The 121,896-nt window shown below is 39.8% G+C and overlaps 1 protein-coding gene across 1 annotated transcript; it reads left to right on the forward strand.

Moving 5' to 3' along the window:
* The first annotated feature begins 60,173 nt into the window (after positions 1–60,173).
* On the forward strand, positions 60,174–113,980 carry LOC124264799 (histone-lysine N-methyltransferase EHMT1-like). The gene is given in 6 exon segments (XM_046699588.1): positions 60,174–60,723; positions 88,633–88,761; positions 88,764–88,813; positions 90,602–90,731; positions 98,820–98,960; positions 112,515–113,980. Coding segments are annotated over 5 exon segments (975 nt in total). The 5' UTR covers positions 60,174–60,723; positions 88,633–88,643; the 3' UTR covers positions 113,051–113,980.
* The last annotated feature ends 7,916 nt before the right edge of the window (positions 113,981–121,896 follow it).

Here is a 121,896-nt window from a genome sequence, read left to right on the forward strand (position 1 = left end):
AAATAAGAACAGAGTCGATTTAAATATTTATGCGAATTAATATACCGGTGTTTATGTATTACATTAGCTAACGACAGTTACGGGGTTTGTATTAACGAGTTCTCACTCCATATGTAACGCACAATCAATTATAGTGAATATTCGATTCTGCAATGAAATAAATATACCTTAACTTATATACAGACTAATCAATTCCACATTGTAAAACATAATGTCATTTTCATTGATTGATAATGTATCATGCGACGATCTGTGTAATCAGAAGATCGTTCCAGATTAGGACCATGCATCGGTGACGTGAAGCGGTTTCCATTAGCTGAGGAGATATCTTTTGTAACAACGCTTTCCACGGAAGCCAGATTGCATAGGGTGTCGCTTGCATCGATACCTTGAATCTGTATTCCAACACATTTATTTGTTGACAAAATACTCAGAGTGTAAATTGCTCATTTCAATTGAAGTGAATTGCGCAGGTACACACTCGTATCAAGAATCTGTATCAGGAACACAACGCGTGTGACTTTGTTAACTTTTACCGTTTTGTTGTATGGATATGTGGCTGTCAAGCTAAAGAAAACAGGAACGTCAGATCAGCGGATCATAACATGTCTAAGGGACATAATACTAGACGTTGAATTGTGGTACCTAAAAACATCTGTCCTTTCGTGTCCTCTGTTGACATTAGAATGGCAACATTATTCCTCTAATGGGATGTTCTTTCGACTGATGACAAGAAACGTGGTATGGATAGCAACTTCAGTATTTTCGTAACAGTTTTAGGGCTGCATCCTTCCAATTCGTGTCGTGTTATGTTTTCCACATTCAAAATGCCAATTAAAGATTTGGTACAGTAAATACTTTAAGAATATATAACATTAAATAAATGTTTGGATTGAATTTTCAATGTCAGTAATATTTCTCCAAAAGAAATTGTCAGTTTTCCCATGGTTGAATCTTACAAAACCATTTTGTAGCAGGACATGATTTCATGTCCACCTGTCGCGGCTGTTACGTGTTGAATAACCTCTGTAGCCCCCTAATGTCACTTATATCACAAGTGTTGGCATCTGATACTAAATCAGCTAACCTACAAGCCATTAATGCACAGAGGGACGTGATAACGAAGCCATGTGTCTATTGACAAGGTTGACATTAATTGGGCTTATGTGACTGGCACACCGAAAATAGGCCTCCCGCCTACGTTGGCGCTTCAGAAAAAGCGAAATACATGTGACTAAACATCACTTTACAATTGGGAACATTGACTTACCGGATAGACCTTAGAAATACAAAATGTCATGGTACACATTTTGAAGTCGTAAAAACTAAGATGCGTTATTATCTCGTTTGATCGGGTATAAGGAAGTATGTGACATTGCTTTTTATAAACCCAGTTCCATAGAGATGCTAAGGTTGATTTTTCTAAAGATGTCAAACATCTCGGACAAATACTATCACAGATACTTATTGCAATGTTAACAGTAGCTGGAGATTGATCGGCATGGACTACTATCCCATGGGATGTACTACCATCGCATGGTACTCAGTGTATTTACAACAGCTGGATGGCTATGAGTAAAACTACGAAGCGTGAATCCTCATAGAGTTGAGTTCTAATTCAAGGTGTCAAAACTCATTTCGTGCATTTCAAGAAAATGCATCACAGTGGAAGAAATGTCAAACAGAAGCGTTTTATTTTATTGTTGTCCTTTATGAAATGTTACATAAACCATTTGAGTCGTATTTTATTTTTCCCAACTAACGCATGTTCGTAATGCTGTCAGAGTTGCGTCATGATTTGCTGGATCGGATGTGAACTAAACTTTGTGATTAATTACTTTTCGAGCATTATCGCCATTATGGAACAAGTACAATATTTCCTAGTCGTCAGAGAACGTAAAACTGGAACGTAATCTGATGATAGTGTCCCTTTCAGCAAGGAGATCATGATGTCAGCAGTGAGTATCAATGTCAGTGTGGTCATGGCCATGTCTGCCTTCGGACATGCTTGATACAAGTGACCCCCGACAGAAAGATCACATCACACGCACTGTGACTGCATAACATCGTGTTGGCGGCATCGCGTCAATAGGGCACTATAGAACAATCAGAAGTGCTGACAATTGCTGTATTCGCACCGTCGTTATGTTTAACACATGTTTTCTGATATGGCAACAAAATCGTTGTATTCTTTGTATTGAATTTTGTTACTCTTTGATATTATGAAAAATACATGATATACTGTTTTCTGATGGGCGGTGGGGTAGCCCAATGTTTAAAGTTTGATTCCCCACATGGGTACAATCTGTATTAGGTGAATGTGGAAGCTACCCTGTACTCTTGTCATAATTCAAAGTGTAAATAAATATTCGTTACACATATTCAGGATGCCAGAGCATAGGTTTGTTAGGGAGAGTTATGATATGTTGTTCTTCTTACCGAGACACTTTCTCAGTTCGATACTTAAAAGCAATGTCATTATTTAGCGTTGACACAATTTCTAACTGTGATATAGATATGTCGTTGTCACAGACAAAACTCAATGTCTTGTTTTATTGACACCTGTGTGTCTGCCTGCCTGTCTGCTAATGACAATATTCAATACACAACTGCGATCACTGACCACATGCAATTTGAACTTAACACCAATCAGGCTATACACCATAAACAAAACGCATTGATTTATGGCCCGAGTTCGGTCTCTGTCACATTATGTAATTACACAGACAGGCAGGTGTGATACTTGAACACATGACATGTTATGATGTCTGTTGATTGCAAAATGTTATACACAAAAAAGTGAGCATGTATTTACAAAACCCAACATCTCTATATATACACACACAATGAGCCATGAAGGCGTCATCTGCTAATGAACCAGCCGTTACACTTGAGTGCACACCCACCCGCTCTGACTGGGTTCGGTATCCCGGCTGCTTCGTTTCGAGGGAGGTAAACCCAAGTACAAAATATTGCACTTTTGATTTGCGATTATTCGCTTATAATTTTGTTTATTTGTTTTTTCATAATCAGCAATGCATATTATATGTCATGAATAAGTGATAATTGTGTTTTAATTATGTTTGATTTTTTGGTTGCATGTGACCTTTAACTTTTTAAAAGATAACTTTATCAATCTAATTTGATTTAAAAATTTAGAAGCATTTATGCAAATTGTCGGTGCGGAATACCTCTGCTAGAAGTAAAACATGGTAGGATACAAGGTATGAACTATTCTGTGAGATTATGTAAATTATGCAAGTGTGGAGATGTTGAAGATGAATACCAGTTTTTTTCTATATGTAAATCTTGAGGAGACATTAGACAGAAGCATAAACAACAGCCGTCAAAGCAACAATTTGCACTTCTAATGTCCTATTACAATATTGATACTGTACAAAATGTAGCAGTGTACATGTACCATGACTTCAAATTTAGAAACCGATACCTACTTCGAAACCGATGCATGTACGAGAAGCATAAGCTATTTTCAAATAATGAGCACAGAAAAAAATTAATATATGTGTTTAGCTATGTTGTAATAGGCCGGTGGCCTGTATATCGACTGAAATAAAGTATCATTTGTACGAAAAAAAACCAATAGATCACAGGTCACGTATACAAAGATGAAACAATGTTTTAAGCCAATTGGCATTCCATTTCACATATAGGTAGAATTTATACGTAAATATAGAACTTTTATGCAACCATACATGTATAACATACAACAAAATGATTAATTCGAATAAAGGAGTGAGTGAGTTCGATTTTACGCCTTATTCAGCAATATACCATTTGTAAATGCATATGAACTTCCAAAAAGAAATCCTGCATTTACATAATATGAAGTGTTATGAATTGAAAACTGTACACTGTAAGGAACCTGGAATCAGATGATTTTTATTTCTCTTTTTCTTTTCTCATATGTATATTTATGTCAACATATCCATTTAATACATTATTCAACGCTTATCAAACAGACAGGATTCTAATGAAGAAGTTATTTACGGAAACAAAGGACATCGCAATGTCGCTATATAACCAGAATGCTCTGCTCAATGCATCCATAAGAAACAGTAAAATGAAACATAAAACGTCTGGAGCATGTAACCTACTGTCGAATGCTAATATGTATAATAATATGCATGTTGTAACTAAACATCTGCTTCTTAGATACAAAAAATGAGTTACCATTCAATACAGATCTTGATCATTGCTCAGTGTGGCAGTGTGTGAGTTGTGTTGAAACTCTCATTGCACAGTACCTCAGTTACATTACATCCTGTCAACTCGATGCATAAAGAACGTTTGAAGTTCGTAGACCTTTTTTCATTTAGTGAAATTGAAGAGTATTGCCAGTCCAAGGTGATAAACCTGCTTCTGTCGTTGTAAAGGAATTGGCATTTTTACACTTGGGTTTCGCTTTCTGTCCTCGAGAGGATCATACCCAGGATCATTCCCAGTGGAAACAACTATTGCACGAGGGTAAGAAAGAAGTATCAGTGCCAAAAGACGGAGGAGAGGAGATCATACAGTAGTGTTTCAACATGGAAAGTTCGTTGGCGTTTTATTATGCATCTTAGTGTGGAAGTGATGGCTGCGGTGGTATGTTTTCAGGGACTTAAAATGAGGATCTTGTTGTTGATTACGAAGATATTGGTACATGGTATTTGCCAACATATACACATCAGAGACATCAGTTCAATATCTGCGCATTATTTATCGACGTGTGTTTAGGTTTGTAATCAGTTTATTTTACTCAATTGCACAAGCGCCGTCCGGATACCAGGTTCCTTGGGGACAGTAAGCATGTCTGGGACATATCTATGCATCATACGCTTTTACCCACGAGCGCAGTCCTTCTGTCATTGCTCAAAGCCATTTTAGTTTCGTTTGGTTTAAGGCTACTTTCAATAGTATTTCAGTCGTATCACGTCGCATCAGTTAAATACGGGGAAAAGCCGGATTTGATGCAGGTATTAGGCGTCTACTACTTGGCGCCACCCACCACAAACATTGGAAAATAATGCGGACAGAAATGGGACTCAAAAGCAGGGTTATACATATTTCTGGCTTTCCTAAGGAAAGTAGATCTGAACAGAAAATGACAGCACCATTACGTCTGATACATCCGTGCACCATTTCGATCAGTAACTGTAATACGACTTATATACATTTACGTGTGTGTGAATGGAGTGAGTGAGTTTATATTTAGCGTCACATCGGCAATATTTCAGCCGAACAATTTAATTTATATCAACATTAAAATCAATAAATTTAGAACGTCATCTGTCATCGAAGGAGTATCACATATTACCATTTAAAACTGGTACGCTATCGTTAATTTAAATCACGATAGACAGTACAAAATGAAAACGGGCTATAGATCACCAAGATCTGGGGTGTGCATGGATGCCATTGAACGTACTTATACTGTCCAAACTGAATACCATTGTGGCACGGTGTTCTGTGCAAAGTTGCGTTCTTTAGTCGTGACAGTATGGTAAGATATTTGAGTAGAGGGGAAGCGAAGATCAAATCAAAACAAATCACTCTTTGTCATCACCATATTTGTTTCGTCAAACTATGTCTGCTTTTTGACGCTCTTCCCAAAGGGAGTTTTACATACAAAATCCATCCCTTTTACAATGACGAATTCAATCATGTGTTAAATACTAGTATTTGAAATGAAGTGCAACACTAGCAAACATATTAAATCCAGTGAGACATTCATGAGAATTGTCAGCATTACATGTAAGCTGCAACAGAACTGTGTCCATACGGATCATGTTTTCCTGTCTAACAGTAAATAGGTAAATGGGTATTGCGTCCATTGCTATCTCCATGCAAATCCCTGTCTATTGTTTAGAACGTCGATCAATCAAGTCGGTATACCACTCAGTGGATCAGTAAAGTGGTTGGCAATGACAAGGACTGTCTAGTGCACTAACACAAGCGGTAATCACACAGTTGTAGGTTTAATACTGGATTTCCATTTTGCTTGTATAACATCTCAGATCCCAGTTACTGGGGGATGTGCGTCGGGGGGGTCGTCTGTGGGAAATGACATTTAAAGGAGATCTTGCGTGTGTACCCTAACATTAACGCTCAAACAGGTACAGAGATAACGACCGTCACTGTGTTGTCAGTGTTATTGATTGCAGATTACACATGAGGTATTTTCCATTGTAACTCTTTGAGGAAAACTGTGATGTATACAAGGATATGTGCAACGTTAGTGTATTTACATTCGGAATATAACATAATATGTATGGTATAAAGGGTGTGGACGAAAAAAAGTGCACAAACTTACTATGTTAATGAGTGGTACTTTGTCGGTTTACTCGATTGTTAGTTGCCGGGTGAGTCAGTGAATGAGCACTGGAATGTGTGCGTGCGTGAGAAAGAACAGTGACATGATCGACAGATCAGTGTGAAATCAATTACATTCTCACCTGCGGAGTATACAAAGCAAATTTCTGTATCTTTGGTATTCACATAAGTCTCTTGCCAGGTCGGGGACCCATTCATTGATTAATAAACAACACATTTACTTTTCATGTACTTAATGAATACTCTTTTGCATCGTATGCATTTGAAAGAGTAAATGTAGCTTCCCACGATGTCATTAACAGGGAAAGATTTAATGCCAGTCCCAGATAATTTGATTTCAGCCCTTCAAGTACACTTTTGTCACCTCAAAATGTTGATCCATATAAATCCACACACTATAAGGATCGCATAGACAATGTTCCAAGAATGAATACCAACCAGAATAGATTACTTCTGCATCTGGACGGTCAATCGCTTCATAACCTTGGTCTCCCATGACAATGAATCTCTTAAATTCTCATGTATTGCTTGTTGGATGTGAGGATGCATTGTCTGATACCATTGACACTAAGGGCCAAGAGCGTGACCGCAAACAACTGTTTTCAGAGTTATTTGAACATTCAATGTAATAGTGTAGACATAGTCGTCTATTAAAAGACAGATTGCTGTCAGTCGTATGTATCCATTGCCAACGGTACTCAGGAAGTGGACTCGGCTAATGTTTGTCGATGCTGTTACAATGTGTGAATCCAGGTCTTGACGAGGCGGTTGAGACCTACAACCGTCACCGAGAAGCATTTCTAAGCAGCATGCAACATAACTACCATGCATGGTCAACGGATCAATGTGCATCCAATTTGCATGTCCATCTCCATAGGGAGTATACAACGAAGTCAATTACATGTATTCAAGCAGGATGGTTTTTGTCCCCAACCAAACTCTATCCATTCCCGTCAGTATTTTTATAACATTGTACCTGTTCATTATAACACCACAGTTCTCCAGTCAGTGTTTTTCATCATTGTACCTGTATACAACGAAGTCAATTATTCAAGCAGGTTGTTTTTGTCCCCGACCAAACTCTATCTATTCCTGTATTTTTTAACATTGAACCTGTTCATTATAACACCACAGTTCTCGAGTGTAACGTCGTGGTGTACAACGTCGCAGACATGAAAGCTTGATCCTTTCTCCACAGAAGGATTCTCCCAGTTAGAATTTTATGCAACATGTGATTGTATTCCTCTAGGGAAGGCATTGTGTCCAAATGTAATAAAGCAGCAAGTACAGTGCAGGAGTCCCATCACTTGGAATAATTGTATCCAGTGTTTCTTTGTTCCGGTAGCGGTTCTCGAGTGTAACGTCGTGGTGTACAACATCGCAGACATGAAAGCTTGGTCCTTTCTCCACAGAAGAATTCTCCCCATTACAATGTTATGCAACATGTGAGTGTATTCCTCTTGGAATAATGGTATCCAGTCTTTCTTTGTTCCGGTAGATGGCCGCCTACTCTCTGTCTCCGATTCTTGTTGATACAGACTTTCTTACTCTGGATACGTTTCCTCCTGGGCAGTTAAACCTAAATTATTTATTTGACTGTTTTGGTACCTCGTGAAACACCTTTACTACAAAGCAATTACATGTGGGACAAAAGAGTATTGTGCGTAATTCGGAAAATTATTCTGTTTTTTTTAAATAGACCACTATAAAGTGAGAACTATAGTTAGCAGTAGTATTATTAGCACCATGACATAAAGAAAACACAAGTAAGTTATTATATTGTTGTACTGTTAGCAATATGACATAAAGAACACACAAGTAAGTTATTATATTGTTGTACTGTTAGCATTATGAGATACAGAATACACAAGCAAGTTATTATATTGTTGTACTGTTAGCAATATGAGATACAGAATGCACAAGTAAGTTATTATATTGTTGTACTGTTAGCGATATGACATACAGAATAAGCAAGTAAGTTATTATATTGTTGTACTGTTAGCGACATGACATACAGATTAAACAAGTAAGTTATTATATTGTTGTACTGTTAGCGATATGGCATACAGAATAAACAAATAAGTTATTATATTGTTGTACTGTTAGCAATATGAGATACAGAATAAACAAGTAAGTTATCATATTGTTGTACTGTTAGCAATATGAGATACAGAATAAACAAGTAAGTTATTATATTGTTGTGATGTTAGCGATATGGCATACAGAATAAACAAATAAGTTATTTTATTGTTGTACTGTTAGCAATATGAGATACAGAATAAACAAGTAAGTTATCATATTGTTGTACTGTTAGCAATATGAGATACAGAATAAACAAGTAAGTTATCATATTGTTGTACTGTTAGCAATATGAGATACAGAATAAACAAGTAAGTTATTATATTGTTGTGATGTTAGAAATATGACATACATAATACACAAGTAAGTTATTACATTGTTGAACTGTGAACACCAAGACATATAGAATACACAATTAAGTTATTGTTAGGCAGTAGTGCACATAGCACCATGATATACAGGACGCACAAGTAAGTTTTTATATGGCTGTACTCTTATAACCACGACACATAGAATAAAGACGTAAGTTGATATTATACTGCTGCATTTTAAACGTTTATTCCTTGTTTCTTTGACCCGTGAAGGTCCGGGTTAGAATTGGTATTCAGCAACCCATGCTTGTCGTAAAAGGCGACTAACGAGAACGGGTGGTCAGGCTCGCTGACTCGGTTGACACATGCCATCCCATTTGCTCATGCTGTTGATCACTGGCTTGTCTGTTCAAGACTCGATTATTTACTAACCGCCGTCATATAGCCAACCAACCTTGTTCCTTGCCATATTTAAGCGACAGAACCTAAGACTGCTGTAAATACTAGTGATAGAGTATCGACCAGACAAATATGTTTAGAATAACGGAGTATGACAACTTGCCATGAAGCAAGTCACCAGGCCAGACCACCCGACCCATGTTACGATCAGCATACTTTTAATAAGCACGTTCCTTCACAGATATTATGCTTATGTACACATTAGACTTGAGGTCGTAAGCACGCACAAAATTTGTCAATATTAACTTAAACGAAGCATGCCTGAATGTTTTCGTCACTTATGCTGGGTGTTTCGTTCAAACACATCAGTTCGTGAGACAAGACATACATGTGTTTTGCCATGGATCAGAGTAGTCGAACACTTAGGATTTTCATTACACGTTTTTAGCTGATCCAGCACATTCTCTAAACAGTTTACTTTTCTTTGTAATTACTGCGAAAAAAACAGCATTTAACACTATTTCAGGAACGTTTTCTTCCGATTCCCAGCAACCTCGTCCGCAATTCCTCAACCTCTCCTGAATTGCAAATGGCAACAGAAACACAAATCTTAAGACATAGAGGATCATTTTCACATGATTTAAGACTACATGATGTGATCTGATTTTCAGAAGTAATGTAGAATATACTTTTTCACTACACGCATTGGATACAACAGTCAAGTTAAGAAAGAAAACTTACTGGAAAATGTACATGAATGTTGTGTAACGTTTTATGAAAGACGTTTGTAACTCTAATACATTTTACGAGGCTTGTTTTTATTTTAGAATATTGAGATGCAAAAAAGCAAACAATCTTACCTCGAAAACAGAACAGAGTCGATTTAAATATTCATGCGAATTAATATATTAATGTTTATGTATTAGATTGGCCAACGACAGTTACGGGGTTTGTATTAACGAGTTCTCACTCCATATGTAACACACAATCATTTAAACTGAATATTCGATTCTGCAATGAAATAAATATACCTTAACTTATATACAGACTAATCAATTCCACATTGTAAAACATAATGTCATTTTCATTGACTGATAATGTATCATGCCACGATCTGTGTAATCAGAAGATCGTTCCAGATTAGGACCATGCATCACTGACGTTAAGTGGTTTCCATTAGCTGAGGAAATATCTTTTGTAACAACGCTTTCCACGGAAGCCAGATTGCATAGGGTGAAGCTTGCATTGATGTATTCTAGCACATTTATTTGTTGACAAAATACTCCGAGGGTAAATTGCTCATTTCAATTGAAGTGAATTGCGCAGGAACACACTTGCATCAAGAACATGTATCAGGAACACAACGCGTGTGACTTAGGAACCCGATGGGAATATAAATACAAGTGAGACTAAAAATAAGTAAGTTGGTTAACTTTTACCCTTTTGTTGTATGGATATGTAGCTGTCAAGATAAAGATAACAGGAACGTCAGATCAGCGGATCATAACATGTCTAAGGGACATAATACTAGGCGTTGAATTGTGCTACCTAAAACAATCCGTCCTTTCGTGTCCTCTGTTGACATTAGAATGACAACATTACTCCTCTAAACGAATGTTCTTTCGACTGATGATGAGAAGATACTTGGTATGGATAGCACCTTCAGTATTTTTGTGACAGTTTTAGGCCTGCATATTGCCAATTCGTGTCGTGTTATGTTGTTCTTCTTCAAAATGCCAACCAAAGATTTGGTACAGTAAATACTTTAAGAAAACATCATATTAAATTCATGTTAATATTAAATAATTTTCAATGTCAAAAATATTTCCCCAAAAGAAATTGTCAGTTTCCCCATGGTTGAATCTTACAAAACCATTTTGTAGCAGGACATGATTTCATGTCCACCTGTCGCGGCTGTTATGTGTTGTATGACCTCTATAGCCCTCTAAATGTCACTTATATCACAAGTGTTGGCATCTGATACTAAATCAGCTAAACTACCAGCCATTAATGCACAGTGGGACGTGATAAGGAAGCCATGTGTCTATTGACAAGGTTGACATTACCAGGAAATAAAGAGCTTATGTGACTGGCACACCGAAAATAGGCCTCCCGCCTACGTTGGCGCTTCATGAAAAGCGAAATACGTCTGTGTGTTGTGCTTGTATGACTAAACATCACTTTATAATTGGGAACATTGACTCACCGGATAGACCTTAGATACACAAAATGTCATGGTACACATATTGAAGACGTGAAAACTAAGATGCCTCATTAACCCGTTTGGTTGCCAAGCTGTGTATCAGGAAGTATGTGACCTTGCTTATTTAACCACAAAGTTCCAAGGAGATGTTAAGATTGACTGCATTGTCAACAGTAGCTGGAGATTGATCGGCATGTACTACCATTCCAACGGCACCGTACTCAGTGTATTTGCAACAGCTGGATGGCTATGAGTAAAACTACGAAGCGTGAATCCTCATAGACTTGAGTTTTATTCATCATAGTAGGAAGAAATGTCAAACAGAAGCGTTATATTTTATTGGTGTCCTTCATGAAATGTTACATAAAACATTTAAGACTTTTAAAATATTTTGCACAACCAATGGCATGTTAATGATGTTATCAGAGTTGCTTCATGTTTCGCTGGATAAGATGTGAACTGAACATTGTGATTAATTACTTTTCGAGCACTAGCGTCATTATGGAACAAATGATATATTCCCCGGTAGTTATAGAACGTAAAAATAGAACGTAATCTGATGCTAGTGTCTACCTTTCAGCAAGGAGATCGTGATGTCAGCAGCGAGTATCAATGTCAGTGTGGTCATGGCCGTGCCTGCCTTCAGACATGCTTGATACAACTGACCCCCGACAGAAAGATCACATCACACGCACTGTGACTGCATAACATCGTGTTGGCGGCATCTCGTCAGTAGGGCACTGTGGATTAATCAGAAGTGCTGACAACAGCTGTATTCACACCGTCGTTAGTTTTCGTCATCTTTTCGAACAGAAACATCGTATTAGTTTTATTCAATTTCATTACTATTTGATATCGATTTACGTGATACACTGTTTTCTGGTGTTTGGTGTCGCGTATGGACTTTGAAGGCATAGATTTTTTGAAGGGTCAAACGAGTCGGATAACTATGGTCAAATGATCCTGATAAACGTATCCTTGTAACGAAGCTCTCAGACTATATAATCTGTCGCTCCAATACAATCTCTGCTACCCTACTCGTGTTAAGGATATTTGGCGGAGATAACTTTATATGGCTTCAGTTTTACGGATATTTATTGTCATTTGGGTATTGTATGCCAAGAGGTTTCAAGTGTTAACGTTTTTAATTAATAGAATATTCAGTTACGCCCCAAAATCTGAAGACTTACAAAGTCTCAACTAACGATTTTGTTTTTGATATAACTACTATTAAGGATAACAACACCTTGGTTACGTGCGGTGTTTGCCATGCATGTAATTATGACGGTATGCGATGGTGTTTATGTGTTTACTTCCAAAGCCTCACTGACTGATCTCACACACTGACTGACTGACTGACTGACTCATACACTCACTGACAAACTGACAAACTGACTCACTGACTGACTCATTCACCCAGCCACCCACTCACTCACTCACTCACCCACTCACTCACTCAAACGATCAAACTGATTCACTCACTCAATCCCTCAAACGATTAAACTGATTCATACGTATTGCAGAACCAAAATTTGGTCAGTATTCCAAAGATCGTTAAAGAGACAGAGATGCCACCAGATGTTCACGAAATACCCGAACAAGTTCTCCTTGGTATTTCTGTTGAGTGAAGAAATTTACTCGAGCCAGGGCTTACGTGCTAATCGAAAACGCACCCGCTAACCATGATGGACATGAGCCTCAGGTGATGCGAGCACAGTCGCGAAAAAGGCTAATTGCCTGATCAATCGCGTAGTCATTATGGGAGCAGGGGATTTATTGGGGCAAAACTAACATTCATTCGATACCAGTCGTTGTAGGATGTTACATCAGGACCCTGGTATGGTTTTAGGGCATCTGCTGATGATGTACAGTCTAGAAAGCAGGACATTCTATAGATCGTGGCAGCATTATCACGTTGAGAACCAGGACATTAATTACCGAACGTCAGTTTTCAGAACGAGCGATACTATGAACTACCCAATTATTATACATTCCGACAAATTATCTTCGGCGAGACGTGTTTCATAGGCAGTGGATGCTGATGGATCGTTCCTTTATGGACTTGTGTTATAACGGCCTGTTGTGAGCACCATGTGTGCGTTCTATGAGCATGTATTCATTGTACACTCTTCGTCTTAACACTCCTCTAAGAATAGTCTAAAGCACAGGAACTCGCGTGTAACGGGACTCCAGTAAATGTCCTAGCTGATGTGAGTAACGTAACTCAAATGACAATTTCGTTATTTTCTAGTTCATTATGTGACGTGCACCAAGTCAGTAATTATTGTTGGTTGGTCATAATTACTGTTGTTTTAACGCCGCATTCAGCAATATTCCAGCTATATGGCGGCGGTCTATATATAATCGAGTCTGGACCAGACAATCCAGTGATCAACAGCATGAGCATCGATCTACGCAATTGGGAACCGATGACATGTGTCAACAAAGTCAGCAAGCCTGACCACCCGATCCCGTCAGTCGCCTCTTACGACAAGCATGGTTTACTGATGATCAATTCTAACCCGGATTTTCACGGATGAGTAATTATTGATAACTACGATTACACATTACATATCTGATGTGATATTTTGCTCTACACAGAGTATGAGAACGAGATCATAAAGCACAGTTTTCTCTTTAGATCAGCAGCTCTTGGTAGCGACAGATGAACGTGTTTCTTCACAGCAAATACGGGAGTGAATGACCACTGCGTCATTCGGTTGCAAACACCATGTTAACAGGTTGTCCATCACTTTATACCAAGGACAGAGATGTTCCTCTGATTCCAATCCGACATGGTAGTGTGAGAACAGAGCACAAAGTTTGCCATGAATAAAACCCAGTTACACGACTTTGATGGCATGACAGGGAATATTCTTCAAACAATGATACAATGAGGAGTGAAGGTCATTTCTTTTAAATATCATGTAACAATCATTTTCATTTTTATATGAGTAAAATATTGTTTTTAGGATGTTCCTTTTGCGTTTAATAGGACTTCCATATATTACAGCTGAAATGGACACCTAAACGTTGAAAACAAAAATAGAATGTGTTGTCGATATTGCAAAAACACTTCCTTTTGTGAAAATCAATTTTTGTAGTCACATAGACAAAGTATAGACAACGTAGTGACAACAGTCATGTCGGATAAAGGTGCGTTAACACTGTGCGACTTGTAGTGACAACTTGTAACATACGACTTGTATTAGCAACAAAGATCCTAAAGACTTTGTTATTTGTGTACCTTTTAAGTCGCATTCAACTTATATCTTGCGAGATTCTCACGTATGACGCGGCAACATGGATTCGTCGAGTGAAGAAGAAATGCTAGCCTTAATCTCGCTTCTTCGAGAGCTTGAACAGGAAGATCCAAGGTCACTGGAGAATTTTCTCTGTATGGACAAGTCAAATTTTGACATTTTGTTTCAGTCGTGTCTCCGACACAGATCTGAGCGATTTCACTGGTCGAGAGCTTGCGACTTTTAGCAGGAATTAAGACAAGTCCTATGTCTTACAACTCGGATGCCAGTAGTTGTATGCGATTTCAAATCGTTACGCTTTGGGTGTTCTCACGTTGAAACTGTATTGCATGCTACAAGTTGTTACTACAAGTCGCACCGTGAGAACGCACCTTAAGCAAAATCAAGCAGGGTAGACATATCTAATGCTAGTATATATCTATTAGTCATTAATGAGTCGATATTTCGGTTTGTATACAATTACACAGCAACAATATGTGTATACTGTTTCTCGAAGTGATTCTTTCCTGGCCTCTGAGAATGTTTGCTGGGGTAATAAAGTAATGTGAACATATTAAAGATTATGAATGACTTTCAATAAAGGCGTGGAGAACAATTACAAATATGAAACTCTCCATGACTGTATGGGAAAATGTTGACGTATATTCCTGAGGTCAGTACATTTGAAATATCCTTTTAAGAACTTTCACGTCAAATGTTCTAACGATCGATGTACTGTTACCCCATATGGATACATCATAAACAGCTGATGCTTCACGTCGATGTATTATTTTCCCTCTTGTAATGAATTGGTGAAACTTGATCATGTCAGTCAATATCATTCCAAATGAGTGACAATAGTGTTATACAATTCGGCAATAGTCAACGAGTTAGTGGGTGAATGAGTGAGTGAGCGAGTTTAGTTTTATGCTGCTTTTTAGCAATATTCAAGCAATATCACGGCAGGGGACACCAGAAATGGGCTTCACACATTGTGCCAATGTGGGGAATCGAACCCGGATCTTCAGCGGGTCGAGCGAAGCTTTAACCTCCGCCCCGAGTGATGAGTGAGATTATTGTTATACATTTCGGCAGTATTCCAGCCAGCCATATGCATATATCGTTCATCAAAGCAAGGTCAAATACTGAAACTGCCTGATCCACACATTATACTGCTATCAAGTAACTATTCTGTCTCCCCACTAAGAGACGTATTTACCAATAGGAGTATGTCATGATTTCCACCGCCTCAGGACACAGTTATAGCACCGAATATTACAGAAGTATATGTTGATTGGATATTTGTCAAATATACCCATTTCCAAATTACTTTATTAAAAATATGCAGATTGTTTGAATACCTTCACTACATAAATTCAATTAATTCCAGGATTTATACAAAGAAGATGTCAGCTGTATGATTAACAATATATTCACGGTTACCATAGCAATTTTAAATTGCCTATTTTCCAGGACAACGGAGCTTTCAACAGAATTCCAGAAAACACATTTACAGTATGATTAATACACAGAAGGAAAGGTCTTCCTTTCCTTCAAGGCAACTGTTAATGAAAATTGTCACGTTCCCCGTTACGCTCCTGGAGTTCTTTCCTGGACGGTGTTTCAAATCATTCCACTTATTGCTGGGAACTGTCTCACTCTTTTTGATGATCTTGTGTTCGGAATGTTCATACAATTATCTCTACCTTTGAACCGGTTTTTCGTTCAGTCTTCGATGTCATAAACATTGCAGATCACACCACATGAAAAGAGTACAAAGGTGCAATTTGCTATCGAGGTTCAAGGAAGTATCAATCTCTATAATCACAAATCTACTGGACTTGTAATTGGTCACTCAAGAAAAGGACATTGGCCCCCAGCCAAGTCGTCTGATATCGAATGTGGCTACTAGTATTGTATAGGCATAAATATATATTGCGATGAAAATCTCTATTCATTCACTCATTCATTCAAATATAAACATCCGCATCTTTGCATGACCGAATGTAATCCTGTTATCAGTTTGAATGAGTGCCATTGATTACGTGAATGTGTTCCTCTACTCATTGTTCCATTAACTAACACTGTACAACCTGGTTCCGTGTGAAGGTAAAGCTGGGACACGGTTGGCACACGTCTAAGTAGTCTGCCTCACAGTCCCTGAACCACATTAAATTCCCTACTGCCTGCAATGCTAAAGCCTTAAAAGAAGCAAGTCTACATCTAGATTCCCTCAGGTTATGAATTTCCCATCTGACTGGGGCTCCTTTTCAATCCAAATGGTTTATTTGTCACTATCAGAGTTTTCTATATTCAGAGACTAAGCCTTAGTCTACCGTCTAAGTTACATCTTCATAAGCTCCTGTCCTAGACAAGCTAAACAGATTATCCCGGTCTCATCCACCATGACCTGGGGTGTTATATTTCAATTCTGTTATAATAACCCCCTGGACCTACTCGCGAAAAAAAGCCTCGTTTCACAATTGACATCACCATCTTCGTCCTTCTTCACCTTCAATGGCAGTAGTTTTATTGGATACATTTCTAATTCTAACATAAACTGAACTGCAAAAGAAACTTTGCACATTTAATATAATGTTATTGTAAATTCGTTGCATTATTTAAAACATAAATAGACACAAACACATAGCCCGAACGCAACGTTGGTTTACCGGTAACTGTTACCAACAATGCGCACGTGATTTTGTGAAAATGCGAAAAACTGGAAAAATCACGTGCTGTCATTGCTGGTAGAAATGCACATGCTAAAAAGGTATAAAAACCGCACAGCCGCAATGTCAAACATCCACATTGTTAAATAAACACATTTGAAATGCCAAGACTGACATTAGAACAACGTGAGCGAGCAACTGGGATGGTCCAGATGGGGGCCACGAACAGGCACGTTGCAAGAACCTTTGGATGTTCCCGTGTTGCCGTTGGAAACTTGTTGCAATGTTTCAGACAGACTGGGCGTACATGGGACAGGCCCAGGACAGGGAGACCACGGGTCACTACGCCACAGTAAGACCGGTATCTCCGAACGCTGCACCTCCGAAACCGCTTCCTCACAGTGACGTCATCGGCAGCGCATGCCTCGGGTCGGCGGGTTAGCACCTACACAATAACCAGAAGACTTCGTGCAGCAGGTATCAGGGCCTACCGACCACTTAGAAGACAAATGTTGACCGCGCAACAACGACGCAGACGACTACGATGGGCTAATACAGTGCGACGGTGGCAGTGTAGGGATTGGCAGCGCGTAGTCTTTACGGACAAAAGCAGGTTTTGCTTGTTTAGAAGTGATGGCAGACAGCGTGTTTACCATCGCAGAGGTGAACGGACAGCTGCTTGCTGCGTTTAACACGTTGTTCCATACGGTGGAGGTGGCGTTGTGGTTTTGGGGGGGGGGGGGGGTTGTGGAGCCCAGACAACGCCACTCGTAGCCGTCAATGGAAACCTCAATGCGAACCACTATAGAAATGACAACCTCCGTCCAGTAGTGCTGCCCTTCCTTCAGCAACAACCTCGAGGTCTTCTGTATCAACACGACAACGCCAGGCCCCACACAGCTCGTATCGTAGTGGACTTCCTTGCCACCAGCAACGTCGACGTCTTACCGTGGCCGCCATATTCCCCTGACTTATCAGCCATAGAACACCTCTGGGACGTCATGAACAGGCGAGTTAGAGACCGACCACGCCCTCCCGGCAACAGAATAAGACTTGATCCAAGCTCTACAAGTTGAATGGAAGCGCCTGCCACGTTCCCATCACACGTGTGACGTTTTCCCTCCGACGCAGAGTCTTTGCATGTATGGAGGCACGTGGTTGCCATACTCGGTATTAGAGGGACAAATTTTGTGTCTTTGACCACTTTCCTTGTTTGAATGCATTGAAGTGTAAATCTGGACAACTGAGTTTCCAACCCCCAATGACTTTGTTTGTCTGGTGTACAATATTTAACCATAAGATGTCAAGTTTGAGTTGTTGACTACTTTGTTGGATTGTTGGTTTATTAAATATACTTTATCTGAAACTTTTTGGTATTTTTAGTTTATTAATTACAGTCACTTCAATCTGGTGCAAAGGTTCTTTTGCATTTCAGTTTTAGTAAGGCGTGATTCATACTCAAAACTATGCTGACGAATGACGCTAATATAAAAAAGGTTTCGGTTACACGGAATTGTGAAAGAGGTTATTTTCAAGTAATAGATTATAAATAGTATAATAATGATGGGAAGCCATCACAACTGACAGTATATGTTATGCCAGCTAACGATCTTGAGGGACGCTGTGAGTAAGAGGGGAAATTTCAAGGTTGACGTTGTATGTTTTTGGTTGCATTTTGAGTTTTTTGTCAGTCGTGTGTGACAATAGCACAATTTGTCAAACATCCAGTCACAAGACGCTGCATCCTGTATCGACAATGGTGATTGGAGGCAGTCTGTTCCAGTTCTCTTGCTTTGCCTGAAGTTTAGCCAAAGTGGTAGGCCGCCTATGATGGTGGTGTGCACGTATCCTTATCATATACCAGACATGTTCAGTTTTGGGCCATGACATTCACTGGATGTTGTGCTGCGTACACGAAGAGCATTGTCGTTCTGTGCAAAGATACATCTTTGACCCACTTGAAACCCATTTGCACTGTCCAGGGATTCCTCCTTGCACACACAATTGAGTGTGTGCCCCCATAAAGGATTCACAGCCAGATCTGTCATGAAGTCTCGGAATGTCCTTGGCTTGACTTTCATCGTCAGATTCTAGCATTCCTTTCAAGAAAATGCGAAGTAAATCGGGACTCGTCGGGACAGCGACGACTATGCCAGCTTCAACGTTGTGTACACCATTGGCGTTTGGCAATATGACAGTTTCTTAGCATGGCGATTAGCGGCACGTGGACGATTTCTTAGCGAGATGAAAGTCTGCAGCAATTTCAATTTTTTGTAGCTCGATTTCGTTGATGATCCTGTTTTCGAATGAATCGATACTGTTCTCTTGTCTCTTTAGGTGGGACAACCTGAACCGGGTTATCGTTTGTCGGTGTGTTGTTGCTTGTTACGTGTTTACAGGACACATTTAGTCAGTATCAACTCAAACACAACAAGACTCCATTAAGGCTGATTCAAGGGAGATAACTCCTTTATAGAACCATTGTAACATACAGGCTGAATGGATAACCAAAAGCTCGTAACGCCAATCTCCCCTAATCACAAACTGTTAAAAAACGTTCACAATGCACTGTAACATCTACCAATTTACAGCATACCAGTATCCATTAGACCCGCGTTGAGGTTAATCAACCATCCTTGGAAGTGTCAAAATAATAACTAACACCTACACACATGATTGACGCTGCAACGTGTCCGTGCAGACTAATGGGTGTGTTTTGTTAAGTTTTACAGGTGTAAACTCTTTTGCATCGGATGTTTGCCGTCAACACATTTCTTTGTTATTTCATGATCCCCTGCCTTCTAAACAGAATATCCAGGATAACGATTGAAGGAGTGAGTGAGAAAGGTTTTACGCCGCTTTTAGCAATATTCCAGCAATATCACGGTGAGGGACACCAGCAATGGGTTTCACACATTGTACCCATGTGGGGAATTGAACCCGGGTCTTCGCTGTGACAAGCGAACGCTTTAACCACTTGGCTACCCTACCGCTCACGGAGGAAGGATTCGTCTGCACTTGGGTTTTATCAAGGGTGAAACGTCACTTACGGTTGTCATTCCTCTCATCCTTAAGATGTCACGCCTTAACATTTTCAACCACCACCCAGCCAGTACAACACGTCCACAACCACAATGTGAATATAAAATGTCTTTAGGAAGTTGTCAAATGTAACTTGTTAAATTCCTGATATCACTTTATTAGTATAGTACAATTTTAGTACTTTTCTGGTTCAGGATTCGAACGCATGCATATTCCCATGGAGAGGCACCTTGTCGACAGCACCTAGTTAGCGATTTAACCCACACGAGCTTGCTACGAGGTTTCCAAAAACATGCATATTACACAAATGGTAGTCCAGATCAGGTTCTTTGTGTATATCTGTGATAGGTGTATATTGGCACGGTATATTGGCCGAAAACTTATAATTCACAATTCCAGTTAGAGTGTGGTGTAGGTAAAGATTGTCATATTGTGATAACGCTGTCTCTAGAACATTTCGGGGTTTAGTCTCCAACAAACACACTGAGCACCTTACCGCAAGCACGCAAAGACAGTACAATTGTACTAGATAGAGTTATTCATATACCAGATTAGCAACGTTAAACCCTCATACTGCTTATTCATGTCGCGAATCTGGAAATCCCTACAGTCTGAAGCGTCATCTTTATTGAACGTATTATATCAGTATAGATATAATATATAAATTCTTGGTATCATCTTAATCAGTGATGTACGCAATTTGCATGGAAAACACGTTTCAATGACAGCATTGGCATTACTTCGCAGACAATTGGATCACAAAGCTTTTTCTTACCAGCAATGAATTTTACATATACTCGTGTTTGGTGTATTATCCCCATTGCCCGTCCTGCGGAGGGCGGATGGTCTCAGGTGAGGTGAGGTGAAATTGGGTTTTACGTCGTGCATGAGAATATATCGCTCATATGACGACGTGCATGCATGTGTATGTGTATGTGCGGCTGCTTGTACTAACCCAGACTGAAGCTGGTTTTATAGTGCTAGCCCACTGAGATACCATGACGCAGTGAAGCATGAATACCCCACTCAGACACATTATACTGACTCCGAGCCGACCAGTCCTTGTTCTACCCATTAATGCCGAGTGCCAGGCAGGGACCAACAAGTACCATATTGTAACGTCTTTTTGGTATGACGCGGTCGGGGATCGAACCCGCGACCTTCCGCTCTCCGGTCGGACGCTCTAACCACTACACCACGGAGGCGGTCGGATGGTCTCAGTGAAAGACATATACCAAATAACAATGGTTAAGCGCAGGATACTGTTCGGCAATGTACACTAACCGTGACATAGAATATATATTATCATCCCAACATAGTTACTCGAGAAGATATGCATGTATTGATCATGACTTTTATTTATAGACGTGGAACACTGTCTGTTTGAACCATTTTTAATGTGAATATGATACAATGACAATGAATTATTTATGTCAATCCCTATATTTTGGTAAAACACTCGTAAAAAGGGCCATTTCGGCGAATTCTGGATTAACAGTTCCTAGGTAATATATATACGTTTCCGATTGTAAGTATTTTCAAAGTTTGAAAAAAACACATTCGATTTAAATAATGGGGCACTAATACAATCACCCGGGTTAGAATTGTTTTTAGCAACCAGTGCATGTCGTACCGGGATTCATGTGCGCTGACCTTCTTGATGCATGTCATCATATTCCAATTGCATAGATGCTCATGATCTAAATCATTAGTAGATCTGGTCCCGGCTCGAGTATTTAAAATCCATCATCATATAAAATTGGAATGTCGTAGCACTCGACAACAACAAACACAATCCGTCGGAAGCTAATAAACAAACAAACAAACAAACAAATAACGCCTAAGGCGGAAGATGAGAAATACACACTTCAATAGAGAGCAGCTTCATAAGCTAAAGGTCAGTTGTTTACATAAAGCTCTTATCTCAAACATAACTATGCTTAGCTGCAGGAGTTATATCTAAAACACATTTTAATGAGAAAACATTGTGCATACTGACTAACATATGTTTATGACAAATATATTTTTCTATTTTAAGGGTAACGGAAAACAACGATGACATGTTACATACTTTTCACAGTTTGATTGCGTTGACGTCAATGTTCCCAGTAGATATGTCTGACTGTGTCTCGATGTCGATCTCAGATATTTGATCTTTAGATAAGTTTCTGACAAATATCAATCAATCTTTATTTAAGGTGCTGAAATGGCCGTAGGTCGATAATACATTTTTACATACAGTAGCAGAGGGTGCAGTAGAAATGAATATATCGTAAATAATATCACATCTGTAATCACAATTTATCATTAATCTATAAACATCTCTTATCTGTCAATCTGATGATTTCCCCAGTTAGATTTGTGAAGTGTTAACGTTACAATCAACTAGTCAGTGTCTTCAAGCTTCACCTGTAGATCCATCGTTTTAGCTCTGGAGCCAACGTGGATTAACTTGCACTTGAAGATGTATGGATATCATACAGTGACATTTAACTTCTCAATACTCAACATAGTTAAATTTACAATAGATTGTGTGGGCTATTTACGTCACTGGTGGTTGTCGAATCACACACTCCAGGCTTGCTTACAGTCTACTGTGCAAATTACATTAACTTCACAAACATGTCATCTATTTCTGAAGATCTATTTGTGTGACAGATATGAACAAGTTCGTTAACGTAATTCGGATTTAACGCAACATGTGTCACGCTGTCAGAACATATAGGTAGCAAGACAAAAATGGGGTCGGATGTTGCCACGTCTTTGAAGAGAAAAAAGTGTCCACTTGGTCAAATCGGTTTGTTCGAATCCCGATGAGGCAAATAATTTCCGTTACTTACACCTATCCGATATCTCCTGACACTCTGTTATATAGTTATATGTGTTGAGGTTATTGTAAAGTGTAATCAGTCTGATTTAAAGGAGAATTGAGGTATTAGTCAAAAGCTAATTTGTATCTCATTTTTACGTGATTATTTTACCAGGATTTCAAAACATTCTTGTTACAAAGTTACAACATTTAAAGCGTCAGAAAAGCTTTCAAAATGTTTTATGGAAGGCATATGGAGGGCATTTCAACATTTGATGCATTAGTGACGAAAATGATGTCCGATTCAATTTCCTATTTTGACTTCGAACATATTACGTTCCCGATTTTTTCAGGTGCAAGACATACTAGCCTTTGCATGTGTTTCCTACTGATGCCATCACCCTTTTGCGAACACCTGATATCATAACTACTTGATAATGATTCATGAACTCATGATTTGTCATCGTATCTTATGATGTCAATCACTGGGCAGTCTGTTCCAATTCGATTATTCATAGACCGAAGTCACACATCTGCGATTTTGCTGAGAAAGGTGTTAAACAAACAAACAAACAAACAAACAAACACATGCTCATAATATTGTCGGAATTGTACACGTACACGTGCTTTCAGCAGATATTTATTATGGACGTGGAAATAGTTGTGTAGCTTTTATGTATTAATATGCTACTTAGAGGGTGAGAGACCCCATCTTGTGGTTTGGTTATATCTATGTGTTTGTCACTGACACCACGGTCATCGATCTCCACCCCCGAAAACATTTTCCTTGAGGATACACTTTGAAGATAGATAGGTATGTTGAGAATAGGAATGACAGGACTGTATGAAAGGTACAATGAAGTTTGAAGGTACATACTTGATAGGATCTTTTGAACTGACGCCCAAATGACATTCTCCTTTCTTCAGGGAATTTGACATATGTTTTTTGATGAATTTATAACAAACGTTTCTGCAGACGCAATTCTACAGTAAATGGTCATGGATCCTTTTTGTAGAAGACATCAACCTTTTACTTCGTGATAAATGTTCTCGTGGGAAAATGCTAAGATGCTATAAAGCCTGTGGCAATAAAAGAAGAACCATGGCTTTATCTTCGTCCTCGGATGCAATAACCCATAATACAATTCGTATCCAATCCAATCAATGGGTCATGAAGACCAGATTGTCATTAAATTCCCAGGGGGCAAGAACTGAAAGGTAAATGTGACAACAGGAATATGGATCTGTCGACAAATTCCAATATCACTCATAATCACATTTGAAGATGTTAGCTAAACATTTATGTGTCCCAGGTGAATTGTTAGTTTGAATCGCATATGATTGCTTGAGCAGTCATTAGGGACCAACGGGACAAGCTGACCGAAATCATATTGTCATGATTTACTGAGAAATGTGTGGCTCTTGGCCCATAATTCGTTAAATAACACGTTATAAATTACCCAAAACTATACGACAGCAAATCTCACAGAAATAAGTGCTTTCTCGTTGACAAGTTTTATTAGCAAATATATAGATACATTTTCAAAAACCTGGTAAGAGAAAAAGGCGTGCCTTCAGTTTGAACAAGCCAGCAATATAACGAGGAACTATCGATCGAACCGCTCCGTATGCAGGGATTAATGCTGACATCTACAATACTAAATGACTCGAGAGACACGTAGATCACTGAGAGATGCCATCAAGACGGCATGACCTTTAACAATCCGTTCCGTGACACCTGGTGTCATCACTGTACGTTACAGGACCCGTGAAGATCCGGGTTAGAATTGGTCTTCAGTAACCCATGCTTGTCGTAAGAGGTAACGAACGGGATCGGGTGGTCAGGCTCGCTGACTTGGTTGACACATGTCATGGTATCCCAATTGTGTAGATTGATGCTCATGCTGTTGATTACTGGATTGCCTTTGTCAGACACGATTATTTACAAACTGCCGCCATATAGCAAGAATATTGCAGAGTGCTGGATTAAAAAACAAACAAACCAAAACGTTTAAGCGTCGTGTATCTGTATACACTACTTTTAGTGCGCTGGGTTTACGCCGCTTTGTGTTTTATATAATGCCAGGCGGAGATATAAGGGCAATGTCCTCTAAAGAATGATGTAATTGATATCATGTAAGAAACAAGCAATAGTGATATAATTATATCCTGAAAGGCATTTGCAAAACATACATCTAGCTTTGAGACATCACTGACTTATATTTTCATTCATTCAAAAACAAGTTGAAATTAACTTTGAATAGCTGAATATAATTGTCATATTGGAAATTTCTTGTGGCTGTTTTCATGTTATATTCAGTCTGTGTGTGTATGTGATTCCATAGTCCAGGGTTCCTAAGTGGTTGTTTTGGTGGAAGTGCAAAACAGTGACCATTGAATTATTCATCGATATAGAATCCAATGAGCTCTGTTGTCTTAGCAAGATTCCTACGACGGACATAATTAATTTACAGAAGCCATGTATAAATGCCGACAAGAGGAACACCCACATTTACCATAGAAGATAATGTCTGAAGTTGGCGTACCATATGTGAAGCCCATTTCTGGTATCCCCCGCCGTGATGTTGCTGGAATATTGCTAAAAGCGGCGTAAAACCAAAACTCAGTCAGTCAGTCAGTCTGAAGTTGGCCTTTGCTTAACATCTTTAGAACGCGATGACCTTTCACCACTTGTAATCAAAATATTAAGAGCAACATCACCAACACAGTCAATCAGCTGTAATGATTGTATTGTATTCGCTTTTGACGTGCTGTCCGTTCATCCATCATTGAAGCCAGGCCTGAGCACATTGCCCGGGTCAAGTGCATCGACCTTGAAGTCTGATCTTGGCCACACTCAAAAGCGGTAGTCAAATCTTCTGCTATTCCAGGCGATCTCACAAGTGGTCCTACTAAAACGGTCTTTGAAACAAGGGATATTTCTGAAGACGTACCTTAACGATCAGAACATGAATTAGTTATAATGTGGTTCAGTCGTTTGTTATATTTAGACACGTTGCTCATGTGAGAGACATTATTTTATCAATGAGTCTATCACATACTGATAAACGAATAAGCTGATCAGCCTATTCAAATAGAATCGAATTCGAAGATAATCGATCAAAAATAAGTAGAAAAGCACATCATTAGCTACCGTATTGACATATTTTATGCAACAAAGTAACTGAAATTGCAATTATTAAGTGACTTGGTGCACTTTCCATCATCTGTAGTAAGTGGATTGAGTATAACGCCGTTGTCAGTTTTTCCAGTTATTTCCTAGCCTGAAATATTTCGGTACGAGGAAAACACGAGGTGATACAGGCCTTGGGCATCTACCCCCCTGGTGGTGGTGTGTGGTCATGTGCATAAAGCAAGGGTCACATATCAGTTGAACGTTGAATGGGTACCCGGTGGGATAAGGTATATGACTGTTAACCTTCTGGCGACTGGGTTAACCGGGATAACGATGTTTTTGCATTCACAAGTGCTGGGAAAACGGGGTTTTATAAATAGCCATTATTGTCAAATAAAATAATTGGAGTATACAACATATACCAAGAAACACAATCAGGATTCATTAACAAATGGTTGACGTTTTTCCAAACGCCATAAACAGTTTCAAGATGGTATGACATTTTAATATGAACGACAAGTGACAGTGTCAAAAACGTTTATTCTAACTCTCATGGAACAAACTACCCATCCATCCAAATTACAAATGACCCCAAGGGTAGCATATTTATTTTCTGTGCTTCTCATCGCCTGACCAACACTTCTAATTTTAATGCTGACACCATCCCCCCCCCCAAAAAACAAGAAAACAAAAACAAACTCACAAAACAAAACCAAAACCACAACAAAAAACAAACAAAAAAAACAAAAAAATAACAAAACAAATTTGTTTTCAGTCCAACATCGCCAACTCGAACCTAAAACGTACCGCCTCGTCATGAAAAATGTTTCTCTTTTAATCAGTCACTGCCACAAGTCCAAAGAATGCGAGAAATTGTAATAAGAATTGCGATAAATGAGAATCAAGAACATTATTCAGATAATTTGGTCTTTATTCAGTTTGTTTTGTTGTTGTTGTTGTTTTTGTTTTGTTTTTTTCCCGACCGACCGACCCATGTTCAGAATTCAATTTGGTGGCTACGTGAACACATAAAAAATGATGCCCTTATGAATGTATTCTTAAAGCTAGCAGTCAACCCATCGAGAGCATACATTCACATGTGTTTGATGTTGCCGTTTCATCATCACCTAGAGTTCAACCCGTTTGGGAGTAATTCAATAGCGTAATGATTACAGTCAGCCAATACATCTATGGATTAACAACGTCCAGAGACAGTGTCTACATCATTACCGCAACCTGGCTCAGTGTCTGGCATGTGGTCAGGATAATTACAACATTAGATATTACCATACGCCAAACAACGGCACTGTGGGAAACTTAGTGTGTGAATAATCGTGATTTATGTGCAATTAACTCATTTCCAGTACGCACATCAGAAAATGCGCGTCCTTTATTTCATTATAAATATTTTCTTCTGTATGGATCGAGATATCTCAAGATTATATTATTTTCATTGTATATATTCGTTTTACTTTTGTATACGATGGTAGCTCTTGTGAATGACCATGTATCACTGACATCTGACAGGGCAGTACGTGAATTTCACTGAAGGAAGAATACAAGAAAAGTGTTTGGTTTTGTGCCAATGTTTGTTCAGGTGATAAAAAAGAATGTCTTTGCATGTGTTTGTGACAAGTACAGGATACGCTAAACTTTTCGCAAACCCCTGATAACTGTATTACTTGACAGTGATTTATTAGCATACGCTTGTGGTATGAATAGAACCTATTATTGAAAGGGCTTTGTCGTTAATATTTACATCCACATTTCCAAATAGTTGAGCATCGGTTGCAAAGATTTTGAATATTCCGCTTTTCTTGAGACCATATTGACAACAGGACTGAGAATATGAATCATATAGTTGACTGTGTCGTACACTAGCAGATATTACTTTCATTACGGAATACATGTTTTGGCCTTAATTCATTTAGTTTAACATGTGAATCTCAAGACAAGAAACAGATTTTTCCTTTTGCACTCAAATATATCACATATGTAACAAAGTAAGTCTGTAAACCTAAGGACCAGAACACTTCACTTTATTGCGTTATACAACACTGATTACTAGGAAATATAAGCGGATATTCCAGGAATGCCACGGAATGTCAGCTTGATGAATGAGGAAAATGGGAGAAACATAATATGTTCACAAAGTAATAAAAAAGGATTTCCTTTTAGCGGATCAAAGACGCTTCAAAACCTCACAAATCTACACATGATAGCTGGAGATTTAAAAGAAACCTGGTAAGATTGAATTTTGATGAACATGTATTCAGATGGATGATCCCTGTCCAATCCATACGTTCTTCATTTCCCATGATGAATCGCTCTGTTTAGGTGCAGCGATTTCCTGTCTTCCTTGTCTGAAGAATCACAGACAAGTTCCTGGCCTTGGGAAATATAACGTTTTTCTGTTGTTTTTCGGCAGTTCTGATCAACTAACCATTTTTTATTTCAAAGTGCGAGTCAATCCTTCTTATGTATCCACTGGTATTTTATTACCTAACAGGTGATTGCCCAGACAAGATATTGGAACACATGTCACCTAGTGTCCCTAGAGTACATATTGGAAAATTCCGGTTGATGCTTCGAGTTTTACTTAAAGGTCGCATGCAACGTAAAACACAACTTTGCAGATTCTGATACCTTTCGGTATGGACTTACCGAAACAAAGCGTCAAAAATGCAAATTCAACTTATAAAGTTAAAAAATAACGCGATGAAAAAAAACGCGCGAAATCGGAGTTCAAACGTTTCACTAATTTTCCCCCGACTTTTCTGTGGAAAACGGGTTTCAACAGCTGGGCTGCGCTCATAGCACGTGCGCAGTGAAATAGGTTCGCGCAGTTTGGAAGCGGGTTGTCGGGTGAATACTCGGTGAAGGCTTTGGTGTGAGCTATTTTTCTAATGTTTTGTTGATATCTCACAGGCGCGAGCTTTTTATATGTTATGACAGTAAATTAACTGTTTATATAATTTCATTTGTCTATTTCACCACACGTTCTTCTTACCGAGTCACTTTCTCAGTTCGATACTTAAAAGCAATGTCATTATTTAGCGTTGTACAGAATTTCTAACTGAGATATAGAAATGTCGTTGTCACAGACAAAACTCAATGTCTTGTTTTATTGACACCTGTGTGTCTGCCTGCCTGTCTGACAATATTCAATACACAGCTGCTATCACTGACCACATGCAATTTGAACTTAACACCAATCAGTCATACACCATAAACAAAATGCATTGATTTATGGCCCGAGTTCGGTCTCTGTCACATTATGTAATTACACAGACAGGCAGGTGTGATACTTGAACACATGACATGTTATGATGTCTGTTGATTGCAAAATGTTATACACAAAAAATGAGCATGTATTTACAAAACCCAACATCTCTATATATATACACACACAATGAGCCGTGAGGGCGGCCTCTGCAAATGAACCAGCCGTTACACTTGAGTGCACACCCACCCGCTCTGACTGGGTTCGGTATCCCGGCTGCTTCGTTTCTTGGGAAGTAAACCGAAGTACACAATTTTGCACTTTTGATTTGCGATTGTACGCTTATAATTTTGTTTATATGTTTTTTCATTACCAGCAATGTATATTATATGTCATGAATAAGTGATAATTGTGTTTTAATTATGTTTGATTTTTTGTTTGCATGTGATCTTTAAAGTGATATATACTGAGTCAAAAAGAAACTTCACATTCTTTCTTCAGGGCACTATAAAAGAACAAGAGATGGTAAGATGGTTAAATTGTTATTATGTCATTGCTGAGATCTGTGTGATGTACTCGATACACTGACAGTGCCATAATCAGTTCCATTAGGCTACACCGCCGTTCCAAAACATGGGTATACAGAATGTCAAGTCACAAGAATAAAAATGCGAAATTTCTCAGTTCAATATCGTGTATGGCCGCCCCGCGTATTCACAACTGCCAAACACCGTCTCCTCATCGACTGCCTGATGCTTGTCAACACGTGGTTGGGGATTCTGCGCCATTGCTCTTGCAAGGCAGCGCCAAGTTCCTGCAAATTCTGAGGTTGGTTCCTAAGACCACAAAGCCTTCTCCCAAGTGCATCCCAAACGTGCTCTATTGGATTAAGGTCAGGGGACCTCGATGGCCAGTCCATGACGTTGATTTCAGCGTTTTGAAGGAAATTTCGTGTCAACATCGCGGTATGCGGCCGAGCATTATCATGCTGGAACTGTAGACCTGGGCCATGAGCCGCCATGAAAGGAACGAGTTCAGGGGTGAGCACCTGCTCGCGGTAAGCAGCAGCTGTGAGGTTTCCACGGATGACCAGAAGTCGGGAACGGTTGTTCCCACAGAAAGCACCCCACACCATGCAACTTCCGCCCCCGAATCTGTCGACTTCCTGTACACAACATTGGGCATACCGTTCACGACGTCGTCTCCAGACTCTATGCTTGCCGTCCGCGAATCTGAGGGTAAACCTGGATTCATCACTAAAGACGACTCGATTCCAGTCTCTCTGGGTCCATCGGAGGTGACGTTGGGCCCACAGCAGACGTTGACGTTGATGAAACGGCGTCAATATTGGCCACGATATGGACGTCGAGAATAGAGATTGGCAGCCCGCAACCGATTTCGAATGGTCTGTGAGGACAGTCGACCTCTAAACATCTTAGCCCTGGTTCGTGTAGCCGGCAGAAATCGGTCACGTAGGTGACGTGGGACGACCCGACCTTGGGCGATCAGAAGTGGTGCCAGTTTGTTGTAGACGACCTCGTAAGTCATACACAGTACGACGGCTGCATCCCATTGCTCTTGCGACGTCAATAACTGATCTTCCCGCTTGCAACATGCCAACGGCACGTTCACGTTGCACATTTGACAATCGTGGCATTTCAAGTACCGTTAGAACTGTGGTTGAAAAGTGTTTTTTCAATTCTTGAGGCCAATGCAAACACGTGCATATGAAGAAAACTTCGATACGAAGATCACGTGATCGACCGCACGTGCAAAACCTGATTTGGCACTAACGTCATTTGCACGAGGAATGGATGGGTTTGAGTGGGTTTTGCTAACGTTTTTCTAGAGTCGAAAGATAGGGATCCCATTTCGGATACATAGATGTATCATCAGAGAAAACTTATTCATTATTTTTCAAATTACATTTTGTGAAGTTTCTTTTTTTACTTTACTTTATAGTCTTATATACATATCATCACATTTAGCCCATTAAAGAGTCATAAATAACAATGAAAATGACATAGTACTTGCAGAGAGAGAGAGAGAGAGATAAAGACATACATACATACGAGACATACATAGTGTACGCACGCACGCACGTACGCACGCACCTGGCTAGCTTATTCTTTCCACAAGAAAGAGCTCTGATGATGACATGACATTTGTGATAACGAACCTGTTTATTTCAGTTGTATCGACATTTCGTTACATAAATAACTCCAGCCTGTATATATGATCATGACTAAGTGTGTTTGAACCTACACTCAAACATCGGTACAACTGTACTACTTCTACCTTGCTCCTTCATGGAGATGAGTCGATATGTCAGCCACTACAGTCAAAACAACAGCATTGTCAACAAGACAACATACGTATGAAGGAGCAAGATGAAGCTCTGAAACGTCGCGACAGAGAACATAAGAAGTTGTTAAATACACAATGCCATTTTAGAAAGTGGTCAAATGTAACATATGTAATATTTGGGATTACACTTTCTCAGTAAAGTACAGATTCTAGTACTTTTGGGGGTTGAGTTCGATTCGGGATTCGAACCCTCACTCTCAGAGTCAGGCACCTAATGTTTTTAGCTAATTGGCATGCCATTTCACATATAGGTAGATTTTATACGCAGTTATAGAACTTTTATGCAACCATTCATGTATAACATAACAAAATGATAAACACGAATAGAGGAGTGAGTGAGTTTAGTTTTACACCGCTTTTAGCAAAAGTCCAGCAATATCACGGTGGGGGACACCAGCAATGGGCTTCACACACTGTACCCGTGTTAGGGTCTTCGACGTGACTCGCGAACACTTTAACCATTAGGCTAACCCACCGCCCCTCATGTTCTTCCAACTTCGACATGCGTATGAAAGACGTCAATAGTGGGTTCAGAATCCTTACCCTTCGACACCTGTCGAGATTCCAGATTGGAATTTCTCCCATTGCATGTCGTGTAAGATGCAGCTACATCGATCGCGGACTGAGTGTGTGCTGTCATACCTCGGTGACTTAGAACGTTGCTCATAATGACTGGTTTATCTGGCCAAGGCTCGGTAATTGACTGGACGTCGTCATATAGCTGGAATATTGCAACAAATATCAAACAAATAAACCAATTTCTTAGCATACAAGGTTCATGAGAGTGCTTCCCATCATTCAGGAGGTGAGGTGAAATTGGGTTTAACGTCGTGTTTGAGAATATTTCGCTCTTATGACGACGTGCATGCATGTGTATGTGCGGCTGATGTACTAGCCCAGACTTAGCTGGTTTTACAGTGCTAGCCCACTGAGATACCATGCCGCAGTTAAGCATGAATACCCCACTCAGACACATTATACTGAATCTAAGCCCACCAGTCCTTGTAATACCCATAATGCCGAACGCCAGGCAGGGACCAACAAGTACCATATTTTAACGTCTTTTGGTATGACGACGCCGGGGATCGAACCCGCGCACTTCCGCTCTCCGGGCGGACACTCTAACCACTACACCACGGAGGCGATCCCCATCGTTCATTAACAATACATATGTCATAACTTAGGTTTTCCAGCCTATGGACTTCCACACAAACGTTCTTACGTAAGGTCATATCGAGTTCATGAGAAATATTCCACTAATGTACATACACAGAAAACTCTTGCTAGATATCACTACGAGCCATGACAATCTGACAGTCATTGTACAAATGATACAGGAAGGATGTATTGTCTTGCCGCTTGTGAGATGTGTACCAGGATATATTTGCTTGTTATGAGACCATAAAACAGTCGATACTACTCATTGTTGCTAGGGATACAGTTTGTATATGGAGATGTAAAATAATGTAAGAAAAACAACCCAACGTCGAAAGACGACATCAGAGTGAAAGTGGCGAAATTGCGTGCGTTTCCATTCCAGCCAAAATAGCTATAAGATTCAATGCAACTGCCTCAAGTTGTAGTTTATGAATACAAATGTTCATATCAATATCCATATGAAAGGTTGTACAGTATAGAACCAGCTCTGTCTCAAGCTCGGCATGTTTGTCTGTTTGAGTGCCTCGATCCTCTGACAGAATTCGATCAGGAAAAAGATGTGATTGACAACGGCCCAGTAATACTGTGAAGATGTCAGAAACAAAAACGTGATATTGATTTCTGTCAGAAGGCATTAGGAAAAATAGAATAGTTTCCACAAATCGTAGCATCGCTTTCTCATCAACGAAAGCTGTTAAAGTGCAAGATTCTGTCAAACCCACAGATGCACACACAGTGCAAAATGTTTCACTGAAATGTGTCCTTGCATTTTAATGTTTAACCATCATATATCTGCTTTTCACAGACAGCTTAATTTCCTGTCTATAATTTTAGCTGTATTTAATTGTGGAGGTCGAGCGTATACTATAGAATAAGATGGCATTTCCCACACTGTATGCTATGGTATCTTCACCAAAGCAACATATACAGTCCAAGCCTGCCCCTCTTGTACACAATAAATATTTAGTATATATTCACTTATTCGCCCGCATACGACAAGACTCATATAGCACTATATGTGATAAATTCGAAATTGAATTACCAGACTGGTTAAAAAATACATATTCCATTGTGTGATTGAAAACAAAGTTCCTATTTTCTAGTATCCCATTTATTATTCAAGCTATGTGGCAATAGTGACGTCAACCAGTCCAGCTGGGACTAGAACACAAAATGGTATTTTGAGAAATTTGAATAATTATATAACGGTATATGAACATGCTATCATCATTAACATTTCCTATGTCATATACAACTCAAAAATGTTAAACGATACCCGTTTACGGTATTATTACTACGGTAACATGAAAGAATCACGTTTTCGCTAATTTCCTCGTGTTAGTGTGTATACGTGAGTGAGTAGGATTTTACGCCTCTTTATAGCAATATTCCAGCAATATCATGGAGGACGACACCAGATATGGGCTTCACACAATGTACCCATGTGGGGAATCGAACCCGGTCCTTCAGGACGCGTTAACAACTGGGCTACCTCACCTCCCCTGTGTAAGTAAGGTCATGTTACTTGATTGTACATGTGATCGGTTGGAGCAGTCGACCACCTCGTTGCAATTCATTGTGTGGTGTTGAATTCTTGATTAAATCCGAACGTGTCTCGAGATTCGTTGAAGTGGTAAACATTCTAAAACATCCAGTTCAAATACGGTTTTCAAAGTGTTACACATCGACTATAACAGATATGTCCCTTAGTTGTAAAGATCTGCTTGCCTTCAGTGGATTGATTCAAGTGTGTTCTCAATCATTATAGCAGCAGAAAAATAGCTGAAGATTTAGTATCATGCATGATCATTCAACTAAATTTAGATTAAAACAGGCAGGAAATCGTTGAAATGTCATGTCCATTTAGAAACAACAGGTTGCGTGCAAAAACTTTTAAACCGGAATTGTGCAGAACGTTCTGGTGTTCCTCATAACGTCATAACGTCACTCACGGGTCAGGACCAGGGGCAACACCACAGACGGAACACATTCTGGCGTCCACGGGTGATGTAACGTCAGCAAGATAATCGTATACGTCTCGATTACTTTGACACCCCTACCACCGATGGTTGAGTGCAAGGTCTTGTGGAATCGGTTACAAGAGCATGACATACGACAACGACATCCAGCTGTACTTTCGATTTTCTTGCCATGTCATCAAGCACGACATTAGATTGTCAAAACAACATTTAAGCTGCCGGTTACAGAGCGGATGATTTGTCCTCTATACAAGTAAGTCTAGATTTCATATTTACAGCAGGGGATGCTCTCTGCTTACTCGTGTTTATTCAGCGTTCTGCGTTCAATTATAGAAGCGTCATGCTGTTGGAGTGCATCACTGCACATCACGGCACCCTTTCAGGCTTGAAGCCAAGGGTTGAACGGTGATTATTCAGATCCATGGAAGTCATATCTCAGCAGGACAATACACACCCTCACGTTAAACGTGTAGCCACATACTTCACTGCACAGCAGAACAAACTCCCTTGACCTGCTGTTCCTCCAGATCTTTTGCCGGCTTCTAAAACAACCGGCCACATTGATTCAGATGCGACAGGCCTTGGTCAAGATCTGGAATGACATCTCACAAGTCCTCCTCAAACATCTTCAACTCGCTGTTGTGGAGCTTGTCACTACTAATGGTGGTCGTCGTATCTGATACAGACTTGTGAACTGACAATTGACACCACGCCAATTTCAGCCTGACCCGTGATATCGTTTACAGAGAACATGCATCGGCGCTGTCCACGTGTATTTAGGTTTTTATGGAAACAATATTGCAAACTTATTCCTTTGCTTAAATCTAATTTCTTTTTCAATCTCCCGTCGGTAAGCCTCTGGTCCATTCCGTGTAATAGATTTTATCAGACATATTGTCCAAAGTACGCGAAAGAAGACCATTGGGAGAATATACAAACGATAACTCTCCAATGAACTATGACAATAAGATCCCAAGACAATCGTGTTTGCGTGTAGTGATCGACAAAATAAGGCTTTCTAAGTGAAAGGGGCAGCATGCCGTCTGCAATGTACAATATGATTCTTGAAGAAGGTAAGTCTTCAACTAACGGCTCATCTGTGTTTCTGAATCCTTATTCTTTACGTTGATTAACGGGTCTACATTATGGGGATAAAGAGTGTAGATGTAATATTTTGACTGACCATTCCTATCAGGAGAGATCATCACCAAGCCATATAACTATAACATGTCTCCGAACAGTGACATTAACCAGATTCATAATGGAACCTAATCACTGGACGTGTCAACAAGCATGAATATTGCCTGAAAGGATGGACCCCCGGCGACATACCGAGGCCAGGGACTTAAATCAGATCAAGGCAGTTTGAAAAGGTGTTACTGAGGGTTCAAGCAGTGACAGATGATCCTCTTATTTTTGCGTTTGTCTGGCAGTCTTGCTGTGAAGCAGCATCCTTCACAATCTGACTCTTGCCATCATGACAAACGCGAGTAATCACTGCGGAGACTTCGACTGGAGGAGATATATTGTTGTGACGTACGCCGAGGCAGATGTGTCGACAGTGGGGACTATCTTGTTCCGCTTCAAGCTGAACTTGATTGATAAAGACACCTTTTTCAAAAGCCTCAACCTATGCTGGCTTATCTCGCACAAATAGCGAATAACAGAAATGTATTAGTTCAAAGTCTTTAAAAAAGAAATCGGTTATGAATAAGTTTTTATGATATGATATGATATGATGTACGTATTATTTTACATCAGTTGTTACGTGCCTCTCGTTACTTGTGACTTTGAGTAAGGTAAAAGCCGCCTTGAATATTTCAGAATGTAACACTACTTGTCAGCTGCAGCTTGATGGTGATTGTGCTGGTCTTACACGTCTGCAACTTTAATTTAACAGGTAGGAGTGAGTGAGTGAGTGAGTTATTATTTAGCGTCACATCGGCAATATTCCAGCCATATCGTGACGAGAACTGACAGGTATGAGGCGGAACTATATAGAACCACTAAATTGTTAGATCTGGGATTTGACCCCACGATCTCAGGTTTTCTCCTCTCCTCAGGGATGTAATTCCGCCCAGCGACCTGCGACGTCCTAAACAAACCGAGCCACAAGTAACCCGACACGACACATAGACGTGAGTAATGACATAACATTTAATAAATTCCTACACAATGTGTGAAGAACACTAATGGTTTGCATGTGAGGTATTGGCTAAGTTTAGTAACACCGATTTGGAATTAGGGCAGTATCTATTTTTATTCTATGTGTTTCACCCAGCTACCGTGATCTACAATTGGGTTGGTCGGTCAGTCGGTTTACAATAAAAAAATATTTAATAAATCTAGATTTGTTCATATCTACATCAGAAAAGAAGACAAAAATATCTATAACGTTGATTCTGCTTTCTTTTTCTTTGCCTGTTTCGCAGTACCTATGGACAATCTTCTTATGGAAAAGAGCAAAAGACCTGTCTTAAAAAAAAATTTTGGTATTCAGAAACTAAACATTATAATAACACTAATTGCACTCGCAAGCAATAGCAGCAGACCAGTACAGTGAAAAGCAGCAGAGAACAGCAAAATAGAATGAATCAGATGTTACTGTCTCAAAATGAAACACTTCGGTCATTAAAAAGTTTTTGTTATTCTTTAATACATGATAGTGTATTACTAAATGAAATAGAAGAAGAAGAATGTTTACACCAAGCGCTTAGCTTTCTTTTTTACACTTGGCCTCTACCTGCAGCCTTCATCCCAGCACTATACGGGAAGGAAGCAATTGAATGAGCAGTTGGTAGGTTTGAGTCGGCGGAAATAGAAAAAATATTTTTTGTTATCGGGTCGGCGGCCAATTTAGAGTCGGTGGGGCGAAGGGACACAGAAATAAAAATTGTTGCTCATTCAAAAAGGACTCAGTATAACAAGAATGGGACATTCCAGATGTGTTCTAAATCTTGCCATTGACCTTGAATTTTTCATGTTTACAAGAGACAACTACATTCTTCTCAATAGCGATGATTTCAGAGAAATTTCACACCTATTTGCCGTTAGAATTTATCTCATAGGAAGCGGTTACACTTCTATAACAAAACAATCAAACCCTGCTCCTAGTTGGGAAACTAGGGGAAAACGAAAACCATTGGTGTCATCCAGTGCTATGATAGTAATGGAGACTCTTTGAAAGTAGTGTTGACTTAACATTCATTTTCAAGTTTAATTAGGGGCGATTGGGTAGCCTAGTGGTTAAGGCGTTCGCTCTTCACGCCGAAGACCTGGTTTCGAATCCCCACATGGACACAATGTGTGAAGCCCATTTCTGGTGTCTCCCGCCGTGATCTTGCTGGAATATTGCTAAAAGCGGCGTACAACTTAACTCACTCTCTCACGTGTAATTACAAGCGAGCAGGGCAAAATACTAACTTTGAACCTAACAAATCTCAAACATTTTCTTAAGCGTCACTTGGTTGGAATATGTCACTGAAACAATGTGAACTTTACTCCAAAACAGAGCTGAGATAACCGTCCCAAAGACCCGTGAAGATCCGGATTAGAATTAGTCTTCAGTAACCCATGCTTGTCGCAAGGGGAGACTAACAGATCGATGCTCATGGTGTTGATCACCGGATTGTCTGGTCCAGACTCGAGTATTTACAGACCGCAACCATATAGCTGGAATATTGCTGAGTGCGGCATTAAACAACAATCAATCAATCAATCAATCAATAACCGTCCCAAATGACCGTGACCGTGTTTTGGAGCTTCGTACTTCTGTCCTGCCCGCAACGAAGGACACGTGACACATGTGGTCTTACCTTAGACAAGTGAGTTTGTTCCAAATTGATCTGTTCACCAACCAGAAAATGGGTACCCGGTGGGATAAGTCATATGACGATTATCCTTCTAGCACCTCACAGGCAGCTTGGGTTATCAATGGTAATAATATCCATTGAGCTGTATACGCTTAGAGCATGCCCGTGTGGCGTGGAGTAATAACAGTTTATTATTAAATCTATGACAATCCAATGACGATGACTTGTTTCTTTCTTATTTAGCCACCGTCACACCTGATTTTACGCGTTCTATTTCTCGACAGTTTATTTTATTCTTGAGGAAAGGATAAATTAGTTGGCTGGACAAGATGAGTATGATGCATTTGTCATATTTATTATCAAATAGTCTTGATGGCCACGTACGTAGTGTGAACACTGAACTCTACCTCGGACGCTGAAGATGCTCAATGTATGTCGACAACTAAATTACAAAACTGCTGACTTATTTCCAAGGATGACGTTAGATTGAATTCGTTAAAAGGCCCAATAACAAATTCAAATTCCCTTTGTGGGAATTCTAATGGTAACCCAACAAAGTACATTAGGTAGCCTACAGTTGGTTGGTTGGTTTGTTGTTTAACGCCACACTCAGCAGTATTCCAGCTAAATGGAGGCGGCCTTATCATGGACGCAATTGGGATACGATGGCATGTGTCAACTATGTCGGCGAGGCTGACGACCCGATCCCGTTAGTCGCCTCTTACGACAAGGATGGGTTACAGAAGACCAATTCTAAGCCGGATCTTCACGCGTCAGGTATCATACATCCCTTCACTGGACACCAAGAAGTGTTTGCAGTGTCAGCGGTGTAATTTAATAGGTTAATATTGGGCGGTATCCCAGCATTCAATCTTTCATTCCTTTATGGCAACTTTATTTCAGTATCGATAGCAGCTTTAGACTGATTACTTGTGTCGCTATAGCATGAGGTCGACGATGAACTCACTGACCTTTCTTTATTAGCCAATATCACGAGAACTTTGTGTCTCGGAGACAATGGCCTGAAATGATTCTGAAGAAATATTTGTGAACCATACAATTAGACAGCTTCAAATGCAATACTCACATCGTGAAAGTTATTTTATTACATCGCAACGCGTATGGTAATCCGCCATAACATGATCTCAGCTCCTTGGGGAGAGTACGGCTCATTCAAACTGACCTTTCTGGCTCTGTAGTCTTACCGAGTCAATTTAACAATGACATATATTAGATGGCTTGATTACAATATGTTACCCCAGGGTACAATATATCGGTGCACTGATATTTGCACAGTGGTTGCACTTCGCTTGTCAGTTAATCTATGCATTTGATTGCCTGATTGTGAACCATGACCTTTACGGGACCACTTTCGCTACATTCACTCAGACATATTTTGATCTGAGAAACACAGTGTCTTAAATACCTGGAAATGCGACCAAACAAACAATAACAACCGGAATTAACTTTGATTTACAATTTCATTAGCAAATGCTGAAGCTGAAAAACCTCATTCTTAATATGCGCGCATCTGACTATTTCGCTGAATGAACGTGCGTAGGTTCACATGGTTCAGAATGAGATTCAGAGTTTGATTGTATGACAAGTTTCCCGTCAACTGACATGCTACAAATTAAAAATCACAAAACTGCAACATGGTAGCCAGTTTCTTCCTAAGCTCTTCTGAAGAATACCAAAGAGCAATACTTGCTTTTAACATCAATTTGTTTTATTCTTTTTACTTCTGCTGCATTATCGGCCGACGCCAAAGTCACTATAAACGATTGTCGTTGATCTGTATGATTTTCAGTGAACAATAAACACAGTAACGTGATGCCCACGAGTTACCTCAACGATAAACTATGTCGCATGGATTTTGATACATGACTGTTTTCAGCCTAACCGCCTTGCACGTAGCTAAACAGCCAGCTTTGGTACTGTCAGATATTTTGCGAGTGGGCTAAGTAAGATGAATATAGCAGCCATATATATCTACTGGAAGATCACACACTGCCTACGAAATATTTCTGATGACAGACATGTGTACTGGCAAGGTTCACACTTAAACACCGTGTTCCATCATTGCCACGGAGCTGAGCTCCCGTGATCAGTGTGTCTATAACCAAGTATAAGGTGTGAATGATACTGGCTAGGTTAACAAGCTGGAAATAAACACTGAGAGCCTGTCCGGTAAAACGGTACAATCCCAGTTTTCAGACGGCTTTAACAAACAAAAGACAATGTTGAAAACACGGTGTCGGGAGTTGCAAATGCGATGATCTTCAGGACCTGTTCACCATCCAAGGTCGCTGTCCAGATGAGAAAGGGGTATGAACCCTAAGTTATACCCCTTGTGTCATAATACGGACGCACTACTCCTGACCAGCATACTAGTCGTAAAGACTAAAAAATCTGATAACTGACAACACTTATAGATTGAGTGAATAAAGTCTAAACCTTCCCAACATACCAAGTACCAAGTCTACGGAGTATGAGTTGGAAAACAAAGTAAATTGTGAATAATTTGATTCAAACATGTTTGGACTGCTTACTAATCCGGGTCTGGTACTCCTTTAATTGCAAATCAATCATCCAGCCAATGATTTGTTCTTTTGCCGGAGACTTTACAATATAGATCTAGCATTCCTTCTAATTACAACCCACTTGGAGTTCTGCCATCTATTCCACGCTATCGATCAGAAGCTTGGGTTAAACTGAAGAAAAAAGAAACAAGAAAACTAAAAATCGCTTAAAATGAGGTTTTCCGATGCCAACATTTACCTCGACAGTTCATGACTTCAGTCGATTTCCTTGAGGCCCCGTTAGAATCCCAATAAATCAACTTTGACCAATGTCCGGCACAATTAAAATGGTCATAAAGTTTGCTACTATAGGCGTCATAGAAAGCAATGGTTGCGGGTTCAAATCCCACATAATGTTTCTGTGTTTCACAAACCTTGTAAATGTTAAAGATCTTTATCGCTTCGGATTTTCTTTCCACAAACAGTTGACATGTCGTGCTAGAACTAAAACGACTTTTTGTTTGTTGTATAACGCCGCACTCAGAAATAGCCCAGCTATAAGGCTCCGGTCTGTAAATAATCGAGTCTGGAGCAGACAACATAGTGATCAACAGGATGAGCATTGATCTACACATTTTGGGATACAATGACACGTGTCAACCAAGTAAGCGACCCTGATAATCCGATCAAGCATGAGTTTCTGAAGACCAATTCTAACCCGGATCTTCCCCGTTAAAACACTGATCAAAGAAGGGTTAAACAGACCCCAACCACAGTCACCATTAGATTACAACTAACGCGAGCTTTATCGGAGCGAATAGGTATCCATGTGTTTAAGACGTTCACTAATGTTGTAAATGTGTTATGGAATTCATTGCAATATCGTCATTATCATCACACCAGATACTACGTGATATTTTGACATTACATGTACTTTTGGTATATTCATTCATCTGTATTTAATATTTAAATGCCAATAAATGTGAAGGAATTATTTGTAAAATTCTAACCTGTAATAAACTAAGAGAAACATATACGTCGTTTATGAAAATAAGAGTGCAATGAAGTTTGAAACAGGCAGCATGCCTGCTTTGTTTTAATAAATGTTCAGTGAAAGAAACAAATCTAGAAGACAAGAATGCAAACACATTTAAGACATAGATATAAATGTCAGTATCTTACGTTTCCATTGTCCCAATCATTGACACATAGATCGGTTTACTAAACTATGTTCTTTCTGTAAAATATGACACGTATATTGATGGCTGCAGACATTCATTGAAATGTGCTTTGGTAAAGAATACACGTAACTCGGTAACAAGAAACGATTTAAGATTTGCTGACGATAAATATCAATTCTAAAATTCGAGGTAATTCTTGTGTATGAAATGTCATGTTTGAGATTGAAAATATATTATAAATGAAAAGTACTGAACGATTGAATGATTGACTGATTGTGTGTTGTTGTTGTGTGCAATATTCCAGCTATATATTGCGGTCTGAACCGGACAATCCAGTAATCAACAGCATAAGCATAAGCATCGATCTATGCAATTGGGATTCCATGACTTGTGTCAACTAAGTCAGCGAGCCTGACCACCCGAACCCGATAGTCGCTTCTTACGACAAGCATGGGTTGCCTTTTACAAATTCTAACGCGGATCTTCACAGGTGAATACAGAACGAAATCATATAGGATATGAGGTGTTCATAAGTTTCTTTGACTATACTAGGCAAATTAAAATGGCAAAATAAGGTCCAATATGTTTTCATTTTTTGATTATATAATATGTTACACTGGGTTAGGGAAACAAAAATATCATATGGGTCTTGTGATCTGTATATGGTTTTGTCTGTATCTAAAAGATACCATTCATAAATATCAGACCATTATTATCAAAACGGGGTGATGGTGTTACCTCGTAGACATGGCTGTCTGTACTCACGTAAGCTACGTTCTAATCACAACAACGGTAGATGATCTATTCTGCTTGTATATTTTCCCCTATTGATCCAGGCCCAGAGTATGAGTGAGTTAGTGTGTTTGAGCAATACATGTTTAAGCAATACTCCAGCAATATCACGACGGGGGACACCAGAAATTGCCTTCACACGCTGTACCCATGTAGAGAATCGAGTTTGGGTCTTCGGCGTGACAAATGAGCGGTTTAACCACTATGCTACCTCACCACCCCATTTACACTATGAATAAGTGCCATGTTATTAAAATATATACAGCAAAACATGAACATTATACATCACCAAAATATAGACTCCAGTTAAAAACTATACATCTATATACATATTCGTAAAACCTTCATCCTATGATGAATCATAACTTTCCCATGTCTTTGCAAGCAATGTGCAATGTTTGAGAATTGTTTTTCGACAGGCATAAAGTGAGTTGCCATGGCAACTAATTTCCCTTTACGACTGAGACACGCAAAAGCAATCCGAAATCGCCCAACAGCCCAACATATGTTACACAGCCTTGTCATCTTAAAACAACAAAAAACAATACAATGGCATCTTTGAAACGAAACTCATTGTTTCGTTATCCCTGGCGCACAGACTTTTGGGATCAGGTTATTATGCTTTTCAAGGATTGAGCTGGAGAGGATGAACCTGCCGTCGTTGATAAATTCTACACGCTCTTGAATCATAATTACAAGGAAGAGTCATTGACAAGGCATTTTGCCTTGATACAAAACAGGGAGAAGTGTACGCTCAACACACACAAAGCGTCTTACTGACACGAACCTCCTGCAAATTTGTTAAACCTGTTCCTGGGTTTCTCAATTTCAGATATCCTCAGAGGAAGATGTTTTTACCTCAATAACAGCAGGAGTAAGTACAGGCAATATAGCTTAAACGTAACACAATTGATACAAATTATACTGAAAGTATTCAGGTAGCTTGCAAAATTGTCAATTTAGATTTTAATGTTAAATACTACAAACTGTGACTGCACCATCAGTGACGGGAAAATGAAGCTATGGATAATTATGGATAATTGATATGAGACGTCATTGCATTCACAAAGGTTTTGGCTGTCCACACATCTTGTAGGCGTTTATAATGTCAAAGCATATTACCTGAATTATTATTGAACTCAAGCTGCGATGTGTTTTAACAAGTTTGTGGAACTGACGTTGATGGTGGCATTTGAGAATTCTGTGAACATTGTAAAAGATTATTTTATCCTAACTATTATGGCATTTGTCACAGAAAGGTAAAAAAAGACGAAAGGGCATTAATTCTCTCTGGAATGTACTTAGCATTCCAAAGTTGTGAAAATAAACCGATTGAGGGATGGTTTTGGGTTGTTGTATCTGGCGAATCATGATAACATAACGGAAACTGTGGGAGTCGAACCCACTTTTAGAGGATCCTACCACCCCGAGGGGACGCAACTCTGAACAGTGTTTGTAACGCCATCGACAACAGGCCACCTCATATCATCAAGTCAGCACAGGTGCAAAGTGTAAAGAATTGTACATTTGGGATGTTAACGGGAAATGTAGGCAGCAAACAAACCACACTTCTCAATCCGAAGTAATCTTGGTCATGACACTCTAACTGTCGTAGCTGCCACATTGTCTTTACATGACATGGACCGCCAGGTCATCGTAGTCCCACTGTTATAACTTCCATACTTTATGATATATTTACAACATCTGAAGACAGCTCGCCCACGGCAGTCCTACTGTCGTAACTGACACACTATACCACACATTTACAACATCCTTGGTGAGCATGATGATCACAGCCTCACTGTTATAACTTTATCGTATACTACATCATATCTGTACAATATCTAACGACCATTTGGACATCGCAGTCTCGCTGTGTTAGCCGTCATACTTCATCGTATATACGCATGGGGAAAAGTATTGCAACGCCTGAATTTTAACCCCCATATAGCCATTTATGTTCAAATCCTAATTATGTTTGCATGATTATGTTCACCCTTCGGAGGAACCATACATTGAATAATACTATATATATGCACGTGCTACGATATCAGAGATGAGCGTCACTTTCAATAAGTGTACCTGTCATCTAGCAAATATCAAGTGTCAGTTAACTGTTCTTCCAGCTCGATAACTTGGAAAATCAAGTGATGTTGTTGTCGATAAAAACATAGGGTGCCGTGCCTCTTTAACAGAGTGACCTCATTGATGGCACCTTATTGGTATGCTGCCGGGTTTCTGAGGACTATTGCAAGAGATGAGCGCCATCCATCCACCGTTAGAAGACATCAGCAAACTAATGATGTTAAGGACCTATGTATTTGTATATATATAATCTCTCGTTTTATATGTATATTTTTTTCTTTCATCTCTCGTTCATAATGTATCCCCTTTTGATCCACTGTCAAACGCTCTGCATCTACTGAACTAGTGTAAAATTATACAACCCAGAAATGATAAACATGCTAGGATGGTGCGGGTTATGATCGGATCTGCTTCAAACACCTCGTCACAAATCTTTGAAATATGAGTATCGATTCGTCGTATAGAAATTCAAAGAATATTCTGACGCCATTTGATTCGGTATTAACCACTTGCCTTTACAGAATCAATAACAAAGTAGTGGCGCTTTGTTGCTCGCCTGTCTTTTAATGCTCCAGAAAAGACTGTAACAAATTCAAAATTCATACACAGAGTATGAATCAGGTTTAAGGTTTAATCGTGTCTGTGTCTGTTTGAATACCGTCGACAAAGTAATGTGAGTACATAATGTTCTAGTGACACACTTACCGGACCATCGATTTGTGCGGCGCTTTATATTTTTTTGGGGTGGGTAGTTGGTTGTTGTTTAACGCCCCACTCAGCAATGTCCAAGCTATATGGATACGGTCTGTAAATAACCCAGTGATCATCAGCATGAGCATCAATTTACGCAGTTGGGATACGATGACGTGTGTCAATCAAGTCAGCGAGTCTGACCACCCGATCCCGTTAGTCGCCTTTTACGACAAGCATGGGTTGCCTTTTATTCATTCTAACCCGGACCCTCACGAGTCACACGGCGCGTTGAACAGTACTACAGTACTATGGCGTGTGAGATTGATGATGGAGGAAAGTCCTAAGTGAAGTACGTCTCAGTCATTTACAGCTGTGGAGAAATACAAAGGCACTGGCATTTTACTGACAAACCTTGATAAATAATCGGGGTGAATCAAGATTCAAACTCACTGTGATAAGCTTCTGTCTTGTCAAAGGGACGCAACTCCTCAGAGCAAATTGTGGTGTCTCAGACACGTTCTCCCTCACGTGTCAACAGACACACATCTAACAACGCCGAACGGAAATGTAGTTGGTCTGTCTGATTCCTGGAAATGAGTGAAAACTGTATCCATTTCCATGATAGACGCTGATCCGAAGTTCTATACACCTACTTGACTGACATAGATAAAAAAATGCTTGTAATATTTCAAGCACAAGCTTCTGTGTGTCGAATCACTGAATAATGCTTCAATGCTACTTTGACAAAATGCGACCCACAAAATTATGTCCTACTAATAAATTGAGGACAGTATGGTTCATGTTCTCAGTGAATTCAGGTGTATTATGTTTGTTTGTTTGTTTGTTTGTTTGTTTGTTTGTTTGTTTGTTTCCTTGTGCTTAACGCCACACTCAGCAATATTCCAGCTGCATGACAGCGTTCTGTACATAATTGAGTCCAGTGTATGGCATGATGACCATCGATCTACACTACTGGAATACGTTGACATGCATCAAACAAGTCTTATGACAAGCATGGATATCTGAACACCAGTTCTTAGCCGGATCATCACGGGTCAGGTTTCTCATGGCAGAAGAGCGTCATGTGACGTATAAGGCGATCACATGGTATCATTGAATATGAATTTTCAGCTATCCAATGATATAATCTTCAAGAAGTTTGCCTTAGCACCCAATGGATTAGGTTTTAATGGTTAATCGAGACTGGTTATCCAGGTGTTTCAAAAGGCTGGGCGTGTCCTCCGCTACAGGTAGCATGCAGATTTTAGATGTTACCACTTTGGTGAACACCATCAAAACAGTAATGGTGCTGACAAACCTATAAACACAGTTGGGGTCGACCGGGATTCGAACCCGCAGATTTCTGGTTCCCTGGGCGTTGTAACTCTTCACCCTTGCCCATGAACACAAGACTCTTTGCTGCAGTATTAGTAACATATAATAAGTAGTATCTATGGCTTTAAAGTATGTATTCAAAACTCAAATTCTAAAAAGCAGATGTGTTAACAAAAACATAAATATAGTAGTCATATTTTCATTGCAATTGTGTACTATTCTGTGCTAATGTCAAACTATTTATAACCTCTTCAGCATTAATTATTCATTTCAAGTGTTTTGCTTCTCGTATATATTTTAAGCGCCTTGGAAATAGAACATCTTGGATCTTTAATGCCAATTTTATTTGAATGGGACAAATTATGAATTTTTAAACGGGACTGTTAACGGGCACTTAAAGTCTGGCTCCGTAAATGGAAGATGTTGTCATGGGAATATGATCATATCTTAATGGATACAGGCTTAACGATGTTCGTGCCACAGGGCTGTTCGAGACATGTTCTCATCCATAGGTCTCTCCTGTCTAGCAAGAAACAAAAGAGATGGCTTGTCCAAATCAAAAGCAATAACACAATGGGTTGTCCAAATTATTGCGATGTTGAAAGATACTGCCATCGACTAACTTCCTGAGCTGACACCGATTAAACGATTACCTACCATAACCATTACGATACTAAACGATTGGCTGCCCGACTATTGTTCTAATGGACAATGAGCAGCATCAAAATCTGAAAGTTAGACTAGCGAACTATTTAGGTACTAAACTATAACGATACTGAACGATTGGCTGCTAGAATTGCTTAGGTAGTACACGATGAGTTGTACTAAACATTGAGACAATAAATGGTCGCCACCAGAACTATGTAACTACTAAACTGTGAGCTGCCTAACCAATAACGATACTTTACGAAGAGCTGCCCGACATATTACGAAACTAAACGATGATCAGCCCAACCCATTACGATACTGTACTGGGAACTGCCCAACCCATTACGATACTAAACGATGAGGTGACCAACTCCTTACGACACAATACTCTGAGATACCCAACCCATTATGATACTAAACGACGAACTGCTCAACCTATTTCGGTACTATACCACGAGATCCCCAACCCATTACAGTACTATACGATGAGATACCCAACCTATTACGGTACTATACCATGAGATACCCAACCCATTACGGTACTATACGATGAGATACCAAACCCAGTATGATACTAAATGACGAACTGCTCAACCTATTTCGGTACTATACCATGAGATACCCAACTCATTATGATACAAAACGACGAACTGCTCAACCCATCACGGTACTATACGATGAGGTACCCAACCCATTATGATACTAAACAACGAACTGCTCAACCTATTTCAGTACTATACAATGAGATACCCAACCCATTATGATACTAAACGACGAACTGCTCGACCTATTTCGGTACAATACCATGAGATACCCAACCCATTATGACACTAAACGACGAATTTCCCAACCTATCATGGTACTATACGATGAGATACCCAACCCATTATGATACTAAACGACGAACTGCTCAACCCATTACGGTACTATACGATGAGGTACCCAACCCATTACGGTACTATACGATGAGATGCCCAACCCATTACGGTACTATACGATGAGATGCACAACTCATTATGATACTAAACGACAAACTGCCCAACCTATTACGGTACTATACGATGAGATACCCAACCCATTATGATACTAAACGACGAACTGCTCAACCCATTACGGTACTATACGATGAGGTACCCAACCCATTATGATACTATACGATGAGGTGCCCAACCCATTACGGTACTATACGATGAGATACCAAATCCATTATGATACTAAACGACGAACTGCTCAACCTATTTCGGTACTATACCATGAGATACCCAACCCATTACGGTACTATACGATGAGATGCCCAACCCATTATGATACTTAACGACAAACTGCCCAACCTATTACGGTACTATACGATGAGGTACCCAACCCATTATGATACTAAACGACGAACTGCTCAACCCATTACGGTACAATACGATGAGATACCCAACCCATTATGATACTAAACGACAAAATGCCCGACCTATCACTGTACTATACCATGAGATACTCAACCCATTATGATACTAAACGACGAACTGCCCAACCTATTACGATACTATACGATGAGATACCCAACCCATTATGATACTAAACGACGAATTGCTCAACCTATTTCGGTACTATACCATGAGACACCCAACCCATTATGATACTAAACGACAAACTGCCCAACCTATTACGGTACTATACCATGAGATACCCAACCCATTATGATACTAAACGACAAACTGCCCAACCCATTACGGTACTATACGATGAGGTACCCAACCCATTATGATACTAAACGACGAACTGCTCAACCCATTACGGTACTATACGATGAGATACTCAACCCATTACGGTACTATACGATGAGATACCCAACCCATTATGATACTATACCATGAGATACCCAACCCATTATGATACTAAACGACGAACTGCCCAACACATTACGGTACTATCCGATGAGATACCCAACCCATTATGATAGTAAACGACGAACTGCCCAACCTATTTCGGTACTATACTACGAGATACCCAACCCATTATGATACTAAACGACGAACTGACCAACCTTTTACGGTACTATACCATGAGATACCCAACCCATTACGATACTAACCGACGAACTGCTCAACCTATTTCGGTACTATACCATGAGATACCCCAACCCATTACAGTACTATACGATGAGCTGCCCAACCTATTACGGTACTATACCATAAGATACCCAACCCATTACGATACTATACGATGAGATACCCTACCCAGTATGATACTAAACGACGAACTGCTCAACCTATTTCGGTACTATACCATGAGATACCCAACCCATTATGATACTAAACGACGACCTGCTTAACCCATTACGGTACTATACGATGAGATACCCAACCCATTATGATACTAAACGACGAACTGCCCAACCTATTACGGTACTATACGATGAGGTACCCAACCCATTATGATAGTAAACGACGAACTGCTCAACCCATTACGGTACTATACGATGAGGTACCCAACCCATTATGATACTAAACGACGAACTGTTCAACCTATTTCAGTACTATACCATGAGATACCCAACTCATTATGATACTAAACGACGAACTGCTCAACCTTTTTCGGTACAATACCATGAGATACCCAACCCATTATGATACTAAACGACGAACTGCTCAACCTATTACGGTACTATACGATGAGGTACCTAACCCATTACGGTACTATACGATGAGGTACCCAACCCATTACGGTGCTATACGATGAGATACCCAACCCATTATGATACTAAACGACGAACTGCTCGACCTATTTCGGTACTATACGATGGGGTACCCAACCCATTATGATACTAAACGACGAACTGCTCAACCTATTACTGTACTATACCATGAGATACCCAACCCATTATGATACTAAACGACGAACTGCTCAACCTATTACTGTACTATACCATGAGATACCCAACCCATTATGATACTAAACGACGAACCGCCCAACCTATTACGGTACTATACAATGAGATACCCAACCCATTATGATACTAAACGACGAACTGCTCAACCTATTTCGGTACTATACCATGAGATACCCAACCCATTATGATACTAAACGACGAAATGCCCGACCTATCACTGTACTATACCATGAGATACTCAACCCATTATGATACTAAACGACGAACTGCCCAACCTATTACGGTACTATACGATGAGATACCCAACCCATTATGATACTAAACAACGAATTGCTCAACCTATTTCGGTACTATACCATGAGACACCCAACCCATTATGATACTAAACGACAAACTGCCCAACCTATTACGGTACTATACCATGAGATACCCAACCCATTATGATACTAAACGACAAACTGCCCAACCCATTACGGTACTATACGATGAGGTACCCAACCCATTATGATACTAAACGACGAACTGCTCAACCCATTACGGTACTATACGATGAGATACTCAACCCATTACGGTACTATACGATGAGATACCCAACCCATTATGATACTATACCATGAGATACCCAACCCATTATGATACTAAACGACGAACTGCTCAACCTATTTCGGTACTATACTACGAGATACCCAACCCATTATGATACTAAACGACGAACTGACCAACCTTTTACGGTACTATACCATGAGATACCCAACCCATTACGATACTAACCGACGAACTGCTCAACCTATTTCGGTACTATACCATGAGATACCCCAACCCATTACAGTACTATACGATGAGGTACCCAACCCATTACGGTGCTATACGATGAGATACCCTACCCAGTATGATACTAAACGACGAACTGCTCAACCTATTTCGGTACTATACCATGAGATACCCAACCCATTATGATACTAAACGACGACCTGCTTAACCCATTACGGTACTATACGATGAGATACCCAACCCATTATGATACTAAACGACGAACTGCCCAACCTATTACTGTACTATACGATGAGGTACCCAACCCATTATGATAGTAAAAGACGAACTTCCCAACCTACTACGGTACTATACGATGAGATACCCAACCCATTATGATAGTAAACGACGAACTGCTCAACCCATTACGGTACTATACGATGAGGTACCCAACCCATTATGATACTAAACGATGAACTGTTCAACCTATTTCAGTACTATACCATGAGATACCCAACTCATTATGATACTAAACGACGAACTGCTCAACCTTTTTCGGTACAATACCATGAGATACCCAACCCATTATGATACTAAACGACGAACTGCTCAACCTATTACGGTACTATACGATGAGGTACCTAACCCATTACGGTACTATACGATGAGGTACCCAACCCATTACGGTGCTATACGATGAGATACCCAACCCATTATGATACTAAACGACGAACTGCTCGACCTATTTCGGTACTATACGATGAGGTACCCAACCCATTATGATACTAAACGACGAACTGCTCAACCTATTACTGTACTATACCATGAGATACCCAACCCATTATGATACTAAACGACGAACTGCTCAACCTATTACTGTACTATACCATGAGATACCCAACCCATTATGATACTAAACGACGAACCGCCCAACCTATTACGGTACTATACGATGAGATACCCAACCCATTATGATACTAAACGACGAACTGCTCAACCTATTTCGGTACTATACCATGAGATACCCAACCCATTATGATACTAAACGACGAACTGCTCAACCCATTACGGTACTATACGATGAGGTACCCAACCCATTACGGTACTATGCGATGAGATGCCCAACCCATTACGGTACTATACGATGAGATACCCAACCCATTATGATACTATACCATGAGATACCCAACCCATTATGATACTTAACGACGAACTGCCCAACCTATTACGGTACTATACGATGAGGTACCCAACCCATTATGATACTAAAACACGAACTGCCCAACCTATTACGGTACTATACGATGAGATACCCAACCCATTATGATACTAAGCGACGAACTGCTCAACCTATTACGGTACTATACGATGAGGTACCCAACCCATTATGATACTAAAACACGAACTGCCCAACCTATTACGGTACTAAACGATGAGATACCCAACCCATTATGATAGTAAACGACGAACTGCCCAACACATTACGGTACTATCCGATGAGATACCCAACCCATTATGATACTAAACGACGAACTGCCCAACCTATTACGGTACTATACGATGAGATACCCAACCCATTATGATACTTAACGACGAACTGCTCAACCTCTTACGGTACTAAACGATGAGATACCCAACCCATTATGATAGTAAACGACGAACTGCCCAACACATTACGGTACTATCCGATGAGATACCCAACCCATTATGATACTAAACGACGAGCTGCCCAACCTATTACGGTGCTATACGATGAGATACCCAACCCATTATGATACTAAACGACGAACTGCCCAACCTATTACGGTACTATACGATGAGATACCCAACCCATTATGATACTTAACGACGAACTGCTCAACCTATTACGGTAATATACGATGAGGTACCCAACCCATTATGATACTAAACGACGAACTGCTCAACCCATTACGGTACTATACGATGAGGTACCCAATCCATTATGATACTAAACGACGAACTGCTCAACACATTACGGTACTATACGATGAGGTACCCAACCCATTACTTTACTATACGATGAGGTACCCAACCCATTACGGTACTATACCATGAGATACCCAACCCATTATGATACTAAACGACGAGCTGCCCAACCTATTACGGTACAATACGATGAGGTACCTAACCCATTATGATACTAAACGACGAACTGCTCAACCCATTACGGTACTATACGATGAGATACCCAACCCATTATGATTCTAAACGACAAACTGCCCAACCTATTACGGTACTATACGATGAGGTACCTAACCCATTATGATACTAAACGACGAACTGCTCAACCCATTACGGTACTATACGATGAGGTACCCAACCCATTACGGTACGATACGATGAGCTGCCCAATGCAACCCATTACGATACTGAACGATGAGCTGGACAACCAATTACGATACTAAACTATGAGCGGTCCGAAACCACCCAGAAGGTTCAGAAGGATGATCAACAATGTCTGTATTGATGAATGGGTGGTGCCAGATATGACAAGGTGTAGACTGTCTCATATCTTTGACAACACTAGCGAAGGGCTGGCTTGCTGCCTAGCTATTGGTAATGTTGGTCTAATGTATTTTCTCTATGAAATATATAGGATGGTCATAGGCGTAAGTCTCGGCTAATTATTTGTCATGATATTGCTCATAAATCGTGACAACGCAAGACATTTAACAGGAAGTCTCCGTTTCAAAAGAAAGTAAATCGAATTCACTTAACTGTATTTTAATTGGTTTTCCTTTAAGGACAAGCGAAAACGTGCACAGGTGCGTACGGAAAAAGAAATCGGATATCAACAAAAATAGTAGCAACAGAAATCTGTTATCCACACACACACACACACACACACACAAATGTGTGTCAATCTATGATAGCGCCGAGCTATTGTATTTTGTGAGTACAGGAACATCTAAAACTACATTCGTAGAACAAACCCGAATAGACCACATCGATACTGCCACTGCGTGTATTTCTTGTCATCTTGCTACTGGCTTTTGTTAAAAATAACAACAACAGGGACGACAATAAGAACAGTAGAAGCGACCAAGATAAAAAAACTGAGGCCAAACACGAGTCTATTGACACCATGTTTGTGTGGACAGTGTGTAATCAGGCGCCCATGTCCCACGCCCTGTCATGTCACATGGTATCGCAATATATCACTTGAAATGAGATTACAAGAGGTAACGGTTCATCCGTATTTTACCGTTACTTTTACCGTTGATATTCAACATGTTAAAGGCAAGGACAGAAGCATCTTATTGATCGAAGTAGTACCTGTGTCATGAAAATTATGAATGAAACGTTTAAGAAACGAGCGACTTTGTCATTAGAATTTTTTGTGCATATCTTTGTTCATAAGGAACACGTTTCGAAAGTTATGCTATAGTGATGTTGGTTTTACAATGCTATTTCATGTTGTGTGTATCACACACACACACACACACACACACACACACACACACACACACACACACACACACACACACGCATTATTTATATGGAACAACTTAATGACTGTATGTGTATGACTGTGTGCATTTGTACGTGAGTTTTATCATTTTGGACTTGTAATACAGATGTAAGCTTCAAGTTGGTTACACTGAGGACAAATGTAATGATCCACCAAAGCAAGCGAACACATCTCTACATGGTCTAGGAGGGACGACGGTACATCACGCACTGACCACGTAGTGAGCATAGATTTTCTTATTAACGTCAGCTGCAAGCTGTTAATGCCAACCAGTGACTCTCCTGGTAATAACTGTATGTTGACTTTGCAAGGGATAGTTGTACGCTGTGATAGCACTGGTGATCTTAGAAGATCCTGTGAGAATGAACATAAACGTTGAAGCAATGAATTGAAAATATCTGAGATCTGAAACTGATAAGAGCATTATTTTTTTTAAATGAATCTTGGGCGTCGGTTCCCTGTTACTTAAGTTAAGTTTGTTAGGTGTCCAAAATCGCTTCCGACAAGACAAACAAGAAAACAAGAAAGTGTGACACAGGTGTTTTGGCAAATTGAGTTTTCTCCAAGAAGGGTAAAATACATTGGAAAGCAATATGTTGGCACCTTACGTAAACAACAATGTGGGATTAATGAGTTGAACGTGGGATAAACAACGCTAATGCCCGTTGAAGCATAAAAGACATATTCTCACGTTGTTGCCCCAAGAAAAACTAACAAAAACCTCATTAATCAAAGCACGACAAGTCGATATTGTGACATTTTGATTGTGCTCTTTGATTTTCTTATGTTTTACCTAAGGGCGACAGTTTTCAAAATATGGACCGTTGTCGCGTAGTCTGTCCACTTAAATGAGGAGGCGATGAAACGCGCGACAATATGACATATAGATGATGTCGAAGTGTAGTGCTTCGGGTAATTTTCACATTTTGCTTGCCTTTTATATGAACGTCAATGAGCAATTTCTCTTGTGGGATTCGACAGATGCGACTGACTAAGAGGAAATGGGATTCGAAATCACTATCGTATCGGGCCCTTGAGACATATACAGAAACATACTGAATCAGTAATCGAAGCTTTTCCGCCTTCAGTTCACTTTCAAAATGAAAGATTAGTTATGTACCTATATCTGCGTGAATATAACTGTATATAGATCGAAATATACAGTTTGGGTTGAGTGTAATTATATCAGATGAAAATAATGAAAAATTGAAATTTAGATTCCAAGATATGCGTCATTCAGTTTAAATCTTGAAGTGTATATGTCGTTTTATTTCATGAAATGCCGGCCTGTCCACCCACCGTCAAATGGAGCTGACATTATCTCTCGTGTTATCGAAATAGGTCGTAATGTATATCGACTTTCTACCTGCGTGTTCTAGATAAGCCATCCATCTGCCCACAATGTACTGCAGCTCCTGCTTATCGCTGATCAGAAGGCGTTTGTAACCGGGTCAGTTCAACAACACACAAAGGTCAAGATCGTTTAATGGATTTGATTCGTATGGCTTGGACTGATGGACAGGTCATTGTAGTTGACATTCTAGATCTTTGGAAGCTGGATTAGACTCTAGTACACACGTGGTGTTAATGGAGAAAGGCACATAACCAATGGTGTTAACGTCAATACTATGGACACGGAATTGGATTCGTTTGTATAACATAGTTATATTAGAAGCTGATTACACGGATAAAATGTAGTTAGTTTCGATCTGGTTACTATGGGACCAACCAATAGCAGACGTCATCATCTGACGTCATTTGCACCTGTTCCGGTGAACAATTTAAAGATTTTGTAGATGTGTACGTTGTTTGTGTCCTCCTGGGCCGCGTTCAAAAAGTCACCTTAGTAATATGACCGTCCTAAGCCAGTGTTTATGAATGGGAGTAACAGTCACCTGAGCGCTAAGATTGCTTTGTGGAACGGGGCCCTGGACTCTCGGCCCTGAAGAGCTCATGGAACATGAAATGGTGCCCTGTGCTAATTCATTAGCACGTGAAGCTTGAGTCATGACGCATTTACATGTCTATCGTGAATCAACAATTGTTCTTTGTTGTGAAACGCCGCACCCAGCAGTATTGCAGGTATAATATGACGATGCCTGTAAATTCCACGCAAGACCAGACAATCAAGTGACTGACATAATGAACACCGGTCTATGCAATTGCGATGACATGTATCAACCAAGCTACAGTCATTGGACATAAGTATTCGTCACTGTGCATACTTTCCACAGACTTACATGTTAATTTGGTGCAGCTCGAAAAATAGTCTTGAATTTATTTCTCTTTTGATCTTGTTCCTATTTTGCACATGTGTCATGAATCATCTCAGCTGCAAGGACATAATTTCCGTTTTATTTTCCATTCAGTATTTCAAGAATGACCACTCTTTGATTGATGCTTCTTATGGTTATGACAATTTTAACATGGCGGTCTATGGGGAAAGAATACGCAATGTTGTATATATGTTGCTCATGTAACTACAATGCGGAAAATAATTGAAGGAACATTACATGGAAATTATGTATCTGTGACCCAGATGATTTCCAAACAACCTGCAAAATTTGACAACTACATAACAAAAACTGAATTAATGAAAATTATTACAGCTACACTAGAATAACATGCAAGTCTATGAGAATTTTGCCGACTGACGAATACTTATGTCCCATGACTGTATATCACACCTTGATATGGGTCACACGAGGATGACTATCAGGAAGCGTTCAAACTATTGTCTTCATTATTCCAAGTTTACCACGGCTGCCTGTGAGTGAACGAGCTGCCCGTGGTTAATAGCATGAAGAATAATGAAGTGTGGTGTCGATGATATATATCATCAGCTAGGTCAATCAGCTAGGTCAACGATAACAACCATCCAATCCTCATTAATCGGCTCTTCCGACAGACAGGGGATAGTGAAAAGAAAATTTACCCTGGATGTGAGTGTTAAATCTTTACCGTCGCGTTCAAAAACTATTGCACTTATATAGCACGTGTGTGTGCTATGTGGACAAGTGATATCGTATACCCGTTTTACTGTGCTTAGACATCATGGTGCAGTTAGACAAGGACACCCTACTCAGACACAGTACGCTGAATACCAGCTAAACAGACCTTGTTTTATCCCTCAAAGCCGTGGGCTAGCATATGCACAAGTACAATATTTGACGTCTGTTGTCATGGCATGGGATCAAACAAACCGATCTCCCGCCTCCGGGCAGACGCGCCACCCACTAGACCAAGGCGGAGGTCACTTTGCCCTGGAATACTCAAAGGGCCACTCTGAAGAATCTGTTTTTCACACTGTCTAGATCTTCCAACAAATAAACTTTCATATATTTCATTCAGTGCTTCTTATACATGTACCCTTTGTGTAATGATATCCATCAAGGGTGAATTGATAGTTTACACATATATGTAAAATGAGCTCTTAGAGTATACCAAAACCTATTCACAGACCACATTTCGTTTGCTCGTTTGTTATTGAACACCGTCATCATCCATGACGACTGTGAATCATCCCGTCAGCTATTTCAGGGCGGTATGTTTAAAAAATCAGAAAATGTAGTGATTGACATAACGAACATCAAAATACACAACTGGGTTAGGATGACATTCACCAATTACAGTGGGCCAGCCGGGCCACCCGATCTTTTAGTCCCCTATTTCGTCCAGCACCGGTTACTAAAGACCAGGAGCGGTGAGGAAGCCTAGTGGTTAAAGCGTTCGCTCGTTCACGCCAAAGATGGGTACAATGCGTGAAGCCCATTTCTGGTGTCCCCGGCCGTGATATTGCCGGAATATTGCTGAAAAGTCACTCACGAACGAACGAACGAACGAACGACCAATTCTGACAAGGAACATCCCGGAATACGTGACGTGCTAGATTGGCACTACGTGCAACATATACAAATCAGATGTGATCAGACAGACTTGACACTTCATGATCAAATAATGAAGATATCAGTTCAACAATATGATAGAAAACATCTAAGTAATTGTAACTTTTCATAACTGATTATGAATTATCTCTGAGTTCATATTTCTATTATGATTTGAATGGGCATGCCAACCTCATATTTGCACGCTTTACATCTCAAATTTCTTCATCAGAGGTCACTTTGACTTCATACCTACCTGACCTTTCATGTTTGCATCTTTATTCATATATGACCCCTACAGACACCATTTATATCTTTTGATTCCATCATTCTGAGACACCTACCCATATCATAAGGAAATATACACATCCACTGAACGAAAACATGTCAGGAAGATACACCATAATGTGATGATAGCTACATTGAAAACAAAGTCAGATGAATGTTTGTTGAAGAATGGTCAGGCGCTTTCAAAATGAAAATGTGCGATATTTTGATTTTGGAACTTAAGCCCTCAACTAAACTTCACACTCCAATAGTTTTCAATTATAAATCAACCTCCAATAATTTTCATCCCCAAGCAGTTTGATATAAATAAATTGTTTATATCATAATAGATTAGGATGATTCGTAAGACAGCATCATTTCTGAAAAAAGTACTGTGATGTACATAATCTATTTAAGGAACGAATTTGGAATACACATGATTTTTAAAGAAAGTCTCGTAACAGTTTTTGACTCGTAAACCCAAACTAAAACGCCCCTCCAGTATATGTGCACGTACATATTGGGTGGATATTAGTTTGGCACGTAGTTTGAATCGAACTTTGTTTTCCGAAAGAGAAAGTCCCAAATCTGTCGATTAGAGGCTTGTTCGAGGCCCTACCGAGCGTTGCAGTTATATACCTCAGATGTGCACGATATTTGTAATTAACACTGGCGTTAATTAACACCATGTGTCAACACATTTCCAGTCAACACATTGATAAGAAAATTATCATTTACCCCTATGAATCTGCCTGGAAAAGCAACTCATCCTTCCAGGGCCCCTTATTTAGCCTTGACCGTAGACAGGCTAGAAGCAGCATCGATCTGCAGACGAAGAAGCCGTTTGCTCCACAGCTCTGTGAAGTCGTCTGCTTCTAGAGCATTCAGTTCGTAGTGTGTAGTGTGTGGGTAGCACGTTTACCACTCCGTGCACGCGCTAGGCCTGGAACATTTACGTTTTGACCGTGCAAGTGTGTGATACACTGGATAGCTTCTTCCTGGCTCATGGTGCAAACCAAATGGTTTACATTAGCCAGAGGACGCTTTTCATATTACGAAACACAGGTTAGAAGATAGCTGGTTCGTCAACATCAACAAGTTAGAAGAATAAATTTCCCAAATAGAAGATTAGGCATTGATAAAAGTGGCTTTTACATGTGTTTTCGCTTCTGGGATTTCATCAGGACTAACATCAGTTACACGACCCCGTGTGCTTGGCTCGAGGCGGGGGTTAAGCTGTGCGGTGTTTAAAACTTGCAAGTCAATTCAGATATACCATCAATGAACAACGCCAGACCTGATCGCTGACGTTCTCGTGAATGGATCTGTTGTGGTGTCACTCTAGCGGGTCTTTAATTGATTGTTTCGCTGTTAGGCACTGAGTCTAACTGATGGAAATACACAATCTGTGAAGCCAGCGGCAACAGGTAAGTTGACATGTGACCGTTTCCTATTATCACTTCAGGTTTTGCAGCATTAATGGCAGGCTCACAGTGTATTTTGTGAATCATTCCATTGAAACCGGAAAGCTGAATAAGAATAGTGTCTGTAGCGTTGCCGTATATTGACTCAAAGCATTTTCACTTTCCTCAGCGTGATATTACGGTTCTTGGGAAATCAATCTGGATTTCTTCAGAAACAACCGTGTAATATTTCGGGAATTATGTCTTAGGTACATGAACGAAACTTCTTCATATGTTTCTTGTTCCTGTGGAGGTGTTTCCTCTTACTATTTTGTGTAACTTGATCAGTACTCATGAATTTGTAATTCAAGTCCCTATTTAGAATATCCTTTTCAAACCATTTTGGGGGGTTACAACCTCTAAACAACTGGCACATACAGACCTGGAAATATGTCAGTCCTAAACTATATATTTTCAAATTGACAAACCGTTGAATAAGAGCGACAAAACCCATACTACATTCACAAGAAATCTCTGTTAAAAGCAACATCGTTTGTACAATTCCGACTATGACGTGGGCATGGGTTTATGATCTCTATCAAAATAAAAACATCATTTAGTATTCAAGAGTGACAAAGTGACATCTTCGTTTGAAATGCAAAAAACAAAATCAATCATAAGATGAAATTCTTCAAAGGCATTTAGAAGTTGATCTAGTAATACAAAACAAATCTCATGGATAACAACTTCTGTATTTGTTTTTACGACGTTTCTGGGCTAGTTCTTGGCCTTCTTCAGGTGGATGAGCACCTATATAAGATGGCATGATTCGTGCATGTTCCATGGCAATAGTTTGACTACCAGTGCTTCATCTGTTCCCTGCCATCACATGGCACCACCTACCCAGTTCCACTGAGATCATGAAGATGACCGTACAGTGTACGTTTCACAATATCCGTGGTGTCATTCATATTCAAGAAAATCAAGTTATCATGAAAAATATATCTAAAAGATATACAGGTGTTTGGAATAACAGTAAACTATGGTTGTAACGAACTCAAAAAGGCGATACATTTTAGTTCGTTATAACTGTAGTTCGTTACACCTATTTCGACGAAAATATACAGCAAGTGGCTAAAACAACCATTACGTCACACCTGTCATTTAGGTATAAGAGTATTCGTTATAAGCGGAGTTTAGCGTATATGGAAATACAAATCTGGAGGGCGTTAGATTTCTTCCAGGTAAATATCACTGCAATGCATTGATCTTCCCCATGTTGGTTTGTTATTACGAACTCATTTAAATATGGTGTAAGATATGATTTCATGAATAATAAACATAACACTTCACAATTATCTGCGTGGAAGGTTATATTTGTCGTAAACATCGAACTGTTGTTTAACTTAATTGTCTTGTGACAAGTCATTGTAAATCAGCGATGACACTCTGCGTTCCCGAATCTTCTGAAAGAAAATACCCCATTGGTATCAATGACGATAAAAATACTTCATGAAGTTTAACATTCAAACTACAGAATAATAGACTGTAATGATTAAAACACGGTATAGTGCCGATAACAGTTGAGCTATTTTTCCTGCATTACGATCAAGGTTTCCAGGTTGATGGTGCTAGGAAAAGTAGCCCCAGGTGTCTATTCAAGCTACAGTTGATGACAGTCCGCACGAACATTTCTGTCGACGCAAGAACATTTAATCATGTTCTAGACACGTCCCCGCAGTCAAACTGGTATATTTGCACAACGAGATGAGAAAGTTTTATGCTGAACTAGCTCTTAATATCAACATTCACGATTTTTTCCCGAATCGTATCACCAGAACATAATAAGGACGTGTATTGTTTCATACCATTATATTTATTTTTTAAATTTGTTTAAAAGGAACTGTATGAACTGTGTGATACTATGGCAGCTTCGTTCAAACCTATATATGCTGGCTGTAAAATATCATTTGATAGGGTATTGCTTTTAGAGTCATTTCATGCTTCAGAGATTTAATGTCCTGAAGCTGTATGCTGTGTATGCGTATTTACGTTATTAACAGGTACGTATCCATCCTGTTATTGTTCCATGTACCTGATGGTTCTTGATTGTATCGTGGTGCTATTGGCGTAAAGATGGTCGATAACGATTCGAAAAGACAGACACCATTTCGTGTTTAACGAATTTACCAACAGGAACGATTTGTATATGGATAGACAACTTCTTAATTGCAATGGATGTGACGTTTCGGTGTAGATGCTAACACCGTTATCAAGCAAGTTGTCTATCCATAAAAAATCGTTCCTGTTCATCATACCAGCTTCTAAATGTCACTCAAAGAAGGAATTTACCAACTGAGTTGCTTTTTATCAAGTCACTCTTTCATATGGTAGAAACGGTGTATCTGTCTTGAGGTGTTATACACGATGATCAACATCATTTCGTCATAACCATTGGGGATTTAGAAAGAGTCTGATCACCGAGTCTGGATGCTTATTCCTCGTGTCACTATATATGCATAAAATATTTCATTATTCCACCCCTGTGGAGACTCCGCGTTATAACACCAGCAACCTAGGACTGTTACACCAAACGTAATGGATTCGACGTTTGTTTGTTTGTTTGTTTGTTTGTTTGTTTGTGTAACGCCGCACACAACGATGTTCCAGCGACAAAAGCACCACTATCAATCACTGGTTTGTCTGGTCCAAAGTTACAGTTTTAAAAACAGCTATCATACAAAATTAATGGCACCTAGCTGGGTACTGCTTGAAACAACAATTGGTAAAACTAGTCCACTGACAGAAATTTAACTGGTTTCAGACATGAAAACAAATTTGAGGAAATGTATTTTCATTATTATTATTATTTGGCTGGCTGTTCGATATGTTTGTGTTGTACCAAAAGCAAAATTGATCTTGATATCAACCGCGGGAACGTCTGGCCATGTTCCGCTACGGATAAAACCGATTCCGTGTAGCAGAACTCACTCAGAACTGTATGCAATTACGATGCTTAAAATCCTTCCTAAAATCTTTCACGTTTCAATTTTTATTCAAGTGGAGTAGTTTTACCAATTGTTGCTTCAAGCAGTACTGAGCTATCCGCCATTAAGTTTGTATGATGGTTGTTTTTTAAACATTAACTTTGGACCAGACATTCTTCTAAAAATCAAACACCTAAACGATAGAATGTAACGACAGTCTCTATTCAAACCTACCATACATATTTACTGATTAAAACACGGTGTAGTGTCGATGACACTTGAGCTATTTTTCCTGCATTACGATCAAACTTTCCAGGTTGATGGTGCTAGGAAAAGTAGCCCCAGGTGTCTATTCAAGCTACAGTTGATGACAGTCCGCACGAACATTTCTGTCGACGCAAGAAACATTTAATCATGTTCTAGACACGTTCCCGCAGTCACATTGGTACATTTGCACGAGACGACAAGGTTTTCATGCTGAACTAGGCTTTAGTATTAACTTTGGTAATTGTATACCATGTCTAATCACCAGAACAAATTATATGACGTTTATTGTTTCATACCAACAAAGATTCTTTTCACAAATTTGCTGGAGAAGGAACTGCATGAACTGTGTTGATTCTATGGCGGCCTCGTTCAAACATCAAAGAAAAGAGCATTGCCTTTAACCCAATTCCATGCTCCAGAGAATTAATGTCTTGACGCTCTATGGATTATGATCCCCTGGTAGCACCATTTCTACCGTTATGGGTTTCTCCAGGGTGATAAACGTGACGTCTTATATCACGTCGGGAGTTCCAAACGCATTAAGCTGACACGACGTGCTGTTGTCCAAAGCGGGGTGAAAAAAACAACTCTCTTGTTCTCACATCATGGTGTCATTGAAAAATGTTCAAAGCGACGCCTAATATGAAATGTCAACGCCAGAGAAATACCAATCTCCATTATCTCCTAGAACAGACTCAGTTGGGCTAAAAAAGAAGCGAAAATGGATCACTAAAAGTTAGGAAAAGGTAATCAAGTCAAATTCTACTGGTACACCCGCCCTATTACAAAAAGTAAATTCTTGTTTGTTGTGTCAGCAGTATGGTGTTTGGTCTTGTGCATAGAGCTCAGGTCACAGATCAGTTGAAGTTAAGCAACGTTGGGTGCGGAGACTTCCTGGATGGGTGACCGTGTTTGGCAGCTTGACTCCTGAGAGTCTTCAATCCTGCCCCACAACGAGATGTATGTGATACATGTGGTCTCACCTTAGGCAAGTGAGTTTGTTCAAAATTGCATCTGTTCACCCAACAGAAAATGGGTACCCGGTGGTAAAACTACTATGTGCATCCACCTAGTGAATGGAATTTAGCGCATTATAAATGCACTTATTATTATTATTATTATTTAATAATGTATAAAAAAGTAACTGCTTGTTTGTTGTTTAACGCAGGTCAGCAGTACACCTGCGATTGGTTAGAATCGTGACCCTCTGTCTCATAACACCAGTGCTGTAAAGTTAAACGTATAAGACACTCATTACTCGTAGGTTTCTTCCCACATTAAGCTAAAACGAGGCATAATTAACTCCTTGGAATTCTCCGATGAGATGGTCTGCAGACAAGACACTGATTCTTAGGGTGACCAATGTCTAGAGCATGCAATATACCGTGAGGAGAAGGGCATTAGTATGTGTGGTCACACCAGGCGACGAGCGGTACCTCGTATTTATCGCATCAAAAAAGACCAATGTCTAGAGCATGCAATATGTCGTAAGGAGGATGGTATCAGTATGTGTCGTCACACAGGGCAAGCAGCCGCACCTTGAAGTTATTGTATCAAAAATACAATTAAACTTAACGAGAGTTCGGAAATTAAACAGGAAAACAATTATATTAAGGCTTGCACGCTCTTAACAGCGGGTCACTGTGTAGGCGGGACCGAGGGACGTGGGTTTATTGTCTCTGCTGATAATGTTTGTGACTTTAATGTAAAGTAAATTTCCTCAGCTGATCTACGTTGATCCCATCGAGGGGATCTTTACTACAACTCGGACCCACCCTACTTATTCCGTTACCGTTAGAATACCTTAAGCTTTACAGGAGCTGCGATATGGCTCTATGTCACTGTAAAGATCCCTTCGAATTTCCTTCCTATAATTTGATGGTCAATTTTGTGGAAAGCTTTTAGTATGCTTTAGTTATTCCGTTTGAGGTCGAGTTAGTGAGTGAGCCTGTTTGGTTGGAAGAGTATTACAGTTACATCACAGCATGCCAGCCTATTGCATGTATAAGATCTATCGTAGTGCAGATGATAGGCATGTACCACTTGAAAGTACACACGGGAATGAGTATTTTGCTGACAAAACTGGAAACATATTATTACGATTTAAAATAAAACATGGTTTTATTAAAAGAAAATTATAAACATTTATCAATTTATGAAACACTCTCCGACTGTACAGTGATACTGTTGTCTATGTTGTATATGTTGCCCAAAGTAAACTGTTTTCGAAAACCCTTTGCCATCATTGATTTTCAGTGATCTTCTCATATAGGTTTCATTGCTACTTTGCCAAAGCCCAGTGGAATTTAGTTTTCGAAGGATTAAAAAAAAGCAAAGATGAATAAATCTATTCATAAGTACATGCAAACCTTCACATCACACATTTTAAATTGTTATCGTTTCCTACGACTGATTCTTACAAAGTCCCACTGTCACCTAATCGCAATCCTCAAACTACAAAAATGACCACGTTGTCTTGATTGGGAAGGGAGGCATGGGGATTCTGTGTCACATATGAATACAACGTTGACAGACACACAGGTAGACTGAGAGGAAATAATGTGTCATAAATCTTGACATAAACACATTCATGTGACTCTTATCCCCTACGCAGAATGACGATCATAATTTGGATATGCATGTTTGATATTTGTTTATTTAGTATAGTTATCTACAGCAGAGCCGTGTGGGCTGTAACGCTTAAGGCTTTTTAATTATGTAAATTTAATTCAAGTTGAGATTCAGATTACAAAGTGACATTTTTGAATTTATAGAAATCCATTTTACAATTAGTATGATACCGAGCAGTGTGCACGTATATCGTATACGTGCATGTCCTTCATGCATATCCTTGCATGACCTTTTAGTCATCTTATTTTTCTATCAACATAAAACAGCATACAAAGTATCTGAATTTAAACAAATCCATTCTAAAATGAACATCGTATTGCGAAGGTTGTACGTATGTCATATACGAGCATATCCTTTATGCACTCTCACTTCATTAAACAGTACTTTGTATTTATCTTATATTTCTGTAACCGTAAAGCAGTATAATCACAGAACAGAAATATGTTCTCACCATATTTTAAGTTTGTTTTAATTATTCCTTTATAGTGAATAAGTTCTTTATTAAAATGCCTGTCATGACAATCATCTTTTTTATCATCCAAAACTTGGTTCCACAGGAGATAATGCTTGTGTGAGATCATACGATATCTCCTAGGAGATATCGTTTTGACAGTAGATTGTGTACAATGTCCTGACAATGCTATGACGTCATCGTTGCACTGCAAGTCTAATAGTAGTACAGTGTTCAGAGAGGTACATTTTTCATTGAAAACTAATGAAGAGTGAATTTTGAGGACAAATAGAATCTCACCCTCATGTATACTGATATCAGTTATATCAACACTCGGCAAGCCTCATATATTTGTAACTGTATCAACTTGTGTTGATATATTTGATATCAGTAGACACTTGGGTGAGATTCTCTATGTACACCCAGAACCTCGATATCTGTGTATGCCTGGTAGTGCTGCGACCTGTGTGCACAGCGTATATGTGAACATCTCGGATGTGCGCTGACATGGTATCTAAGTCTGTCAGTAACCTTAACTACGCTAGCAATATGGCCTGAGAATAAATGTCCTATCACGACACTGCTGAGGGCAGATCCGGCAAAGGACACTATCTGAACTATTAGCCTCACGACTGTCGCTGATTAAAGTGGTTTTAGTCGCAGTCAATCAGCCTCTGACGTGCGTACTGAAGATTATCTGCCATGTTAGCATTATACACTGCGATTCTTGACGTTCAGCATACGTCATTGAAAGCTGTGGCCAGTATCCCACTGGATGACATATACAGAAAATTATAATGACCTTCCACAATGGCTTTAGTCAACACCAGCTCGCAGAGCTGGTTTACATTAAGGGAAAATTGAGTCCATATCACCATGCCACATGTATTACCAAAACAAAGTTTCCGTCGCAATACAACGTTTAACCACATATACAGAGCATTTCTATTTTTTATCACATATTTTGTGTTTTAGCATTCAGAAAACAATTGACAAGCGGGTATATTGTAATATATTTAGGTCAGACTAAACAAATCTATATGTAACATTGTCTTTCCCACGTGTATCAGTTTGGTGAAACTACCTTGGGTGTCAATTTGATATATTTTGAGTTATCAATTGACCAAAAACTATTATATGGAAAGCAAATAATTAATTATATTTACATTGATACGATTAAGCAGGTGTTCGCGAATAGGTGAGCCTGTCCTACCGCGCCGGTGGCAAACAAACAAATGCAAAGGTCAGACACTTGTTCATCTGAAAAATCACGTGTGGTGCAAGTCAAAATAGGGTAATACTTCGAACTTATTTTTTGTCACTGACGAGATTTCAAAATGTCCTCCATGTGTCTACCAAACAACATTTTGAAAGCTCTAATGTTTTCTAACCTTGATCGAACAACTCGGCATGAGAGATATGGCGCTCTTTGATATCGTGAATACAAGGGCATGCTCGGTTGTACTTCAAACGTTGTGAAATGTTAAGGGAAATTGCAATGCAGCCTTGAGGAAACTTTTGTCACTCTGCATCTTTATACGTAGATCCTAATATTAAATATGTCTAGGTGGGTAAATCAGTGAAGGTTAATTACATATACTCATGCCAATAATGGTTGTCAACCCTCCCCACCCCAACCCCACACCCAAACCCACACCCCTCTCCAATAAAACAAATTGAAGGGGGTGACAACCATTATTGGCATGGGTATATATGATTGTTGTTAAACGATAAGAGATCATAGAAATACGTGAAGCTTATTTAAACTTTTTGACCAAATTATCTTGTTTTTAGTTTGCTAACCCGAGCAGAAATTCTGACTCATGTGCATAATGAAACAGATCCGCAAGGGGGGAGCACAATTGGTGCCCATGGGGATGACTGAATGTTTTACTCCCAAATGGTACGCAGATGTTATCAATCAATTCCGGCATTTCACATATTGTTGTCTCAGTAAACTTCTAATTACATTTGCTTTCATTTTGACAAACTGTCCTGCTCCTCTGACGATAGATATATAACTGTATAGAACACAATAACTTACGATGCCATCTGTCAGAACGCAGTTTGGCCTGGACCAGCATGGCCATATGTCTTAAATGCTGCACTACAGAATGTCTTCAAATGCTTCGGGCCCAGAGCTGCCATCTTACTCTAAGCGTTTAGTGGTGTTCTTACCGGCCTTGAAGCGTTGCCTAAATAGTTCCGGCTTTCTTGTATCAAGGAGAAGGGCATCAACACCTTTATTCTGACAGGGAATAGACTTAAGTTGTCACAAGAAGTGAACACAGGCTGATAGCAATTAAACGTAGTTTATCAGTATTGATGTATGCGAGATTACTCTGCTAGGATGGAGACTACGATCGAAGACCTGTCCCTGGCCTTAAGGAGTAACAGCATCTTGGAACATTAACGTGACTCGTTGGTAACGGAATATCTCAACTAGGGTCTTAGCTTGCTCCTAGAGCATTTCTGTTGATGAGTTAAATATGATTTATGTACTGAACAAAAGCCTTTAGGGATCATGAACATTCGGGGAAATTTTATTGTACTGAAGACTGAGCAAATATGTCCATAATATATACCCAGAATATTTGTGATCCCAACTCCTTCGTTCAGCATGCAGTTACCCATCTGAGTATTACAGGACCGCCTCCGTGGTGTAATGGTTCCGGAGAGCGGAAGGTCGTGGGTTCGATCCCCGGCCGCGTCTTACCAAAAGACGTTAAAATATGGTACTTGTTGGTCCCTGCCTGGCGCTCGGCATTAATGGGTACAACAAGTACTGGTCGGCTCGGAGACAGTATAATGTGTCTGAGTGGGGTATTCATGCTTCACAGCGGCATGGTATCTCAGTGGGCTAGCACTATAAAACCAGCTTAAGTCTGGGCTAGTACAAGCAGCCGCAACATGCACATACACACGCATGCACGTCGTCATGTGAGCGAAATATTCTCAAGCACGACGTTAAACCCAATTTCACCTCACCTCACCTGGGTATTAAACGTTTACTTTGCATCGGCAATGTGTCATCATCCTGATGAAGGAAACCATTTCAATCCTGGTCTTATGCATTGTGATGAATGGGCGCTTTTACTGCTAGGCTGACCTATTTATCTTGACTCAAACTGGAGTAGTTATATATATATAACCCTAAACCCTAAACCCTATTAGTGGGTGAGGAGTCATATATCTTATTTGCGCATGACCATATCTATGTGTGATATATATATATATATATATATATATATAGAGAGAGAGAGAGAGAGAGAGAGAGAGAGAGAGAGAGAGATAGAGAGAGAGAGGGAGAGAGATAGAGAGAGAGAGAGAATATTCGTTTGGGTGCTTTGGGTGTTTATAACCTTCCACCTTCGACATTGTTAGCCACTGTTGCCAAGCAGATTGCAACTGACTGGTAACCGGTTCTAGTAACCGGTAGACCACTTGTGGTCAAGATGCTGTAATCATGTGTCGAGCCCGGCCAATGGGCTATATTGTGGATGACCCGGTCGTCGCTGCCAAACACCATCTATGTATTAACACCGTGATAATGAGGCCTGTTGATGAATTCATTCTCATTAACTGATGGGGCCTGAATTTGAATATCGGTGCCATCAGCTACTCCTACTACACCGGGGATGTTTGCAGTCGACGTTGATGTCGTTTATTTTCTTGGGCTCCCACGGGAAAGGTGACACATCTGCGGGCAATACGGAGACTTGTAAGTGATTCGAGTGTTTGTAAGATAAATCTCGGGTTGGATCAGACGATGGTCATCCCTGTTTCACATCTGAAATTTACCAGTAGCATGATATCTCAAAGTGACAAGTAGCATGATATCTCAAAGTGACAAGCACCTTGGTAACCCAGGAAATGGCACATAGGTCTACAATGAGTTACGGGACTATAATGAATGTAGAACTTATCTTCTTCCATTAAATAATCCATGCATTACGTTAGGCAGCCATTTTGTCTTAATAGTTAAGGTAAAATAAAATGACATAACTTAAGTCTAAGTCTGTTGATAAGTATGACTTAGGTTTTACCACAAAAAGGGAAGAATACGGAAAAGGTAAGTTGTTTAAATGACTTAAAGTTTTTAAGGGCTTACTGTTTTATGAATACGGCCCCAGATTAATACCATTCCTGGTCATGGAATCAGAGGTACGTTGTAATACCTTATCACTTATACCAGATGTTCCCAGCGGTAATTATACGGAAAGCTGAGGTCCGGGAGTGGTTCATCGAGTTTCTTTGACATTATTTTTTTTTGTTCAGAATTTCAAGTAGGCATCCTGCTCACTAATGAATGTTACAAATACATTACATTTCAGGATATGGAATTAAGGATGCATTGTTTGTCTTTTGATTTCTGTAGTCTCGTAGGAGTTGAATAATTTCCTCATTTCCTAATTCCAGCGCTGAGGATGTATCTTGTTAAACCATACAACCGTGTGCCCACTGCCCAACATCATCTATTAAATGGTCTAAAGACAGCACGCTTTGATAAAACATGGATGACAGTTTACTGATCGAGTACCTCAAGAGGATCGCTGGGGCTTTAATTTGCTGAGAGATTCTCTGAAAAGGGGATTCTTCTCTTTTATGTTTTTTTTCACGTTGAAACATATTCAAGCCATCACTCATTTCTCTACTCGGTGAATAAACACGTAATTCTAAATCTCTAATAGGAACGGCTGTAGCCAAAAGTGTTCTAGAAAGCTAGGGCACTCTGTTGTTCTCCTCACACTCATTTCACGTGGTCTATAATACACAGATGCCTTTGGGACGTCTGAATGTGTCTGCGTTCCACTTTCATGAGATTGTTTGTCACCAAGCGTAACTGTTTACTTGTTTCCTAAGAAATACACAAATTGCAGGATATCTCCCTTGACCCTCGAAGTAAGACACTGCTGGATGAGGCATAGAACCCTACTCCGTCACTCGTACGGAGTACACAGAAGGAGGTTTACAGAAATGAAGATGGTTGAAACAACTACACAGATTAAACAATGAATGACAAATACATACTCTGAACATTGATGACGAACCATGATGATAAATAGCATCTTCTGGAATGTTTGTCAGCCCCGTGATGAGTGCACGTGAACGCATATTAATGCAAGGCTGTGTCCCTAGTGTTCAATCTTTAATTCATCATTGCTGATTACTCGTGTCGTTATAATATTAGCTCGAAGATCAACTCAGTGACCTTTCTGTATCAGCAAATATCACGAGAACGTTGTGTCTTCGATACAATGGCCCACAATGATTTGAAGGAGTGTTTGTATGGTCAGCAGTTACACAGTTTCAAAGACGTTACTCGTCGAAGTGATTTTATTACTTCCACCTGAGGATAGTTGTACAGTACGTCGTGGTCACAATTCCTTTGGGAGAGTATGTCTGAGTATTCTCACAGTTGACTCACAGAGTCAATCTTCAAGCAGTATCACCTCTTGTGTGATGCATAAAGCCCTGAAGCCAGGTCATTGAAGCAATGATTTGTGTAGTACATAACAAACTCAAGTGCCATCAGAACAAAACCTTTCTATGGTGAAATACAATAGATGGGACAGGATGATTGAAATGCTATCAAATGAATCACCTTAACGATGGTAGAGGCAATACTGTAAAAGGATAGTGCATGTGATGATCGAAGGTAGCATTATGCACTAAGAGCTTACTGCACAGAATGAAAACCAAGGTTATATATTTCCCTGATAAATGTTGAAGTGATAAACCATCTATGACCTGAGAGTACTCATTCTGTCTCTTGTAAATTTGCTTGTGCAACTGGTTTCTTGTAAATAGGCTTTTACTACTGACTTATTGTAAATGTGCTTGTGCAACTGGTTTCTTGTAAATACGCTTTTACTACTGGATTATTGTAAATGTGCTTATACTACTGGCGTCTTGTAAATTTGCTTTTACTACTGGATTATTGTAAATGTGCTTATACTACTGGCGTCTTGTAAATGTGCTTGTACTGCTGTCTTATTGTAAATGTACTTTTACTACTGGCTTATTGTAAATGTACTTGTGCTACTGTCTTATTGTAAATATCCTTTTATTACTGGCTTATTGTAAATGTACTTGTGCTACTGGCGTCTTGTAAATGTGCTTGTACTGCTGTCTTATTGTAAATGTACTTTTACTACTGTCTTATTGTAAATGTACTTTTCCTACTGATTTATTGTACATTTGCTTGTGCTACTGGCGTCTTGTAAATTTGTCTGTACTGCTGTCTTATTGTAAATGTACTTGTGCTACTGTCTTATTGTAAATGTACTTTTATTACTGGCTTATTGTAAATGTACTTGTGCTACTGTCTTATTGTAAATGTACTTTTATTACTGGCTTATTGTAAATGTACTTGTGCTACTGGCGTCTTGTAAATGTGCTTGTACTGCTGTCTTATTGTAAATGTACTTTTACTACTGTCTTATTGTAAATGTACTTTTACTACTGGCCCATTGTAAATGTGCTTTCACTACTGCTTTTTGTAAATATTCCCATGGCCTCTCATAACATGAATTAATTAAACTGATTTTGCATCGCCACATACTATCGGAAAATTGATCGAGGTCTATCTCACCTATCAATAAAGCTGTTCGTAATGTGGATAGCTTCATCTTTTCGCGACAGGGAGGAATCTGGACTATTTCAGAATGTTGGAAATATCTGTTTACATATGTCAAAGGAGTCTTTGAATTACTCACACGCTTGTGTGCACAGACTTCAAAGAATATCAAATACAGAACATCCGAGGCTGATCTAGGATATAACAGTAATCGGCGACTATGGCCAGTGGTTAATATAGTAACTCACAAATATCATTTCTCAATGCCGAAGGTAAGACTGTTTTATCTGTGACTTCAAAGAAGAGGATACTGTGGCGTAAAAGCATCCGTCTCATCGGCGTAAAACACATGGTTGGGTTGGAGTCGGCAGATCAGGGTAATTCCCTATCGATCTTTCCTGGCATTTAATCAAGCAATTTGACCTCGTACTCGCCCTGTCCCCACTGTCAACAACACATTAGACCTTCAACGGATATTGCTCTATCTGTATATCATTTGTTGCTCTCGGTCAAATGTCAGCATTATGAAGACTTGTAATACTGTTTTTGTCAGGGTATTTGCCTTTGAACCAGTACTCGCGAAGAGTGCTTGTATAGTTATACACATATTGTAAGGAGCCTGTAGGTTATATAGTGTGCATTGCTCTCTTGGCCGGGTTGGGGTGTAACGTCACCCCGATGTCATCGGAGCCAATTTAGGAGGTTTACCATTTGGGAGAAACCTCCAGAAGTAGAACTGTCAATGCCAGTTTTAATCTGGGAGTTGATCCAATCAACAACAGTACATAATTCCTATAAAGAACTGAAGAACCCAAATTCCTTCAAAGAACTGAAGAACCCAAATTCCTTCAAAGAACTGAAGAACCCAAATTCCTTCAAAGATCTGAAGAACCCAATTCCTTTCGAGATGATGTTTCGTTGACCTCAAGTTTACTGAATGTTTAGAGTGTAAGGGTATTCTGTAAGACAAGCAATTCCCATGAAACAAACAACGTAACATTCCCATGTGCACGCCATCAGCTTATACCATTATTAATGGCATTAGTATGACAATAGCAGTGCAATAATCACATTTGCGTAGGGAATGTTATTACCAGTGTACATGGTCTTGTAATTAAAACGACGGCAACCCATAAATTTAGATTAGGTTGTCAAGGAATATGTGTTGTGCGTTCCACATCAATGGTTGACTCGTCCTTTCACTGCCAGCAACCGGTGCCTTAAAGCAGTGACCACTAGTGGTGTTCCGATTAATTGAAATAATCGAAGATTGGTCGCAGTGACCAAACGACCAAGCAATCGATCACATTTTCTCATAATCGAACATAAACGATTTTGGAACTACTGTTTTAGTCTTTGAAATACTTGACAATGGAACATATCTTAGAAGTTGTCAGGGCCTGGAAACATGTTTATTTCTTAGAAAACTCACTTCACTAACTGAAAAGTCATTACTGAATATTTCTCTAAGACTCCAGGAAGTTTATGTTTATGATATATTAGTCATCACTTTAAAGTAACAAGTTGCATCATGTTATACATATCTGCAGTAACAACCTGGATAGGAAAATCTGAAAAATGATGCTAACCAATTTTTTTCGATGATTGTTCGTTGGTAATGAAGCAACCATCGATTGTGAGATTTCAACCAATTCCAAACACTACTGACCACTAATGTTTATTCTGTCTCACACATGTTACATCGGGCCACAGATTTTACCATACACACTCCAACAAGATGTGCCACACATTTCTCTAACAGTCAAATAAACACACCAAAAAAGATGTGCCACATAGAGATTTGTCCGATGTGGTGTAAGTCAAACAGGCATACTGCGGGCGTGTCACCACTAACAGGTAAGTCATCCGCACTATAAGTCAAACAGGCATACTGCGGGCGTGTCACCACTAACAGGTAAGTCCTCCGCACTATAAGTCAAACAGGCATACTGCGGGCGTGTCACCACTAACAGGTAAGTCCTCCGCGCTATAAGTCAAACAGGCATACTGCGGGCGTGTCACCACTAACAGGTAAGTCATCCGCACTATAAGTCAAACAGGCATACTGCGGGCGTGTCACCACTAACAGGTAAGTCCTCCGCACTATAAGTCAAACAGGCATACTGCGGGCGTGTCACCACTAACAGGTAAGTCCTCCGCACTATAAGTCAAACAGGCATACTGCGGGCGTGTCACCACTAACAGGTAAGTCCTCCGCACTATAAGTCAAACATACACACTGCAGGCGTGTCTCATCTAACAGATGTTACTGTCTCTTTATAAGTAAAGCATACAAACAGTGAACGTGGCACACTGATACGACTATTTCACTGTACGTCCAACATATACACAGTGAACACGTCACACACTGATACAACTACCTCACTACAAGTCAAACATGAACACAGAGAACATGTCACACACTGATACAATAATGTCACTTCAAGTCAAACATTCACACAGTGAACGTGTTACACATTGATACAATTACTGCATTTCACTACAAGTCAAACATACACACAGTGAACGTGTCACACAGTGAGACCTCACTATACGTCAATCATACACACAGTGAACGTGTCACACCCTGAGACAATAATCTCACTATACGTCAAACATACACACAGTGAACACGTCACACACTGATACAACTATCTCACTACAAGTGAAACATACACACACAGTGAACGTGTCACACACTGACACAATTATTTCACATACAGTGATACGACTATCACACTATACGTCAAACATACACGTATTGATCGTGTCACACACTGATACGACTATCTCACTACAAGTGAAACACACAAACAGTGAACGTGTCACACATTGATAGTAACGAATGTCTCACTATAGGTCAAACATACACACAGTGAACGTGTCACACACAGATAAGACTATTTCACTATACATCAAACATACACACAGTTAACGTGCCACACAGATACGACTATCTCACTATAGGTCAAACATACACACAGTGAACGTGTCAACACACAGATACGACTATTTCACTATACATCAAACATACACACAGTGAACGTGCCACACAGATACGACTATCTCACTATACATCAAACATACACACAGTGAACGTGTCACACACAGATAGGACTATCTCACTATACATCAAACATACACACAGTGAACGTGTAACACAGATACGACTATCTCACTATACATGTACGTCAAACATACACACAGTGAACGTGTCACACACATATACAAGTCACAGTCACTATGATAGGATAAGCCAATGATTAAATTGACTTTTACAACAGACTTTCTGCGAACAGTATACTTTGGGAATATAACCAATGGATACTTTTATACACATCCCACCAGATATCAAAGATATTTTCCCTTATCTAGGTTTGGACAAAATGCCTTGCCAACGTATTTTGACCTTCTGAAGTGGATGGGCACACTCCCTGTACAGTTTCTGTTTCAATTACCACGATGGGTCTAAAAATCGATGCTGCTCTTTTTCTTTGTAGTTCTTCGGTGAAGTTACCACTCTTTTTTAATCGAGTAAAACAGCTCAATCTCTTTATGTTCTCGCCAGGCGTGATAATTCCTTGGTTTGGGTTAGTCTTTGTTGATGACTTGGAACTGTGGCTCTTAACCAGGCCTAAAATTGCTTACTGGCGCCTTTGCTGGTTAATGCTTCAGAAAATGGTTACATTCGCCCACCAACAGGTACAGGAAACGTCTGCTAGGTTGAGGGGCTTCAGAACCTGGGTTTATGATTCTGTTGAGTGAAAATCTATTCTGCCTCTTGATAACCTTTGTTAGGACTGCTGCAAATGTTTTCAATGAAAGTTAAGTTCGGGTGTGAGACTGCAGGTAAACAACCTTGTATCTAAAATTCACAAACATAATCAGACTGATTTTGTTTTAAAGCTGCCAAGAGATTAGATATCTCTCTGAAGGAATATGCTTTCCAGGTTGTTGCATTTCCTCCGTGCATTTTCAGCTCACCATCAATGAATCTGGGACAGGAATAATGTTCAGCCCCATTGGCTTCAAGTAATTGACAAAATGAAACCTCGTTTGTTTGACTGTTCGCGATTGAGCATCCACATCCATTGATTGTCCACTTTTGATTGTTTGCTTGTGTTTGTTTGTGTCCATATTTGACTTTGTGTCTGCTACTGAGCGCTTGATTGTTCTTATCACGTTTGCATGTTTGTTCACCTTTGATTGCTTATGTTCGTTTGACCGTTCACTTTCGTGGGAGTATCAGAGGCAATGAAACGACAGAGTTTCTATAAATCTTGCGGTGCTGATACCGGGCATGTTGTTTGCGCGGAACAATGAAGAAATCAGTATATGTTGAATTACGATTTAGTGTAAACTATATATCTGAGGTCGAGTGAGGGAGGTTTATTTGCCTGTTTTAGCAATATTCCAGGAAAAGGCTTCAAGGGCCTTACATGTTGAGCCTTTTCATGACCCAAACTCTCATTCGGCCTGACGAGACTCTTAAAGACGCGTTGCCCATGTTTAATTCATACCAGACGTCATTTTCGATTATGTAATATCATAATGACTGAGGTAAACGCAATTACAAAATACAATGTTCCATTCTTCATGAATATTGAAGGTGATGCTCTATACATACAGCATTGAGTTCCATTACACGCGCAACATGCTAATTTTGTGTTTCTTATCTGTCATATTGACTAATCCTAGTAACGTAATCAGACTTCAAGAGGGATTCTGACCTGATCAGGTTGTAAAACCATCTTGAACTCATCTCGTGTTATGACATTTCAGTTTCGTGAAACTATACTCATTGCTACCGGAGCCATTGAACATTTATATTCAGCCAGTGCTCTGGACACGATTCCTTTCCATCTGAACTATGTATAATGATACCCTGTCGTCCTGGCGGTTACTTGAAACGTCCAGGGATATACATAAGCACATACCTGTGACTAAGTTATCCGGGGAATCGTTGATCAGACTGATTGACACAGAAAAGGTGATTCATGAAGTATCACTGCAATTATGTATTGACACATCTATGTGCAGCTAGTGAAATGTTTTGCTGTCCCAGAATGCTGTTTCATCAAATCCAGTGACTGATGTCATGAGCATCGATGATGCAGTTCGGATAGGATGACATGCAATCAAACACCTGACCACCTAATCTATTTACATCATAGCTTGCATGGGCTGTTGATGTATCCTCAAATATTGGCTCAAGTGTTGGCTCCCCAGCATCATAAATGTTCGATCCCCACTTTGGATGAGGAGTTAAGCTTAACGCCGCATAAAACAAACCATTCTTGTTAATTGGTTGAAGACACATTCAGTACGTAAGGGGGCGGTATTTTAGCTTAGTGGTTAAAGCATTCGCTCGGCGCGCTGAAGATCCTGGTTCGATTCCCCAATGTGTGAAGCCCGTTTCTGGTGTCCCCGCCATGATATTGCTGGAATATGGCAAACTCACTCTCTCACTAGGCACTTAAGATTGCTCAATCCCTTGCAAAAGTTCTCGTAACTGACAGGATCATTAATTCACGTTCTTAAGATGAAATAACAAATCCGACATCTTTACGATAACAGTTGGAGTTCCATAACAAAATGAGCTCTATCTACAGGCGGGTTTCATTACAGTTGTGTCACAGTTATGTGATACTGGGGACATACTCATCCCACAACTCTCGCGAGACTTTCATTTGATTGAAGTGTCGTCTGCTTCTATCGGGGGACTGTGGCGCACCGACCACACGGGCTGCTGTACGTGTCAAAATGCTTTTTGAACAAATTACTGCCCTACATTGATGTGGACCTTTCAATATGTTTGTTACACCAGATGACCCATCACTGAGATTTGATATTTTTTTTCAAACAGAATGTCTTTGGAGATCAGCTGGTTTTACAGTAAATGAAATTGCAGTCTCCCATGCAAATCAAAGTCGTAAATCAAGCTTAAGAGTGCCGATATTTCTGTGTGAGTGAATACACCGTGTCCACAGCACTCGCAAAGAAATACAGAGGTAATTTTCTCGCGCAACAAGCATTATCGAAGATTACCATTTGGGTGGTATTGATCGGGAAATTTCCATATACATCACTCAAGGAAATACAATCGTGTTAAAAAGATACTCTCCTGGTTTGTTCTGAAGTGACCGAGTACAATCATTACAGTCATTCTAAAACCATTCGACCTATCACCTTTACGTATGAACGGCCCAAGGGTATATTTACTTCAACCGATAATAATCAACGTCGAAACTTTGACACGAACGGGTTCTGAAGTAGAGGTCATCTCATGTTGACAACTGCCAAGGGACCCACCATTTTCTTCCAAGATTGTCGAGTACTGGTTAAGATCAGCTGCAGTGATTCCAATAGGGTTCGAAAAATATTTGCTTTTCCCACTAAACTGTCTATTTTGATTGATTTTTGGTGGGTTAGTGAATACTCTTGGCAAGAGGGAGTGTTTACCATCGATTCCCATATGGTGACGTTAAGGCCTGATGTAGTCGCAAGTCTGTTTAATCCCCATGTTAACGGAGTGGCGTTCTGGTATTGGGAAATAATCACATGAATACGTAGTTATCTGTTTTATAGACGACTTACAGTCTGTTCATAAGGTATCATTTACACTTTCCAACCGTCATGAAACGAACCAGCTTAGTGATCCGCGTGTTTGTTGGGATGCCTTGAGGGGGTTCTCCAATATCTTCTTTGGGATTAATTACTAGGGTGACTGGAGACGGGGATTCCAAACACGGGACAATGATTGTTCACGGGACTAAAATCCTTTCCATTTTATTAGTATAGATGTAATTAATTATTATGTTTTTTGTTGTAAACAGTTAATCTCATCTGCTGTTACAAGATTAGGTTCATAATATTTTTACCATTTATATGCTTACCCTGTTTCGTTTCGTGTCATGTCTGATTTTCAGTGATTCATTCATGACCTGTCACAGCTGTTTTGTTTTCTACGTCCAGTTGAATAATTGAGACTGGTTGTTCTCAGGCTTTGACGTTTTATGTGCACAAAAATACCAAATATACTTCTGGTTTTTGGAACACACCAATGACGAGAAGTGAAAACACATACAATTTTATTTCTTATTGCTTATTGTATATATACTGGCGACAGGGGCGTTTTCTGTTCCACAGTATATCCAATATACGTTTTGAGCATATACCACAAAAATACCAAATATACACCCGGGTTCTTGTAATTGGAACACACCAGTGACGAGAAGTGAAAACACATAAAATTTTACTTCTTATTGCTTATTGTATATATACTGGCGAAAGGGGCGTCTTCTGTTCCACAGTATATCCAATATACGTTTTGAGCATATACCACGCCTACATTAAAGTGAGAAGGGATACAGCTGAGAGGGAAGTCACGAACTTCCTGACTGATGACAAGGGATATTTCACGAATCTCTTTTGTGAAGCGTGTGTTGATGTGCCATTAATTATCATTGCTGGAAGACCTTTTCAAACTAAAGATCTCCTAGCCTTTCCGGGAAGTGCCGACGTTGAAACACCGAGGGACATATATTCTATTTCCAATTTCGAAAAGGTGATTTTGAAATAAAAAATGTTCACGTGGTATTTTGAAATCGACAAGTCTAACATTGCTCGCAATTTCAGACAGGGTTTGATATCATTCGGTGTGTTATTCCTATAAAATTGATTTTAAAGAGATGTCTGTATCTCATGGACACTTATATAATTACATTGATCGGTACGGAGTATTGGCACTGTTCTCCCGTTACTGATTTCCCGGGTTACAGCAGTAATCCAGGACATCACCGCATTCAACCCATGTTGACAATCGAACCGGTACTTTGTGTGTTGTGTGTCCAAGCCAGCCCAAATAGTGGCGAAATATCCCTACTTCAGCTTCGCGGTTATGTGACTGGCTCTAATGTATTTGACGTTAGTGAACGTTATTTTAGTATTTGTCTTAGTCTATCATATAGATCCTGAAACAAATGTACCCAATACACCCCACGTTCGTATACAATATGTGTCTGTAAAGCAACGTTTCTTAAACAAGAGTCTGTTCCTCTATATTGTATGTATTTGCAGTGTATGTCAATACACGTAACTCCAGGGGCGGTGGGGTAGCCTAGTGGTTAACGCGTTCGTTCGTCACGCTGAAGACCCAGGTTCGATTCTCCACATGGGTACAATGTGTGAAGCCCATTTCTGGCATCCCCCGCCGTGATATTGCTGGAATATTGCTAAAAGCGGCGTAAAACCTCACTCACTCACATAACTCCTCGTGACACTACGTACTTGTGTTCGTATCCAGGGTAGTCTTCAACAGCAAAAAGGATGTAATGGTGTTATTTGACTGAGCCGACAGACAATGTAGGTTTTATACATACTACAAGCATACCCTCCGTAGGACTACAATTTGACCCGAGTCTTGTCTACTTTGACGCACTTTGGTCTTCTGATTCTATTTCCACCCTGCCATGATGGATTCCCGGGTAGAATTAGATTGGTGCTAGTCGTAAGAGTCTACTTGGGTCATATGGTCAGACTTGAGGATTTGGTCGACTGAATGTCACGGAACCCCGATAAAGTGGCGTGTCGCTCGACATATCAACCTCTTGATTGTAAAGTCAAGTATGTGGATACCTGCAGGATTATCATATTGTTGGAATATTGCTAGATACGGCATTGAACAAGCCAAAAAAACAGTAATAGAAACTGTCAACGACTTGGCATCTGTTGTGGGCTACTCAGTACTCAAAGTAAGAATAGTCAATATGAAATGACAGTATTTCGCCAAATTTAACGCCTTTGTCTGAAGTTTCACTTTTGCGAAAATACTAAAACAAGTGTTGCCATGAGATAAATTCTGACCATTCAAAGCTTATATATAATATCCGCACGCATTCCTCTGAATGTTATATTTTATGTTTAAGACTAGTTATGGTTATGACAGAATCATTGCCCGCACTCGGGTTTTATGGTCTTCCTGTGTATTGACATTTCCTATCGGTTTTCTCCACAACTAGGGAATGTCTATTTGTAAACATTGGCTCCCAGATGTAGACTGTAGATTGGAGAACCACGCCATTAAATTAGCTTTCACGACGCAAAAACGTTTTAATATGTATACAGTCATTTCCTGAAAGGGATAATGTAGTATGAAGGATGTTTGGGTCTGTTTGGATTGAAGCTTCCCATATTTTATTCAGCCAAAATGGGGATACCCGAATGCAGAGGGGGTCCCCAGTAGTGTACTTAGGAACCGACTAAATGGCAAAACATCATGTTTGGATTGTGTGATTGAAACCCATATAGAGGTTATTGCAATACGCTACAAACAAAGGTCTTTCATTATTGCAGTGGTGCAGTTTCTCTACACACACACACATCAGTATTGAAAAATGTAATAATATATTTGCGAGGGAATAAGATAAAAGCTGTTTTGTTAAACTCTGTCACAGTCCATTACTATTGCTGTTGTTATGTTAGCAGTACATTTACACACGCATGTAAATTTAAAGACATATTTATATCCACAAATACATTTGGCGAGGGAATATATAAAGAATTGTTTTGTTGAACTATATCACAGTCCATTACTATTGCTGTTGTGTTGCCATGGCAGCACATTTACGCTCGTATCTGAACTTAAAATTATATTGACACATCTAAATAATTCTAAACCTGTTATGCTGTAGTGTTGCTATGCTATTGTGGACTAAGTACGTGTACATTAACACTCAAAAGTATTTTCATATACGTATGTTTTGCGAGAAAATAAGGATAAAAACAGGGTTTTTTTAGCTATGTGATAATACAACATCACATCAAGATCTTAGAGTACTCATCACTTTAATAGACGTCATATGAAGATATTGAAGCAACTATTTCCTAAAAAAGTAATGCTCACACACTGCGGTCTTCTTGCAACTGCGACACTCGTATTCACAATGACATAGTTTCATTTTTTGTGTGTTATGATATTACAGCTGTATATCTAAAATCTTGGTCATCGGATACCATGAAATACATCAACCACGTCAGCGATCGAGCCTGTCCACACGATCCCGTTAGTCGCCTCTTACGACAAGCATGGGTTGCCGAATAAAGACTTCTAACCTGAATCTTCACTGAACATGATACATGTGTTCATTTTGAGATATTATCGTGGTGACATGTGTATTCGAGACACCGGGTGTCCGTGGTGATTCATCACGCTCACGAGGAGGTATGTGTTCTCACTGACAAATACACCTGATGACATCTGAGCCCATGTAAATACGGTTAGCTCGTGATGAATCAGATGATAATACCAATTGTTCGTGATGACGCTATACAGCTGACCTAATATAGGTACGAAAGAGTTAGTGAGTGAGTATGGTTTTACGCCGCTTTGAGCAATATTCCAGCAATATCACTGCGGGTGACACCAGAAAGGCACGAAAGGACCGAATCGAATATTTAGTTTTCTCTCAGTAAAGACTTGCATTATTTGCGGTTGCGGCACTAGGTTGAATAATTCGTAACGGGTCATTTCACCCCAAACACGTTCACCCCAAGTCGTTTCACCCGGGTTGTTTCACCCCAAGCACGTTCACCCATAGTCGTTTCACCTCAACACGTTCACCCCGTTTGGGGGTAGTTTCACCCCAGCAAAAAAAATATTTTTGATATCAACTATAAAATGGTTTCAATAATTTATTCATCTATGTATAGTGTCGAAACAGCATATTCAGGTTGTTTGAATAATTATATCAGTTCATATTGGCTGTGTTGGATCGGATGTCGTCCTTCAGTGACGATTGCAAGTAGCTGCCTACTGAATAATCACACACGCCTGTCAACGTAAACTACAATGCAACATCTACCCCGACTAATACCTTTACCTTATGTTTTTATTTTGTTTTTTGTTGTTTTTTTTGGGGGTTGTTTTGTTGTTGTTGTTTGGGGGTAAATAATTATTCAATAATTTTTCACCATAATTTAGTTATTTGTGGGGAATTGGGGGAGGTTCTGAATATAGGTTTGTGCTTCAGACCAAAGAAAAACGATCTAAAACAGTTACAGCCGTCGTTGAGATGAATGTCGGTTATGCTCAGTTTTAACTCCATTACGACTGACTGACTGAGTATGGTTTTACGCCGTTTTTCCAGCAATATCACGGCGGGGGACACCAGAAATGGGCTTCACAAATTGTACCCATGTGGGGAATCGAACCCGGGCCTTCGACGTGAGGAGCGAACGCTTTGACCACTAGGCTACCCCACCGCCCCAACTCCATTATGAAATGTGTTTGTTAACTGATCGGTCGAATGCTAACATTCTATGATCTAACGTACACATTCTTCAAAGCAACTGTCTTTCAGACTCCGTGATATGATTTTATAAAAGTGTTACAACGGGAAATAGGGTTTCGTTTTAAGTTACTGTAACAAACGCTTAACCAACAGCGGGACGTGGCTCATATAGCCCTCACTTCTCCTGTGGTCAACTGAAGGCCGGACTCGATGCATACATTTTTCATTTTTCACCGTGGTCGAAATATCCGCAAATATATTGTGAAATATAGTGTTCATTGGCGGATCCAAGGGTGAGATCCTGGATCCGCCTATGGTGTTTCGTAGGCATGTGAGCTCGGCGAAAGCTGCGTTTATGTAACTTACTTACTTACTTACTTACTTTCAAATACATGTGCCACACACTCCATACATTAAAGCCTGTTTTGACGCCTGTGTTCGACTTTATTAGAATCATTGATGTAGTGGTGGCCATATGAAGTGTTCCTGTTCGTGGTCTTACTGGGCTGCTGTGCTGTGTACTGGTCACAATGATTCAGCTGGACACCGGATGATGATGGTCACCAAGAATACTGGCTATATACTGGTCACAATGATTCAGCTGCACACCGGATGATGGTCACCAAGAATACTGGCTTGGGTACGTGTCAGGAAAAGAAGAGCTTATGTAAAAAACAATTGAAGAAAGCTGTTAATAAAATAAGGGGTTTCCTGCGAAATACTACACCAGTTACCATGGTGACGTGATGTTGCAAAGGGAGAGTTATATAAATCGTAAGGGTTCCTTAGCACTCAGACACACGTCTTTTTTCCATCACATTCATTAATCATAAGGGACCGTCGCCGATCACCTTCAAATATGTCGTTCCGGGCACAAGATCCCATTCTGTCTAATTCAGAGGGCGATCAAGCAATGGGTAGGTTGAATGTTTTCTTGTTATTTGTTGTGGTATGTGTCACGGATCTTAATTGGGTGTGTGCGTGTCTGTGTGACTGTGTGTCTGTGTGACCTGCTACTCACCGCCATAGATGTTCTCCTTTAGGTTTCACTAAAGAGTTAGACCTATGCTACTTTTGTTGAGATTATCCATGTCTTAAAATAACTGAATTGAATAATATGAGCTGGGTTTTACGCCGTTTTAAGCAACATTCCAGAAATATCACCGCGAGGGACACCTGAAATGGGCTTCACACATTGTACTCACGTCGGGAATGCAACAGGGACCTTTGGAGTGACGAACGAACTCTTTGACTAATAGGCTATCGCACCGCCCCTCATATAATTGAAATACTTTTTAGTAAAAACATGCTGATTACGAAAGGCAAAAGTGTGTGAAAAGATTATTTGCAAAATGTAACTTTGGGCTAGAATTTAGTCAGGTGCAATGAGTGAGTGAGTGAGTGAGTTGGGTTTTAGGCCGCTTTTAGCAATAGTCCAGCAATATCACGGCGGGGGACACCAGAAATGTACTCACGCGAGGAATTCAACATGGGCCTTTGTCGTTAACCACTAGGCTACCCCACCAGCTTTAATATAACTTAAATACTTTTGAGTAAATATACTGATTACGAAAGGCAAAAGTGTGTGAAAAGATGACTATCGAAATGTGACTTTGTGCCGGAATTTAGTCAGTACAGTAATGACGCATCATGACCATGATGTAAATGAATATCAAGGCATCACTCTTATGGACATTTGTGGCAAGGTTTTTACGCTGGCTCTATATAACATGGAAATAGTTTGAGGAATTTTATGACAAACTTCCAGAATGCCAGGCAGGTTTCCAGAAGGACAAGTCTACAGTTGCCAATATGTTTATACAACACTCTCTAGTTCAGAAATATATGTCGAAATGAAACGGAAGGTTTTGCAGCCTGTTTATTGATTTCCAGAAGGCCTTCGATTCGGTTAATAGGGGGCTTCTTTGTTCTTTACTCGAACGGTATTCATGAGAAAAGGATACTTATAAAAAAAATCCAAAATAGTATGTCGGTTCTATAGAGCTCTTAAAGTGGTGATAAACAAGGCTGCACTTCAAGTCCCCTTTTGTTTTCACTATTTGCTAACAACTTAGAGAATGATAAGTTTGGAAGTAGAGAAGTCTTTGTCCACCATGACATGCTACTATCTATGTGAATGGGTTTTTTTCAGTTACAGTCCTCAAACTGCAAAGAGCATTAGATGTCTTACAAACATTTTGTAGCATATGGGGTCTGAAGTTAACCTCGGCTAAACTGAAGTTTTAGTACTTAGAAATGGAGGCAAATTATGAAGAGTGACAGCTATGGGCCACATCTGACAGGGATTCTACATGTACTTTTGTAGAGGTATTGCTCAGAATGTGTGATGGCGATTAGGTGCCTGACTCCAATCTGACTCGACCTACCAAAAGTACTAAGATCTGTACTTTACTGAGAAAGTCTAGTCCCAAATATAACATAGGTTATGGTTGTGTCTATTTACGTGTGACTGAAAATGAAATCAATTTTGTATTGATATGCGACGCATATGTTAACATTCGTTCAAAATATTTCCCATTTCTATACTATATTTGGGATAGTTTGATAGCGCTTCTGCAGTTTTCCGATACATGGCATCTTAAACATTTTAAAATTACATTAAAAATGCTACAAATCTCTGAGTCCGATCTTCACAATTGGGACTATTTGCTGTTGCACGGTTAACTTTACGGGGGCCTAAGTTCTGAATGCTGAAATAAAATGATTGTTTGGTTGTTTGTTTATTTGTTTATTGTTTTTGCACCTCACTTTTTACCTCCATAAGACGTTGCTGTGAAGTTAGGTAAGAGAGGTGGAGATATACACGTAATTGGCAAGTTTGGTTGTGTAGACTTTCTTGTACTTGTGACCTAAACTGAACTGGCTGTACACATAGGCAAGAAACCGTACGGTCCTCAATGGACGTTCTCCGACATTTGTCTCTCCTTCGTGGTCTGTACGACATACTGTTGATATTCATCATATTGTAATAATGTGCACATATATAATGCATTGAGCACGCACCCTAAAATATAATCAAGCCTTAAATATTTATCCCGGTCAATTTATCAGAATGAGCTCGGTTGTCATTCTCAGCTCCCTGGGGAATATACAACCCACGCTGTGCTTTAGGCACTAGAAGGTTAACAATCATCTTACTGGGTGTACATTATTTATTCAATACACTCATTGTTTCATCAGAATGTATGGACAATACCTCTGTGACGCGACGTACATTGTCACAAGTTGGACAAAGTCACTTTCCAGGAAACACTACTGTAAACTATCATCATTGATTCCCCATGTTATTAACACCATGTGTCTTTCTAGACAAGCTTCATAGTCATTTATCATTGGCAGTATCACTACATGTGGCATTATGAAACATGATAAAGGTGTTACTGTATGGAAAGCCTCAAGGGAGACGACCCTGACCCAATGACATAAATAGTTTATGAAGAGAGAGAAAAGTCCTTTCAACTAGATCCGACATCAAGCAAGATGTTTTTGTTCCCTTTACACTTTGTTTGTGGAGGGAGGATTATTGGATTCTCGTATTAGTGACTGTCCCTGACCCACCTAACTTCAATAGCTTTTCAAGAACGATAAATCCCTTCATTAGTCTTTCTTCTTTGAAGGCAAATCAAACGTTACTGTAGCGTTATCTGTCCGGACTAGTATCTTAACAGGTGAATGATGAGATTATTTCTCCTGTGTTTCTTGCAGATGTACATGAGATGAACATGGATGCCGACGACGACGAAGGATCCTACTACGGTTCTTCCTACGGCTACGAGGACCTTACGTTCCTCGAAGCATGCATCGAACAAGACATTGAGGCGGTGCAAGCGATCCTGACGAAAACCCGACAGAGGAGGAAATCAATGAAAGAGACAGATCTGGAAGGGTGAGCTTTTCTAAAGACGGAGCTAATGTCATGGAATATCGACCTGTGAAGATCCGGGTTAGAATTGGTCTTCAGTAACCCATGCTTGTCGTAAGAGGCGACAAACGGGATCAGATGGTCAGACTCGTTGACATGGTTGACACATGCCATTGTATCCCAGTTGCGTAGGTCGATGCTCATGCTGTTGATCACTGGATTGTCTGGTCCAGACTTAATTATTTACAGGCCGCAGCCATATAGCTGGAATATTACTGAGTGCGGCGTAAAACAACAAACCAAATGATCAAGGATTACCGTTTATGTTTAGTGTGTGTCCAATATGGATCAAACAAAAGCAACCTTGTTTCATGTAATCATCTCCACATTTTCGCTCGTCCTGTTTGAATCTTGACAAAGTGATTTTAATGAAATTTATTCTACTTTCGCGTAAGCAAAAGCGCAGGTAAGGTAATTTCCTGAAGCCGTTCCTCTTGGTTGCTTTGGCTCAGATAAAATTCAGGTGGTTCGCGTGTTAAGTCGGCGAGGATAAAAACAATATTTTTGTTTTATTTTGGGAATAGTTGTGAATTAGGGTCAGCCGGAGATGGATACGTAAATTGCACCGAAAGGTTTACGCAAGGTCGGACTGCTATGGCCTCAGAATCAACGCGTTAGTTGACGAGGAAGGTATCACGTGATATGGAAATTAGCTTGTTATTGTGGCGCGAAGCTAAGTCATCGCTTAGCGTTGCGCGGAAACATAAACTTCTTATGTTCCCAATGTCTATGCATAATTAAGGGGCCATAACTAGATATCTTTTTATTCGTAAATTCAAACTTAGAAGGGTCCCGGGATAAAGGGGATTTCATCTCACATTCGTTTGTGTTTTATCTCTTTTGTTCCAGATGTTGCTATGTTACTGTAAACATCTCTTGTCTGATGCAAGATGATAATTACATAGCTAAGTGTACAATAATGACAGCGCCATTCATCTTACTGGTGTGGATAGTGGTCTTCTGTTAAAATCGTTGTGTAAAGTTATTCACAGACAATTCTGATAACGGTCTAGCACGAAAGGCTTCGACTGTCTTCTCGAAGGGTCACCATGACTCCTCTTCAGTGTCCTTGACCTCTGATCATGTCGTAACTAGTATGTCAAGAACATAGCATGATTTCCTGAAACATGTATGTGTTGCTTAAGAAAATAAAAACACAAAGCCTAATTCTCTTTTTGGTTTCAAAAAAACATGTCTGCTGAGCTGCATGTATTTCTATGTGATCAATATTTTTGTTTCGCGCAACTTTGTCGTTTAACGTAGGAAGAACGTTATAGATATTTTATATTTTGAAATGGAACGTTTAATAAATGTACACAGAGCTGAACGGCATCAAGGTAACATAGGTAAATTTTGGTGTACACGCCAACTATTCAAGTATTGTAGCGACTGATTTTAAAGGAATTTCCATCTTCTGTCAAAGTAATTGACTTACAGCTTTAAAGCGTGTTCACAAATGGTATATTCTCTTAATGTAGTTCGGTACACGTGCAATTTTGAGGGGCTTATAAGTCTTTTTTCGACGGGCCTGGTCTGTTTATATGTCTGAGGGTGTCTTTCCGTGTCTGTGTATGTGAATGTGTTTGCCTATTAATTGAACGTCTCTGTCTCATGCAAAGAAAAGGATATGGTCGGTATCTATTTTTTCATCTCAGGAGGACACAATGTAAATGTTCAAACATTCTATGGACCGAACCAGTTCAAGTCTGACATCATTTCACCATCCAATAAGATTTGATCTTGTGATTTCAGACAGGGCTAAGTCACACGAGCGCTCATGGCATCGTGCCAGTACTTGACATGCTCGTAGACATACCGGAAGTGGATCCCAATATTCCGGATAAGGAAGGAAATACCCCTCTCATATTCAGCTCTCAAGCAGGTATGTTGCTCTTTTAGACTTATTGTTATAGTATTCTTTTATCAGGTATTTTAATTTAATCATCACACGCAGACTGTTTTCTGTGTTGATTGAGCTGTAATCGTGTGTTGATATGAGCTTTTGATTTCCTGTTATATGAATATTTTAAATAAGATAATTTACATAATACACGTATCTCTTCCATTTTGATGTCAGTAGTTATCTTATCACATTGACTGGTGAGGTTAGCAGTCAACTAACAACTCCTTCAACGGTATGCTAAAGAGAAAAATGCTTAAAAATTGCCCAAAAAGTATTGAGATCTAGTAGCGGATTGCGGTTTAATGATGACTATCATCTGCATTACTGAAGGAATAACCGATTTATCATAGCATATATTGGAATTTGGCGTTTCAGCCAGAACTTATGGCAGTACCGACAGGGCGTCCTTTAGAGGGGTACTTATGTTTATCCAAGTGCAAAGTTGAACCAAGAAAGAAATGATTTTAGCGCACTGGAAATCAAATAAGGATTGGGAGATGAGGTAGCCTAGCGGTTAAACCTTCGCTTGTGATGCTGCAGATTCTAGTTCGATTCCTTACAAGGGTACACTGTGTGAATCCCGTTTCTCGTTTCCCCTACCGTGATGTTGTGGGAACACTGCTAAAAGCGGAAACAATTGTGTTCAAATTAGTTTGAGAGTGGCGAAAAATGTTTTTAAAACAAAATAAAATGTAGACATAAAACGTTCAGGAAACCCTTGGTGTAATAACCAGTTGCATATAGAAATGTTCTTTGGAAAATTATCTTCCAGGTAAATCCTGTTTGCCACAAGAGACAACTAAATTTTTATTAGAACTGTCGTTTCAGTCCGTGATCATGACTGATCATATGTTATCACACATAGAAGGCGTGGATAATTTCTCATACTATTAAACATCGTTTGGCCTGGCTGTGCTACAGCTAGTATATGCCGAAACACGGCGTCAGAGATCGTTTAGTTATTCCCTCAACAGCACGGGGTTGTGCAAAGGCTCCACAAGATACGAAGACTCCACTAATTGCAGTTTGTCGTCTCCATAATTCTCTTTATACCCCGTGATCTGCCGAATCAGCAATAATGATACATTTATTACAGCCCCGTTGCAAAATCACCCCTTTTTAATACCAGACTCTGTACAACGTGTCGGCACATCACTAGAGTGAAACCCCTGGACACGACGTAAATCAGTAGTTACTGAGTCCTTATCATCGCCAGGAGAGAAGAAACCCAGTTATCTTCCAAATATTCCTTAATATATTGAAACATTAAATTCCCGGGACCCCTATCTTTCTCTTCAGCAATTCGTTTTTATTGGAATGGAAATTTGAAATATTCATGAATTCGTGATAATAGTTTGAAAAGCGGACAAAAAGTTATTTCAGCATATGTTTTCAAATAAACAATTTTAGATTTCTTATAACATCTTGGTTGTTTGGTATGAAAAACCATAAACGTAACGGATATATTATTCCTGGTAAGTTTTGTTTTAAGATTTAATCTTTAATAGCACAATGCATTAGTGGAGATGACTGAGTCGTCAGTCATCCGGTAGCTGAAACGTCGTGGTGACATTTCAAAGATTCCATTGGTTGAAACTGATTTAATCAAATCTCCGAAATTGTCACGATTCGTAATGATACATCACAATCATTACATATGTTGTTGTTATTTTAAATTAAATTAGGAATATATGCATCATTGATTCATTTCCTCCCAAGATAGGATTAACGATACATCAGAGTATCACTCCATCCCAAAGTCTGTTGTTCATATACTATCCCCAAAAAGAAACGCATAGGCGTTTTGTATTTTTTAAGAATCTATTAATTATCGATTGTGTTCAAACAATCGTCTAAATATGTAACAAAAGTGTTGATAACATGATTTTACACTGTTGCACAAGTGAAACATCGACTTTATCTGAAAAAGTTGATTTTGATGAGATTTCTTACAAGAATTGAAAAGGCATCTCCACAAAGCAACAGATATCACCTTCCAGTTGAAATTGTGAAGCAAAGAGCATGCACTGTCTGGCTATAAAAATCCAGGTTACTTTCGGAAATCAGCATTCGCTTTGAAGGAGTTTCAAGGTCAAATCACTACGCCAAGTCTTGACGCTGCGACACGGAACACCGCCATTGAACGAATGCACGCTAGAAATTACCAATTTTCTGTTGCCAGGCGTCTGAATGTTAGTCTGAGCACGATATCACTGCTTGCAGCTCGTAACAACCAAACAGGTATAACAAATCACCGTCCCCGTACAGGCAGACCTCGAGTCACCACTGCAGCCCAAGATCGGTACATCCCGGTACTACATTTTCGTGATCGTACTGCCGCGGGTGAGAGCACAGCAGCCAGGGTGCCTGGACTTCGGAGGATATCCGGTCAAACGGTACGGAACAGGTTGAGAGAGATTGGACTGGGAGCCAGGAGACCTGACATCGGGACCACGCTGCGTGATCACCATCGCGCTCAACGTCTCCGTTATCTAAAATTATCCACTTGGTTGTATAGACATTACCTTCTTCTAAACTGATGTAAAAATTCATGTACTTAAGTCTATTTGTGGACGAGTTATACATGTTTGAAAATACAACATTTTCGCAACAGATTTCAGGGCTATGCGTCTCTTTTTTGGAATAGTATATATCCTCTAGAAGACTAATTTTGCAAAAATCGTATAAGCTGTCTTATAATGCTATGAAATACAACGGGCATGCAACTCTGATATAGCATCTATGTACTTTACGCCTGTGACCTGCACCGTCATTATACAGGTTAGAATGGTCTTCTGCAACCATGCTTGCCGTAAGAGATGACTAAGGGGATTGTGTAGTCAGGTCCGCTGACTTCGTTGCAGCATGTATCCCAGTGGCGCAGATCGATGCTCGTGATGTCAGCCACGTGACTGTCCGTTCCAGAGTCGATTATTTACACAGACATAGTCATATAGTTGAAATATTCCTGAAAAACGAAATAACATCTCCAATCTGTGACCTTTTGTGCAGTTGTGATCTACATCATGTGTTTTGACGTGTGTGTGGCGAGCTCTCTAAGGCGTCAGGCTAGTGATCCAGCGAGCTTGAGGTGCCGGGATCGAGCCCACCTGTGACCGGGTGTAAAAACGTTGGAGTCAACTTTGTGTGCAGACTCTTTCAGTGTGTCACAACCCCAAGTGTACAGTGCACAACCCTGTGCACTTAACAGAACCCACGAATCCGTTGGTAAATGACCAGATGGTGGTCACATGAATACGTGCAAACACTTAGTTGGTGGTACAGCTACGTGCAGTAAACTTGGACAAAGTATCGTGGCCCAGTCCACCCAACTGTGAATGGGTACTTCATTGGGATGGGAGGTCCAAATTAACTCTGTGCGCCTTGTGGCTCATGGCGTTGAGATTGATAATACGATGTGACCTTTGAGATTGACATCCTGTGACCAAAGGAAAACAAACTTGTGAAGCGCCTTACAGTGATCTAGGAGTAGTTCAGTTAGGGCGCTATATAAATTTGGCATAGAATATTAATAATAATAATTTACTACCAACGTTGTGTTTGAGTAACTTAAATCAAAACTAGTCTGTCAGTTGGCTTTGGTCTGTCCCTCTAAAAGACTCCCACTGATACAACGTAACTATAATAATCGCTTTGCAATGTCATAATGTTTTCTGGAGAAACGTCATATTCAAAGTATAGAGTCCGTCCCCTGTACGCACCATAATTTTATTGAAATACTTTTCAAAAGAGGCATTAAACTAAACGCAATCACTTTCAATAGCTATAGACAAGAAATATAACTTTGTGCATTGAATCAATGCCTCAACCATATTTTGCCAGATACATGTTCTAACTTTAACCGACCCTTCCGTGTGGTACCATCTCATGTTGAAATAAGTTGGTGTTAAAGTCTTCCAACTAGATTCAATCCATAAGTTCGCCAGTTCCTTTATCACATTGAATTAATGCTTTGCAAGGATGTCCATTACTTCAAAATCAGGAAACAAAAAGGTTTTACATTTAAAGGCAATTCCAGGAGATTAGGTAGTCGGGTTTAGTACTTTGTCATCAGCGTCGATAGTCATAGAACAATACGGTAGATTTGATTAAGCCAGTATTTTCAGCAAAGGATTTTCAAAGCCTGCAAAACATTCTAGGAATGTAAACATAAAAGAATGTAATTAAGTCGGATCACTGACTGTTTTCATTTCATTGTGAAGAGAATGAAATGGCTTGGCTGTGTGCATGCTGCGAATCACACCGTCACATGGCACAGAACGTGTGAAGTAATGGAGTTAGCTCGTCTGGCTTCGGAGCATTTGCCCCTAGTTCCATTTTACAAATCACTGATTACATCGACGATCTTTTAGCCGAGTTTTCTGTTACTTCCTACTTCCTGATTCAATAACATCTGTAACTGTAAAGTGTACGGCCAACAGTGACCACCGTAGCCACCGGGTCCATCTCCACGAACATGTACCTTAGTGTAAACCATTTAATAATAAGAAGTAAACACAGAAACAATACGTACTGTATATGATGGTGAAAACATAAAATATAAAGGAAAGGTGTAGAATTAGTGTTCCATTGCTGCTCTTGTGGGCGTTGCCCATATACATATCCCAACACTTGCCTGTCCAACATCTGAAAATAATGAGTTCTAAAAAAAATGTTGTCTTATTCCAAATGTGGTATGTCTCAATAATTGTCCCAGTAGGTGTCCCAATAGTTGTACTTATAATTGTTGTCCCAATAGTTACTGCCCAATACGTGTTGACTCAATAGTGCTTGTGGTAGCAGTTGCTACCCCCGTCGTTACTGTCGCTAAAATTTCCACCATAATGGTTACTGTCCCAATAGTTTTTTCACCAACAGTTACAGTCCCAATAGTTTTTTCACCAACAGTTACAGTCCCAATAGTGTCTTCACCAACAGTTACAGTCCCAATAGTTTCTTCACCAATAGATACTGTCCCAATAGTTTCTTCACCAACAGTTACAGTCCCAATAGTTTCTTCACCAATAGTTACTATCCCAATAGTTTCTTCACCAACAGTTACAGTCCCAATAGTTTTTTCACCAACAGTTACAGTCCCAATAGTTTCTTCACCAACAGTTACTGTCCCAATAGTTTCTTCACCAATAGTTACTGTCCCAATAGTTTCTCCACCAACAGTTACAGTCCCAATAGTTTCTTCACCAACAGTTACTGTCCCAATAATTTCTTCACCAATAGTTACAGTCCCAATAGTTTCTTCACCAACGGTTACAGTCCCAATAGTTTCTTCACCAACAGTTCCTTTGACAATAATTGTTGTCCTACTAGCTTCTATTCCCACTGTTTTTATCGTGAGGTGTTTAACACAATAGTCGTTTCAAAATAGTTTCTACATCGTAGTCTATATGCAGCCATTATAGCTGATGTCTTCATAGTGGCTAACCTCATAGTTATCGTCCAAGGACATGGTCTCTTTATATTCGTCCTCCCAAATTTGGTTTCAAATTAATGACATCAAATTCGGAAGAACATAATTGGTGGAAATAACCCTACTTATGTTTCTACTATAATGATAAATTGCGTCATGTCTAGACGTGTACGTGTCCAAAAGGATATGCAGGATGGTCGAAAAAGCTTTGAATCCAGACATGATTATCCGGTTGGTTCAGACTTGTAGATTAACGATATCCAGCCCACGGGACACTCGCCAGACCATTCTGACTGCAGACACAATTTCCATGTTTCAGAGAGGTATGTTGATCACAAACATGTGTAACATGTCCAAACACTACGCTGAAAACACTATGCGTGTTTATGTAATTGAATCATAAATCTCTCTGGGAGCATCATAGCATTATGGGTTTTGATAGTTCAAGAACTTGTCAGCACTGTGGTGCTCATGTGATCTAAGGCTTGCGTCTCTGAACAGCAGATCCTCTGGTCGTGGGTTCGAATCTCACAGTTGTTGTTATTATAAACCTTGATATGTAGGAAACACACCCATGCTCTTAAGTCTGTTAAATTAATCTCGTACAAACTAGTAGTTACTGCGGTTACACTGAAAGATTTATATGCCTTCGTATGTGCCTTAGTGTCTGCAAAATACGAAACATCATCTAAAACTTAATTTGATTTACAAAGTGAAGAGTATTTTTTGTTCACTTCTATGCCACCTAGAATGACTTCAGGTAAAACTGACAGTCTACCAAACCACGAGGACCTAGCGATACCCAAAGACCTGGCGAAAGTGAAATGGAATTCCGTTTTGCACATAACATCAGTGTTACAACTTTGAGTTTGACTTTTGTATATAGCCGTATGATATGGATGGATTGGTGGTTACCCAAAGAAACAGGGAGGACCATCAGTCCAAGAGACGTATATCCCTGTGAGGAACTGCGTCCCTTGGGAGAGTTTCCACTCTGTTTTTGCTCCTTGTTAGTGGGTGTTAACATAAGTTGGAGACATTAATTAGCCCAAAACGGCATGAATATTGACCAAGAAACACTGCATGCTTTGGATCATTCATTCCAAGTTGATTTTATTTTTAACATATCAGACAGATAGTATTTCCTGACTTACATCATGACCAAGCATGCATGTTGTTATATTGACTTCAATGTATATACCGACACGCGTCTGGGAACCTTTCTAGGTTTGATATCAGTAAACACTCGGGTGAGATTCTTTTTATCATCAAAGATCACTCTTACAACTTTTGTAATTTGTAAACAGCAATTCCTTCAGTGGCAGAGAGATAAGTGATGACATTTGATTGTTGCGTCATTGTAACCGTTGGCCTACAATGCAATTTCACTTCTCCTGCAAGTTGATCTCATTCAAACGATACCATCCTGAAACGTGACTATTCTAGTTGCTGAAAACAATTTCAGTGGGTTCTTCACTTTCTGAAATGTTTCAGTTCTAGCTGGTGAAATTATTCCCTCACTGTATATCTCATCCTTTCTCCTATCCCGTCCTTTCTGAAGAGCAATTCATTGGCAAAGCCAAAGATAAACCTTAATTATTTTCTGTTCGTGAAGGAAATAGTCACATCCAGCTGTTCTGGGTTGCAGTTCGTGTTAAGGTTTGCGGGTCAATACATCGCATCAGACACTCTTGTACTTGATCCTTCTCTAATCCAATCAATAAATCTATGCCTATGTCCAATTATTCCAGTAATTAGTGTCTTGGTACAAGTGATTCTTATCCCTTTTCTTTGTTCGCGCTATTAATTTTCATGGCCCAGTAGTCTGAGGTGAGGTCCGTCCAATGGACACAAAGACTGCGAAAGTGGGTTCGAATCCTGGTTTGCCCCAATCATGTTTCTAGTGAGTGAGTATGGTTTTATGGACGAGCGAAAGCTTTAACCACTGTTTCTAGGTATGTCAGCGACCTTCCTGAGAGTTGTCCTGAGAGTTGTAAATGTCTGAGATCTACATGAGTTCCGGCTTTCAAAATAGGTGGAATACTGTTCGAAGCGGCGGTAAAAACCACGCACTCAATGTTTATTTCCCATGTGCACTTAGATCTACGGTGTAGGGTTACCTCGAAAAGTGTGCCACAGATTCACGAAGGGTTTCTTTTATATCCTCCAACAATGGCATGCCGATTTGTCTGACGATACAATGACGGAAAGTGTATACAACAAATCCGTTGATGCAACCTTCAATGGTAGCTGAACTTTGACATGACATATGGAGGTTCTAGGACAGAGGGGGCGGTGAGGTAGCCTACTGGTTAAAGCGTTTGCTCGTCTCGCCGAAGACCAGGGTTCGATTTCCCATATTGGTACAATTTGTGAAGCCCATTTCTGGTGTCTCCCGCCGTTCTAAAACGGCGTAAAACCATACTCACTCACTTTAGGACAGAATGTATTTCCAATGTTGTAAAACCCGGCAAATAAAAATGTTCTTACATGCCATAATGTGTCGATTATTGCTCATACTATAAGCCATATATTTGCCAGTTCTAGATACCATTATTTGAAATCCTGTAGATATACCTGGATTTAAGATGTGTGCGACTTAAAATAACTTTTACCTATGTTTTCTGTTTCTATTCCAGGACATACGGACGTTGTTCGGATTCTGCTACAAGACTTTAAGATTATACGCATTGACCAACAGAACAAGCTGGGATTCACAGCCTTGATGAAATCAGCTATTCAGGGACGGACTGACTGTGCCAGATTGTTATTGTATGCAGGTAAAGAAACCATTTTCTTCATAAACTTTACATAAAAAGTATATTTCCCCCTTTAGTTTTGAGTCAAAGGAAACCGACATAGTGGCTAATGAAGATATTTGTATGTGTGTATAAAAGTTTAGGGAAGTTTGCGTCGACCACTGTGACGACCTTTGTATCTGTCCACGTTTCTGCCCTGTGCCTCTATAGGCCTCTATGTTGCTACTCCTCCACCTACCCTGCACCTGCGTCCCTTGTATCAGGGGTGGTGGGGTAGCTTAGTGGTTTAAATTATGAGGATTCGTAATCTTAATTTCACTTTGTTTGATTTACTTTTTGGTTTAAAGTGAAATTCATCGGTACGTTTTCACTGCAAACAGAACATACACTGCAGTAACACCAGCTGGTACCTATGTTCAATAGTCTTTTGAATCATTTATATTTGATAAACGAAAATATAGCGCTTTTTATATTTCTATGCTTTTCAGTTTCTGTGTTGGAAACTAATCACATATTCTGGTTAATCTATTACTCGTTTTCCAGGTAACCAGCGTTTTATGCATAAAATATTGAAACTAATGGATGTGATTGTGAGCTTTATACACACTAAGAACTCTATTTTTAGAAAGCATGTACGTGCACTTTATGAAGAAATCCCTTAATGGACAATAGACTGTTTCTGAATTTGAAACTTATATCATAAGAATTGCAATCTGTTATACGGAATAAAAACACACACTAGAGTTGAAAAGATGTAGATTTCATAGTTTCAGAATAGGTCATCTTATGTAAGTGTTATGGACATTCTTCGTGGGAAATAGGGGCTGTGGTGTAGCCTTATTGTTAAAGCATCCGCTCGTCAGGCTGAAGACCCGGTTTCGATTCCCCACATGGCTACAATGTGTAAGGCCAATTTTCCCCGCCGTGATATTGCTGTAAGTCAGCGTAAAACCATACTCACTCACTGGTGGAAATTATCCCTATTGAGTAACCTTGTGGTAAGAGCATTCGTTCGACGAAATGTTCGATTCCCCACATGGCTGTCTCGCCTTTTTCCGGCATTACTGAACAGTTGCTAAAACCGTTTTCAAGTTAGATCCACTCACTCGTAGTGGCATTTGTGTTACTACCCGCCATGACTTTGCAGGAATACTGCTTAAAGCGGCTCTGAGACACATTCACTAAAAGATGGGGGTCTGTGGGGTAGCCTAGTGGTTAAAGCGTTCGCTCGTCACGGTTCGCAGGTTCGATTCCATGGGCACAATGTGTGAAGCCCATTTCTGGTGTCCCCCGTCGTGATATCGCTGGAATATTGCTAAAAGCTGCGTAGAACTATAACTCACTCACTAAAAGAGGAATTTTGTTTTCTGGGCAGTTATGTACCTTGAAATATTGCCTGAAGTGGTATGGTGATATTGCTCCTCACTCACTCACTCACTCAAACCCACTCACACACTCACTCACTCACTCAAACCCACTCACTCACTCACTCACTCAAACCCACTCACACACTCACTCACTCACTCAAACCCACTCACTCACTCACCAGCCCAGTATTTCACCAACTGACTCACTCATATACAATTCATTAAGAATTCATTTGTCATCCACGGAAGATAATGATATTTAGGTTCATCTGTCATTAGCTATTAGCTGTAATGACGGTGCTCATTTGGCGTTGCATGGTGAATATTGCATGAGACAGAACTGACCTCCGACCAATTACCATCATTTGCCTTGCTGACAAGACTGTAATATATTGTATATTACAGAGGACGCGACCTGTGTACAATTAGGTTTGTTTGTATTGAAGTTGTATTCTCGTTTGTGTGATATGTTTATGGCGCGAGAGTATTAGTTCTGTTTGCCGACAACCAGTGTTGTCATTAAACGCACAATGAGTTCGTTTGTGATATCTGGAACCAATCTTTATTTCATTGATACACAACACGATGTAGAAAATTACCAATCACGAACGTACATACCCAGTTTTTGTCATGATTCTACTTGATGAATTGACCTACTTTTACATCAAACCATGCTTTCAATGTGTGTTTTTAGTTGTTTTGTTGTCAGCGGCGAAGAATCTGTTTTTTCCAAACTATATTAGAAAGGAATTATATTGGATGTTGAATTCGTATATTTTGTCGACAAGTTCATCTTCTTGAATTTGTGCAAGGTGGGGAAAGTATCAAATTCACCTCTGATGATGGAGATGACTTGTTAACTGTACACAACTATCCCACAAAAACCAAATTCGTTCATTAACCGAGAGCAACGAGTGAGTGAGTTCAGTTTTACGCCGCACTCAGCAATATTCCAGCTATATGGAGGCACTCTGTAAATAATTGAGTCTGGGCCAGACAGTCCAGTGATCAACAGCATGAGCATCGATCTTGGTATACGATGACATGTGTCAACCAAGTCAGCGAGCCTGACCACCAGATCCCGTTCGTGGCATCTTACGACAAGCATGGGTTACTGAAGATCAATTCTAACCCGGATCTTCACGGGTGTTAAGGGTTTGGCCTGAACGCGGGTTCGAACCGGGTGTGACTCTTTGAGTAAACGTGAGTGCCCATTCTTGATGTTTCCGTCTTGGTGTAGATGGTGAGGTGAGGTGATATGGGGTTTTACGTCGTGCTTGAGAATATTTCGCTCATATGACGACGTGCATGCGTGTGTATGTGTATGTGCGGCTGCTTGTACTAGCCCAGACTGAAGCTGGTTTTTTATAGTGCTAGCCAACTGAAATACCATGCCTCAGTGAAGCATGAATACCCAACTCAGACAGATTATACTGACTCCGAGCCGACCAGTCCTTGTTGTACCCATTAATGAAGAGCGCCAGGCAGGGAGCAACAAGAACCATATTTTAATGTCTTTTGGTAAGACGCGGTCGGGGATCGAACCCGCAACCTTCCGCTCTCCGGGCGGACGCACTAACCACTACACCACGGAGGCGGTCTGGTGTAGATGGAATACAGTAAGGAACACATGGATAATGATAAGAGATGCATATATATGTTTGGAGGTTCAGGGCAATTTCTCATGAAAGAAATGTCAGTTCATGTTTAGAATATATAAAAATACACGATGGACGTCCTCATCCATGACATCAATGTAAAACTTAAGGGTAAGAAAGAATGCAAAACGTCACCTCCCTCGACAACAACAGTGCTCCACCGCTCGGTGATCAACTTCTTCATAGCAGTGATTAGAATGACCACTCAGATTGGCAATGTCAACACAGGGTAGTTTGCCCAAGAAATGTAACTTAAGATTCAGATATATCGATGATCGGATATCGTTCAATAACGGCCAAATATCCAATTACCTTTCACGGATTACCCACCTGATATAGAAATACAGGACCGGTAATTCCGTATTATCTGTGACCCGTGAAGGTCCGGGTTAGAATATTGATCTTCAGTAACCCATGCTTGTCGTAAGAGGCGACTAACGGGATTTGGTGGTCAGGCTCGCTGACTTGGTTGACACATGTCATCGGTTCCCAATTGCGCAGATCGATGTTCATGTTGTTGATCACTGGATTGTCTGGTCCAGACTCGATTATTTACAGATCGCCGCCATAAAGCTGGAATATTGCTGAGTGCGACGTAAAACTAAACTCACTCACTAACTCACTCCGTATTATCTGTTTCCTAATTAGACTTATATTAGACTCATTATATCAGAGCCAAAATCACACAAGGCTGTAGGGACAGAGATATGATTTCCACTTTCCATTGGACATCGTTCTCTTCATGCCACATCTTTAGAGGTACAAGCGAGTATCCTCATTTTACGAACGTTCGAGATTGCGTCAAACGATCATCGACCCTAAAAACTTGTTTAATCAAGGTTCCATCATTAATGGCATCAGTAAAGCTTTTAAAGGGGTTAACGGTAGAGACATATACGACATTTACAAACTTGTTTAATCAAGGTTCCATCATTAATGGCATCAGTAAAGCTTTTAAAGGGGTTAACGGTAGAGACATATACGACATATTTACAAACTTGTTTAATCAAGGTTCCATCATTAATGGCATCAGTAAAGCTTTTAAAGGGGTTAACGGTAGAGACATATACGACATTTACAAACTTGTTTAATCAAGGTTCCATCATTAATGGCATCAGTAAAGCTTTTAAAGGGGTTAACGGTAGAGACATATACGACATTTACAAACTTGTTTAATCAAGGTTCCATCATTAATGGCATCAGTAAAGCTTTTAAAGGGGTTAACGGTAGAGACATATACGACATTTACAAACTTGTTTAATCAAGGTTCCATCATTAATGGCATCAGTAAAGCTTTTAAAGGGGTTAACGGTAGAGACATATACGACATTTACAAACTTGTTTAATCAAGGTTCCATCATTAATGGCATCAGTAAAGCTTTTAAAGGGGTTAACGGTAGAGACATATACGACATTTACAAACTTGTTTAATCAAGGTTCCATCATTAATGGCATCAGTAAAGCTTTTAAAGGGGTTAACGGTAGAGACATATACGACATTTACAAACTTGTTTAATCAAGGTTCCATCATTAATGGCATCAGTAAACTTTTAAAGGGGTTAACGGTAGAGACATATACGACATTTACAAACTTGTTTAATCAAGGTTCCATCATTAATGGCATCAGTAAAGCTTTTAAAGGGGTTAACGGTAGAGACATATACGACATTTACAAATTTGATACTAGTTTATCTGTGTCAAAATGTCCGGTGCAATTCACTGACTTGTAACTTAATATCCCAATCGTTCAGTTGAGCAGCTGACTTAGTCACACAAGTTTTGTATGGAGCGGGTTAACGGGTTTTCACATCTGGTATGATCACTAATCGATTGCGATTCAGAAGCGCGTGCTCATGTCATGGTCAGAATCGATAGTCGATTCTTCATTTAGAAGAGTTTTCGTTTGAATATGGAAAGGGTTTTGTCGCTATTATTGAGTGAGTGAGTGAGTTTAAAGTCGCTTTTAGCAATATTCCAGCAATATCACCGCGGGGAACACCAGAAATGGGCTTCACACATCGTACCCATGTGGGGAATCGAACCCAGGTCTTAGGCGTGACGAGCGAACGCCTTAACCACTAGGCTACTCCACCGCCCGTCGCTTTAAGCACATGTCACGTGTAATAATATGTCTTCCAGTTGCTGTATACCGCTCGATGGCGACATTTCGGTATCATCGTAAACTAACCAAGACGTTTTAGTCGATAATGACTATACCGTTACATGTACACACATTCATCCTCTTACTGAACTTCCATTGTCTGTTTCGTACCACGACGCGCTGGTCCCTCATTACAAGCATAATGACATTGTGTAGTAAGGACGAGGTTTACGCTATCAATGTACTCGCCTCTTATACTAATCCCCAAATTATGATACGAACCAGGGTATTCCCTTTTGGAGATAACTCGATCATTAAAGCCGAATGACTACTCCATATCTGAGATAGTTGAGTACCAGAGCTCCAACATCGTATTCCCGTGGAGTCCCGAGTGGCCCCGTCCTCTAAAGCGCTGGGATTCTTTATATTAAACTCGCGTGCCATAGGCGTGCGGGGAACCTATGAAAGTTGGTTCGAGTCCATATTCACGACCGTTATGTATTCGAGGAACCTATGAACGTTGAGTCGCCTTCATATTGTTTCTGTGCGCCAGCACCACCCCTTTGCTTGTGAGTACACGAAAGCACCAACGTCTAATTTTAACTTTTCCTATCAGACTTAGGAGGCGATGGGGTAGTCTAATGGTTGAAGTGTTCTCTAGTCACGCCGAAGACCACAGTGTGAAGCCAATTTCTGGTGTCCCTGCCGTGATATCGCTCGGTTATTGCTAAAAGCGGCGTAAAACCATACTCATTCATTCACCCTACCAGACTTAGCTTGGGTGACCGTGATTTCAGGAAACAACTGTTGGAATTCCATCTCAGTGGCTGTGTACATTGTCAGCATGCATAACACCCAGAACTAAAACCACAGACTCGATTCGTCCATAATCATGAATGCTGGTTTGTGTGATAATGAAATGGGAGTAAGAAGTCACAAAATGGTGGGATGGGAAAGTCAAGTTGTTAAACGTTTGCGCGTAAGGGTTTGACCCGAACGCGGGTTTGAACCGGGTGTGACTCTTTGGGTAAACGTGACTTGCCATTCTTGATGTTTCCGTCTTGGTGTAGATGGAATACAGTTAAGAACACATTCCCCAAATGTCATTATGTTGTGAAATCGTAATCAAGAAAGATACATATCCTGAGAGAGTGACACGGGATGGTTTCTCAACACATATTGAGATGCAAAGACATCGGTGATCTCAAGAATTTAATTGCAGTGAAAAACACTTTACTGGGAACCAACTAATTTCACAGGGGGGTCATTCGAATTTGTTACGCAGCGCGGACTAAAATTTCTAAAATTCAATAAAATGCTCAAACCTTACTAATTACAATCATAAACCGTGCTACAATTTGCACAGTGGGCGATGCAATGAAATTGTGTCTCTTTCCTGGCCAAAAGATTCCACAACACTATAATGCTCTAGTTGTTTTCTGAAATCCACGTGGGCGGATGGGTGGCCGATCGTGGCTTCTCTAATTCAGTTCCAAGTGGCACAGAAAAGGAGTGCATCGAGGTGAAATGTCATTATGCTCGTGGCACACGCTCCTTTTTTGAACAAGTAGTCTATCAATGAGAAAAAGAGAACACGATTGGGAAAGCTAAATTTAATGAGAAGAAGAAAACATCCTACGCTACTGTCCTTTGTTGTAGACACACGTCCCGACATCACTCTGTGTATCGCCCCCACACTTAAAGATAAAGGATAGTTCGTGCAAGACCATCAAGGCTATCAGTCTCCATTACCACATTGCCAGACGGAGACCTGTGTATCTTAATACACGTATAGTTGATTACTATCTGTTTTCCCTATCTGATATACCAGCCGTGGACTCTTGCCGATATGTGAATGGTGGCATTTTCGCAAATTAATCTTCTGAATAGTAATATAAATCTTCCTAAAGCAAGTATGCTGATTTGACCTTCAAATATGACCAGAATAACCGTCCAAGCTCATGCATTTCGCAAAACATAATCACTGTATGAAACATCAACGAAACCGATAGAACGATGATAATGCAACAGGTATAGATTTATGACGATGTGTCCTAAAAGATATTAGAATAACCTACAAACTGCAGGGAATTAATGATTATCTGTTATGTAATTCTGAGAACGGACGAACAGAAACAAACTGCATTACGAGTTTGGAGCTGGCCATTCTGTATATTCATCAGTAATGTAAATGTTTTGATTTGCAATTATCATTGGGTTATTTCAGTGGAACAGCATTACGAGTTGAACAGGGCATTCTGTATATTCATCAGTAATGTAAATATTTTGATTTGCAATTATCTTAGGATTGTTTCAGTGGAACAGCATTACGAGTTGAACAGGGCATTCTGTATATTCATCAGTAATGTAAATATTTTGATTTGCAATTATCTTAGGATTGTTTCAGAGGAACAGCATTACGAGTTGAACAGGGCATTCTGTATATTCATCAGTAATGTAAATATTTTGATTTGCAATTATCTTAGGATTATTATAATGGTCAGGGTATTTTACCACAAGGAACTTCAGCACAGGAGTGGAAGACATTTCAGCTATATTACCCAGTAAACCCTGGGTAAATAATAATTACCCACTCTTCTTGTAAGTGCTGTTTGTTTCTCATGTTATATTCCTAACCTTTATCTGCTATGACCCAAGGTGCTCGGGTATTGGACATACCCTTGACAGACTGTATAAACCTGTCTTATCTCTAAGTGGTGCGACCCTTATAATACAGTAGCCTGATGTGTCGTGAATTGATTTTATATGGAAGTATTTTTATGTAAAGATAATGCAATTTCGGCTTACGCTTTTATCGCAAGAAGAAATTGCTATCTAGGGGCATTCAGTGTAAATTTCAGTTTCACACAGCAGAAATCGGTATGGCTGACAGACTGCAAATATCAGAAATCACTCATTCTTGGAGATAGTTCCAGTAGAATTGGCAACACAGTTTTGGGAGTAACAATATATTCATATCAGAGATGTTTGAATATCGATAATCAAGTTAGGAATGGAGACAAAACAACACTCTTACAATAGCCTACAATAAAAGAAATACGCTTGGCTATGTATTTCTTTCCGAAAATGTTACCGCATAGAAAAGCTGGCATACGATTTTGTTGTTCAAGTCATATTCTAATGACAGAAGTAGGAGGAATGCACAACATATTAGATCTTAATCTCAATTACCAAGACTTACAAAACCCGCTTAAATCTGAGTAAAATGGGTAAGTATATCAACGGTCAACATGCATCTCCGTGACTACCATTGCACCAAGCGAGCTAAAGCCCAATTCTCTAGCACCGTTGTAATAACCTTTGTCATTTATGGCATTCGTTTTATTCAAGAGAGTGCTTTTAGCAATATTTCAGCAATATAACGGCACGGGATGCCAGAGATGAGCTTCACACACTGCACCCATGTGGGGAATCGAACCCGGGTCTTCAGCGTGACGAGCGAACGCTTTAACCAAAATCTACCCCACCGACCGTTTATTCAAGTGACGAAGATAGCCGTACGCACTTGGCGCTGCTATTTACAGATAAGAATGCTGATATATACATCTGAGGGACACAGCAATCCAGTTGTAAATTGTGTCTGTAAAATCTCTATAGAGTATAGTAATTCCTTTACATGCGAAGGGGCGGTAAGTAGCCTTGAGGGTTCGATTCCCCATACTGCCATATTGTGTGAAACCCATTATTGTAATCCCCCGAATTACTGGAATATTGAAAAAACCCGGCGTAAAACAATATTCTATCACTTTGTGGATATTTACTTGAAATGCAGTGATTCCTTTATGGAGATGTAAATCTTCACCAAACCTTTACTGATATTCAACTGTCTTGAATGAGTTGCACATAAACACAGTCCAGCAACCAAGTCTTCGATTCCCATCGATCGGAAGTGCTATCTCAGTCCTTCCTTTCTCTGCTATTTATCTTAGGTATATATATCGACATACGAGCAGAGTAAGTAGATCAGCAAATGGAATCCTTGGTCATGTTTATCTATAATCTTTCCCTTTTGAGAACTCCGGGGTAGTAATGGCCCCAGTATCCTATGTTTACCATACAATCCGACAGAATGGTGATACCATAGAAACGGTCCAAGAACCTCGTGTTTGTTACCATGGTGACAGAAAGTATGTCAAGGTACCCCGACGACCTGAATGGTAAATTAAACTACTTTTACACTGAATACGCTTGTAACGAACTGACGGATACAACCAACTGTTTTGGGGTACCGGCCACTTGTTGTCTATTTTAGTCGAACTGCGTATAAAGAACTATGGTTATATCGAAGTAAAGTTACTGATACTTTTGAGTTCGGTATAACCGTAGTTTACTGCAGTTCAGTATTTATCGTTTTATCTTTTCTTTCTATTATTTCAAAAACGCCGGGATAATACTGTAACGTCCGAATTAAGTTAGTGACTGAGTGAGTTGGGTTTTACGCCGCTTTTAGCAATTTTCCAGCAATATCATGACCGGGGACACTAGAAGTGGGCTTTACACATTGTACCCATGTGGGGAATCGAACCCGGGTCTTCTGCTTGACGAACGAACGCTTTAACCACTAGGCCACCCCACCGCCCCTCCGACTTAAGAGTAAAACCTTTAATTATTACCTTGACGAAACATATTCAGACACATTTGTGAAAGTAAAATACGGGGGACCATATGGAAGTATATCGTGTTATCCATGATGATATAGGACACAAATTCTCAAACCGCGGTCTTGTTAGCTGCCATCTATGGGTTATGCAAGAGCTTGTCCGCTGTTCGCCAAGGGTTTATGTCAGGTCTTGTTCACTGATTTCTATTGGTTATGTAAGAGCTTGTTAGCTGACTCCTATTACTTATTAGCTGATCGCGAAAAGTTGTTAGAGTTATTTATCTAATCGTTATGGATTAATTGATGGACATGTTAGCTTTTCACCTTGGGTTATGTAAGGGCTTGCTATCTGACCGCTATGGGTTATGTAAGGGTTTCTAGCTCACTGATATGGTTTATGTAAGGGTTTCTAGCTCACTGATATGGTTTATGTAAGGGTTTCTAGCTCACTGATATGGTTTATGTAAGGGTTTCTAGCTCACCGATGATGGTTATGTAAAGGTTTCTAGCTGACCGCTATGGGTTATGTAAGGGTCTCTAGCTGACCGCTATGGGTTATGTAAGGGTTTCCAGCTCACCGCTATCGGTTATGTAAGGGTTTCCAGCTCACCGATATGGGTTATGTAAGGGTTTCTAGCTCACTGATATGGTTTATGTAAGGGTTTCTAGCTGACCAACATGGGTTATGTAAGGGTTTCTAGCTCACCGATGATGGTTATGTAAAGGTTTCTAGCTGACCGATATGGGTTATGTAAGGGTTTCTAGCTCACCGATGATGGTTATGTAAAGGTTTCTAGCTGACCGATATGGATTATGTAAGGGTTTCTAGCTGACCAACATGGGTTATGTAAGGGTTTCTAGCTCACCGATGATGGTTATGTAAAGGTTTCTAGCTGACCGATATGGGTTATGTAAGGGTTTCTAGCTGACCAACATGTGTTAGGCAAGGGTTTGTAGCTGACCGATGTTGGTTATGTAAAGGTTTCTAGCTGACCGATATGGGTTATGTAAGGGTTTCTAGCTGACCAACATGTGTTAGGCAAGGGTTTCTAGCTGACCGATGTTGGTTATGTAAGGGTTTCTAGCTGACCAACATGTGTTATGTAAGGGTTTCTAGCTTACCGATATGGTTTATGTAAGGGTTTCCAGCTCACCGATATGGTTGATGTAAGGGTATCTAGCTCACCTATATGTGTTATGTAAGGGTTTCTAGCTGACCTATATGGTTTATGTAAGGGTTTCTAGCTTACCGATATGGTTGATGTAGGGTTTCCAGCTCACCGATATGGTTGATGTAAGGGTATCTAGCTCACCTATATGGGTTATGTAAGGGTTTCTAGCTCACCGATATGGTTGATGTAAGGGTTTCCAGCTCACCGATATGGTTGATGTAAGGGTTTCCAGCTCCTCAATATCGGTTATGTAAGGGTTTCTAGCTCACCGATATGGTTTGTGTAATGGTTTCCAGCTGACCTATATGGTTTATGTAGAGTTTCTAACTCACCGATATGGGTTATGTAAGGGTTTCTAGCTACCGATATGGGTTATGTAAGGAGTTATTTATCTAATCGTTATGGATTAATTGATGGACATGTTAGCTTTTCACCATTGGTTATGTAAGGGCTTGTTATCTGACCGCTATGGGTTATGTAAGGGTCTCTAGCTGACCAACATGTGTTATGTAAGGGTTTCCAGCTCCTCAATATCGGTTATGTAAGGGTTTCTAGCTCACCGATATGGTTTGTGTAATGGTTTCCAGCTCACCGATATGGTTTATGTCAAGTTTCAAACTCACCGATATGGGTTATGTAAGTTTTCTAGCTACCGATATGGGTTATGTAAGGGTTTCCAGCTGACCGATATGGGTTATGTTAGGGTTTATGACTGATATAATCACGGTGCGTCTAGAACCTTGGGTGCATCTCTTTACATTGACTCAGATGGTCAGTGTGGATTTCCTTTGGTTTAACGGTACGTACCTGTTTATTAGGACACAGATGTAATGTAAGATGAATAACCCTGGTTCCAACCAATCCTTGTGGAGTATGATGAACTCATCGAGGTCTGTAAAGAGTATCTGAAGGTGCGTGTTCGTCCATTGCGCACATTATTTAGGATCAAGATTGAGAAAATATAAAAGCGAAGGTACTTGATTAGTGCATGGTACACAGTGGTAGAGAGATTAATGGCACACCATCAACAAAGGCCTCAGATACTTCTTCCAAACCAGTCAGACAACGACCTCTCGTGCCATCTGGGTTCAACCGTGTTGATTACCAAGACACATTCCGTCCCTGTGACACGTGCTTGAGTTAATTTCTGCTATAAATAGCTACTTATAAAGATTGTGCGGAGCAATTACAGCACTCTCTTGCTCGGAACAGAACGAGCGTGTCCATTCAGAAGACCAATTATTTGGCTCAAATCAATATGAGTTTCTGATTTAGCAATTATGCATGTTTTCCATAAATCAATACGTTGTTAATCGAATGTTATTATCGAGCTGAAATACAAAATGATCACATTAATTCAATAATGGATCCGATGATCGGCGATGTTGTCTTCAACGATCCTCTATACACAGGCCCAACACAGAACAAGCGGGCTTGAGGAGTATGTTTGCATTGTCAAACAGCTTTGTGTGTTCGGATGACCGGAACATTAATACTTCTTGTTATATATGCCATAGGCAGAAGCAATCCGATATGCGCTGGCAAATATACAATTGAGCACCACTAAAGTCTCATCGATAATAACAACAAAGATTTCGGCGAGAAGTATATCAAATGCGAGACAGGCTATAGATTTTTTTATCATTTTTCTTTTGTATGGTACATCAATATGTATTGATTGATCTTTAATACTAGGTATAGTGCATTGTTATCGGTATTTATAGCGAAACCGCATAAACCCGTACACTTTGACTTGAATACCTTTCGGGTGGAAGACATTATCAGGTCTCCCTGCATTATCATGCCAAATAGTTACATGTAGGCATTTATTTGATAGTCAGCGATCCGTATATAAAACAAAGTTTTTTTATAAAATATTTCAGAAATTCTGACCAAAGAGAATGCTTAGAAGCAAGTTAAGGAACAACCAATTTCCGCTGCGGTAATACATGGAACTAATGACATATGCACCAGAGGAAAATTTAAATTTAGCGTCATTCCCGAAAATAAATACCTTGTTTCTTCGCAACTATAGTATGCTAAATTTAGTGTAATAATATAAAATATTCCATTTAATATTTAAAAACAGGGTTTATCATTTTTTTCACTATTACGCAACTTCTCAATAAACCAGACACAGAAACTGTGACCTATTTCGGACACTTAAGTGTCAAGTCCAGTGTGTCTATTAGTATATTACGGTAAGTAGGTTGAAAACGGGTGGCTAAATTATGCCGCCCAAACTATGTACTGACACATATTTAGTTCATAAACTTAATATTTCAGTCAGATGATGATTAGCGTTGCACGGAATTATCCTTCAAGACTAATATCCTATCGAGCAAATGAATGTGTGACCTTGCTCAGAATGTTAAACTAAAAAATCACAAACATTCTAATGATTATGAGACATTTTGTATGACGATCATATGTAGTATAGTTACATGTAGCTTTTGTTCACAAAAATATCCATGGGCCTGAGAAACATTTTCATACTCTGTACGGATTTTACATCAAAACTGAGTTCACCTTGTTTTACGTGCACAAGCACGCTATCCTAATTTGGTGTATTCTTGAATTTGTGAATGAGCTGCAATTTCAAGAAAAACTTCACAATATAACGTCATTTTTAAGCGGATTCCATTTATCAATTCAGGTGCTGATCCCAAGCTGCGCGATCATGGCAGAAAGCTGTGTGCTGAAGAATGGGCTCGCTTTGTAGGAAGGAAAGAGTGTGCAGAATCCATTGCCAAGTTCTCAAACACAAAAAGATTTTGCCTAAAGTCTCGCCTCAACCAAAACGTCGAACGTTGCAGCAGTGTACCCGATCTTGCTTCTGATCAATTGTCCCGCACGGACTCGACGAAACAATCCAAAAAGAGACGCGGTGGTTCATTGAGACGCAAACTGAAAAACATTCTACCCCACAACACAGAGTCATTAGGGATCAATCTTTCCAGTCCCGGAAGTCCATTCGCAGTTATCGCCCGTTGTGTCTCCACTCCCGTTCTTCCGGGAGTGATCTCCCCTGTGGAGTCTAGCTGTCTCAGGCGACCGGTTAGCGCAGACAATATCCCCAGGGTTGAGATCACAGTTCCAATGGATGAAGATGGCACCCACGTTGAAACTAACATGATTGCAAGGCGTAAAGCTGCTAAAAGAAATGCTCAACAAGATTACAGTGTTCGATGATTATATCTGGAATAACAATGTGTGCATTTTTCAGGCTGGTTCTGGAAGGTGATTGAATGAGAATATGTGCTTAATCATGAGTTTCTTCAGAGATGAATATCCCTGGCACAGTTGTGATCGTATGGGAATTTGTATTAGAACATTGCTAGTATATATCATTTGAATGCAGTTTTCATCTTCCTTCGTCGTGACATCAGCTTTTTGAATAATTCCTTTTTCTTAAAAAAAATTCTAAGAGCCAAATCCTTCATCAGGTGAATCATTCTGGTCATGTTATTTTAGCTTGTTATGAATTACTCATTTCACGCATCATCACATTTATCATTTGAGTTTAAACTGCAAAATTATTTGCATATTTTGCTGTTCGTATCTGATATATATGTATATTTATATTATGTATTAAGTGTCTATTATAATGTGTTTGCACTATACTTACATTGTATCGTCAATGTCATAATTTCAATATTCGATTTTTTGGGTTTTCTTGAATTGTTACTTCGTTCTCCATTGCTTTCAGGTTGAATCGAGATTTTCCTAATATTTTGATGTTGTGATGTGATACTTCTTTCAAAGAAACGGTTTATGTATTTGTTTTCATGTAATACATCAGTGTCTGCACATTCAACCTGGTGAATGATTACATTTCAGTGGTGTCATAGCATTAGGAAACGTTCACTGCACCGGGTGTTCCGATTTTATTGTTTCATCGTAGAACCAAGACCGTCACAATAAGGACGAGGCTGAAACAGTTTCATAAGGTCTCGTCCATTTGATGGGTAAGGAAGATGATTCCTGTTTGGAACACTCTAGTTTCTGCCACCTTAATCCAAGAAACAACTGTAATCTTATCTTAGGTGTTTCATGCCATACTCAGCAATATGCCAGCTATTAGGGGTGGATATTGCAAGGAATTTTCATATTGGGATAAATTGCGATGCGAAAGCATATTTTGCGATATGTATTGCAATATATCGCAAGAAGTTTTCTTTAACAAAAAATACGTATAATAGAGTTAATGCTTGATTTATAGAGCAAAAACGCAACACAATCACAATGCTTGATTAGGCCTTAATAAAAACTTTTAATCATGACAAAATAAAAATGTAAATAATGTTTGGCACAAATGAAACAAGGAAAGGAACAATTTAAAAAACGGAAATATCCGAAGATTTCCGAGTGTTACGAAGTTTTCCGAATGCATGTCAAAATACCGGTTTTCGATCAGCGTATCGCAATACGTATCGCGTTCATGTCTGAACCGGTAAATACCGGTAAACCGGTTATATTGCGCAGCCCTACCAGCTATGACGGCGGTCTATGAGATGACATGCATCAACCCAGTCAGCGAGACTGACCAACCGATCCTGTCACAGTCATGGCTGCTGAAGACCGGTTCCAACCTGGATCTTCAAGGAAGATGCCAAGAAACGTTTCATTTACTGAGCGCCATCAAACAATCTATTCAATTTAGTATAAACACACCTAAATTTTACTTTTAGGTATTGTCCACAAAACAAACACCACTTCCTTCGCCACTGCCAACTAACCTGATATTTTGGAGGTACCTCTTAAGAAATATATCCTTTAAGTAGTCCACCATTAGAAATGAAATGAATGTTCCCACTTCGTCTGATTTGTAGGGGAAATGTATTTCTGGTATATATAGACGATATGTCAAAACACATTCCATACAAATTAGCTTCATGTTGATGGCCTTTGGAAGATCAAGGAATAGATGGACCTGTTTCAATTTTTACTTTAAGTTGTTTTGTATACCTGAACTAAATTTAATATAGGGCTACATCAGTCGAACATTACCTCTCCTTTGTGTTATAGTTATATTGTATTACAACTCAGTTAGCCAAGAAATATCAACATGTGTTTGATGATACATTTAAAGTGGGCATATATGAAAAAAGAAAGGGTGTGTTTCTCAGTCATCAACGTTCTCAAACATCTTTCACATTTCCATTTTGAAAAGACTCACTGATATTTTGCTATATATCTATTCCACCTGTAGGTGTTGTATCCAGACATTTCTACAACTTTCATATATTTTCCTATATATCGTGATTTCCGTGTTGTGGTGGTGAAAATGTGACTTTCCACTTGCATTGTACATGAGAATGTGTCGTTCGAGTTACTTGTATCGACTGAAAGGAAACTACTTGCAGATATAGCGCACACAAATAGTAATAATTATCATCCTCTGATGTAATACACCATCTTAATATTTCCTACAGAGTTTTCAGTATAAGGTGCTCTCTACCAGTGAATGAATAGTTTATCGCAACAACTGCTTTGTTAAAGTGACTTTATATTTTTAGTTTGAAAATATCTACCATTTTGATTTTGCTTAAACCTCTTACAGTGCTTATGCAAGATAGCCGTTTGTTAATGTTCATTTTATGAAAATCACTTAAAATTAATCTTCATTCACTTAAAATTGTGTTTGTGTCGATTCTTGATAGTTTTAAATAGATTCGAATGTTCTTCGATAATGTTTTTATACATTCTTTACGATTGTTCATGACACGTACGTATGTGAATGTATCTTTGAATATTTTCTTCCTTGCTATTGTACCTGTACAGGTCATCATTAAGAAATATTTTCTTCAAAATAAATTTATCTGCCAAACGAATTGTGTCTTCTTCCTAGTTCAATCTTCTTCGAAAAGGTCGTGAAAACTTACAGTGTTTGCTTATAACTTCCGTTTTAAATAAGACTTTTACATTCATGTTCCAGTTGGATCTATTGGCATTATAAACATGAAATATTAAATGAACGTACATGTATACTCAAACCCTGCCAGACATGCATACTCACAAACGCGGATGCGGGCATAGAAACACATGAATTCATATGGTCTGGTGCAAAGAGGACAAGGACAGGGACCCGTTTCACAAAGCTCTCGTAGCGCTACGACTATCGTAAGTCAATGTTGCAGTATAGGAGGTAGGAATGCTACGAGGACAGTTACAAGATCTTAGGCCTACGAGAGCTTTGTGAAATGGGGCCCAGGACACTTTATCGGGATGTAGGGATATCAAAATTTACCTGAGAGAACACTGGGAGAATTCCGACCCTAACTGTTAAATATATCACATTCTTTGTTGGTTTCACACCGAGTGCTTTTCCGTAGTTTCACTTATAGTTGGGAAGTTGCACATAACACTGTCTGGTTGAAATAGAAGACGACCTACCATCCAACAGAGAAGTGTGGTCTTCTAAACTATGGAAATTCAGTGAAGGTGAAACGTATCATGGTGTCTTATTCGCAACCAAATTCCAATAAAAAAGGTTTAAACATTTTAGACATTATTTACAAGATAGGTATTTTATTGAAAAGAATATATCCTTCAGTAAAAGTGAACAAGAAAAGTTTAATAAAAAGTGGATGTTATATCATGATTTTGTAAATTTTAAATGATTTTCTGAATTCTTTCTTCTTGTTCCCTAATGAAAAATATAGGCTGAATGGACTTGAACTTAAACTTACTGTAAATATTTGAAGCTTGTAAGTGTGATTGGTGAGTGAATGTGTTGTGGTGTCTGGTGTTGTTGTTTTGTGCTTTGTTAGAAAAAAAATCCTGTTTTTCCTGTGATCAATTAACCTTCTTGCAAAGGACCTTAGAGTTCCCTGGCTCTTCGGCCTTTTCTGTAACAGGGGAAGCAGGAAATAAAAATTATCAATTATAAAAACAAAATTCCAATAAAAAAAGAAGATATGGTCATCAATATCCCCCCACCACAGTGTTCTGTTCCCATTTGGTTCCTCCCCCACGAAATTCATGTCCTGAAAACACATTTGGTTTCCCTATCTATAACAGTAACAGAAAATCTGACCCCATTGGGGATTCGGTGCACTAAGTCAAGAAACGCATGACAAGGGCCATAACTAACAAATTGTACAGTTTTTGAACTACAGCAAGGCATGTGTGTCCTGATAACACATACCAAATTTGGTTTCCCTATCTCTAACGGTTTTTGAGAAAATCTGTCATCATCTCGGATGGAAGGACGGACGGGCGGAGCTCAAACCAATACCCCTCTCCCACTTCATGGCGGGGTATAAGAAACCTGGCCTAACATGAACTATTCGTATACATACGTCTGTCCATACATATGTATTAAGACAGTCTGGTTTGCACCTTGCCAGTAGAAGGTGGGGGCGGACATAACTGGTAATGACTGTATATATCTGCATTTTGCTTCCAGTGAAGGGAAGTCTGCTAAGCATATAGTGTCTCCTAGCACATGGCGAATTTGCCTGAACAATATATAATAGGTCTTGCAGGCTTTTAAGTGACAGGCGGGTCTTATCAACATTCGGCTTTGCATTGAAATGACATTACCGAACAAGACAATCCGATTAGCGCCCCTTACCGAGACTAATTTGCCTTCAGAGGGAGCTGTAAACAAATAATGTGGAACTGTGGCATGATATAAGACATATGCCCGTGTGTATCGATAGAGTGAATGGTGCAAGTCTCCAGAGGCAATAACAAGATGGTAAATGTTAATTTTAAAATAAAATTTCTTTTTCTGGGTCAATAATTGGGCATACTTGTATGTAGGATACGATACACCACCTTATCAACACGAACACCAACATTTTCATCAATATCACTATTCTCATATGAAAAGAGCTGCTGTCTCTGTCTTTCAGACGAACCAACAAGTAATGGTTTTCATTAAATCTGTATGCTGTATTTACCGGTATTTCATTCCGTTAGATATATGAACCCACAATGAAGAAGTGAAAAGTTCCATATTGTATTCGTTTAGTGGCAGCTGCAAACGGATGGCTGGTTCACCATGAAAATAACAAAAGACAGCCATGGTCTATACAATATGTTTACACGAGATGCGGAATGTTAATATCTGGACCCCGTTTCACAAAGCTCTCGTAAGCCTAAGGTCTCGTAACTTTTCTCGTAGCACTCGTACCTCCTATCCTGCAACATAGGGTGTACGGAATGGTTTGGGTCAAGAAGATCCGAAGTCAGACACCTAGTCTGTCTCCCAGTCCCTGAACCACATTATATTCCATAATGCCCAGCACTCCCTGCAATGCTAACGCCCTAAAGGAAGCAAATCTCCCAACTCACTGGGGCTCCTTTTCAGTTAAAATGGGTTTATTTGTTACTATCAAAATTATATATATTCAGGGTCTAAGCGTTAGTCTATCAGACACCCTTCCTTTGAGTCTTCTCACAATTTGTCTCGCTACTGTTCAAATTGAGTGAACTGATCCTCCAGTCGTGTACCCTTGACGATCCCTTTAAGAATTGATGTTCAGCAACCCTTGCTTGTCGCAAGGGACCGGGCGGTCAGGCTGGCTGCATCCCAACTGCGCAAGTCATAAAGCAACACTTCCGAAAGCAGTGTCTCAAAATATGCATCGGAAGGACACTGACAGGACACTGAGCACAAGCGGAGCCATTTAATTTCGACTGAGTTCTTTGCGCCCCGATATTACTTTTTTATTTAAACAAACCGAATGCTACAAAAGTGTTTAAGGTTAAAGCGGGGCACGGTCTACCTCTGTAACATAGTACCATGTATCACAGGAATGCATGTTTGCTTTGTTTCGAAACAGGTCGAAGGTTTGACTGCAATCATAAACAAGCATTACGTTTCCAGCGTCTTCTTAATCTTCACCATAATTGTTATTATCATTGAACCTAAAGCAGTTGTTTTATCGTTAATATAGAGGTGAGGTGAGATGAAATTGGGTTTAACGTCGTGCTTGAGAATATTTCGCTCATATGACGACGTGCATGCGTGTGTATGGGTATGTGAGGCTGCTTGTACTAGCCCAGACTGAAGCTGGTTTTATAGTGCTAGCCCACTGACATACCATGCTGCAGTGAAGCATGAATACCCCACTCAGACACATTATACTGACTCCAAGCCGACCAGTCTTTGGTGTACCCATTAATGCCGAGCGCCAGGCAGGGACCAACAAGTACCATATTTTAACGTCTTTTTTAACGGGATCGAACCCGCGACCTTCCGCTCTCCGGGCGGACGCTCTAACCACTACACCACGGAGGCGGTCGTCAATATAGACGTTATTGAACAGAGGCAAATGTGAGACTGCGATGTGTCGAGTCAATGTGTCTTGTCTCAACTGTCAGTTCTAGTTTAATACAATCAAAGCCCACTTTGTCCACTGTTTCAATCGGTCAGTTAAGGACCATCCCCACAGCATAAAGACAATGTCTATGTTTCACACATTTGCACTGCTGCAACAAACACTGAAACAAGGCACTAAAGTTAACAACTTCAACCATCTTTTTGAAGCGTGGGTTTCCTACTCTGGGATCGAGTTCTGGAATCAACAGCAGCAATTTCACGAGCTCACGTTAAAAGTCGTCGATGAAGTATGAATATGACAACACAATTCGTTGATGTATGCTTTTAAAAATGCCAAAATTGAAGATTTTAAAAGCTTTGAAAAACACACAAGACACTTCCATTAACAGAATCACCGCTTCACTGAATATTCACAACCCTTGGCGTGGGGTCGCCGGTTATTTTGTCACACTATCTGAAACCAATAATAGTATCCGACACTACAGTGTGCTCCATGCCATGTTTCGTTTTGTAACAGTAATTGTTTTTCGCATGTGTCGGCGTAACAGGGTTTTCGTTTAAACACGGGTATTTTAATGACGATGGTTCGTTTTCCTATTTTCATGCACAGAACATTTTTACAGTGTGGCGGTATGAAAAACGGAAGATTTCTAGAACAAATCACATCATTTGTGTCATCCATTCCATTGAAGGTTTGAAATATGAGGAAATATATGTCTTTTGTGTTGCTTCCATTTTGTTTTATTTTCCCCTTCCATTTACGACCTGACAGTGATATGATTTTGATTCTCGCTCGGAAAACAGATTTCAAATTGAATAATCCCCGCCATACTTCAGCGTTGATCATGTATGAATCAGTTGTCAAATTATGAAACACGTTGTACTGTTTAAATGGTCTTTGCTGGCTAGGTTTAAAAGACACAGAGAAAATGGATTGACCTGTTTAGTCCTCACATGTACATGTTTGCGGGACATCATGGACAGGAGTGATTTTATCATTACTGAATCCATTACGCTAAAAGCCTCTTCCTTGACGGTAATGTCACTTATGGCTCATATCATGTCACGTACTCTTTGACTGATTGTTTACGGAGGTTCACGCCGAAAAAGTAAACGCATCTGCTGTGATCACATGCATACCAACAGCACAGCCAGAACAGGAATCACGGGAATACTAGAGTCACCATCATACAGGACAGGAATACCTCAGGCACCATCAGATCAGCACAGGAATACCAGGGGCGCCATCATATCAGCACAGGAATACCTGAGGTACCATCATACAGGACAGGAATACCAGGGGCACGATCATATCAGGACAGGAATACCAGTGGCACCATCATATCAGGACAGGAATAACAGGGACACCATCATATCAGGACAGGAACACCAGTGGCACCATCATATCAGGACAGGAATATGGGGCACCATCATACAGGACAGGAATACACAGGAATACCTGGGGCACCATCATACAGCACAGGAATACCTGAGGCACCATCATACAGGACAGGAATACCAGGGGCACCATCATATCAGGACAGGAATACATGGGGTACCATCATATCAGGACAGGAATACCAGGAACACCATCATACAGCACAAGAATACCTGAGGCACCATCATACAGGACAGGAATACCAGGGGCACCTTCATATCAGGACATGAATACCAGGGGCACCGTCATATCAGGACAGGAATACCAGGGGCACCATCATACAACACAGGAATACCTGAGGCACCATCATACAGCATAGGAATAATAGGGGCACCATCATATGGGGACATGAATACCAGGGGCACCATCATACAGCACAGGCATAACAGGGCCACCACCATACAGGACATGGATACTAGGGGCACCATCATATCAGGTCAGGAATACCAGGGGCACCATCATATCAGGACAGGAATACCAGGGCACCATCATATCAGGACAGGAATACCAGAGGGCACCATCATCACAGGAACAACATCCATACAGAACAGGAATAACAGGGCACCATCATCAGGACAGGGAATACCAGAGGCACCGTCATCATAACAGGAATACCAGGGGCACCATCATACAGGACAGGAATACCAGGGCACCATCATACAGGACAGGAATACCAGGGGCACCATCATACAGTACAGGAATAACAGGGGCACCATCATACAGGACAGGAATACCAGGGGCACCATCATACAGAACAGGAATACCAGGGGCACCATCATACAGGACAGGAATACCAGGGGCACATCATATCAGGACAGGAATACCAGGGGCACCATCATACAGGACATGGATACTAGGGGCACCATCACACAGCACAGGAATACCTGACGCACCATCATACAGGACATGAATACCAGGGGCACCATCATATCAGGACAGGAATACCAGGGGCACCATCATACAGGACAGGAATACCAGGGGCACCATCATATCAGGACAGGAATACTAGAGTCACCATAATACCGGACAGAAATATCAGGGGATTCAGCATAACAGGAATCACAAAGGGAATCCAATGATCATTTCTATTAATTATATTCTAGAGGTTCAGTTCGTTTGAATATTTGCTACTACCACCAAGACTCAGGCGCGCCCCAAGCTACACTCAGGTCAAGAATACCTAAGGCACCGACATAACAGGAATCACAAGAGGAATCCAATGATCACTAACTGATCATTCTATTAATCATAATCTTGAGAGATACAAGCATAGCGACTAAACACAGGCACTGCATCGACAGAGAC

This window comes from Haliotis rubra, unplaced genomic scaffold (assembly GCF_003918875.1).
Source record: "Haliotis rubra isolate DU_JTF1 unplaced genomic scaffold, ASM391887v1 Scf943, whole genome shotgun sequence".
Classification (NCBI taxonomy): Eukaryota; Metazoa; Mollusca; class Gastropoda; order Lepetellida; family Haliotidae; genus Haliotis; species Haliotis rubra.